Source organism: Ranitomeya variabilis, chromosome 5 (assembly GCF_051348905.1).
Source record: "Ranitomeya variabilis isolate aRanVar5 chromosome 5, aRanVar5.hap1, whole genome shotgun sequence".
Lineage (NCBI taxonomy): Eukaryota > Metazoa > Chordata > Amphibia > Anura > Dendrobatidae > Ranitomeya > Ranitomeya variabilis.
The window spans coordinates 647,331,594-647,475,772 of record NC_135236.1 but is presented as its reverse complement, the minus strand read 5'-3'; the positions used below and the strand labels follow the sequence as shown (position 1 = coordinate 647,475,772).

The 144,179-nt window shown below is 43.9% G+C and overlaps 1 protein-coding gene across 2 annotated transcripts; it reads left to right on the top strand.

Annotated features, from left to right (window-relative positions):
• The first annotated feature begins 54,991 nt into the window (after nt 1–54,991).
• On the top strand, nt 54,992–129,873 carry NDST1 (N-deacetylase and N-sulfotransferase 1). 2 transcript variants are annotated; one of them, XM_077266337.1, is made up of 15 exons: nt 54,992–55,129; nt 98,024–98,825; nt 109,933–110,415; nt 110,514–110,601; nt 112,460–112,614; nt 112,876–113,061; nt 113,919–114,047; nt 117,742–117,924; nt 119,855–119,951; nt 121,194–121,317; nt 122,391–122,565; nt 123,900–124,070; nt 125,549–125,658; nt 127,236–127,338; nt 129,098–129,873. In XM_077266337.1, exons 2-15 carry the CDS (start codon nt 98,313–98,315, stop codon nt 129,215–129,217), a joined length of 2,637 nt encoding a protein of 878 aa, XP_077122452.1. In that variant the 5' UTR covers nt 54,992–55,129; nt 98,024–98,312; the 3' UTR covers nt 129,218–129,873. The 2 variants fall into 2 exon arrangements, with proteins under 2 accessions (XP_077122452.1, XP_077122453.1); XM_077266338.1 differs by lacking the exon at nt 98,024–98,825 and having other exon boundaries at nt 55,001–55,129.
• The last annotated feature ends 14,306 nt before the right edge of the window (nt 129,874–144,179 follow it).

Below are 144,179 nucleotides of genomic sequence, written 5' to 3'. Positions count from 1 at the left end.
TTCTTTCTAGATCCCTATACTGGATTTCTCTGACAAAGAAGCAGCAGTGATGCCAAATTCGGCACCCCATGAAGAGCTGGAGGTAATGTGAGAGCTATGGCTAATAAACTAACAATGGTGTCCATCCTAAATGACTAAGTATCTATTGCAATAATCGAATAGCTTTTCTAATATGCTTTAATTAACAGGTCACTATCATTCATAGTTACATAGTTACATAGTTAGTAAAGCCGAAAAAAGACATTTGTCCATCCAGTTCAGCCTATATTCCATCATAATAAATCCCCAGATCTACGTCCTTCTACAGAACCTAATAATTGTATGATACAATATTGTTCTGCTCCAGGAAGACATCCAGGCCTCTCTTGAACCCCTCAACTGAGTTCGCCATCACCACCTCCTCAGGCAAGCAATTCCAGATTCTCACTGCCCTAACAGTAAAGAATCCTCTTCTATTTTGGTGGAAAAACCTTCTCTCCTCCAGACGCAAAGAATGCCCCCTTGTGCCCGTCACCTTCCTTGGTATAAACAGATCCTCAGCGAGATATTTGTATTGTCCCCTTATATACTTATACATGGTTATTAGATCGCCCCTCAGTCGTCTTTTTTCTAGACTAAATAATCCTAATTTCGCTAATCTATCTGGGTATTGTAGTTCTCCCATCCCCTTTATTAATTTTGTTGCCCTCCTTTGTACTCTCTCTGGTTCCATTATATCCTTCTTGAGCTATTCCCTAGAATCATAGACTGTTAAGAGTTTGAAGGGACCTCCAGGGTCGTCGTGTCCAACCCCCTGCTCAATGCAGGAGTCACTAAACCATCTCAGACAGATGTCTGTCCAGAATCAGTTTGAAGACTTCCATTGAAGGAGAACTCACCACCTTTCGTGGCAGCCTGTTCCCTTCATTGATCACCTTCACTGTCAAAAAGTTTTTTCTAATATCTAATCTGTATCTTCTCCTTTCAGTTTCATTCCATTGCTTCTCGTGTTTCCATGTGCAAATGAGAATAAGGATGATCCCTCTACACTGTGACAGCCCTTCAGATATTTGTAGACTGCTGTTATGTCTCCCCCTAATTTAACTGCTTTAGTTTGTTTTGCCCTTTTTTTTTACCTATTTCCATTTTGATGACATTATGTTTGAGAACCACTAGAGCATGTTGGGATACTCAAAAGTGACATTATCAGCGGGCAGAGGCTGCGATCACTGCCACAGACCACCTGCCTGAAACGAAGCGTCATGGGTGACGTCCATTTCAGGGGCTGGGCTAGTCCCTGCTCTACTGTGCATGCGTCAGTTGTCAATTCTCACGGATGCTCAATCTGTATTCTCAGTATTCTGAGTGCACAGTGACAGTGCACTCCCTCATCGGCTCTAATTAGAAATGTCAAGCCGGCAAGAGAGCGCACTGTCAGTGCACGATGTAAGGAGAGAGCGGGGAGATAAAAGAGCAGCTCTGTCCCCGATACTGAGGTCATTTTCACTGGGCGGAGGTGATCAATGCTCCTCATGTTTGGCCACCATGATGCACCGAGCACTAGTACTTGGTTTGAACAGTCTTTCTGTGCTGACCGAGTCCCTTTAACCTGCAGATCAACCCCAATAAATGCAGGAAAACAGTGTTTTCTCACCTGACAGGTTTGCCTTTAAATAGACCAACATATACGTATATCATATTCACTTCATAATAAGTGGCCTTGTGTGCTCTCGAATGCCAGGGCTGAATTTGAGTCCTATTCTAGCCCAGGTAGACATAGAGATGTAGCAGAGCTGGTTCAGTGATAAGGAACCAGAATAGCACAGCTGTGTTAGCAATAAGTGCAGTGTATCAGTGTATAAGTGCTGACACCGTGATATAGCAGATGAGGAACCAGAGAAGCAGAACTTAGTTGCAGAGAAGATTCAAGGTAGCAGAGCTGTAACAGTGATGTAGCAGACTAATTCAGCAATTTATAAAAAAACATACTGCCTCATATGTAAGCTGTTGGAAGACAGTGCAATTAACCAGATATCCATAAAATGAGGTCAGAACCAAGAGGGAAAAAAAGTATGATGTAATAGGAACCAATTAAAATACTCCAAGAATCCCAAAAACCCAATTCATTTCTAGTTTCAAAGTATAAAACTGCCCGGAGCACGTCTGTTACCGTCAGACAGTAAAGTGCAATGTGCTAAATACCCACAGACCTTTAAAAGGCTATTAAATATATATTATGTAGGAAACAATAAAATAATCCTGGCAGAGAAGCAGAATCTGGGTGGCCTTGACCAGGCTGGAGCTCCAAAACATTGCTAGTAATTGTAGAGTTTTAAAATGCCTACAGGAAATGCAAATTAAACAGGAAAAACCACAAAAAGTTCTAAATGTTACATTCTATTAATAAAAACAACGCCGCTATGAGAAAAAGTTTTTCAGCTTTTGAAAATAGGCCAACAAATTCAGCAGCTTAATCTGTTCCTTCCACCGAGTCTTTACAAAAAGCAACCAAGAGAGCAGCCAAAAAAAGGTTCATATTGAGATTTTCCTTCAGTCCCGCGGGAAAGATTCACTTTTTCTAAATACACAAAATAAGGCAGATCCCCTTCCCATTGCACTCAACACACACCCCGTCAGCCCACCCTAGCTTCCGCACCCTAGCTTCCACCCTGGAGAATAAGACCTTGCATGATAAATAGGGTCAAGTCGTGTCCAACAAAAGGGATGTATGATGGGCATTTACTTAAAGGAAATCTGTCATCAGGTTTTTGCTATGTAATCTGAGAGCAGGATAATGTATGGGCAGAGACCGGATCACAGCTATGTATCACTTACCAGACTGCTTGCTGTAGCTTTAATAAAATCGTTGCTTTATTAGAAGGAGATTATCACTAGAGGACTAGTAAACCTACTGTCAGGTAGTCCTCCATATTTCTGAGCAGGGCCCCATCTCTTCTGCTCATGTGGCACCAGCGGCAGGCTTCTACTGGTGCAGTAACTGAGCCTGTGTCCGAGACGCAGGTTCAGTTAAACTTTATTGCCGTATTAAAGGTTAAAAGCCGCCAGCCAATCGGAGGCTGGCAGCTGACGTCAGTGCACACGTAGCCGGTGTATAACATCATTGTCATTTGCAGGCGAGTACTGTACTGTACTACCCCATGACTCTACCCTGCTACTGTACCTCCCCATTACTCTACTGTACTGTACTTCCCCATGACTCTACCCTGCTACTGTACCACCCCCATGACTCTACTGCTACTGTACCACCCCCATGACTCTACTCTGCTACCGTACCACCCCCATGACTCCATGACTCTACTGTACCAGCTCCATGACTCTACTCTGCTACTGTACCTTCCCATTACTCTACTGTACCACCCCCATGACTCCATGACTCTACTGTACCACCTCCATGACTCTACCCTGCTACTGTACCTTCCCATTACTCTACTGTACCGCCCCCATGACTCCATGACTCTACCGTACCACCCCCATGACTTTACCCTGCTACTGTACCTTCCCATTACTCTACTGTACCACCCCCATGACTCCATGACTCTACTGTACCACCTCCATGACTCTACCCTGCTATTGTACCTTCCCATTACTCTACTGTACCGCCCCCATGACTCCATGACTCTACCGTACCACCCCCATGACTTTACCCTGCTACTGTACCTTCCCATTACTCTACTGTACCGCCCCCATGACTCTACTCTGCTACTGTACCGCCCCCATGACTCCAAGCATGCTAGTTACATACCAGATGTGCCTTTGTAATTTTCCTTTATTTTCCAGACTGGCAATTGTCCAATTGTAATAAGGGAATGTTTGGAAAGCTGTTTACAAGTGTTACAGCACCATGCCATTGGTTTACGCATTAAAAATCTGATAACAGGTTCCATTTAACAAAATATTAGAAATAAGTCTCATGATGCATCCCTATGATACTTTTGAGTAAGGACCAAAGATGTAATGTTCTGCATTAGGTTTATTAAAGTAGTAATAGGATTTTATATTTTTTGGCATTATTTTAAATATAATTAATATTTCATTATTTTGGATTTGTTTGCTTTATTCTGGCAAGGTCCAAGTGTCCCCTCACTGTATATAATACTTTACTTATGGAGCACAAGGTATAGACTAGTCTATAAGGAGTAGATTTCGAGCAAAATAAAGAAAAAAATTATAGAAACAAAATGTATTAATATTCTCTTAAAAATATAAAGAAAAAGAATAAAGAATGCAAACACTTTTCCTACGCGTTTCACGCTCTTAGTCATACTTTATGGACTGGATGCCTCCGAAGAATTGAAGTGTGATACTCCCAAATTGGCACTGCTGTCCTGAAATAAAATGCCCCAGTTTCGGTAAAAACCAGTAATAACTAATATCTTTCAGGACAATTTAATCTTCTTGGTCTGATCACTCACCACTCATATACACTCTGGGGGGGAATTTATCAAGGACTAAGTGCCAGTTTCATCATGTCAAAAAGTTTAAAATTTTGGGAAAGAAAAATTTGTACAAAAATTTGTATTTTTTTTTTTAGATCTTATGACATTCTTGCCTTTTGTAAAATGGGTGGGAATGTGACCATGGTTCCCTAGGCAAATAATTCCAGGCCTGCTATATTAATTGCAAAAGAGAAAAGTCTCCATAAAAAAGTGTAATATTTAAAGATGCACCAAATTTAAAAAAAAAAAACATACAAATAAAGGCAAAGAGCCTCATGCTCCTAAACGGGTTCTTCCATGGAATATTATGTATATCAAAAGCAAATTCAAGCGTTAGGACATCACTTTTAATTGTAGAAAAACCCCTCATACAACTTACCGCAAGAGGCCTACCTGACAGTAATTTAGGTGTATACTAAGAAGTGGAAATTGAAGGATCCCATGGTCTTCACCCTTTGTAAAGAGTTTTCTACTGTGGTATTGGGTTTTCTTTGAAGTAGTCTCCATTAGCAACAGCTGGAGATAATGGAAGCCTAAATGTGATCAGTTTAGCCAGAGAAGAGAGTTTGTCATAGTTAGATTTCACTCAATATGGTCAGTAGTCAAGCAAAAGTCAGGAAAGTCAGAGTTCCTTCAGTATGAGAAACTGTCAGGTGGTCAGGGCAGGCAGCAGACAAAAGTAAAGGTCAGGAAACAAGCCTGGGTGATAATGGATGACAATTCGGAAAATAGATAAGACCCTAAAATAGTAAACAGCAGTGAGGGAGGATCCTGGGTAACCGGGGAATTAGTTGGGGAAGATGGTCTCTAGGAGAAGATAGCATCAGTGGCTAAATGGCTGTAGCATGGGAGCCGGAAGAGGGGTAGGGAAAGGAGCCCACTGATGGACAGAGGTCCAGTAATAGTGACCGTGGAGTGGTAAAAAGCTATGACAAGCTAATTTATGGCTCTGTGAAAGCCACAAACCTAGTCCCTTACATGCAATCTAGTAGATGGTAGGAAGCTATCCATAACTATTACGCCTCTATGCAGCTGCACATGTGGTATTATTATTATTTATTATTATTATAGCATCATTTATTCCATGGCGCTTTACATGTGAGGAGGGGTGTACATAATAAAAACAAGTACAGTAATCTTAAACAATACAAGTCATGACTGGTACAGCAGGAGAGAGGACCCTGCCCGCGAGGGCTCACAATCTACAAGGGATGGGTGAGGATACAGTAGGTGAGGATAGAGCTGGTCATGCAGTGGCTTAGTCGATCAGTGGTTACTGCAGGTTGTAGGCTTGTCGGAAGAGGTGGGTCTTCAGGTTCTTTTTGAAGGTTTCGATGGTAGGCAAGAGTCTGATATGTTGGGGTAGAGAGTTCCAGAGTATGGGAGATGCGCGGGAGAAATCTTGTATGCGATTGTGGGAAGAGGAGGTAAGAGGGGAATATAGAAGTAGATCTCGTGAGGATCGGAGGTTGCGTGTAGGTAAGTACCGGGAGACGAGGTCACAGATGTATGGAGGAGACTCCTGAACCATAAAAGATGAGATCCTGGTTGGGTTTTAGAGACAATTTACATTGACGATCTTTCCACCTACAACTATAATCTCCTCATACTTTCCACTGCACAGTTATCGCCCTTTCCGAGGTGATATATGAGACATATTGGTGAGCAAAAGTATAGAAAACGTTCATGGCTATTGTATTTTATATATATATTTTCCCTGGATTACGTTACATTACATAACAGCTGCCTGTGCGTGTCAATGTCACGGGGAAAATAAAATGGCACAAAGCTTTCCTCGGTTCTGCTTTAAAAGAACAGTGGTAGGCCTTTTTTGGAAGGAGAAGGCTCAGCCTAACTGTTAAATGAGAGGGTTGGGGACTTTTGCCAAGTCGTTTAGGCTGCTAATTAAGCTCTTTTTAGGTCATTATACACTTAATGCAGCAGCAGGTACAAGAGCGGAAACACTTAGGCTTCTCTTCTGTGCTTATATTTAAACCATGCTCCTTCCTGCTTGGGTTTTGTCCCCCCAGTCCATCTCCACCCATTTTCAATCCATCTTGGCTTTTTGAAGATTCCCATTCCATAGCTTCGCTCCGGCCCGGGGCTAGCTCATTATTAGCGTGGTGAGATAGCCGTCTTCCACGTGTAAAGAAGCCTCATTCTTGTCCTGGGGAGAAATGCCATTATCGTTACTGAGAACCAAAAATACTCCTTCTCTTATTTCGTGTTTGGAAGGGTTTTTTTTTTTTTTAAAGTCCCAGGAAACCTTCGATGCGGGATGAATCACTGTTTGTATGAATATTTCCACTATTTATAAGAGAATCGGATCTCCATGGAAGTGCCCCTTGGAGACGGATAGGAATACATGCCTGTCTGAACTCCTTTACCGAGAGTTAACTCTTTCAGAGATAAACTTCAGGACATTTGTTTTCACGACACACAGGGCTGATGTTCCGACTCGTAATTGTTATTATAGGCAGCGGTCGGATAGGAAAGAATACGTCAAGTTTTGGCAAATTATGCTGTATACATTCCGAGTTGCTAATACAAATATATAGATAAAGAATTCCAATAAACAAAAAACTCTCCGGTCTTGGTCAAGAAAATTCCGCAACAAATTGTAGAAGAACGCAGTTTACGGGTGGACGGATCTGAAGGCAGCCGAATGTGATCACAATGGAATCATTCTGTCTCTTCCATGCACATAATGTATAAGGCAGGAAATAATAAAATGACATCCCAGAACTACCTCCTGCAGTATTTTAGCATTTGACAGATGGGCCAAAATCCAGAAAATATGTTCAACAGCTTGCAAAAAATGTAAGTAGAAAATGTTGAACAGAGGCCCCATGATGAACGGTCTGATTCATCATGACTGTGCCGCAAGCCAAGCTCTTCGTCTGTTGGTCGCTTAACCTCGCAGTGACCTTAGATGTCTTTCTGCTGATAAAAAAGGGCAAAACTGAATTTCTGCTTCACCAGAATTCTGACCAATGTAGCAAAACACAAAAAATATATATGGATTTTGATGCTTTTTTATGATTTTTAAAGGGGAGTGTCTTACAAATGCAAACCCTTTTTTTAATAAAAGAGGGCCATTTTACATAGGCAGATAATCTAGCTAATACTAATCACTGCCGATCAATAAGATGCCATGAATATTGGCAGTTAAAGGGACTGTCCAGGACTTTAACGTTTACGATCATCAATGTCTGATCGGTGGATGTGAGACACCCGGCACTCCCACCGATCAGCTATTCCTGGTGGCGGCTGGAACTCCTCAGTAGATTAAACAGTGGCCGCGACCACGTACAGCACATCCACCCCCTATTTATTTGAATAGGATGTGCAGTACCCGTCCGTGGCCACTATATAGTCGATGGAGCTGTGCAGCTCTGTAACTGACATTGGGACAGCTGATCGGCGGGGGTGTCGGGTGTCACACCCCATCATCAGACATTGATGACGGATCCTAAGTATAGGGCATCAATGTTAAAGTTCCAGACAATCCATTTAATAAAGGATTATTCCAGTTGGATCAAGTTATCACCTACCCATTGGATAGGTGATAACTTTCAGATCAGTGGAGGCTCAACCTCTGAGACCCCCAGTGATCGCCATAACGGGGCACTTTAATCACTGGCAGAATGGATGGTCAGTACTGTAGGTTGGCTTTTTCCAACAGTTTTATAGAGAGTTAAAGGGAACCTGTCACCTCAAATTGGCGGGATATGTAAATGCCTTTTTTCCGGTCCGATGGGCTGCGTTTTGTCTTTATTTCTCCACCCCGTCTGTCCATGTTGTCTGCAATATGTTTGAGAATTAGAGTACTTGTCCTCCATAGTTCGCGCGTGCGCAATGCATTCTTCGCTCGCGCACGCGCAGTATGCTTTGCCCAACTGCAGGCAAAGCTGAAAAGCATTACTGCGCATGCGCCCGTGCACTATGTCCCGGAAATATTTCGCTGTGTTCTGGGACATAGTGTGCGGTGGCATGCGCAGTAATGCTTTTCGGCTTTGCCTGCAGTTGGGCAAAGCATACTGCGCGAGCGAAAATTGCATTGCGCACGCGCGAACTATGGAGGACAAGTACTCTAATTCTCGAACATATTGCAGACAACAGGGACAAATGGGGTGGAGAAAAGAAGAGGAAACGCCGCCCCTCGGACCGGAAAAAAGGCATTTACAGATCCCGCCAATTTGAGGTGACAGGTTCCCTCCAATGAAGCATGCTCAATATTGCTAGGTTCTATCATGACCCCCACTGATGTGAAAGTTATGACCTATCCTGTGGATGGGTGATAACTTATTCCAACCAGAGTACCCCATTAAACTTTCATTCACATGCGCCAGTCATTGTAAATGTCCAATCTGTGTGGGGGCGAACGATCATTAGACCATTAGTTTATTCCCAAACAGTATGGATTATTTTTGGAAATCGGCACCAGGTGAGAGATGATAATTTTTAGGCCCACATCAAAGATGCAGTCAATGGCAATCAAGTGTTTGCTTGATTTATTGGTTGATCACTGGGCATGCTAGCAGAGGGCAATCAAGAATATGTTCTCTTATGATCATCGGTTTGTGTAAAAGGGTCTTGAAGGGCTGTTCCAGAGAATAAAAATTACCTAATCCTTTGCAGAACTCATTCTGGTACTTACCTAATATCTGCTAGTCTTCCAACTATTTCCCAGGACTCCTGGACTGAAAGAGGGTGGTGTTAATAAACACCTCACCCAAAAGTAGTCATTCCAACACAGGCCAGGGGTCTCACCAGAAGGTTAAGAGGCCAGATTATGGCTGGTTCTGTCCTTCACACATTCCCAGAGATGCACCCTCAGCCAATCAAAGTGATCTTCCACAGCCAGTGATTTGATGGGAGGTAATTTCTTTTGTGTTGAAGACTTGATCGGGAAGCACCGTGATTTGAGGCTGGTGGGCACTCCAAGTAATCACTTTTATTTTCTTGAAACGCCTCTTTAAACTAGCTTGGTGATCATCAGCCGTCCCTATACCCAAACATTTAATTGTATGACCACTTTATGTTGTCTTCTGGTATCCCCAACAATACGTAAAACTGAGAGACTGAAGCCCATGCTGATTTTCCACTGCAAAGCAGATGTCTCGTGGCCAGGAAGGACTACATCCACGTGCGATGAGTGACCATGGGCACATTATTTTTCGGGTGGAACTGAGATGTTACTGTCAACATGAGTGTGGTTTCAACCACACATTGGAAACCTATCCTTATAGTTTATGTTGTTTATGTCCAGGAGAAGAATATCAGCCAGGATGATATGATGCGGAGACAAGATCGTTCCAAAACTCAGCTCTCAGTTGTTTGTTCATGACACAATCAGGACAGACTTTTCAGGGTCTTCGTATCTGTAATAAAGAGTCAAAGGTACTTCCATAATCATCCCTCTACTCTCAATAACCATGGCATTTCCACCATTGGCATGAGCCTCCAATGGTAATTAAACCATGGCCATGTTGCCATTTCTTTGCCATATACAAGTATTTTCAACTCTATTAAGACACTCATTAATAACATTTTGCTGACTTTCTTGCAAAATTCATTGACGACTGCCATATTTCTTCTCGTCTTCTATGAAGACCATCCATTTCAGCCTCCAGGGGCAATAGAAGGATAGATGTGCATGGAAAATATCAGTTGCGAGGAATGCAGAGAATTCTGTAGCAAGTTGGGGCAGGAAGCTGATAATGTAAGTGTGTGTGAATGAGTTACCATTAACCCTTTTATGCAAAGAGTAGTTAATAACTGCCTCTGCACAAAACAAAGCCCAAGATCTCTAAGTAATGGGGGATCATAATTTCCATGAGTTTTCCATTTAGTGGCCAAAAAGAAATAAAAAATGACAATATTTTGTATAAGATTTTGGACAATTCCGAGGGTGCTCAGTACTTTCATTGAATTAATGTGTGTCCTCACGAAAGTCACATTGGATAAGTCAAACAAGCCCTGACCATAAATCAAGGCAATGGTCTCCAACTTGAAGCTTTTGGCAGCATGTCCATCATCATACTCATATCAGTTTGAGTAAATTTAACACATTTTTTCCTTATTTTTTTTTTCTAATACAGAAAAATCTACAATATGAATCAGATCCAGATGGAGCTTGGGTTGTACTGGACTGCCAAAATGCCAGAGATTCCTTTGATGGTCTCGGGCTCCGACACAATAATGGGCCTTCAGAAATAATTCTTCTGGTGGAACCAAATAAGAACAGTCCACTTCTGAATATGTTAGCGCCAGTGATGGCTTAAAGGAAGGACACCTGTTTGGATGTCCTGTTGATATATGACCAGGGTAAGACTACGGTCTCAAAACTATTTCTGTTACATTTGATGCATGCACAGAAAAGCTCCCAGCAGACACCGAATGTATCCACAGACCGCCATTCACCCAGTGGAGACCATTTTTGGCCTTTGTCCAATGGTGGTATACTTTTTCTCTACAGCAAAGGAAAGTGCAAAGACTGTGGCCACAGTCGAAAAATATACACTGCAGTATTTTATACATTGGTGCCTATGGTCAGCATTTGCCAGTGTATGCGGGGGCGGCCATATCATTGATGCAACCTGTGCAGCTATAGGGGCTCAAAAAATAAGGGGGCCCATTCCACCTACCTACTTCCACCTTCTGTCTGTGTCTACCCCTGACTGTAAAGTGTAGCCTGGGGAATTCTCTTAACAAAAGGTTTAGATGTGATGTGAACAAAGCCTAAGCCACATACTGTATATGACCCTGCTACTGTGCAGGGGTCACTGTTGTGATTTTGCTTTTTGCTCCCTCTAGTGGTCATTAGTGATTTGACTCTGGAGCGTCTGTCTTTTTCTATATCCTCACCTGGGCCGTTAGTTCAGGGGCGTTGCTATATAAGCTCCCTGGACCTTCAGTTCAATGCCTGGCATCGTTGAAATCAGAGCTAATCTGTTGTGCTCTTGTCCTCTGATCCTGGTTCCTGTTTTTCAAGCTAAGTCTGCTTCTTTGCTTTTTGCTTTTGTTTTGTTTGGTATTTTTGTCCAGCTTGTTCCTATCTGTATCCTGACCTTTGCTGGAAGCTCTAGGGGGCTGGTGTTCTCCCCCCGGACCGTTAGACGGTTCGGGGGTTCTTGAATCTCCAGCGTGGATTTTTATAGGGTTTTTGTTGACCAGATAAGTTATCTTGCTATATTCTGCTATTAGTAAGCTGGCCTCTCTTTGCTGAACCTGGTTCATTTCTGTGTTTGTCATTTCCTCTTACCTCACCGTTATTATTTGTGGGGGGCTTGTATCTTGCTTTGGGGTCCCTTTCTCTGGAGGCAAGAGAGGTCTTTGTTTTCTTCTCCTAGGGGTAGTTAGATTCTCCGGCTGGCGCGAGTCATCTAGCGATCACCGTAGGCATGATCCCCGGCTACTTCTAGTGTTGGCGTTAGGAGTAGCTATTTGGTCAACCCAGTTACCACAGCCCTATGAGCTGGATTTTTGTATCTTGCAGACTTACACGTTCCTCTGAGACCCTGTCCACTGGGGTCATAACTGTATGCCAGGCCAGTATTAAATGATTAATGCATTGCAGAAGTGGGATTATAAGAAAGAAAATTTTGAGGTTTTTTTTCCCTCTCTCATTTTTTTTTTTTTTTTTTTTTTCTTTTCCCCTTTACCTCAGAGTGGCTTAAGCTTGCTGCAGACATGAATGTCCAGACCTTGATTACAAGTGTGGACCAGCTTGCCGCTCGTGTGCAGGGTATACAAGATTATGTTACCAGAAATCCTAGGTCTGAACCCAAGATTCCGATTCCTGAACTGTTTTCAGGAGACCGATTTAAGTTTAGGAATTTCAGGAATAATTGTAAATTATTTTTGTCCCTGAAACCTTGTTCGTCTGGAGACTCTGCTCAACAAGTAAAAATTGTTATTTCATTCTTACGGGGTGACCCTCAGGATTGGGCTTTTTCGTTGGCGCCAGGAGATCCGGCATTGGCTGATATTGATGCGTTTTTTCTGGCGCTCGGTTTACTTTATGAGGAACCCAATCTTGAGATTCAGGCAGAGAAAGCCTTGCTGGCTATGTCTCAGGGCCAGGACGAGGCTGAGGTGTATTGCCAAAAATTTCGGAAATGGTCCGTGCTGACACATTGGAACGAGTGTGCACTGGCCGCTAATTTTAGAAATGGCCTTTCTGAGGCCATTAAGAATGTTATGGTGGGTTTTCCCATTCCCACAGGTCTGAATGATACCATGTCCCTGGCTATTCAAATCGACCGGCGGTTGCGGGAGCGCAAAACCGCAAATTCCCTCATGTTGTTGTCTGAACAGACACCTGATGTGATGCAATGTGATAGAAAAACCGCAAATTCCCTCATGGTGTTGTCTGAACGGACACCTGATTTGATGCAATGTGATAGAATCCTGACTAGAAATGAGAGGAAAATTCATAGACGCCGGAATGGCTTGTGCTACTACTGTGGTGATTCTACACATGTTATCTCAGCATGCTCTAAACGTATATCTAAGGTTGTTAGTCCTGTCACCGTTGGTAATTTGCATCCTAAGTTTATTCTGTCTGTAACTTTGATTTGCTCACTGTCATCTTATCCTGTCATGGCGTTTGTAGATTCAGGTGCTGCCCTGAGTCTTATGGATCTCTCATTTGCTAAGCGCTGTGGTTTTATTCTTGAACCATTAGAAAATCCTATCCCTCTTAGGGGTATTGATGCTACGCCATTGGCAGAAAATAAGCCGCAGTATTGGACACAGGTTACCATGTGCATGACTCCTGAACACCGCGAGGTGATACGTTTTCTCGTTCTACATAAAATGCATGATTTGGTTGTTTTGGGGCTGCCATGGTTACAGACCCATAATCCAGTCCTTGACTGGAAGGCTATGTCAGTGTCTAGTTGGGGCTGTCGTGGTATTCATGAGGATTCCCTGCCTGTGTCTATTGCTTCTTCTACGCCTTCGGAAGTTCCGGAGTACTTGTCTGATTATCAGGATGTCTTTAGCGAGTCCAGGTCCAGTGCATTGCCTCCTCATAGGGAATGTGACTGTGCAATAGATTTGATTCCAGGCAGTAAATTTCCTAAGGGAAGACTGTTTAATCTGTCGATACCTGAACATACCGCTATGCGTTCATATATCAAGGAGTCTCTGGAGAAAGGACACATCCGTCCGTCTTCTTCCCCTCTTGGTGCGGGATTCTTTTTTGTGGCTAAAAAGGACGGATCTTTGAGGCCTTGTATTGACTATCGGCTTTTAAATAAGATCACTGTCAAATTTCAGTATCCTTTGCCGCTGTTGTCTGACTTGTTTGCCCGGATTAAAGGTGCCAAGTGGTTTACCAAGATAGACCTTCGTGGTGCGTACAACCTTGTGCGCATTAAGCAAGGGGATGAATGGAAAACCGCATTCAATACGCCCGAAGGTCATTTTGAGTACTTGGTGATGCCTTTTGGGCTCTCTAATGCCCCTTCAGTTTTTCAGTCCTTTATGCATGACATTTTCCGGAACTATCTGGATAAATTTCTGATCGTTTATCTGGATGATATTCTGTTTTTTTCTGATAATTGGGACTCGCATGTGGAGCAGGTCAGGATGGTCTTTAAAATTTTGCGTGAAAATTCTTTGTTTGTCAAGGGCTCAAAGTGTCTTTTTGGTGTACAGAAGGTTCCCTTTTTGGGGTTCATTTTTTCCCCTTCTGCTGTGGAGATGGACCCAGTCAAGGTCCGAGCTATTCTTGATTGGACTCAGCCCTCGTCAGTTAAGAGTCTTCAGAAGTTCTTGGGTTTCGCTAACTTCTACCGTCGTTTTATCGCTAACTTTTCTAGCATTGTGAAACCTTTGACGGATATGACCAAGAAGGGCTCCGATGTGGTTAATTGGGCTCCTGCTGCCGTGGAGGCTTTCCAGGAGTTGAAACGTCGGTTTACTTCGGCGCCTGTTTTGTGCCAGCCTGATGTCTTGCTTCCCTTTCAAGTTGAGGTGGATGCTTCAGAGATTGGAGCAGGGGCCGTTTTGTCGCAGAGAGGCCCTGGTTGCTCTGTTATGAGACCTTGCGCCTTTTTCTCTAGGAAGTTTTCGCCTGCGGAGCGAAATTATGATGTGGGCAATCGGGAGTTGTTGGCCATGAAATGGGCATTTGAGGAGTGGCGTCATTGGCTCGAGGGTGCTAAGCATCGTGTGGTGGTCTTGACTGATCACAAAAATCTGATGTATCTCGAGTCTGCTAAACGCCTGAATCCTAGACAGGCCCGCTGGTCATTGTTTTTCTCCCGTTTTGACTTTGTTGTCTCGTATTTACCAGGTTCAAAGAATGTGAAGGCCGATGCTCTTTCCAGGAGCTTTGTGCCTGATGCTCCTGGAGTCGCTGAACCTGTTGGTATTCTTAAGGATGGTATTATCTTGTCAGCTATTTCTCCAGATCTGCGACGTGTGTTGCAGAGATTTCAGGCTGATAGGCCTGATTCTTGTCCACCTGACAGACTGTTTGTGCCTGATAAGTGGACCAGCAGAGTCATTTCCGAGGTTCATTCCTCAGTGTTGGCAGGTCACCCAGGAATTTTTGGCACCAGAGATCTGGTGGCCAGATCCTTTTGGTGGCCTTCCTTGTCTAGGGATGTGCGGTCATTTGTACAGTCCTGTGGGACTTGTGCTCGAGCTAAGCCTTGCTGTTCTCGTGCCAGCGGGTTGCTCTTGCCCTTGCCTGTCCCTAAGAGACCTTGGACACATATCTCCATGGATTTCATTTCTGATCTTCCGGTGTCTCAGGGCATGTCTGTTATCTGGGTGATATGTGATCGCTTCTCCAAGATGGTCCATTTGGTTCCTTTGCCTAAGCTGCCTTCCTCTTCCGATCTGGTTCCTGTGTTTTTCCAGAACGTGGTTCGTTTGCACGGCATCCCTGAGAATATTGTGTCAGACAGAGGATCCCAGTTCGTTTCCAGATTCTGGCGATCCTTTTGTAGTAGGATGGGCATTGACTTGTCGTTTTCGTCTGCTTTCCATCCTCAGACTAATGGACAGACGGAGCGAACTAATCAGACTTTGGAGGCTTATTTGAGGTGTTTTGTCTCTGCTGATCAGGACGATTGGGTGACCTTCTTGCCGTTAGCTGAGTTTGCCCTTAATAATCGGGCTAGTTCCGCCACCTTGGTTTCGCCGTTTTTCTGCAACTCTGGTTTCCACCCTCGTTTTTCTTCGGGTCATGTGGAACCTTCTTACTGCCCTGGGGTGGATTCTGTGGTGGATAGGTTGCAGCGGATCTGGAATCTTGTGGTGGACAACTTGAAGTTGTCACAGGAGAGGGCTCAGCGCTTTGCCAACCGCCGCCGCGGTGTGGGTCCCCGACTACGTGTTGGGGATTTGGTGTGGCTTTCTTCCCGCTTTGTTCCTATGAAGGTTTCCTCTCCCAAATTTAAACCTCGTTTTATTGGTCCTTACAAGATATTGGAAATTCTTAATCCTGTATCCTTTCGCCTGGATCTTCCTGTGTCGTTTGCTATCCACAACGTGTTTCATAGGTCCTTGTTGCGGCGGTACGTTGTGCCTGTGGTTCCTTCTGCTGAGCCTCCTGCTCCGGTGTTGGTTGAGGGCGAGTTGGAGTACGTGGTGGAGAAGATATTGGATTCTCGTCTCTCCAGGCGGAGGCTTCAGTACCTGGTCAAGTGGAAGGGCTATGGTCAGGAAGATAATTCCTGGGTGGTCGCCTCTGATGTTCATGCGGCCGATTTAGTTCGTGCCTTTCACGCCGCTCATCCTGATCGCCCTGGTGGTCGTGGTGAGGGTTCGGTGACCCCTCACTAAGGGGGGGGGTACTGTTGTGATTTTGCTTTTTGCTCCCTCTAGTGGTCATTAGTGATTTGACTCTGGAGCGTCTGTCTTTTTCTATATCCTCACCTGGGCCGTTAGTTCAGGGGCGTTGCTATATAAGCTCCCTGGACCTTCAGTTCAATGCCTGGCATCGTTGAAATCAGAGCTAATCTGTTGTGCTCTTGTCCTCTGATCCTGGTTCCTGTTTTTCAAGCTAAGTCTGCTTCTTTGCTTTTTGCTTTTGTTTTGTTTGGTATTTTTGTCCAGCTTGTTCCTATCTGTATCCTGACCTTTGCTGGAAGCTCTAGGGGGCTGGTGTTCTCCCCCCGGACCGTTAGACGGTTCGGGGGTTCTTGAATCTCCAGCGTGGATTTTTATAGGGTTTTTGTTGACCAGATAAGTTATCTTGCTATATTCTGCTATTAGTAAGCTGGCCTCTCTTTGCTGAACCTGGTTCATTTCTGTGTTTGTCATTTCCTCTTACCTCACCGTTATTATTTGTGGGGGGCTTGTATCTTGCTTTGGGGTCCCTTTCTCTGGAGGCAAGAGAGGTCTTTGTTTTCTTCTCCTAGGGGTAGTTAGATTCTCCGGCTGGCGCGAGTCATCTAGCGATCACCGTAGGCATGATCCCCGGCTACTTCTAGTGTTGGCGTTAGGAGAGCTATTTGGTCAACCCAGTTACCACAGCCCTATGAGCTGGATTTTTGTATCTTGCAGACTTACACGTTCCTCTGAGACCCTGTCCACTGGGGTCATAACAGGTCACCATCAAATGTTTTGCCTAGAAGCCTTCAATACCTTAATTCAGCCCTCTTGGGTGCTAAATAAGTAATGATAAATAAATAATAAATCCCACACCCTTATGCGAAGTAAGTCCAATAGTTATGGAATGATGTGCCACCTTGTCAACAGAAGGAACGGAACGGCGTCTTTACCTGACTCGGAAATAATAAAATTAAGATTTTGTGGGTTATGGTCAAGACAACAGAGAAATTTACCAATTAGATTAGTAAAACATGGCTGCTTCCTTCCAAGAAAAACAGCACCAATTCAGCCCACAGATTCTAGATGAGATTGTAGATCAGCAGCATATCCATCATTTGTGTTAAATCTTTTCCAAATTGTTTGGAAAAGGCCTTGTTACCCTTCCCAGACTGATGGGCAGCAGCAATTGCTCCTCTAAGATCATTGTTGTTGTCTTTCCTGCTTAGCATTTTGTTAACACCCTCTCTACCAGCAAACTGCCCAAACTTCTGCTTTTATAAAGGTGGTCACACTTGCTGATGAACAAGCAATCAAGGGCATTTGAAAGGCAGCACGTGCTTCCTTTGAAAGCCGTAAACATGTAGGGGGCAATGTATATTTTCTATATATATTTATGGGACCCAGTGTAAAAATGTTGATATATTCAAAGGTCCACTACATGTATTTTGGTCCTTTAAAAAAATAATATATATAGTACACTGCTCAAAAAAATAAAGGGAACACTAAAATACCACATCCTAGATATCTCTTAATGAAATATTCCAGTTGCAAATTTTTATTCATTGCATAGTGGAATGTGTTCAGAACAATAAAACTTAACAATTATCAATGTAAATTAAAATGAATATGCTATGGAGGTCTGGATTTGGAATGATACTCAAAATCAAAGTGGAAAATCAAATTACAGGCTGATCCAACTTCAGTGGAAATGCCTCATGACAAAAAAAGATGCTCAGTATTTTGTGTGGCCTCCATGTGACTGTATGACCTCCCTACTGTACAACGCCTGGGCATGCTCCTGATGAGGTGGCGGATGGTCTCCTGAGGGATCTCCTCCCAGACCTGGACTAAAGCATTCGCCAACTCCTGGACAGTCTATGGTGCAACGTGACGTTGGTGGATGGAGCGAGACATAATGCCCCAGATGTGCTCAATCGGATTCAGGTCTGGGGAACGGGCGGGCCAGTCCATAGCTTCAATGCCTTCATCTTGCTGGAACTGCTGACACACTCCAGCCACATGAGGTAGGTCTGGCATTGTCCTGCATTAGGAGGAACCCAGAGATATCTAGGATGTGGTATTTTAGTGTTCCGTTTATTTTTTTGAGCAGTGTATATATTTGGTAGGAGTGTCACAGGGTAAATTATTTTTCACCAAAAGTGCCCCAAGGCCAAAAAGATTGGAAAACAGTAATATAGACAGTCATCGCATCCCAGTAAGTGTTAGCTATAATATCTACCTAACAGTGCTAGACATAGTACTACCATGAAGATCCTCATAAGCCGGTCATAATAAGCCTCTCCAGGTGACTCCACCGATATACTTCACTGTGTTGAACAAGTGTTGGCTAAAGGAAGGATGTCTAAGATGGTGAATGAACCAGCACAGAGTGTCGTTGTGTGTTGGTTTAGTCAATACAACAGCACCCTTTTATCTTTTTTTCAATAGATTATGAGATATTGTATTTTTCACGTTTGAAAACTAATTAGACTGGTCCGGACACGTCAAACAGTTCATTTACGGAAAAAAAAAATCTGTAGTGTAATCACTGTACATGAAAGGTCAGATCCGAGATCTTCCCTAAAAAAACATCGAGTGCACGTCCTCTTCTTCTCCACTTGATGCCACAGGTGCAGCTCTCAAATTCCCAAAAGAGCATTGTGCCCCATTGATTGGACTTAAAAGCTCAAACTTCAAAAGTCTAACAAAGTCAAAAGAAGCGGCCATCAAAAGACACAGAGGACACCTGCCACATTCTTCAGGCTATGTATGTGCATAAGATGGATCCAGTTCATCCCCTTCATTCGAGGACGTAAGAGACAGTATGCTCTAACTATAGAAATATCTAAGGAAAGATGAAAATAATTTGGACAAATGAGTTATTGACAAATGTTTATAGTCAAAAATCCAGGATTTTAAAGGTAAGCCAGGTGAGTGCAGACTATGGCTGGCCTTTTACGTAAGAGCTGACTGATGAGCGTAGGTTCACCTCCGGTGGTGCTTCACTTATATATCCGGACAACAGTTAGCACTATTTCTGCATGTCACATATATATAACAGGAACGTCTCCACTATAGAGTCACATGGAATTTACATTTTTATGGGCTTCCATGCTGGCTTATAAGTAGTCATGAGTGTGCCAAATACGTACATAGCAGCCTCCACTCTGATACCTACAAGTAGCGCAACGTATGGAAATGTCTCTATAGCCCTTCAAGCTGTTTGGATGGCAAGTATCGCACCTCTTTCACCTCAATTGGATAAGCACAGGGTAATGTGGCATCTATGGGAATCTTTGTGTTCACTTTAATCCCACTACCTGAGGCTTTGTTTTTGTTTTACGGTTCTCCTCAGGTTTAGGGTACTCCCAGAGTTGTCCAGCCTTGGGGTACAAGTCTTCAGTCACTCTATGTACACTGAGCACTGTCAGGATCCTCCTGTACCAGTATCAGGAGCAGCAGGAGAGAATGCGAGAATTTGCATCCATGCGGTCATGTGCCAACTAGACTTGCATGGCCCCACTCAATTCAAGTGAATTGAATGAGTCCAGACATGTCTAGTCGGAATGTGGCCAGATGCATACAAATCATCACAATGTACATGGACTGACTGGAGACTTGTACCCCAAGGCCACACAACCTTTTAAAGAACAGTATTTATTCTAATGGGGAAGAACTCTTTACTGTCTAAACCGGCAATAGGTATAATTTTTCCATAATCCCAAAGGTTTTTTTACATATTGTTTGTAGTCAAAAAATATACTGTATATCAAGAAATACTTTTGACAAATATCTCCCAGATATATACAGTACCGAAAGCACCCTGCAGCTTGTACTGAGCAATGTAAAATTTCAGCATCAGCAGGGAGGAGGGACACTGAGGAGATGTCAATCAGCGCTAGGTGGGTGGAGATTGAGTTTAACTAGCTAATGACATGGAATTTCAATGTAAGTACACCAGCCTTGTAATGTGTAAGAGATCTAGTTAATAATGTATGCAGTGTGTCTTGTGAAATCTGGTACATTGGTAGATAGGTAAGGCTAATGGCCAGCCAAGAGAGCTTTTGAGCAGCAATTAGCCTAACAATTATGATGGTCGCTTGCAATCATAGATATAAAGACTTGCACACAACCACTTTAGATCAGAATTGTGACCATAGATCTTGAGGAATACTATCCCTTACAACATAGGATCTACAGATCACTGTGTATAAATGCCATCGCTCAGTGATTTGCCAATTTTAATCCAAAGAGCAAGGGGTCGATTCATGAAAGCTTTTACCACAGAAAATTATCCCAATGGCTTTGAAATGTCGCAACAATTTTTGGCATCGCTGAGTTGTGCAAAACTTTTGCAATTTTTGCCATTTTCACACGTTTAAATCAGCTCCGCCCATATGGGCAAAGTGGCCACGTCCGCCCATCCTCTTCATCAAAAGTGCCAGCAGGTACACTACTCTAGTCCTGGACTGGATAGCATTTCTGTTGTGGTGCATGGAGATACACACTAGTGTAGCCGAGAATTCATTAAATGGCATGTGCCTCTTAATGATTTTGGAGCCTTACACTCTAGCCAGACTGGTTTGGAGCAAGCGTGCGCAACATCACTCTTAATGGGGTGTTTCGAAACTAAATTTTATTTTAATCCTAAATCTCTATCTGTTTAATATCATAATCTAATCTTTTTTTTATATATATATATATTAAATAAAAATTCCCAATCCTTCCCTCACTACGCTATCTAACTTCTTTATTTTTTCTACTATTTCCTCTTTGATGACACTTCGTGTAAGAATCCCAATGCACCCTGGGACAGTCAAACAAGTCATCATCAAGGGGCAGAGGAATCGGTCACTGTTGCGGCCTCTGCTCTCTACCTAAAACAAAGCATCATCATCAGTGACCTCTGTTTCAGGGGTTGGGCTAGTCCTGCTTCTACTGAGCATGCATCAGTTATCAATTCCGACGAATGCTCAGTAAGATCTTGTTACTATGCATTGTTCTTCTCAGTGTACAGTGACAGTGCGCTCTCTTGCCAGCTCTGATCAGAAGTGATGAGGTAACAACAGAGCGCACTGCCATTGCAGTAGTAGAAAAAAAAGCAGTTAGATAGAATAGTGAGGGAAGACATTTTGTATTAAAGTATACTAGATAAATATTACATTAAAGCATTAAATAGATAGAGATTTAGGTAATTACATAAAAAAGTAGTATTTGCACAAGCAAAAAAAAAATCAGCAAATCTTGCCCATTATTAAAACACGTAAAGACGTCCTTCGCTCATGTACTGCTTATGGCTAGATGAAAGCTCTTTAGGCCAACGATTCTGGCAGGTTTTCTTGGGAGATTTTTTTTTTATTTATCTCAACAGATTTTCATTGTTGAAAAATTCCTATTTGTTCTCATTTGTTATATTACAGAACTTAATCCTTATTCTGACTCATGGGTATGTAGAACGCAGTGGTGCCTGGATAGACCTATTCTTTTGGGCGCTTCCGTATTGACCTGTACTCACGTTCATACCGATTTATCAGATAGCTTAACTCAGCCACCTTCTCATGTAAGAAGACTCCAGGAAAAGAGGATTGCTTTAACCGAAATTCTTGTATTATGATGAAAGTAGCAGGTAAAAAGGAATATTCAACAGAGGACATGTAGTAGGATGCATACAGATGGAGGAATGATGACAAAATGGAGAATAAGGGTGTGAACAAACATACATCACAGGACTACAGTGAGAGAGTTGGGACAAAATACAGGGAAAAGCAAACTTCTGCCTAGAAAGAAGGATAGAACACAAGCAATGCAAACATTGAATGATTTCCCAAGTCGTGGGACATGACACTCCCCGTCTGAAATCCTTGGATTTCACGATGTCCGTAATTCTTCGAAGTCGTTCGAACCTGAAAAAACAAGAGGAAGAAAACATGCATGCAATAATAAACATAAAAGATTTTTAAGTCCAACTCGTTGTTGTTGACCCGTAGATCACACCGAAAGATAAGTTCAAGTATATAAAACCTATCTTCAGATTGGGGAAGCCGCAAACATGCAAACTCTTCCACCAACCCAGAATCCAATAGGAAATGTCAACATTCAATAAACTGGGGAATGAGGAGGAATGCTCCCCGCCGTGAACAACGTCCAGGAGCATGTTCAGTTCATGTGATGTCCTCCTTTCGTAGAAGCAGCACGAGTTCAGTGACCGGGCGGAAGAAGGTTCGGGTAGAGCCCCCTTTTGTCACCTTAACTTCTACCTTACGAGTCTTTCCGTCCTCACTGGGTAGGACCTTGGTGATAAGTCCCATTGGCCAGTCATTACGATGAGCCTCTGTATCCTTTAAGAGAACAAGGTCTCCTTCTTGGAGATTGGGACTGGGCGTCTGCCATTTGTGACGGTTTTGAAGCAAGTGTAAATATTTGGTCTTCCATCGATGCCAAAACACGTTAGCCAGGTGTTGTACTTGCCTCCACTGACGTCTGTAAATGTCCTTATTATCGAAGTTCCCAGGCGGAACTGTAGCAGCTCCAATCTTCTGTGTGAGAAGTGTGGCTGGAGAAACATCAGAACCCAAGTTGAGGTCCTTTAGGTTTGTGGCGTGGTCCTCAGATGGAAACGCGTTCATTACGTCTTGTACAACTTCAGCAATTTCTACTGCCAATACCGCAGCGCAAAGCTCGAGTCTGGGTACAGAGTGTGCAGGCTTTGGAGTTAACTTGGCTTTACCCAGGATGAAACCACAGTGTACCTTGTTAGCTCCTAAGGTCATCAGATAAGCTACTGCGGCTATGGCTTCTGTAGATGCGTCAGAGAAAATATGGACTTCTCTTCTGATTGCAGTCGAAGGTGATCTTGGAGAATAACAGCGTGGGACTTGGAGTTGCTCTAAGAACTTCAGAGACTTCTTCCACGCCTCCCACCTTTGCTGTTTCTGAGTTGGGAGCGGGGTGTCCCAATCCGTGTTCTCGGCCGTAAGCTGTCTTAACAGTATCTTGCCTTGAATAGTGATGGGTGCTACAAACCCGAGAGGATCATAGATGCTATTTATGACAGATAGGACTCCTCGTTTGGTAAAGGGTTTGTCATAGGGTGACACTTGGAAAGTGAAGGTGTCCCGTTTGATATCCCACAGTAGACCAAGGCTGCGCTGTGTTGGAGGAACATCGGAACCCAAGTTGAGGTCCTTTAGGTTTGTGGCATGGTCCTCAGATGGAAACGCGTTCATTACCTCTTGACTGTTAGAGATAATCTTGTGGAGTCTGAGGTTTGATGTGGATAGCATTTCCTGTGTTCTGGAGAGTAGGTCAATTGCATCTTCGCTTGTGGGCAAGGACTTGAGCCCATCGTCCACGTAGAAGTTCTTCTCTACAAATTGCCGAGCATCGGAACCGTACTCTCTCTCACCTTCCTGGGCTGTCCGTCTCAGTCCATAGATCGCCACAGCAGGTGAGGGACTGTTGCCGAAGACATGGACCTTCATCCGGTAGTCTATGACCTGATTGTTGACGTTGTTGTCCTTGTGCCATAGGAACCTAAGATAGTTTCTGTTGTCTTCTTTCACAATGAAGCAATGAAACATCTGCTGAATGTCGGCCATTATGGCAACAGGTTCTTGTCTGAAGCGGATCAATACTCCAAGGAGGCTGTTGTTCAGGTTGGGCCCAGTTAGGAGCAGGTTATTGAGAGAGAGGCCTTCAAACTGAGCACTGGAGTCAAACACCACTCTGATCTGATTAGGCTTGCGAGGGTGATAGACACCAAAGGATGGAAGATACCAACATTCTTCTCCCTCCCTCAGTGGTGGCGCAGGTTCAGCATGATTTCTGTCAAAGATGTTCTGCATAAAGTCAATGAAATGCTTCTCCATCTCTGGTTTCCTCTTTAGGGTACGCTTTAAGGATGAGAACCTTGCAGTTGCTTGCTGCAGGTTGTTCGGCAACCTCACTCTTGGGAAATGAAAGGGTAAAGGAGCTACCCAACTGTTGGAGTCGTCTTGAACAAATTCTTTATCCATAACCTTTATAAATTCTTTATCTTCCCTTGTGGGTGCCAACTTGTTGTCATTACTTGTGGAATCGAACACTGATGACCCGAGGTTTTCTTCCCAGGACTGGAGTGTGTTCATGTTGTTGAAGGATTCCTGTTGCCACTTGGTGTTGCTCACTTTCTCTTTCACCCAGTAGTGATGTGGGCATGGTTGAAAATGGGTGCTGCGACCATTTGACAAAATGTGTGTCTTGTAAGAGGAGATGTTGTTAGGTCTCTTCATCTTGTGTATGCAAACATTGCCTACAATTACCCAGCCTAGATCTAAGCGTTGGGCAAATGGTGCATCGTGTGGTCCGTTAATTTGCTGACGCACCTTGTGCAGCCGGAGAATGTCTCTGCCAAGCAGAATCAGGATATCTGCATTGTTGTTGAGGGCTGGTATCTTGTTTGCTATCCCCTTGAGATGTTGGTGATGAAGAGCAGCCTCTGGCGTTGGGATCTCTTCTCGATTGGATGGAATCTGGTTGCACTCGACCAGTGTAGGTAACGGTATCTCGACGGTGTTCTCGAGAGATGTCGCTGTAAGACCACTGGCCCTTCTCCCATAAACCTCTGTAACACCACTGCAGGTACCTAAGGTGTAAGGGTAAGCATTTCCCTTTAAGTTAAACATATCAAAGAGTTCTGACCTTGCAAGTGATCGGTTGCTCTGATCATCCAGAAGGACGTACACCTTCACGGCTTTCTCTGGGTGACCGTTGGGATATACGTTCACCAGGCAAATCTTCGCACAGGACTTGTCCCAGAGGTCTTCTCCGCAGACTTCTGTGCATGAAGAAGATATTGTGGTATGGCTTGCAGTTTGAGCTGCGTCCTCCCCGCCATGACTCGTGGTGGGAGAAGGAGTAAGTGTAGAGTCAGGATGGAATGGGTGGAGCGCTTGTACGTGGTCCTCACTGTCACACTCCATGCACTTAATTGTAGCTTTACAGTCTTTAGCAAGGTGTTCGGTAGAAGCACAACATCTGTAGCATACCCCGAACTTCTTTAGAAGCTCCTTGCGTTCTTGGAGCGGTTTCTTCCTGAAGCCGATGCACTTTTTTAAGGGATGTGGCTTCTTGTGGATGGGACATTCACGATTTGGGTTCTCTATCTTTTCACCCTTGTTACTCTTGCCTGGGGCTGATGTTGGTAAGGGAAGAATATCCGTCTTCTTCACTGACACTGGACCCCTGCGGTTTCTATCGTTCGAGCGTGCGCTGACGTATTTAGAAGGAGGTGAAGCTGGGCCACTGGATTCTTGGTAAGAAAAGCTTGGGTCGTTCTTGCGCTCTGCCACATCTTTTATAAACTCACAGAAGTAGGAGAATGGAGGAAATGACACTTGATGGTCTTTCTTGTATTTTGACCCTAGTGTAGTCCACCTTTCTTGCACGTTGTACGGTAGCTTGGAGATAATGGGATTTACTCCACGAGCAGTGTCCAGGTAGCTGAGGCCAGGTAGGTGGGTGTCTGCCTTGGCCAGCTGGAGCTCTAACAGCAAGTCACTGAGCTCTAGGAACTTTGAACTGTCCTTGCTTGATATCTTTGGAAAACTCTGTAGACGCTTGAACAGTGCGTCCTCTATGGCTTCTGGACTGCCAAAGTTTTTCTCTAGTCTTTCCCATGCAGCCATGAGACCAGCCATTGGATTACTGGTATGTACAGACCTGAGTCTCTTGACACGCTCTGTAGATTGTGGTCCTAGCCATCTGATTAGCAGGTCCAGCTCTTCGGCAGCAGTGATGCCGAGGTCACTAGTTACGGTTCTAAAGGCATTTTTCCAACCTCTGTAATTTTCAGGTTGGTCGTCAAACCTTGTGAGACCGGTTTTATTAAGTTCGCGGCGAATCATGTACCTTGCGAAGTCGGACATGTCTGTTCTTTCTGACTTAGGATGCACGAATGTGGGCTGAGCGGTGTTGTACATAGGAGTGGAGACGTCTTGGCCTTGAAACGTGGGTAAGTATGGAGTGGCATATGCATTTAGTCCAGCAACCGGTTTGGTGGGTATAGTCTCTGCTACATGCGGAGCTGGCACTATGCGGTTGTCGAGAGTATAATGACCTGCCGGTATATTAGATTGCGTGTAGATAATAGCCTCTGGAGTTTGATGAGATGCAGGGTCTTGGCACATACCGGAATACGAAGGAAATTCAAGTTTGGGAGCATTGTACTGACCTTGAGTGTAGGGTTCTGTAAGTGGATCGGCATCCTGGTGCCCTGGAGAAGCATGAACGCCATCAGGAGTGTTAGTGATGATCTGCGGTTCACCATTTTGGCTTAGCACGTAGTCTCTTGTGCGTTCAATAGGGTCCTCCGCCTCCACTTCACACAAACTGATGCTGTCTCTTTGACTCCCACTGATAGCTCGCTCCAGGATCCTTAACTCCGCCATGGCTGTTGCGTGCTCACATTCCTTCTCCAGAGCTTCCTTGCGTGCTGCATCCGCATCCATTTCTGCTCTGGCTGCTTCTATTTCTGCTCTCTTTTGTGCTGTGGCTGCATCCATTTCTGCTCTCCTTTGCGCAAAGGTTGCTTGTATCTTAGACGTTTCTGCCTTAGCACGTGCCCTTATAAGCTGCTGGCTGAGAGTGGAATATTTTGATGAACTTGACCTAGATGAGCGTTTTGAGTGCTTAGACGATTTGGATGAGCGAGATGATGCATCTGGTGTCCGTGCAATTTTAGCCTCTATCTTTGTCTTAATGTCACGTACGGTGTAGTCTCTTTCAGAATTAAGCTGCTGGAAACTTTGCAATTCTTTTAAAGTCTCTGGCAGATTCAGTTTTTTCAGGAGAGTAATGTATTGGTCAGTCTTCTCCATATACATTTGGTATGCTGTGCATAATTGTTCTAGGACTCCCTCTAGTGGTAACTCATGAGAAGCAGGCCTTGATACAGTGTCTATGTGACTCAGCACTTTCTCCCACAGTGAAGACACATCACGATATACGACACCTTTTGCAGTCTCTAAATTCTCCATGACTTTCCATGTAGGTTTAACTGTACGTTTTCCTCTTTCACTAGCTGGTGGATGGGGATCTGGGTCTCTGTCCTGTGTTTGTAAGTCTGGTAGGGACATTGTATTCCTTGCTTCAGACATGATTTGCTTGCAGGCAGGAAGAGTGGATGATGAGGGTTATACTTCTCACTGTTTATCTGCAGTGTGTGCTTCTATGCACGCTGGGGTCTGGCTGGGAACTGGGTTACTGTGTATCTGGGAAATGTCCTTTTCCACTGAGGTTCAGCACAGACCTTGAGTTACTGTCTCTGAAGGCAGGATATTCCTTTTTACTATTCTGACTCATGGGTATGTAGAACGCAGTGGTGCCTGGATAGACCTATTCTTTTGGGCGCTTCCGTATTGACCTGTACTCACGTTCATACCGATTTATCAGATAGCTTAACTCAGCCACCTTCTCATGTAAGAAGACTCCAGGAAAAGAGGATTGCTTTAACCGAAATTCTTGTATTATGATGAAAGTAGCAGGTAAAAAGGAATATTCAACAGAGGACATGTAGTAGGATGCATACAGATGGAGGAATGATGACAAAATGGAGAATAAGGGCGTGAACAAACATACATCACAGGACTACAGTGAGAGAGTTGGGACAAAATACAGGGAAAAGCAAACTTCTGCCTAGAAAGAAGGATAGAACACAAGCAATGCAAACATTGAATGATTTCCCAAGTCGTGGGACATGACAATCCTGGAACGTTTGCTGTTGACATTTTCAGCAAAAAGTAACTTTATATATCTGTGCTTTATTTCAGCCTGTCAGCAAAATGAATTACTGTATTACTAAAAGGCGTTGTCTAGTAATCAAATAACAGAGCACTGGATTACAAATACGCTCCGCTCCGGGAGAATGCTGCCTCGAATTACGGTTATGTGGAGACAAGAGCTCGCCTAATTCAGACTTCAACTTTTCTCTCGTATGAGAAAAATGAACCGATTATTCTGATCAGACTTTGACCAGAGTGTGGTCTGAGTGTCATCCGTTTTTGTCGTGTGACTGTCCATGAAAATTGGACCACAGTTGGATGTCATCTGTGTGCGGCCCAAGTTTTTCAAGGACCCACAGACTTGCATTGCTGATTTTCATCCGACCATTTTGACATGTCTCCTCGATTTTCCACATACAGCTTGGGCCGTGAAAAACCCCATAATGTGAATGGCCCCATTGACTATCAAAAGTACGAGTGCTACTCTTGAAAACCACGGAGAGCACTCGTACGCAAAAATCGGATGTCTGAATGAGCCCTTATTGAAGGGTATATGTAACCAAAGATCCTCCCTGTAGACCAAGTCCTCGAAACCAAGGTATAAAATGGGATTCCTTCTAAATTCGTTTATCTCCTATTCTGAGGATAATGCCAACGATCGCTAAGGATCCTAAGGCTGGGATCCCATGGACTCCAAGAAGAGGTACCCTAAAGTCTCCCATGTGAATGGTCATACACGTGCACTAATAATCCAATGACACTGGTGATTTTAGCCCCTTAATCAATTTTTCAGAGGCAGGGAGTTGAAATTTTTGTACCCTATGTCCAAGAGCCATATTTTTTTGAATATTTTTCTATCCCATATAAGAACTTGTTTATTTTTTGTGGGATGAGTTTTAAAGACACCATTCATTTTACCATACAGTGTACTGAGAATGAGAACAAAATAATCCAAGCGGGGTAAAATGGCAAAAATGGAGAAAAAATGCAATTCTGCCATTGTTTTTTGTGTTAGATTTATACGATGTTTATTGTAAGATAAAAATGATCTGAAGATATGATCCTCCTGGGTAGGGTTATACCGATACTAAAATTTGTATTATTTTTTATTATTATTTTCGGCAAAAGAGTGGCGTATAGTGATGAGCGAGCGTGCTTGGATATGGTGTTATCTGACCATGATCGTGTGCTAATAGAGTGTCTCCGGCGTGCTTGAAAAATATGTTCCGAGTCCCTGCGGCTGCATGTCTCGCGGCTGCTCGACAGCAACAACACTTGCAGGGATAGCTTAACAAACAGTGAATCCCTGCATGTGTTGCGGCTATCAAATAGCCATGAGAGATGTAGCCATAGCAATTCGAACATAGTATTCCAGCATGCTGTAGACACTCGGTTGGCAAATGAGCATGCTCGGGTAACACCTCAACCGAGCACGCTCACTAATCACTAGTGCCGAACACTCCTTAATATCTCCCAAAGAGCCAAAAATGGGGCCTAAACCTCTGGGTTGTGGGATCCCAGCATGAATAGTGGTATCCCACCACCCTCCACCAACCCTCTTGCAGTTTGAGCGAGATCTCACGAATACATAGGCCAATCAGTTTTTCACGTACGGGAACGATCCATGTTCTTCATGGATTGCAAGCTGTATGACTGTTAACATGTCCATGATTTTTTAAGGACTAACTGGTCCGTGGAAAATCATTGAGACAGGTCCTATTTCGCTCCGAGTATTGGATCAAACTCGGCAATGAAATTCTATGGGTCTGTGAAAATATCGGACATCACTCAGATGCCATCCATGTGTTGTCTGTTTTCATGGACTAATAGATAGGAGAAGGTGGAATTTTTTTTTATCATCAGGGAAAAACTATTGAAAATCTGATGACAGTCTGAATGAGGCCTGAACCAGTGCTGCCGCATCGTTTACTAAAAGGTATGTGAACGGTAATCGCTCTAAGGGCTCATTCACATTCCAGTTTTTTCCCGTATGAGAAAAAAATGATCGAGTTTTATCATTGATTTCAGTCAAACTTTCATGACAGTTTCATTACAGTTTGGTCTGAGTTTCATCAGTTTTTCTCGTACGTGAAAAAAAATAAAAAACGTTTCTCCACCTTCTCCTATCTGTTAGTCTCTGAATGGCATACAAGTGCGGTCAGATTTTTTTAACGGACCCATGGACTTGCATTGCCAATTTTGATTCAACACTCCATGATTTTGCACCGACTCCATTCACTATTATAGGTTAAAAACACAGATAGCACTCGTATGCAAAAAAAATACATTTGAATGAGCCCTCAAGATGTCAATTTTGTTACTACTACTACTAACCAATGTAGTCACTTTAGGTTAGTACAAAGAATAAAATCTTGCGGCAACACAGGATCTGGCAATCCCAAGTTGAGAGCTCTTGGAAGCTTTCCTGCATTAAGGTTCTCAGCTGTTCACTGTTAGCCACTCCCATCTCCTATATAATCCAGGCCCTGACTAGCACTCATTGCCAGCGCAAGCTTATGCTGCATGGTTAGGAGATGGTGGTTTGTTTTTGTTGTTTGAGAAGGCTTTTGGTGGATTTATCTGAGACTGTTGCTAGGTTTTGGGTGTGTGCTAATTTCCCTCCTTCTCCTTCTTTGGTTGTACCCCATCCTCCACTCCCCGGTGTTTACCTCTGTTGTTCGTGTGAGTATATTTGTATGATTGGAATTTTCTTTCATCCCTGTTTTTATTACCTTGTTAGTCTGGTTGGTGTATTACAGTACACTACTACTCCCCTCTTCCCTGGGTGAAGGAAGGGTACAGACTGATGGTGGATTCAGGAGCTAAGGCAAGGTATATGGCCCCAGCATATTCACCATCAGAAGTAATCCGAGGAACAGGGCGAGCTAGGGCGCCCCTAGTGTTAGGGACAGGGAAGGAGCCCCTATTCCCAGGACACCGGACAACAGAGTCGTGACAACACCTCTATACACAGTAGATAACACAGGATCCACCAGTCACAATAGGAAATGTCACAGCTCACCACCTCCTCTTGTACAATGACTGAGAACACCTGTATACAAAGTAGATAACACAGGATCCACCATTCAGGATAGGTGATGTCACAGCTCACCCCCTCCTCCTGTACAGTAGCTGATAACAATTCTATACACAGTAGGTAACTCAGTATCCACCATTCACAATAGGTGATGTCACAGCTCACCTCCTCTTCTTGTTATTCAATGACTAATAACCCCTCTATATAAAGCAGAGAACACAGGACCATGCACAGTAGGCAATGTCACAACTGACCCTGCTTCCTTTTCCTACACAATGACCAGTGCACACGTTGATTAGATGCTTCAATACAATTCAGTCTTCATTGTGGCTAATGTACATGTGCATTTCCAAAATCTACAGGAAGTTAAAAAAGTCTAAAAAAAAAAAAAAAAAAGCCCTAGTGGCCAGTGTGAAAACTGTAAAATCTCTATTTATGATTCCTAATACAGAAAATAATACTGCCAAAAATAAAATAAAAAAATACATTGAAATCACAACCTAATTTATACAATAAGTCATTTTCTGATGACAGCGTCCCTTTAAGTAAATAAAGTCTAATGAGCGCTTCAACCAAAATAAGTGTTTTTAATTGATATCTGCTAGATAACGGTAGGTATACAGATTTGCATTTGATTCAAATCCAATTTCGCCAGTTTCTCAGGAGCCTAAATAATATCATTTGGTCTGATAGTGTATTCAAAGCATGGTGGTCAGAATAAAAGAGAAGTACAAGAAGAACAGGACTTTGAGATCAGTTTACCCCTCACTGTGACCACCGTCATTATGAATATTATGAATATTATTACCGCTACATCTTAGTTCTGCTTTACTGTTATCGTAAAACCTCCCGTTATCTTGTGCCAGCTCATTCGGAATGTTAGAATAAACTTTGCATATACTAGACTTTCCTTAAAATTTAGTTACAATGCAGCTATTTATTTCACACACTATTAAAGAGGTTGGCTACTTTAAATAAAATTATGTTTGAGTCCATTTTTTTTCTTGAAATTAAAGGTTTTTTTTTCTTTCTCAGAGTGGACAATCCCTTTAAGGGGAATAAATGTAATCTTGCCTTCCTATCTTGGATTCTGTAAAAATAAGAAATTGTGCCATACTCACCTGCTGCCACCGCCATGTGTCCATCTCATGCCTTTCCGTGGTCTGTGCAGGCAGCGGCAGTGATGACGTCTATGGTCTATGCCAAGACCACTGCACAGAGGCTGCAGAGGTGGAAGTAGCACCTGGGAAGCCAACTTGTGATTGGCTGCGGGCTACTTGAACCGCTGTCATTGGATGTTTCTCTGATGGCGCAATGTTCAAGTCACCTGACCGCTGCAATCAATCACAGATCACAGCGGTCCTGCCTGCTGTGACAGCTGAACCGCCAGTGCTGGCGCAGATCATGGAGTGGTCAGCACCAGTTCTACAGAGGTGACACCTGGTGATTATAGCGCATGTTTTCATTTTTCGCAAAATCCAAACCCTTTAACTAATTTTGGACAAAGAAAATCGGTGAATACTAGGAGGAAACTTAGTGCATGAAATTAAAGAGTTTATCCAGGACTATTATTTTTTTTAGTATGGGTCTAAGAACTAAAAGGTAGGGACTGGAGTTGCTACCTACCTGCCTGTTCTGCTTGGCACTGATCTCTGCCGGCACAGAACCGTCACAGTCCGCCCATGCCGGCGATAGCGACTTCTGCTGACGTCACATCGACAGAGCAGCAGCTTCTCTTTCACTCTGCTCTGTTAACAGGGCGTCATGCTGATTGACAGTCAGCTCCCTGCTGCCTAAATGCAGAGAGCCAGCAGTCAATCAGCATGACATTGCCCCATCAACAGAGCAGCCCGGAAGAAGAAGTGCTGCTCTATGGCTCCTGGCGCTAGGAGCGGGCGGTCATTTCTCATAAGTATACAAAATTGCATACTCCAAGCCACATTGCGACTAGACTGTGTCCTGGGGTCCTGGGTTGAAATCCCACCGAGGAAACATTTGCCAGGAGTTTGTATGTTCTCCCCGCTTTTGCATGGGCCTTCTCAAGTTTCTCAGGATTCCTCCCACATTCCAAAGACATACCGATAGGGAATCTAGATTGTGAGCCCCATTGGGGACAGCAATGATAATGTCTGTGAAGAGCTGCGGAATATGATGGTGCTATATAAGCAAGGAAAATAGGTTAAAGTAATGGAATGTAAATAATGTCAGCTTGCTCGGTAGTTATGGTGAAGTAGGTCACGTCAATAATTTGGGAGCTTTGCTGATGTGTTACTGTACATTCCAGAATCTGGGCGCAACTCAGGAGAAAGCGGAAAAAGAATTTGTTTGTTATTTTTATGGTGGAGGAAATGGATACAAGCTTACAGTGAAATTTGAGAAATTCTGTTTTTCGTGTGATATGATGAGAAATGGGAATTAAAATAAAATCAGAAAAAGGTGTGTAAGTAAATATGGGAGGAAACACAAGAGCAGCTGTAATGCTAAGATCACCAACAGAACGATTAAATATTTTGGACAATTTAAAGGTATAAAGTTCTAATTATTCTTTTGTTCTGTGACTATGAACTGACATAGACCGTACGGAAAAAAATAATTGGGACACAGGTCTTAGTTACTGAATTCATGTTTCTCATTCAGCCTCATTGCACCACTGTATACCATCCGGCCCCTAGCATATAAAATCCGTCTCCTCACCAAGCCGTCTGCCTTTAGCAACATAAGACTGAATGGCTGGTGGTCAAGATTAGTACAAGGGGTAGGCACATGCCTAGAGCGCTACCTTCTGCTTACCCGAGGAAGGCACATTTCGGAGAAAAAAAACCTCTGACATTGTTGAATGCCTGCCGAAGTTCTGGCAGTCAGACATTTAAGCCCAGACCATGTGACTCCTTCATCAGGTGATTGATCACATGATCTCAACATCGGACAGGTCCTGTCAGAACTCTGCAGGTGGAGATAAAGTGGAGATACGGTGGACCACTCCCACCCACTCTAAGGAGGTCCACTAAAACCAGCCCACATAACTTTCAATAAACCGACATCACACATAGTGTGCTGGAGGTAACTATTCTGGTTTTATATCACCGACGCTATCATGTGCAGTGACATGTATCTCCCCTCCATCACTTCACCAGTGACCCTGTCACTCATTCCCCCCCTTTTCCCAAAGCCGGGGGTTTTGGCACCTTCACTGGCTAAGCAGGGGACTCTGGACAGGGCATCTACATTCCCATGCAACCTCCCTGGCCTGTGCTCTACATGGAAAGTAAAGTCCTAGAGCGCCAGAAACCACCTTCTCCTTTTCCCTCATCCATCTCTGGGGTACATGATCAGATATTACCCTGAACCTTCTGCCTAACAGGTAATATCTTAGGGTGTCGATTGCCCACTTGATGGCCAAGCATTCTTTCTTCACGATGGCATAGTTCTTCTCACAGGAGGAGAGTTTCCTACTCAGGTATAGGACTGGGTGTTCGTCACCATCTATTACCTGGGACAGCACAGCTCCTAAACCGACTTCGGAGGCGTCTGTCTGGAGCACAAACTCCTTTGTGAAGTCTGGTGTGACCAAGACTGGATGTTTGCACAGAACAAGCTTTAACTCCTGGAATGCCATCTCCGCTTCAGAGGACCATTTGACCATCGTCGACTTTGTGCTCTTGAGAAGATCAGTCAGGGGGGCAGCTATCATGGTGAAGTTCGGGATAAATCAACGATAATTTCCCATAATTCTGAGAAATGCCCTAACCTTCTTTTTCAAGACCAACTGTGGCCACTTTTGGATTGTCTCCACTTCGTCTACTTGCGGCTTTATCTCTCCCCTTCCAATGATGTAACCCAAGTACTTCACCTCCTCTTTCACAAGGGCGCATTTCTTTGGGTTTATGGTAAGCCCCGCTTTCCTTAGTGTATTGTGTACCGCCTGGACCTTCTGCAGGTGACTTCCCGAATCCAGGCTGAATATCACAATGTCTTCCAATTAAGCAGTGGTGCACTTCTTGTGTGGGACTAGTATCTGGTCAATAGCCCTCTGGAAGGTAGCTGGGGCTCCTTGTAGTCCGAACGGCATCCAGGTATATTGAAATCACCTGTCAGGTGTAGAGAAGGCCGTCTCCTCCTTGGCACTTGGAGACCCCTTCGTAAGGTCCAGGGTGCTGATGTACCTGGCTGACCCTAGCCTCTCAATAAGTTCATCGACCCAGGGCATCAGGCTGACGCTAGCCTCTCAATAAGCTCATCGACCCGGGGCATCAGGCTGACCCTAGCCTCTCAATAAGCTCATCGACCCAGGGCATCAGGCTGACCCTAGCCTCTCAATAAGTTCATCGACCCAGGGCATCAGGCTGACCCTAGCCTCTCAATAAGCTCATCGACTCGGGGCGTCAGATACGAGTCGAATTGGACACCTCATTGAGCTTCTTGTAATCGTTACAGAAGTGCCACTCTCCATTTGGCTTCGGCACCAGGACAATAGGGCTGAACGATGACACCCTGGCTCAACATTCTCTTCATATCCTGGGAGATCAACTCGCAACAAGCTTCAGGAATCCGATACGGCCATCAGGTTTATAACAACACGTAATTAAAAACTGAGTAGCTGAAGAAAATTGAATTAAAATGCACATTAATATGTAATAAAGATTTGATTTTAGGTCTAGTTCCCCTTTAATTCCAACATATCGCTGAAATATGAGATTTACCATTCAAACAAAAAGGCAATTAAAAGGCCGAAACAACGAGCGTAATAGCCTATAAAAACGGGAGATGCTGGTGAGATGTTCTATACTAATACATATTTAAAGCTTCATTTGAGATGCAAATTGACAACATAAGTAATGATAGTCATTTTCACATGCACTCTTCTGGTCCCATAACTCTTCTATAAAACACCATGAATTCTAAAACACAAGCGACCTCCCGCAGCACACAGCACCGGAAGGCACATTATGTTGTGTCACATTGCGGCGGTTCATGGTCTTGATATGAGTGTAATTCTTCTAAATGATTATTAATGAAACCATTTTGTTCCACATTTCTCTAAAACAGGCACACATAGTTCCGATTGTTGCATTGGTGCCTTTTTTTTCTTTAGTTTTTGGTGTTTTTTATTTCTTCTTGTTTTGCACTTTTTTTAACGCTTATTTTATATGTGTTCACCGGGTTGTTTTTTTTTAGTTCACCATTATCGTAAGTCTTAGGTTTTTCCAGAAATTTTACTCTGATTCATCAATTGTGACTTTTTAAAAAGTCGCAAAATTTTTGCGCGAATGACCTCCAGTCCTCCCCTGTGAGTAATCTTATGTACGTCTGTAATTATTGTGCACATTTTGCGATATTTTAACAAAACATTTTATTTTATTTCGAGAAAAAAAACGGAATAACTATTAAGAACAAAAAATTTTAATTTTGGACAAAAGCCATGCACCTTATGCACCAGAATTTAGTGTAAAAAAGATGAATACCACGAGTCAAAAAATAAAAGTTACTTTAAAAAAAAGTCAGTGATAAATCAGGCCCAGAGTGTGACTGTAATGATTATTAACAGAAGTTTAATGCCGATCTGGTATTTGATTTAGCAGCACAAACTTAGTGAATTATTAAAGATCTCTTGGACTTGAAGAGGGTGGTGTACTTTACTTTGAACATCCGGTTCAGCTAACAAGTGAGAGCTCATGATCATGAATCTAAGTATATTCAATATCTTCTTTAAAACTTATTGAAAAGGTGTCATTTTACTTAAAAAAAGCACAAAAAATCACCAAAAAAAATGTTTGCATTTGCCAGTTTGCGCCATTTTGATGGATTTGGTGCAAAATCTGCTAGCACAAAAAGAAAGACGAGATAATCAAAAATTGTTTAAAAAGAGGCAAATGTTGAATTGGGATATAAGATTCTTTTTAGACACTTTTTAAAACTTTAGTGATGTGCAAAATGTAGCTACTACACATCAGACACCTGGTGCATGGCACGCAGGGCAAATGTTTTGCAGCACCTCCAGAATTCTGATGTATTCAGCTTTAGTAAAACTCCCCCATTGCAGTGAATCACTGGCATCAGTTGTGACAGCAGTTGATCACAAAGACTGAAAGAGTGCAGTGAAGAGGGGGTGTATTAAAGTAAAAAACTCTTTTTGAGAACCCTGTGATATCGGATAACATTATTAACCTGCAGTTATAGAGTTAATGCAGGTTTAGAAGGTGTCCGGCCACCATACTTAAAGTGCAGAACCCAGGAGAAAATTAACTTTATTCCTCATGAGAGCCGCCGGCTTTCAGTCATGCAGGAGAGAGAGTGGCAGTTGTAAGCACAACCCGGCACTGACTGACAGCAGACTCTGCACTGATACACTGCAGCACAAGCTGTCAGTCAAGTGCCGTGGCGAACTCACAGCCACCAATCACAATGCTGTGACCAGTGACTATAGCCATGCCGGCTCGCCTGCATCACTGAAAGCCGGCGGCTCCCGGTAAGAATAAAGTTCATTTTCTCCCGGTAGCAGCACTTTCAGTACGGCGGCCAGGCATCATTCTAACACTATTAACTTGCAGGTTTCATAGCATTAAGTGACCTGACAGGTTCTACTTTTTGCATAAGATAGAGGAAAAGGATTTCAGGACTATAAATATCATAAATTACAGAGAAGACTCCAAAATATGAATATCCTACCAAAGACAAAGAAGTCAATAAATCCTCAAAAATTTCAATAAAGGATATTATATTTTATTAATCAGCAATTACGAACAATAATGAAAGAAGCCATGCTATTTAGCGATTCCAAATAATGAAACTTTTCTCCATGCTTATGGTTAAATGACATTCACAGATGGAGCTCACAAAGAGGAAGACAACAAAGGGTCCATAGAGTTTAGTAATCAAATAATAGATTAGTCATATGGTCATGCAGCATAGGCGTGTACATAAGAGAGTAGAATATATCATCACCAAAAAGTGTAAGTCATTGTGTGCAGCCAACACACTAAGAAAGTATCACATAAATGATTAGTGTAGTAATACTAGTGTGGCTGTCACTCAAACACATACAAAGAAATTAAAAAGAAGATTGTCGTGTACAAGCAAAAAAAATCCAAATTTGCAAAGCCTAATTATTGTATAACACACATTTGTATGTGATCATATAAAACTAGCGAATTGTAACTACAAACATGGCCAAAACTGACCAAACGCATAGTGAAAATCATTACATCTTACCCATGTCCTGAGTGTACACCCTCCTACCCCAACACACGTTTTGCAATGGCTTCTTCAGGGGTGAAGCTATTCCAAAGTGAACTTGTCACGATTCCTCTGCTCAGTGAGTGATTGCTATGCTGTCCGATAGAAGCTGTGTCTTGCTGAAGTGTCAGTGTTTTGATTGACAGCTCAGCTGTTTAATCTGTGACTGGGAGGTGCGGGACTTTCTCCAGGTGTTCTGTGTTCTGGAGATTGCCCAAGCTATTTAACTGAGCCGTCTGCCCCTGATCCCTGCCAGACGTAGTTTGTGCTTCCTCATGAGTGTTTGCCTGATTCTGTTGTTCTGAGTTCTGATCTTCTGCTGCCAGACTCTTTGGACCGTGTTCTGACTATTCCTTTGTCTTTCCTTGACTTTGATTCGCTATCTCTTGCTATTGACCTTGGACTGTGACCTGACTTACACCTTTGTCTTTTCCTCTTTTCCTTTGGTTATCTACGTACTGTCTTGGTATTGACCCCGGAACATCTGACTTTTCTGCCTCATGGTCAGTCTGTGAGTAGTGACTAGCGTCACAGAATGTTGGATGTGTATGTATTACTCACGCCAGGTGAATCTAACGAAATCACTTGATGCGGCACATACATGCCGATATCTGCACCATCACTGTGATGCGCCCGGCCCATCTGATGATGCGCCCAGGTCAGAGGGTTCACTTCCTGTAACATTTCAGCATGCGCATCACATGGTGATCCGCGGTAGAGCGCGGCATACAGACTCGGAGCGCATGCGCACAGCCAACTTCATTTTGTTGGAGCTCAAGGGGGCTGCCGTATCTATGCAGAGTATATAGGAGGAAAAGTGCATAAGTGCAAAGAAAAAGGTGCCTTACTACAGAGAAAAAGATAATCATTTCATAGGTGACATGAAACTAGAAAAGCAAAAAATGTGAAAGAGAAGAAAATGTGGACCATAAAATAGAAGCATTAGGATTTGGATAATACCATATAAAACAATATGGCAATCCCACAAATACCTGTAAAAAGTGCTAAAAGAAATTGTCATAATAATAAAGACGTGATGCACGCGGTGAGTCGTCGCAGGTAGTGCACCCTCTGATCGGCACATGTTATCAAACTGTATGTACCCATGGCTTCTTTTATTATTATTTGTAATTGCTGATTAATAAAATGTAATATCGTTTAATTTTTTTTAGATTTATTGATTTCAGTAGGATGGTAGGATATTTCTTTCCATAATATTTATTTTATCTGGTGTTATTTGCCAATCCACAAAACTAGATTGTGGTAGAATGGGCATAGTCATGGCTAAGCTGCTGCGCTTTGGCGTCAGGATGATTCTTCACACAAGGGTGCAATATAGAGTAAAAGACGCGTTTCGGGGCTGTATCAACCACTTTTTCGAGAAAACGGTGTAATCGGTATTACTGTAATAGTTATGACTATGCCGATTCTACCAGAATCTACTCTGCTCAGGATCGCTTATCCTTTTGTGGCAACTGTGTGAACGAGACGGTCTACCACCAGAAGATCAAACCTCTTCCCAATGACAAGCAGTCAGACTGCACGTGTTGTCCTATTGAATAAAACTAACAGCATTTGTGATAGCCAGAATTATTTTATTAACCTGCACTGTTCTGACTAACTAGGCCAATGGTTTCCCAGCTCGGTGTCACCTCTAGGCCTAGAAGCTTCACGTTACACCTCAGCTTGTTCTCATTATTACCAGTGCAGCCTCATTTTTTCCTATGGAATGAAGCGTCAGAAGACTTGTCTGAGCAGGATCCTACATATATAATTCTGCGCTAGTCGGTTAGTTACGGTATATGCCTTAACTAAAGGACCAGTTTGATTTGTAATTATAGCATTTCAGTCAGTGCTCTACAAGGTCACCGTTACTGCACACGTTACATGCCACAGACACCAGTTACTAGGTATAACTAGAGACTGTGTCACCAGAACATGTGTATACTGTACTTATTACAGTACTTACGACAATGCAAAATGCCCTAGGACTTGGAACAATTCCTGGTAGACAACATAGGAGAGGGGTGACGGAGCATGAAGTAGGTAAGACAATGTCAGTGTGCTATTGTAAAGTTTGTAAGAGACCATCTGCTGAAAAAGACAACCTTGGATAGATTTGGCTGTAGCAACCTTGTGTAGCAGATCCCAGAGAAACCCTTATACAAGAACCTGGACTTACAACATGGCCCCCTGAATTGCGCCCACTAAGTAGCTTCTGGCTGTAGGAATGAGCCTGAGGCAAGAGTAGTAAAACTACCTGTGTCAGTAACTGGAAGTACAGAACCACGGACAAAATCAAAAGTCAGTAGCTAATGACAAGAAGGACAGAAGAGACAATATCAGGATCAAGCCAGGGTAGAATCAAGATATCAGCACACATAGATGTATGAGGAAGCAAAACAACTCTCAACAAGATTGTGTGGAGGTTAAATAGGGTGTGGTCCTGCCCCATAGGCCACAGCAGGGAGCTGATTACACCTGATGAATAGCCAGACAGAACACATGCACATCCTCCTTGTCTGGGCAGCACACATCAAAATTATTAGCTGGACAACACCTATGAAGTCCAGTAATATTGGCAAAACTGCCACCTCCATTACCACCCAAGGAGTGATTACATTGGTCTCTGGTGCCAAAGGCGGACGTTACTGGAGCAGGTACAGTTAGGAATATAAGAGTTATACTTTTTACTACCAGTACAACTGGTATACAAGATATAGGTAGGATGTATCCTATCAATATGCTGTGGAAGCTGGATGTTGGGACTGCTGTCAAGAAAAGCGACAGCTGGGCCCCTTAAAACAAAAAATGCCCTCGGAGTGGCTCCTTTACACAGTAATAATACTACCTTGTGGCCCCTTCAAAAGTAATAATGGCATCTTTGTGCCAACCTCCTACAAAAAAAAAAGTTTACGCTCACTTTGAGAACATTAGTCCTCTTTTCTCCTGCACACCATGTGGACGGACACAGACTATTGTGACAGCTGCGCTGGGGCACTGACGTCTCTTTAGGCTGTAGGCCTACAGCAGTGTGCAGCCTACAGGACAGGGAGGAGTGGGACCGTATTGTTTTTTGTTGATGCTGATCCAATTTAAAGTGGTGCTGGACCAGAGATCTGGATACCTGGTCAGAAATCCGTGGCATGTACACGGCCCCTGACCTTCGTCTCTTCCTGTGGTCCTCCCACTGCTCCCACAATCTGATATTGACGGCCTTATCCTAACAATTCATCAGTATTGTAAAACTAGACAGCTCTCTTACATTAAGGGAAATAAACTGCAAAATCAGACAATTCCCATGAACAAAAGTTCAGTTTTTGTTTGTTTGGGTTTTTTTGAGGGGGAAGAGCTTAACAGAGTTTTTTGTTATCCTGGACAACCCCTTTAAGAATATCTTAAGTTAGACTCATGCTTTTCGGATTACTGAGCCTTGCTTGTACTTTTACCTGTGACTTTCATTTTAATTAATAAATGGTACCAACATCACAATGAATTACAGCCTTGTAAGGCAATCCCTGGAGTCTGAGCGCACAAGACAGCCTCCCGTCCATGCTGATGAGAACCATAAAGTGTCGCTCCAGCTCACAGCCACAAAACACTAATGCAGAACGTGTAAAACTGTCAAAGCTCCAAGGTATATTTATATCTTCAACCTCCTGAGCTCTAAATACAGACAAGGAGGGACAGAGATGGATAGATGGATGGATGGATGGATGGATGGATGGATGGATGGATAGACAGACAGATAGATAGATGATGGTTGGATTGATTGATGGATGGATTAATTGATGGATGGATAATAGATGGATTAATTGATGGATGTATGATGGTTGCGTAGATGGATGATGGATGGATTAATTGGTGGATGATGGATGGGTAAATTGATGGATGAATAATGGTTGGATAGATGGATGGATGATCTATGGATTAATTGATGGATGGATGATGGATGGATAATGGTTGGATAGATGGATGGTTGATGGTTAGATAGATGAATAGATGATGGATGGATAGGTGGATGGATAGACAAAAGATACATAGACAGATTTATACATAGGTATAAGAATAGATAGACAATTAAAAGACAACTAGACTAATAGATAGATATTTAGAAGATTATGTATGCTAAGCTAAAATAATGTAGTTGCATAAATATGCATACCCTTAAACTAATACTTTATTGAAGTACTCTTTGCATTTTTTACAGCATTCAGTCTTTTGGGGGTAGGCGACTATCAGCATGACACATCTAGAATTGGCAATCTTTGCCCACACTTCATTACAGTAGCTCTAAATCTGTCAGGGCATCTCCTGCTTACAGAGCCCTACTCAGGTCACCCACAGATTTTCAGTCGGATTTAGTTCTGGGCACTGGCTCAGCCATTCCAAAACTTTGATCTTCTTTTGTTGATTTGGTGGTATGCTTAGTCTTTGCCATACTGAAAGGTGAGATTCCTCTTCATCTTAAGCTTTTTATTTAGAGATATGAAGGGTTTGTTTTTTTTGCAAAATGTATAGATATGAAGAACTGTTCATAAACTCCTCCTCTTTGACTAATGTCCCAGTTCCAGCTGCTGAAAAAAAGCACAAAAGCATAATGCTTTCACCACCATGCTTTACTGTGAGTATGGTGTTCTTTTGGTGATGCATAGTTTTGGCTTTGCGCCACACATACCTTTTGGAAATATTCAACCGACAATGAAAAAAAATGTAATTTTTAATGCACATTTTAAAAAAAATAAATAAATAACCATCATAAATCAACAAGTAACACTCACATATTTGGTGTCTCTGTAATCGTAACAACCTGCACAACATAGTGATAAGATTATTTATTATAAAATGACTTAAAAAAAATGGTGTGATTGATATTTTCCTATTAAAGCCCATTAAAAAAGTAATAAAACTATAATGCTGAGGCCGTGTTCACACGTAGCGCAAATGCTGCGTTCTTTCTGCTGCTTTTCTTCTGCAGTTGTCCACACCACACGACGCAATAACAATCTTCTCCGATTATTGCGTATTTGCTGTGTTTCTTTTATGTGTTTTCCCGCCTATTTTATGTGATTTTGGTGCAGATATGAAGCAGAGTTTTTAACATTTTTTTAATATTACAGAAAAGCTTTGATTCTGCTTTTATACAGTCATATGAAAAAGTTTGGGCACCCCTGTTAATCTTAAGCTTAATGTTTTATAAAAATTGTTTTTTTTGCAACAGCTATTTCAGTTTCATATATCTAATAACTGTTGGACACAGTAATGTTTCTGCCTTGAAATGAGGTTTATTGTACTAACAGAAAATGTGCAATCTGCATTCAAACAAAATTTGACAGGTGCATAAGTATGGGCACCCTTATCATTTTCTTGTTTTAAATATTCCTCCTTACTTTTTACTGACTTACTAAAGCACTTTTTTTGGTTTTGTAACCTCATTGAGCTTTGAACTTCATAGCTAGGTGTATGGAATCATGAGAAAAGCTACTTAAAGTGGCCAATTGCAAGTTGTTCTCCTGTTTGAATCTCCTCCGAAGAGTGGCATCATGGGCTCCTCAAAACAACTGTCAAATGATCTGAAAACAAAGATTATTCAACATAGTTGTTCAGGGGAAGGATACAAAAAGCTGTCTCAGAGGTTTAACCTGTCAATTTCCACTGTGAGGAGCATAGTAAGGAAATGGAAGAACACAGGTACAGTTCTTGTTAAAGCCAGAAGTGGCAGGCCAAGAAAAACATCAGAAAGGCAGAGAAGAAGAATGGTGAGATCAGTCAAGGACAATCCTCAGACCATCTCCAGAGAGCTGCAGCATCAACTTGCTGCAGATGGTGTCACTGTGCATCGGTCAACTATACAACGCACTGTGTTTTTTTGCCGCCATGCATAACGCCTTTTTGTATTACCAAACAACTCAATCTTGGTTTCATGAGTCCACAGGACCTTCTTCCAAAAAGAAATTGGCTTCTCCAAATGTGCTTTTGCATACCTCAGCCGACTCTGTTTGTGGTGTGCTTGCAGAAACGGCTTCTTTCGCATCACTCTCCCATACAGCTTCTCCTTGTGCAAAGTGCGCTGTATAGTTGACCGATGCACAGTGACACCATCTGCAGCAAGTTGATGCTGCAGCTCTCTGCAGGTGGTCTGAGGATTGTCCTTGACTGATCTCACCATTCTTCTTCTCTGCCTTTCTGATGTTTTTCTTGGCCTGCCACTTCTGGCCTTAACAAGAACTGTACCTGTGTTCTTCCATTTCCTTACTATGTTCCTCACAGTGGAAATTGACAGGTTAAACCTCTGAGACAGCTTGTTGTATCCTTCCCCTGAACAACTATGTTGAATAATCTTTGTTTTCAGATCTTTTGACAGTTGTTTTGAGGAGCCCATGATGCCACTCTTCGGAGGAGACTCAAACAGGAGAACAACTTGCAATTGGCCACTTTAAGTAGCTTTTCTCATGATTGTATACACCTAGCTATGAAGTTCAAAGCTCAATGAGGTTACAAAACCAAAAAAAGTGCTTTAGTAAGTCAGTAAAAAGTAGGTAGGAGTATTTAAAACAAGAAAATGATAAGGGTGCCCATACTTCTGCACCTGTCAAATTTTGTTTGAATGCAGATTGCACATTTTCTGTTTGTACAATAAATCTCATTTCAAGGCAGAAACATTACTGTGTCCAACAGTTATTAGATATATGAAACTGAAATAGCTGTTGCAAAAAAAACAATTTTTATAAAACATTAAGCTTAAGATTAATAGGGGTGCCCAAACTTTTTCATATGACTGTAAATGCGTTTTTCATGGTTTTTTTTCAGAAGAATGCTGAAAAAGAGAATGGACAGCTCCACCAAAAATCATACATTGATCTAATGCCTCTAGGCAAAAATATATATAACTGCACATGAGGCTCTTAGTTTAACATTCTGATCAGACTGTATGAAATCGACTGCTATGTCACGGCGAACCTCTTAGTGGGTCCCTATCGCCGTAAAGGAGCGGTGCCATGCACTGACCACCGCCACAGCGGAGTCCCCTGGATACAGCGGACAGTCCTGGATTTGGGTTTATACGCCCTGCTGTCTCAGGAATCTGCTGAATGTCTCTCACTGCCACCAATCCTCTGACATCTCCTCCTGCCAGAGGAAAAAGAAAGGGTAAATGGGTATTGGAGTGTGGCCAAAATATGCCACGTCACACTACGTGCACCTCATGATTTGTCCCTCTTTTTGTTCTTCAAACGTTGTGAGGTATGCTTCCTGTCAGGCACTTTCTCCCAATTGTCTGCGCTGCCCCCCTGGTCTGGAGTTCCCCTGGTTCTTTCCAAATTGCAGTTCAAATCAGCAGAACAGAGGCCATTTAACATAACACAGGTCTCTGCCATGGGTAACTCTGACTAAAAATCCTGCTCAAACCAGTTGAATCCAGAGTTATCGATCAGTTACAGGGGAAACAGTGGCCGGTGATTAGTACTGCAGGCAACAGTACTCTCAATGTATTCTCCATGTACATTACTAACAAAATAGAACAGCAGCTGCAAATTACATGCAAAGGGTTAATGGTAGGTGACGATCAGCAGCATATCCCCCATCACCTCATACGGACTTCATGACTGTTGAGCGATGACAACGTGTGGTGCGGTCACTGTCACGATTCTCTGATATTCCTGGTGCAAATCGGCAGTCGTGAAACCGTATGTGTGCGATTAGCATACTTGATGCCTTCTCTCAATAGTAGACAAGGACCACGAATAGCCGGAAATTGTGACAAGGCACAAAGAGTAAGTGCAGCCTTTTCTTCCAAGCCCTGACAACCCCTTTAGCAAGCTACACACATACACTGTATTGACAAAATTATAGAGACACCTGCACATTACACCTACAGGAGACAAGTAGACAAGCAGAGCAGGAATATCAGATGACACAGAGCAAGGAGTGACAAACACAGGAAGTGTAGATGTATATTCAAAACTTGCAGCAATCAAATGGTTAACGGCAGAGTTGTAAGCTATCAGCAAAAGAATGGTTAACCACAGGCAATAGTGATGGAGAGGTAGTCTGGATACTTGCAGAAAATATTACACTCTGTTGCATCAGTGTAATAGTATGAACAGTTAACATAGAAGAACTCCTGCACACTCAAAAGGATTTTTCAAACGGAATAAAGTTTATTTGAATAACTTCTTTTTTGTGTAATCTTCTTATTCATATTCCAAAAAAATATTGTAATCCGCATACAGGAAATACAGGAAAAGATGTACCAGGTATTATTTAAGTTTTGAAGTTTCGGCTCGATATGAGCCTTTATCAAGATATACCTGTTTCTGTAAAATATAACAATAATCAAATTAATATAATAATATCTAAGTAGATAGAAAATAAGAAAAATGTAACAATATTCAAAACCTGATTGTTCTCAGGATATCAAATAGAATAAAATAAAATAAACAACACCATGTTACATACATATCAATAGGCACAAGTACGTATAGCGGAGAGACTCCTAAAGATGAACAACGAATCTATTGAATCAAGTCAAGTATAGTAAGCACTAGACCAAAAAATATGGGACATATCCACACGTATAGAATGTGGACAAAAAGGGTATTGAATATCCTATGCGAAACAAATTGTAAAACTAGACGCCAAACAGTCCTCCTAACATAACCAAACAGCTGCAGGTACCAACGGAAAATTATAACGTAAAACTATGCAAACAGGAGAGCGAACAGGACATTCACCAAAGAGAACATCCACCAAAAGAATAATGAAAGTAAACCGGTATGTATATTACCTCCAGTAAAGTGAAAGTCCGGGATTGAATGTCCGTGCTGCGGTGTGCAGACGATCGTGAGTGCGCGCTTTTTATACATGCCAAAATACGGCAGTGAGAAAACATGAACAGTACCAGAATTGGAGAGAAGAGTTTCTTACTCTTCAGGCTGAGTCACACATAAAGATATCGTTAACGATATCGTTGCAACGTCACGCTTTTGGTGACGTAGCAACGATCCCGCTAACGATCTCGTTATGTGTGACAGCGACCAACGATCAGGCCCCTGCTGGGAGATCGTTGGTTGTTGGGGAATGATCAGGACCATTTTTTGGTCGCTGATCACCCGCTGTCATCGCTGGATCGGCGTGTGTGACGCCGATCCAGCGATGTGTTCACTTGTAACCAGGGTAAATATCGGGTTACTAAGCTCAGGGCCGCGCTTAGTAACCCGATATTTACCCTGGTTACCATTGTAAAAGTTAAAAAAAAAACACTACATACTCACATTCTGATGTCTGTCACGTCCCCCGGCGTCCACAGGGTGAAAACTGCTTTCGGCAAGAGCGCTGCTAATATGCATGCGCTGCTGCCGAGAGCTTCCCTGCACTGACTGTGTCAGCGCCGGCAGTAAAGCAGAGCACAGCGGTGACGTCACCGCTGTTACTGCTGGCGCTGACACATTCAGTGCACGCCGGTGGACGCCGGCGGGGGACGTGACAGACATCAGAATGTGAGTATGTAGTGGTTTTTTTTTTTTACTTTTACAGTGGTAACCAGGGTAAATATCGGGTTACTAAGAGCGGCCCTGCACTTAGTAACCCGATGTTTACCCTGGTTACCCGGGTGCTGCAGGGGGACTTCGGCATCGTTGAAGACAGTTTCAACGATGCCGAAGTCGTTCCCCTGATCGTTGGTCGCTGGAGAGAGCTGTCTGTGTGACAGCTCCCCAGCGACCACACAACGACTTACCAACGATCACGGCCAGGTCGTATCGCTGGTCGTGATCGTTGGTAAGTCGTTTAGTGTAACGGTACCTTTACAGTAGACAAATAATTAACTGCCAGACAGATAGATGATAAACAAGCAGGAGTTCACTGAAGAGCTGAATAACCAGCTGAAAAGAATGGATTGTGATGGTTTTGAAGTGGTTCTCTCGAAAACTTGAAAAATCCGTCACTGACTAGAGCAAACGAAGGTGACCATAGGAGAAGGAAGCAGCCCGGCACTGGTGCTAGGACAGGTAAGTATCAAAAGTCCAGTGAGGACGTGCTTTACACCACTCCGTCCAATGCTTCGTGATGTAAGGATTGCATGCAACTCAACTATGGAAACTTGTGCCATGAAACTCCAATTGGGGGAACAGGTTTTGCTCTCATATTAATTCCAGATGAGGTTTGGACTCTGCAGTTACAGAGTCAACAGAGCATTGGTGACTTTAATGCACTTTGATCCTCAGCTCATTTACGCTGCTCTTTACATGGTCTTCAATTTGTGGCTACGTTTCTGCAGTTCCTTCCACTTCTCAATAATATCACTCACAGGTGGTGGTGGTGGAATATTTAGGAAAAAGTAAATATCATGAACTAACATATTACACTAGAGACTTTTATTACAGAATAGGTATCACGGAGGTCTTTACCACCAGCCATTCTGTCACACGTGCTATAAACAGTCTCCACAGCCTCTACAAACAATATGTTGGTGCTGCGGCTCCTCACACAGTATGCTGAAATGTACAGCCCCCATATACAGTATGATACCCATACAATCCCCCAACACAGTATGAACCCATAATGTCCCCTCAAAATTATGATACCAGACACAGTAAGATGGCCAACACAGTCCCTCACAGTATGATCCATGATAGCAAACCAACACAGTATGATGGCTACAACAGCTCCAAACACAGTATGATCCCATACACAGAATGATGACTTCCACACAGTATGATACCCTTCCGCTCTCATTGACGCACCCAGAGGGCCGTGGGGTACTCGGTACCGGGTCCTGCGGTTCACAGGAGGATGTCATGGTGGCGACCCGGTCCGTGGCCTTTGGGGATCAACTTTAAAGGAAAAGGTCTTTGAAGGGAATAAAGTTTGTGTTGGTGACGCCACCTGTGGTATTTGGTCAGTGTGGAACGACGCTGCTTTAAGGGGTCCTCTGGGGTGATGTTATGGCAGCTAGATGGTATAACTTCCCAGAGGCGAAGTATGTCCCCAGGGCTCCCGGTGTGTAGATGGAAGATGGTGGGTAGTGCAGTAAAGAATGAGGACACAGGTTTGCAGTCTCTTTACCTTGGTTTACTGAAGACTTCAGCATCCACAGTCCAGAGCACCAGATCACAGGGCAGGCAGGGTCAGGCCGGCTTGAAGGCAAGTTAGGAGTCCCCTTACCCATGTGGAAATCAAAAGCCTTCCTCTGGCACCATGGTGTTGTAGTCCCTTACGGCTTAAAGCTCCACATAAGGTCCTCACAGATGTTATCTCTCTCTCTGTCCCCTGGGTAGGATAGGACATAACCCGTATGACTGGTGGCTTGAGGCTGTTTATAGGGACTCTAGCACGCCCCGGCTTCTTGCCTTCAAGCGTAACATCACTCTCCCCGTGAGGAAGGCAATGCTACTGTGACGACCAGGACCCTGGGACGCCACACCTACACTATAAACAGAATGATGACCTTCGCAGAATGATCATGCATAGCCTCCAACACAATATGATGGCCACCTCAGCCTCCAAAAAGAATGATGGCCCTCACCTTCTCTTATACACAGCATGATGGTCTCTACATTGCCCCATGCAGTTTTATCCTTATAGTATAATCCCACAAAACCCCCTAACACAATATGATGGCCCACACACAGCATCCCTAACACAGTATGAGTCCCACAGTCTGCAAAGACATTGTACTGACCCCCACAACCCCAAAATCAGAATGATGACCCCTACAGTATGACCTCCCAAAGCACCCAAATACCGAATGATGACAACCCTCACAGTCCCAAACACAGAATGATGACCCCTATAGTTCCCCAAACATACAATGAGGACAGCCACAGTTCACCAACACATGATGACCCCAACAGTATGATCTCCACAGACCCCAAAAACATAAATTATAATGATAGTCCCATATCCCCCCCACAAGTGAATGACAAAAAAACAAACAATCACTACTCACCTCGCCCCCGTTCCTCCTGCACGCTACACCAATCTTTGCTCTGCAGACTGAGGCTCCACAATAGGAGTGATCTAGTGATGTCATCACGCTTGCTGCGCTGAGACACTACGTCGTACAGGCTGAATGGTTCGAGCAGGATCCAATGGCTCCCACCTCCACCGTTATCTGCAGCCTAAGGATGCTGATACCGGTGAAATTGAGACGTAAGACAGAGGTGGGGAGGACTCCGCTTACAAACCTCTTGCTGTCCTGGTCTATGGGCCAGATAGGAATCACCAAAGGTCTTAATCCATTTTTTATGGATCCAGCCATATGGCTCCAAATGTAGGACATCCGTTTTTATTTTGTTAATTGATGGACGTAAAAAACAGACATATGGATGGAATACTGAGCACCATACAGATGAAAGCTCATGTGTGTTTTTCTCGATAAAAGGTAGATGATTTTACATACACTCGTCTGGCCAAACTCTGAACAAACTCCTGGCAGATGATGTCCTTTGGATTTGCCCAAATGTCAGTATTTCACATATTTGTAAGCCCGACCCAGGAGCGGAACAAGCAGAGAAATCATCTAAAGGAAACATTTGCACTTACTGCACTTTTGACAGATTCCTGGTTTAGGTTTACAGTCAGATACTAATGTAAAAATACTCATCTAATTACTGCTGTGTGAACATGACCTTAGGCTCCTTTCACACTTTATTTTTCAGTGTATCCATCAGTGTTTTTTATCAGATTTTCATCTGGTTTTTTTTTGTCCGTGAGTCCATTTTTAGCATCAGTGTGGCATCTATTTTTCTTCTGTTCAAAAAAAAAAAAAAAAAAGATGAAGGTTTCTAAGCTTTTCCCAGCAATAGACAGTAAAAACCAGACGGCACTGGTATGCAACATGGATGCCATCCTCGTGCTGTTTGTTTTTTTTTCACGGACAAATTGTTTTAATCAAGCAATTTTTATCTGCAAATTAGATAAAAATCAGAAATGAATAGGATTATATTAGTCGACTTTTAATTCACAAAAAAAAGACACGTGAACAACAGATCTGGGCAAACTACAACCCACAGGGCCACATTTTTCATTGTTCCTATCCAGCCCACAAAAAGAGATAGCACAAGGTCTGGAAACAGTGGCCTGTAAAACGCACACCGTGACCAGCCTCCTCACCCCCGAACGATGTCCCGATTTACTCGGTCAATGTAACGGTGGAGGAGGAGAGAGCCATAGACTCACTTCTCCACCAATGAGCCTGTGTGACCGAGCGTCTCAGCTCAGTCATTAGATCACGCTTGGTGTGGAGCCTCAGACCAGGGAGGTGCGCCAGGGGAACGGGGGGAGGAGAGTGATGTTTCTTTTTTTTGCCATTCACATTTGGGGCCAATATTCTAAGTTGGGAGGCTGCGGGAGACCATACTGAGGGAGTAATCATTCTGTGTTGGGGGTGGGGTGGTATCATACTGGGTTGAGGATCTGCAGGTGCCATCATACTATGAGGGGGCCTTTGAGGGGTGTTCAAACTGTGTTGTGGGGCTGTGGGGTGATCACACTGTATGGGGGTACTATGGGGGCCATCATACTGTGTGTGGGTATCATGAAGGCCATCACACTGTGTGAGGGTGATCATACCATGTTGGGGGCTTTGGTGGATAATACTGTATGAGGAACGTGGGGCCATTCATTCAGTGTATAAGGGGCTGTGTTGACCATCGTTCTGTGTTGGAGGGATCATACTGTGGGTGTTACTGCGGCGCCCCAGGGTCCTGGTCCTCGTAGTGGTATTGCTTTCCTCCAGGAGAGAGTGATGCTACGTTTGGAGGCAAGAAAGGATAACTGCATTCAGGTATCACAAACATGCAACACATTCACACTACAGGCCACCAGGGGGAGCTTCTGCTCCTATTTATTAGTTCAATCCCCACATATATATAACTGGTGGTCTGTAGGGAAAGTCAGTCAGTTCCAGATAGAAGTTAGTTGCTGGCTGAGCTCAGCTCAGTCAGTTCCAGACAGTAGTCTGAAGAGGACAGAGGGTCAACGGAGCTGTGCATGCCCTCAGAGTTGCAGCTCCCAGAAAGAGATGTTGAAAGGCAGAATTGTATTGCAGCGAGCGTGAAGGAAGTCGAAACAAAGGAGAGGATGCCAGAAGGGGACCAGCCCCGAACAGGCTGCCTCCTTCTGAGGCGCAGAATTCCGGTAGCCGGAACACCAAGGGAGTAAGGACCTCTACGCTTTATTTCAGAGACCGGCAGGACAGCTAATTGCAGGTTACCTGTCCGCACCTACACCCAGGAAGCACGGTGACACCCACAGAGCCGGGTTATCTAAGAGACCCTATAAACAGGCTCAAGTCACCAGTCATACAGGTTTTGTCCTATCCTATACGGGGGACAGAGAGAGCCTTTGAGGGGTGTTCAAACTGTGTTGTGGGGCTGTGGGGTGATCAAACTGTATGGGGGTACTATGGGGGCCATCATACTGTGTGTGGGTATCATGAAGGCCATCACACTGTGTGAGGATGATCATACCATGTTGGGGGCTTTGGTGGATAATACTGTATGAGGAACGTGGGGCCATTCATTCAGTGTATAAGGGGCTGTGTTGACCATCGTTCTGTGTTGGAGGGATCATACTGTGGGTGTTACTGCGGCGCCCCAGGGTCCTGGTCCTCGTAGTGGTATTGCTTTCCTCCAGGAGAGAGTGATGCTACGTTTGGAGGCAAGAAAGGATAACTGCATCCAGGTATCACAAACATGCAACACATTCACACTACAGGCCACCAGGGGGAGCTTCTGCTCCTATTTATTAGTTTATTCCCCACATATATATAACTGGTGGTCTGTAGGGAAAGTCAGTCAGTTCCAGATAGAAGTTAGTTGCTGGCTGAGCTCAGCTCAGTCAGTTCCAGACAGTAGTCTGAAGAGGACAGAGGGTCAACGGAGCTGTGCATGCCCTCAGAGTTGCAGCTCCCAGAAAGAGATATTGAAAGGCAGAATTGTATTGCAGCGAGCGTGAAGGAAGTCGAAACAAAGGAGAGGATACCAGAAGGGGACCAGCCCCGAACAGGCTGCCTCCTTCTGAGGCGCAGAATTCCGGTAGCCGGAACACCAAGGGAGTAAGGACCTCTACACCTTTTTTCAGAGACCGGCAGGACAGCTAATTGCAGGTTACCTGTCCGCACCTACACCCAGGAAACACGGTGACACCCACAGAGCCGGGTTATCTAAGAGACCCTATAAACAGGCTCAAGTCACCAGTCATACGGGTTTTGTCCTATCCTATACGGGGGACAGAGAGAGCGAAACATCACATCTGTGAGACCCTTATGTGAAGCCATAGGCAGTAAGGGACTACACCACTGCAGCGCAAGGGAAGGCTATTGATTTCCACCTGGACAAGGGAACTCTGGTCTCGCCTCCAAACCGGCCGGACTCTGCCTGCCCTGTGATCTGGTGCCCTGGACTGTGGATGCTGAAGTCTTCAGTAAAAGTAAAGAGACTGCAACCTTGTGTCCTCGTTCTTCACTGCACCTCTCACCATTCTACCATCTACATACTGGGAAGCCCTGGGGATATACTTCACCTGTGGGAAGGTATACCATCTAGCTGCCATAACATCACCCCAGCGGACCCCTTAAAGCAGCATCGGTCACCCAGACCGACCGAATACCACAGGTGGCGTTAAGAACATAAACTTTATCCCTTCAAAGACCTTTCCCCTTTTATACAGACGTCCCAGGGCCACGGACCGGGTCATCCACCGTGACATCCCCCTGTGAACCGAAGGACCCGGTACCGAGTACCCCACAGCCCTGACGGGGCGCTCCATTACCATGGGGGCCATCATGCTGTGTGGGAGTACCATGGAGGCCATCACACTGTGTGAGGGTGATCAAACCATGTTGGGGGCTTTGGTGGATAATACTGTATGAGGAACGTGGGGCCATTCATTCAGTGTATAAGGGGCTGTGGTGACCATTGTTCTGTGTTGGAGGGATCATACTGTGGGGGTTACCATGGGGGCCATCATGCTGTGTGGGGGTACCATGGAGGCCATCACACTGTGTGAGGGTGATCAAACCATGTTGGGGGCTTTGGTGGATAATACTGTATGAGGAACGTGGGGCCATTCATTCAGTGTATAAGGGGCTGTGGTCACCATCGTTCTGTGTTGGAGGGATCATACTGTGGGGGTCATCCTTCTGTGTGGGATCATACGCTTTTTTCTTAGACCTGGAAAATCTGTGTGAACATACTCACCTTATACAGCTTGTACCTGACCAGTTTGAGGGTCCGCTGGTTTACCCTTTTTAGTCGGGCATTTATTTAAAGTGTCACGTGACCCTAATTGACAGTGAACAGAACACACTAATTATCCTTTATCCTGATAAATATTTCATTATTCCGATTTTTATCTTTTTCACTTCGCCTCCGTAATCATCGGGTTAATGCAAAATTTTGATTTTTCGACGCTTTTTAGATACATCTGATAATCTGCCATTTTTAGCAATTTTTATTATTTCTGTGCAACCAAAAACTTGTTTTGAAATGATCCCATTCGGTCGCTATCTTCCTCCGAGGCATGTAGGGCAGTGCAAATAATGAAGGGCGAAATTCTACCTACAAGGTCAGAGGTCAGTGGATCCTGGTAGGGGCAGATGGGCGTTTGGTGTCAGGTAGAGGGTGTGCTGATGAGGGTGGACTCTCAGCTCGGCAGCACTGCATGGGTTAATGTGAATCAGCCTTTGTGAAGGGTTTGCTAACCTCCCCCTCCTCCCTGCCTCTCCTCCTCCCCCTTCCCTCCCTCTTTCTAGCTGTGTTGCAGGAGCTGGATTCCCCCTTTGCAGCCTGAGAAACCTTCTCCTAGCACTGGGAAGGGATCAGGGATCAGGCCCAGGAGATCCACAACCATGGATGGTGCAGGTAAGGTGGCACCAAGATGTGCCAATCAGGGCTGGGAGGACAAGAAGGACAAGGCTGGCAGTGCATGTCTGTGTATGTGTACTATGTGGAGGTGTATGGCAGTGCAGCAGATCTGATAGATTGTCCATGAATGTGACACCATGGAGGGGAAGGTATCTGTTTTCCATGCCACCAGTGGGGAGACGCCTCCACGTGTGGCACCAGTTGTTTCTGTGTCTTGATGGGACTGGGCAGGTGAGGGGCACATAGGCCACGTCCTGGGGATAAAGTTATGGCCGCAGGCTGGAGATAGGGGCTGTGCATGGGATAAGAGGACTGGAGGATAATTCACGGGGCCGTTAAGGGAAGGCAGCCCTGATTGGGAAGTTTAGGGCGAGGGGCTCCGCGCCGTAATCATTTCCATGACATCAACCATAGTGGTCAGTAACGTCCCCCTTGGAAGTTCACCCTTTTTAGGATGTGGGTATGCTCCCGGCAGGAGGCAGAAATGAATGAAGCGGTTGGATTGTTTCCCTAGGATACACAGCGGAGGTGTCCCCTCTTTTTTTTTTCTTTTTCATAGTATTTTTGGGATCAGCGGCGTTAAATCGTATTTATACAACCAGGCGTCATATCACATTGCAGCGGTCGGATCTGCCATCACATTTCCACCGATGTTGGTTCATTATCTGTTTCATCCGCCCAGAAATCAAAGTATTCCTGTATCAATGTAATTCCATCACTTCTATCATAACTGAACATATAAATTAAATTCCTAGAAATATGATATTCTACACACGTGACATTCTGGTGAAAACCACCTTTAACCACCACATTTAGGTGCCCATAGGGTTGTCACCTGTGAACCGCACCCTAATTTCCTCGGTTATTAAGAGTTCTATTCATTAACATTATATTTTGGGGGGATAATTTGTGAGACACCGTGTGACAACCCCTATTGTGTTGTCACCCAGCACTTGCCACTCACATTAGTTTGGAAATGTCTCAAAAGGTAGGACTTTTCTCAGCACTTTGTTTGAATTGTCTCTTCAAGGGGTTTTATAAACACTAACATTTATGGCATAACCACAAAACACCATCTCTACACATAGTTGAGGGGTAGCAGAGGTAGGGCCTCCAAATAAAAGACTTTATGGCTGCACCCCTTGTAAAGGGTTAATCCGGCACCGATCGCTTCCGGTATGTGAAAGGGGACGATGGGGTCACAATTCCCGATGCAGAAGAGAGCAGAGATGGAATAGCCCTTTAAGTTGGCATTGGATCTGGGATCATTTTTATTTTACAGAAATCTAATATATGTGGTGACAGCCCGGTTATCCTCGTATGTCAATAGACATGGGACATGTTGGTACTTTACCTATCCAAAGGACAGAGGACTGGCAGCCACTGTCGCAGTAGATGGTCGTTGATCTAAGGATTGTTTGATCAAGCTGGATATCATGATCTGTGCTGGACAGTGTGTGTCAAATGTGTGAAACTGCCTTAAGTCTAGAAGGATAGAGAAGATGTAGTATAGAATCGGCGTATGAGACTTCTCTGGGACCCCTAGAAAGAGAGAACCCAATCATGGAGGGTCCCATACCCATGGCTGTCCCCATGAATATCACAATCACCATGGCTATCCCCATCCACATGGTTGTTGTCATCCCTAAGGCTATCACTATCCTCATGGCTTGTCTAATCACCATGTCTAGTCCCATCCTAATGGCTGTTGCTATTTCCATGGCTATCCCAATGGATATCACAATCACCATGGCTATCCCCATTCACATGGCTGTTCTCATCCCTAAGGCTATCACTATCCTCATGGCTTGTCTAATCACCATGTCTAGTCCCATCCTAATGGCTGTCACTATTTTTATGGCCATCCCAATGGATATCACAATCTCCATGGCTATCCCCATCCCCATGGCTGTTCCCATCTCTAAGGTTATCACTATCCTCATGGCTTGTCTAATCCCCATGTCTAGTCCCTTTATAATAGGTCACTATTTCCATGGCTGTCCCCATGGCTATCCCAATGGATATCACTATCTCCATGGCTATTCCCATCCCTATGGCTATCACTATCCTCATGGCTTGTCTAATCCCCATTTCTAGTCCCATCCTAGTGGCTGTCGCTATTTCCATGGCTATCCCCATCCTCATGATTATCTCTATCTGATTGCTATCCACCTAGCCATCCTCCTCCCCATGGCTATCGCTATCCCCATCCCAATGGCTATCCCCATGGCTATCCCCATCCTCATGACTATCCCTATCTGATTGCTATCCACCTTGCTATCCTCCTCCCCATGGCTATCACTATCCTGATCCCACTGGCTATGCCCATGAATATGTCTATCCTCATGGTTTGTCCCATCCCCAAGGCTATCTCTATCCCCATGGCTATCCTTATCCCTATGGCTAGTCCCATCCCCATGGTTAGACCCATCAACATGCGTGTCCCTATCTGATAGCTATCTCTATCTCCATGACTATCTACCTGGCTATCCCCAGACCCACCAATGTAGCAATCCACATCCCCATGGCTTACCCCAACCCAATAATGGTGAGAACATGTGTAGGATTCCCCTTTACAGAAGAACGTCATTGCAAACATAGCAGTGAGTTTAGGGATTTACTTGGGTGGCAAAACCTCCGCACCATTATGGCCCAGTTTCATCCTCTTGGGTGACTGATTCGGCGCTAGCTTTCTAGATAGTTAATAGTAGAAAGTCGCAATTTCCAGGTCACTAAAAAAGTAAAATTGTCTCCAGGACTTTCTAAATGGCCCATAAACTCTCTAGGATTTGTCCACCCCCATGTAATCTATGCAATTCATTACCACATAAAGCAGGGATTAGAAGGCGATGGACTTGCAAATGTTCTTCTAACCTATGTGAAAAGACCGGTAATATAAGAAAACCTTGCCCCGAGGGCTAGTCTTTGAGAATGTATTTTGGTGACAGTAAGGTTGGCCTCTACGTGTACAGTGCTTACTCCTGTACTTCTGGTTTTCAAAATTCCTAGGCATTACCTATGTAAATTTGACTCATTTTTTTTCCTTTTTCTTCGAAATAACACAATGTACCAGCTATAGCACGAGACTTTTTCAGAAACATAATACAGTTATAGTCAATTTTCAGTGAAAAATTAATAGAATTATTGCTTGTCTTTTCCGTGTCTCTTGAAGATTGGTGGAGTTACCATACGCATGCGACCTACTTTTCATCTCTTATTAGAATAAGATTTTTATCGAAAATCAAAAACATATGTATGATAACCCTACAATTATCAGACTGCCGATAAGGGGTCTTGCTTCTATCCTGGGTGGACATTGAGAACCTATGAGGACCCTTGCGTATCGGGTTTAGGAGATCAGCTTCACATTAGTGGGGAAACATTCCTTAGGTCTCCTTCACTGACAGCTTTTTTTTTCAGCATTTTTAAAAGCCTGTTAAAAAAACAAACCATAGAATTTTACGCTATCTTATACCATCTTTACAAGTGTTTTTAACCGTCATTTTTTCTGGGGTTGAGTGGTAACATGTTTTTTTTTTCTTTTGACATATAGCAAAGGCTATAGGCAAAGCGTGATTAAAAAAAACATCAATGCCACATTTTTTAACCAAAAAAACACGCAATAATAACACAACACAAAATGTTTTTTTATGTATCGAAACATAGCGACTTTAGCCCCCTACAAAAAAAACAAACACAAACATGGGTTCACTTCGCCACAAAAACATAATGTGAAACCTTTATTTTCTACCTGTTCTCTTTATGCCCTCATCACTTTCATGCATTGGAACTTTTCTTCAGATTTTTTAAGACGGTTTCTAATGTTTTTTAACAGAGATGTTGTCATTTAGGAGCTAGTCTTACAAATCTAGGTCTCGCTGACCCATTAGATATGATGCTCCCATGTTGGCTTCAGGCATGGTCATGGATCCATGTTGGTTGTCCATAATTGAGATTACTGTTCATTAAACTGGTACTTGCCTACTTTTTGGTAAGATCTTCCAGAAGAGGCATTGTACATGGTGTGTGAAATGGACTACTGGGATTTTTTTCACTTACCTTTTCTGGGCCTTGCGCTCGCTTAAACCTCTTTCATTCTCCCTCCACAAAAGAAACCTTCTGGAGACTCTTCTGTTAGGGAGAATAATGTTGTGTGCCTTGCCTGTGTGTTTTACTATCTCTTCTGGGCATGCATGAGGTCTCCTTTATTATTCCAGGAGTCTCTCGGGCATTCCAGGAAAGTTGGCAAGTGTAATCAGACATGTCCTTTAGATCCAGTTGGGTCAAGTCTCAAGATGTTGAAGCTAAGTCATAGTGCTATGACTTCAGTACAAGGTTACCATGTCTTAACGAGAACCTGTCAGCAGTGTTGACCACGTAGAACTTTTGTCAGTGCTAAATATGTGAGCTGGAAACCAGTTTTAATGTGGGTATTGGTAGGAGCATGACTGAAAATTAAAAAGTTTTATTCTGTCGAATGTTGTGGTGCCAACAGTGAAGTGTCCAGGATTGTTCCACTCAGTAGTCTATTTCCCTCAGACCAGAGCCCTGTGAGCCTCCTCCTACCTGTCGGCATCTTCTGATTAGTAGAATGGTGCGATGTCAGAGCAATTCACTAATTTATGTCTAGAATCGAAGAACTTTACAGCTTGAAGTTCTTGCTTGGATGTGTTTTTGCAGGCTTCTTAGTACCTGTTCTCCATTTTGAGTGATAACATTTATGTTGACGTTGAGAGTCATCAAATCAAAAGTTATCAAACTGTTCAATAGATGTTGTCTATGTCTGGTTTCCATTTTCAAACTGTAAGTTAGGATAAAGTTCCCTTATTTTGGACTCCCTTTTATTAACTATAGTCGAAAATGGTTGCAAATTTGCTTTGGAGGATTCCACATGCTTATGAATGACATGGAATGACATGGATTGTCTATAGATTTCAGTGCATACTGTATAATTTATTTCCCCTGTGGTGGAACTGTAGGGAAACTCTCTCCTAGATTTGGTGCAAATCAATTCGCAGAAACTGGTCCACCGCCTGTCAGTAATCTGTGGTCACTATCAGTAAGTAAACAATAAATTTTTCACTGGTTGTCAACCTAAGCTACTGACAATGTCAGAATGGCATACAAACATAATCTTCCAATTCTAAACAGATCAGGTGAAGTGGATAGCAGTTGTTATTTTTTTGACAATGGCACCTGTCAAGAGATGGGATATATTTGCAAGTGAACAAGTAAGTTCTTGTAGATGTGTTGGAATATAGAAAAATGGGCAAGCGTAAGGATCTGAGCCACTTTAACAAAGTCCAAATTGTGATGGCTAGTCAACTAGTTCAAGACAGACCTTGTGGGTTGTAAACATCAAAAGTGGTCCAAAGAAGAAATACCACTGACTGGATCATGGGCACCAAATAGAGATCGATTCACTTGCAAGAGGTACCTGGCAGCTTGACAGGAGGCCCTGCAAAACCTCTTACCTTCCGGCGTGCCCAACGCAACATTTAATTAGCCAGGGCTGTCTCGACGTCATCTATGCAACCTGACAAGGACACCAGAAGGCAAAAGATTTGCGGGCTTCCTGTCCCGCGAATTGATCCCCTCACCTCTAGCTCCAAGACTCATTGAGTGTAGGGAGTGAAAGCTAGCCAATGTTTCCCTGCACCCATAAAAGGGCTACAGTGGCGTTTAGAAAATTAATACTGTACACCCTAAGAAGCATGGTGGAATCCTAGATTATACATTTGAATGGTGCTGCAGGGCTCGTGCTCAACCAAAGCTCCATTCAGCTATTCCTGGTTGTGGTCTTGTCGCTTGTAGGTAGGACACAGGACCACCATTCTAGCAATCAATTCTAATGGTCAGGCCCAAAGAATAGGTGATAATTTGTATAAGCCCATAACACAATATGTCAAAGTTTATTTCACACTTCTTCACTTTCCAGATTTCCTTTTGAATTTGGCAAATTTTGCCATAATAAAAAAAGAAATATATCCATGATTCAAACAACTGTCACTGTAAATTCCCTCTACCTCTTTCCAAAGGGGACCCGACCCCATTTCATTTTTCAGCCTGACATTACGTACTTGTCGATTGGAGCCAACACCTTTTTGTGTGAATTCCATCGAAACTTCTTTGTTCCGCGCCTCCGGTGTATTGTTCTTCAGTGTACGACGCCGACGAATGTATTTGCTCTGTTTAAATAAAGGATGATAATTTGTGTCTCGGAGAAAAGCTACAGTGCGCGGCGACGTCGACAGCCGCGTTCGCTACAGACCTTATGAGAATCGAGCAGTGTTTAGAAACGCACTCTATGAAATCTAATGCTTTTGCATCCCAGAGGCAATTACGGCATTTAAATCCTTTTACTGCAAAGCATTAGTGGTCCGGCGGTGACGTGACTAACAATTTTTCCAGCTTTGTAAGCCGTTTGCACAGGCTATTATGAAGAAGAATAGAGAAGAAGGCCGGGGTTTCTTCTGGGAGAGTGAGGTATCGGTGCATTGTCTGTGTTGGATATCTCCGGCACCAGATGGAAGCACAAGGTGAGTTATTTAGGGAGACGAGACTTTGCCGGTCTGAACGGCGCGGATTCTGCAGCAGTCATTAGCTGCCTGGGGCAGATGTGCATTATACATGGAATGTGCTGGAGACTGGTTAGCGCAGCTGTAGGTTACGTCTGGTATTTTTCTTTTTTTTTCCGCATGTGCTAATTTTGGGTTTACCCATACGGAATGTGACCCCATTCACAAGGTAATTAGAGGTAAAAAGAATTTCTCCTCTCTCGAATTTTAGTAAATACTTGTTTTCGGAACAAAGCAATTACAAGGAACTTTGTTTTTAGAATTTTGCATCATCGTTCCTTTTTGTTGTAGCCGGGAAATGTTTAAAAAAAAATCTATTTCCCTCCTTAATAGGGTGTGCGCAGATTGTATAACCATTGCTATGTCAGACTGCAGAGACACACCCTACCGACAAGTCCCCTTGACAATTTTTTCATAATTTTACTGTAAGATCAATAGATCAATGACCCAGTACAGAGTTCTTAAAAAAAAAAAATGCCACAGAATTGTTAATTTATGGAGAAAACAAGAATTTACTTGCATTCAAAGTTGTACAGAAAAATATGTTGCTTTCACAGTGGTGTAACTAGAGTCTGATGGGCCCCGGGGCTAGATTCGGACAAAGGCCCGCCCCAGTACTGAAAAAATATATATATATATATGTGCCCTTCATTCTGATATGTCCCTTGTCCTGGCCCCATTCTGGTATATGTCCCCCGTTCAGGGGTGCACATAGAGGTCATGGGCCTCATAGTAGAAGTAAAATGCACCCCCTATAGTCCTCCATATAGTATAATGCACAGCCCATACTCATCTATATAGCATACTGCACAGCCCATACTCATGCATATAGTAAAATGCACCCCATAGTCATCCATATAGTATAATAAACAACCCATAGTCATCCATGTAGTATAATACACAACCCATAGTCATCCATGTAGTCTAATGCACCCCGTAGTCCTCCATATAGTATAATGCACAGCCCATAGTCATCCATATAAAATGCTGCACAACCCATAGTCATCCATGTAGTATAATACACAGCCTATATCCTTCATATACTATTCTGCACAGTTCATTGTCCACTATAAAGTATAATAAACAGTTCATAGTCCTCCATATAGTGTAATGAACAGCCAGTAGTCATCCATATATTATTCTGCACAACCCATCGTCATCCATGTAGTATAATGCACAGCCCATAGTCCTCCATGTAGTATAATGCACAGACCATAGTTATCCATGTAGTATAATGCACAGCCCACAGTCATCCATGTAATATAATGCACCCGTAGTCCTCCATATAGTATACTGCACAACCCATAGTCATCCATGTAGCGTAATACACAGCCCATATCCTTCATATAATATTCTGCACAGTTCATTGTCCACTATAAAGTATAATAAACAGTCCATGGTCATCCATGTAGTATAATGTACAGCCCATAGTGATCCATGTAGTATAATGCACAACCCATAGTGATCTATGTAGTATAAAGCACAGCCTATAGTAATCCATTTAGTATAATGCACAGCCCACAGTCATCCATTTAGTATAATGCACAGCACATAGTCATCCATGTTGTATAACGCACAGCCCATAGTCATCCATGTTGTATAATGCACAGCCCATAGTCATCCATGTAGTATAATGCACAGCCCATAGTCATCCATGTTGTATAATGCACAGCCCATAGTCATCCATGTAGTATAATGCACAGCCCATAGTCATCCATGTATTATAATGCACATCCCATAGTCATCCATGTTGTATAATGTACAGCCCATAGTCATGCATGTAGTATAATGCAGTCCATGGTCAGACATAAAGTATAATGCACAGCGCAGTCACCCATCACGTATAATGCACAGCCCATAGTCATCCATAAAAAATAATGTACAGCCCACAGTCATCAATGTTGTATAATGCACAGCCCATAGTCATCCATGTAGTATAATGCACAGCCCATAGCTATCTATGTTGTATAATGCACAGCCCATAGTCATCCATGTTGTATAATGCACAGCCCATAGTCATTCATATTGTATATTGCACAGCCCATAGTTATCCATGTGGTATAATGCACAGCCCATAGTCATTCATGTTGTATAATGCACAGCCCATAGTCATTCATGTTGTATAATGCACAGCCCATAGTCATTCATGTTGTATAATGCACAGCCCATAGTCATCCATAAAGTATAATGTAGACCCATAGTCATCCATAAAGCATATTGCACAGCCCATAATCATCCATAAAGTACGCTATAATGCACCCCCAAGTTCTCATTAGATATGTTTGGCCTTTTGAGTTTGACTTTTTTTATGAGGTCCCTCTCTATTTGAAAAAATATGGTAATTTATGTCGCTAACACCCAATAAATGGTCTTGAACGGTCGACCTTTATACAGCGCAGAATTCGATGTTTGAAGTTTAACTACTCCAATATCATTTACACAATTTATTACCACTATTTGCAATAACCACTGTCACTTGTGTGTGTCGTACGACAAGGCCAGGATCTCTTATTGAGGAAGCTGCATTAATTGGCCAGCATTCCAGGTTTCTAAGGTTCGTTCACACAGGGCGTTTTTGTTAGTTTTTTTCCTCATGGTGTTGGCTGGAAAAACTCTATGTCGTCATGCTACTTTGTGTCTTTAGTTGGGGTTTCTAGGTCTTCATTGAATGGTTGAAAAACACTGAAGGAATTGACATACTGCAGGGTTAATAAAAAAGAAAAAACGCACCACAGCTCAAAAAACTTCAAGGAGAAAAACACATTGTGTGAATGAGATTTTAGAAATGTTTTTTGATGCTACTGTATTACGCTGCTTTTTTAATGCACAAAAAAATAGAACAAAAATGCGACATGTATACATAACCTGAGAGTATGGACCTGCAGTACCCAGACGCGACCACTGTAGATAAGATGGAGCTGCTGTGTTCTGGCAGCATCCTAGAACTTCCAACCGCCGCCGGTAACAGCTGATCGGCAGGGGTGCCTGGTGTCTTATGTCATATTATGCAGAGATATTGGTCTTCACAGTGAAATTACCAGTGTAACGGTGCTGCTCTCATCCAGAAACAGCGCCACTTTTTGCCTCAGTTGTGAGATTTTTGGTGATGTTTGGATGTGATTTCTGATGTGTTTTTAACTAAACAAGCTGTGCTTTGCTCATCCTACCCAGGTCCGGGACCAGCGCTGGGTTTCTGCCTGTACCCCCAGTGTCTATTATTGTCTGCAGCACTTATGTATAAGGCTGTAGAGTCAGAGTCGGTGTCCATTTTGGTGGAGTCGGGATAAAATGGACCAACTCCTAAAATATATAATAAATTGGGTACAGTAGTACAATGCAGTGTGTGCTTTAAATGTTTTCACAAGAATTTGAGAAAGTTCTGAAATGTCCTATAAATGTCTGATCTGTTTCAGATCTAAGGATCTCATCTTTTAGTTGAGATGAACCTGTGCTGCACTTTATGTACATGCTCAGTAGTGAGGCAGGTCTGTGGAGTCGGAGTCATGGAGATGAACCTGTGCTGCACTATATGTCCATGCTCAATAGTGAGGCAGGGCTGTGGAGTTGAAGTTGGAGTCAGAGATTTGGCTTACCGACTCCAGAGCCGTGCGCTATATTGACAGCACAGCAGCTAATAATGGATCGCCCCCACGTCAGGGCAATGAGGTACTCGGTACCGGGTCCTTCGGTTCGGGGGATGTCACGGTGGCCTGACCCGGTCCGTGGCACTTAGAGGGGCGTCCAATGAAAGGGAGAGTTTGTATAAAGTTCGTGACGCCACCTGTGGTATTCGGCCAGGGTGACCGACGCTGCTTAGGGGTCCGCTGGGGTGATGTGATGGCAGCTAGATGGTATACGTTCCCACAGGTGAAGTGTATCCCCAGGGCTTCCCAGAAGTGTAGATGGTGATGGTGGATGATGTAAGGCGCAGAGAATAACGAGGACACAAGGTTGTAGTCTCTTTACCTTTTACTGGAGGCTTCAGCATCCACAGTCCAGGGTACAGACCACAGGGTAGGCAGAGTCCGGCCGGTCCGAAGGCAAATCCAGAGTCCCCTTATCCTGGTGGAAATCAGTAGCCTTCCTACTAGCGCCTGTGTGTTGTAGTACCTCCCTGCTGAGCTTCCCGGTAAAGGTACCTTCACACTAAACGATATCGCTAGCGATCCGTGACGTTGCAGCGTCCTGGCTAGCGATATCGTTGAGTGTGACAGGCAGCAGCGATCAGGATCCTGCTGTGATATCGCTGGTCGTTTAGGAAAGTTCAGAACTTTATTTGGTCGTCAGATCGCCGTGTATCGTTGTGTTTGACAGCAAAAGCAACGATGCCAGCGATGTTTTACAATGGTAACCAGGGTAAATATCGGGTTACTAAGCGCAGGGCCGCGCTTAGTAACCCGATGTTTACCCTGGTTACCATCGTAAAAGTAAAAAAAACAAACACTACATACTCACCCTCTGATGTCCGTCACGTCCCTCGCCGTCCGCTTCCTGCACTGACTGAGCGCCGGCCGTAAAGTGAAAGCACAGCACAGCGGTGACGTCACCGCTCTGCTGTTAGGGCCGGCACTCAGTCAGTGCAGGAAGCGGACGCCGGGGGACGCGAAGGTGAGTATGTACTGTTTGTTATTTTACATTTTACACTGGTAACCAGGGTAAACATCGGGTTACTAAGCGCGGCCCTGCGCTTAGCAACCCAATGTTTACCCTGGTTACCCGGGGACCTCGGCATCGTTGGTCGCTGGAGAGCGGTCTGTGTGACAGCTCTCCAGCGACCAAACAGCGACGCTGCAGCGATCGGCATCGTTGTCTGTATCGCTGCAGCGTCGCTTAGTGTGAAGGTACCTTACGGTCCTCACAACTCTTGTGGATGTTCTAGATGTTATTTCTTCCTCTCTGTCCCCCAGATGGTGTGGATAGGACAAACCCGTATGACTGATGGCCTGACACAGAGATATATATTTTTTAACCGGTTTGGTTGTAGTTCGGGTTCAGTCATCTCTACTAGCTTGTTAACGATGGTAGGCCTCAAGTTTGATGCTCTGAAATTTCAACCTCTGTTGAGTGAATCTCGTAAAATTCCTGTTCAACCAGTAAAATATTGGTCCGAAATAAATTAAAATATAATGGATCAGTTGTGTATTTGGGGTGCAAAGATTTTATTATCTTTCTTACACGTATAATACCTTTACCACATTCACACGTTCCGTATTTGGTCAGTTTTTTACCTCAGTATTTGTAAACTAAAACCAGGAGTGGGTGAAAAATGGAGAAGTGTGGTGACGTGTTTCTATTATACTTTTCCTCTGATTGTTCCTCTCCTGGTTTTGGCTTACAAATACTGAGGTAAAATACTGACCAAATACTGAACGTGTGACCGTGGTGATTGTTTCTTTACCCCCTTAGATGCTTTTTATTAGTTGATCTTTTACTGTTACGATGGTTATATTTGTGTGTAAATGGTTCAGTGTTGGGGGGGATGGAGGTCATCACCAGTCTGCGGCTCACAGTGGGATACAACAAATTCGACTAGTGTTCAGTGATGACAGCCTTCCTTCCAGACACCGTCCCCGGAGAAAAGTCATATAATCTTTCCAGGTATCCTGAGAGACCAGTAGATGCTGGTAAACATCACGTCTACAAATGAGAGTATCCTGAGCGGCTTGCCGAACGGAGATCCTGTTGAGATGTATGAAGACATCATGGTCTTACAGCCTGGACAGTATAAAACCACACAGGATTTATTATTCTTTTTATCTTTTAAAACCTTTTTTTTCCTGGTGTTCACTTTTATTTATTTTTTTATATTTATTTTTTTTATTTCGAATAGCAGAAGCCATTTTATCGAGTGAACAAATAATATCTACATCATCTATTTTCTTACGTGAAAATCTGGTCACTGTTTGAAGAGACCCTTCAGGTCTTCAAAAAATTGTAGAGATGAATTGACACAATGCGTCCACCCTTTTCCCCCCTCTCAAAAATAAAACAAAAATTGCTAGTTTTTTTCCCAATTTGAGGCGCATATGGGTGGCGAAGACACTTCTAGTGAGAAAGAACAGAAAGCAGATGCAGTGAGAGGAGATGTCATTACCTCAGCGTCCCCCGGGTTTGAGCTCAGAAAGTGGTGGTGATTGTGGTAATTACGACAGGGGAATATCGCTTATTATTCGGCTTTGGGAAATGGCCGTCATACTGGTGCAGTGACCGGTGACCAGCAGGGGAGGTGTTAAATGCAGTATGGATGCCATTGATTAGTACTGAGGTACGAGCTGACTTTTTTTTTTAGACTTTGCCTTCTATGTGCTACAGATGAAGAAAGCTGTGTGGGCTGAGATCTACCTTAATCTTCGTGGTTTCTGTAAAAAAATTGAACGAGTATTAAATCTACCGAGATAAAACCAGGAGCTGCAGAGACTCCTATTCTACCTTTTTTAGTTTGGAGGGGGGGGAGTCAAGGGACGTTTTTTTCGGCCACATGTCTTGCACAATTTTATGATCTTGGGAATATCTGAAATAAAGATCTAAAGATTTTTTTTTTTTTTAAATGTGACGTAAATGGGTTGTTCACTTTTGAAATCAATTTTTATTAGAAGAGTATCCTAAAAATAAGATGATTACATGCTGTTCCCCAGTTCTGGGTTTTAGTACAGCACTGTCACAGGACAAATGAGGCATTACATGGTGGTGTCCTCCAGAAAGAAAAAGGACTTTATTTTTCCATTTGCTCTTGTGGCTAATAGATAAAGGACTGCCTTATATTATCCCCAAATGTCCTATTAGGGTATTTCAGTATTAATGTCCCTGACCATAATATGGTAAGTTTCAATATACTATTCATTAAAACATTTCAAAAGGGAAATTCAAAAACCTGGAACTTTAAGTAGGTTGGTTTCAACAAATTAAGGGAAGAGCTTAATCGTGTAGACCTACAGCTATCCAACAGTAGCTCATTCGACAGGTATCTTCTCCAGCTCACCCATACAGAGGACCTCTCCGCTTGGCCAAGCACTTCTGTGCTCTCTATGGGAGAGTCGCTGTCAGACTCCTTTGGCAGTGGTTTATCTTGTCGCCGAACAGAAAGATCAGCCATTGGAATTCCAGCCTGATGATCCTTCTCTCTCCCAATATCATCTGTCTAGAGAGAGTTGGGAAGCCCCCCTATGCATTAGAGTCCTATGCATTTAGTCTAATGATTAGACTAAAGTTGGGATTGGTCAACAGTATTTTGTGTATGGGGGTCTTAAGTTTTCTTTAAAGAGCTGCTCCTACATCGTGCTGCTCTCAGATTAGGTAGCAAAAACCTGTTGACAGATTCCCTTTAAACCTTGATGGTGAGATAGCATTAATAATGTCCAGCACATACAGCTGCATGATTTATTTTAAGGGCCCCCATACACATTGAATAGGTGTCGGATCGAACTATCAGCAGACAACTTTCATTCCCGACTACCCGATCCTGAGATGCTGGCAGACTCCTTTGGCAACTGCTTATCTTAAAGGGGTTGTCCACTACTGGGACAACCCCTTCTTGATCAAAATGTTTGGCCCCAATAACATAATAAAGCCTATACACCCCTCTTGTGCCGGCTCCATTACCCGTGTATGTAATCCATGGTGAGGCTACTGTTTGCATATATTGGAAAACTATTGGACAGCGTAGGGGATCGTGGTTATACAAGTGGACACCATTGATAATGTATCTTGCAATCTCTGCGAGGGAACAGAACATGATGTCTCCTAATGTGTGATGTGGCTGATGCCCAAATCGCATTGAGATACACAATGGAAAAGTACACACTATAACGTTAAAATAGATTATGAAGTACCTGATGCAAAAGTTCTAACCCTTCACTTAGCGGAGAATCCCGTTGATGGAGTTTCAGTAAACTGCTCATTTTCATTTCAGTCAATAATTGCTACAGGGAGATATAGTATACAGGACACGTTGGCTCTTCAGGGTTAGAGCCGCTGTTAATTGAGGGTGGGTTTAAAGTAGGCAAACTCCTTTATAATGTTGTTGCTGAGATGAGGCACCTACGTATTTGATTAACCCCTTCCCGACCTTTGACGCAGCGTATGCGTCATGAAAACCTGTGCCAATCCGACCTGTGACGCAGCATATGCGTCATGGTCGGATCGCGCTCCTGCAGGCCGGGTGAAAGGGTTAACTGTAATTTCACCCGACCTGCAGGGACAGGGGGAGTGGTACTTGAGCCCGGGGGGCGGCTTCGCCCCCCCCCCCCCCCCGTGGCTACGATCGCTCTGATTGGCTGTTGAAAGTGATGTTTCACTTTCAATCAGAGCGATAGTAATATTTCACCAATGAAAATTGGTGAAATATTACAATCCAGCCATGGCCGATGCTGCAATAGCATCAGCCATGGCTGGAGATCGCGATCTGCCTCACGCCACCACCACCGATCTCCTCCCCTCCATCCTCCGTCCTGTCATTGCTGTCCCCCGCTCCCCTCCGTCCTCCTGTCCGCTCCCCCCGCAGTCCGATCTCCCCCCGCTGTCCGATTCCCCCCCCCCCCCCCATACTTACCAACCTCCGGTGTCCCTCCTGGTGTCCGTCCGTCTACTCTATGGGCGCCGCCATCTTCCAAAATGGCGGGCGCATGCACAGTGCGCCCGCCGAATCTGCCGGCCGGCAGATTCGTTACAGGTACATTTTGATCGCTGTGATAGGTTCTATCACAGCGATCAAAATAAAAAAATAATAAATAAACCCCCCCCTTTAGCACCTCCATAGGTAGGGACAATAATAAAATAAATAAATATATATATTTTTTTTCCCCACTAGGGTTAGGGCTAGGGTTAGGGTTAGGGCTAGGGTTAGCATTAGGGCTAGAATTAGGGTTAGAACTAGGGTTAGGGTTAAAATTAGGCTATGTGCACACGGTGCGGATTTGGCTGCGGATCCGCAGCGGATTGGCCGCTGTGGATTCGTAGCAGTTTTCCATCAGGTTTACAGTACCATGTAAACCTATGGAAAACCAAATCCGCTGTGCCCATGGTGCGGAAAATACCGTGCGGAAACGCTGTGCTGTATTTTTCGCAGCATGTCAATTCTTTGTGCGAATTCCGCAGCGTTTTACACCTGTGCCTCAATAGTAATCCGCAGGTGAAATCTGCACAAAAAACACTGGAAATCCATGGTAAATCTGCAGGTAAAACGCAGTGACTTTTACCTGCGAATTTTTCAAAAATGGTGTGGAAAAATCTCACACGAATCCGCAACGTGGGCACTTAGCCTTAGGGTTAGGGTTGGAACTAGAGTTAGGGTTGGAATTAGGGCTAGGGTTGAAAATAGGGTTAAGATTAGGCTGTGGTTAGGGTTATGGTTAGGGGTGTGTTGGGGTTAGGGTTGGGATTAGGGTTAGGGTTGGGATTAGGGTTAGGGGTGTGTTGGGGTTAGGGTTGTGGTTAGGGGTGTGTTGGGGTTAGGGTTGTGATTAGGGTTATGGCTAGAGTTGGGATTAGGGTTAGGGGTGTGTTGAGGTTAGTGTTGGAGTTAGAATTGAGGGGTTTCCACTGTTTAGGCACATCAGGGGTCTCCAAACGCAACATGGCGCCACCATTGATTCCAGCCAATCTTGTATTCAAAAAGTCAAATGGTGCTCCCTCCCTTCCGAGCCCCGACGTGCGCCCAAACAGTGGTTTACCCCCACATATGGGGTACCAGCATACTCAGGACAAACTGGGCAACAATTATTGGGGTCCAATTTCTCCTGTTACCTTTGTGAAAATAAAAAATTGCTTGCTAAAACATAATTTTTGAGGAAAGAAAAATGATTTTTTATTTTTACGGCTCTACGTTATAAACTTCTGTGAAGCACTTGGGGGTTCAAAGTGCTCACCACATATCTAGATAAGTTCCTTGCGGGGTCTAGTTTCCAAAATGGAGTCACTTGTGTACTGTTTAGGCACATCAGGGGCTCTGCAAACGCAACGTGACGCCCTTCAGACCATTCCATCAAGTCTGCATTTCAAAAGTCACTACTTCCCTTCCGAACCCCGACGTGTGCCCAAACAGTGGTTTACCCCCACATATGGGGTATCAGTGTACTCAGGACAAACTGGGCAACAACTATTGGGGTCCAATTTCTTTTGTTACCCTTGTGAAAATAAAAAATTGCTTGCTAAAACATCATTTTTGAGGAAAGAAAAATGATTTTTTATTTTCACGGCTCTGCGTTGTAAACTTCTGTGAAGCACTTGGGGGTTCAAAGTGCTCACCACATCTAGATAAGTTCCTTGGGGGGTCTAGTTTAGAAAATGGGGTCACTTGTGGGGGTTTTTTACTGTTTAGGCAAATCAGGGGCTCTGCAAACGCAACGTGATGCCCGCAGACCATTCCATCAAAGTCTGCATTTCAAAAGTCGCTACTTCCCTTCCAAGCCCCGACGTGTGCCCAAACAGTGGTTCCCCCCCACATATGGGGTATCAGCGTACTCAGGACAAACTGGACAACAACTTTTGGCATCCAATTTCTCCTGTTACTCTTGTGAAAATAAAAAAATTGCGGGCTAAAAAATAATTTTTGCGGAAAGAAAAATGATTTTTTTTATTTTCACAGCTCTGCGTTATAAACTTCTGTGAAGCACTTGGGGGTTTATAGTGGTCACCGCACATCTAGATTAGTTCCATGGGAGGTCTAGTTTCCAAAATGGGGTCACATGTGGGGGAGCTCCAATGTTTAGGCACACAGGGGCTCTCGATATGGTGTCCGCTAATGATTGGAGCTAATTTTTCATTCAAAAAGTCAAATGGCGCTCCTTCCCTTCTGAGCCCTGCTACGTGCCCAAACAGTGGTGTACCCCCACATGTGAGGTATCGGCGTACTCAGGAGAAATTGCCCAATACATTTTAGGATCCATTTTATCCTGTTGCCCATGTGGAAATGAACAAATTGAGGCTAAAATAATTTTTTTGTGAAAAAAAAGTACTTTTTCATTTTACGGATCAATTTGTGAAGCACCTTGGGGTTCAAAGTGCTCACTATGCATCTAGATAAGCTCCTTGGGGGTCTAGTTTCCAAAATGGGGTCACTTGTGGGGGAGCTCCAATGTTTAGGCACACAGGGGCTCTCCAAACGCGACATGGTGTCCGCTAAAGATTGGAGCCAATTTTTCATTCCGAGTTCTGTCGTGCACCCAGACAGTGGTTCTCTCCAACATATGAGGTATCGGTGTACTCAGGACAAATTGTACAATAACTTTTGGCATCCAGTTTCTCTTTTTACCCTTGGGAAAATAAAAAAATTGTTGCTAAAACATCATTTTTGTGACTAAAAAGTTAAATGTTCATTTTTTCCTTCCATGTTGCTTCTGCTGCTGTGAAGCACCTGAAGGGTTAATAAACTTCTTGAATGTGGTTTTGAGTACCTTGAGGGGTGCAGTTTTTAGAATGGTGTCACTTTTGGGTATTTTCAGCCATACAGACCCCTCAAACTGACTTCAAATGTGAGGTGGTCCCTAAAAAAAATGGTTTTGTAAATTTCGTTGTAAAAATGAGAAATCGCTGGTCAAATTTTAACCCTTATAACTTCCTAGCAAAAAAAAATGTTGTTTCCAAAATTGTGCTGATGTAAAGTAGACATGTGGGTAATGTTATTTATTAACTATTTTGTGTCACATAACTCTCTCGTTTAACAGAATAAAAATTCAAAATTTGAAAATTACAAAATTTTCAAAATTTTAGCCAAATTTCCATTTTTTTCACAAATAAATGCAAAAATTATCGACCTAAATTTATCACTAACATGAAGCCCAATATGTTACGAAAAAAAAATCTCAGAACCGTTAGAATCCGTTGAAGCGTTCCTGAGTTATTACCTCATAAAGGGACACTGGTGTTGTGAATTCCGTTCTCGAACTCCCTCCTGGTGGCTGTGAGTGGAACTGCTGGTTCTTGAGATTTCTTCCTCAGCTGCCCTCGTTTATTCCCAGGCTGGCTTCTCTATTTAACTCCACTCAGATCGTTACTCCATGCCAGCTGTCAATGTCTCAGTACTGGTTCAGATCTCTCTTGGATCTTTCTGAGGACCTGTCTACTCCAGCAGAAGCTAAGTTCCTGCTATTCATTTGTTGCTCATTGTGTACTGAATATATTTCTTAGTACTTGCTAAGTTCTAGTCCAGCTTGCTATCATGTTATTGCTTTGCTAGCTGGAAGCTCTGGGGTGCAGAGTGGCACCTCCACACCGTGAGTCGGTGCTGGGGTCTTTTTGCACACTCTGCGTGGCTTTTTGTAGCTTTTTGTGCTGACCGCATAGATCCCTTATCTATCCTCTGTCTATTTAGTGAAGACTGGCCTCCTTTGCTGAAACCTGTTTCATTCTTGTGTTTGTGCCTTTCCTCTTAACTCACAGTCAATATTTGTGGGGGGCTGCCTTTTCCTTTGGGGAGTTTCTCTGAGGCAAGGTAAGGCTTTATTTCCTATCTTCAGGGGTAGTTAGCTCTTAGGCTGTGAAGAGGCGTCTAGGGAGAGTTAGGTACGCTCCACGGCTATTTCTAGTGTGTGTGATAGGATTAGGGTTTGCGGTCAGCAGAGATCCCACTTCCCAGAGCTTGTCCTGTCTTTAGGTTTAACCATCAGGTCATTCCAGGTGCTCCTAACCACCAGGTCCATAACACACTGGTGAGAATTGCAAAAAACGGCCAGGTCATTAAGGTCAAAATAGGCTCGGTCATGAAGGGGTTAAAGAGGATCCCACAGCTCTCCTGTCATGTCTGAATTAGGACAGTCTTACTTCTGTTCACCATAAATTAACAATGGAGCATTTTTTCTTATAATGCTTCATTGTACTGTACAACAGGGGATTACCCTTCCCTTTAAAAGAGTTGTGTCCTGACACAGTCCAACACTGTCATCACCTATTGGTTAGTGTTATCCAGTGGAGGGATCTAAGGGATAATTTTCTCCTTAGAGCCCAGTCAGAGGCCTCTCAACCAACCAAATCAGATCTCGTGCTATGCACTGAGGAGGGGCAACACCCCGAAACACGTATTTGCATATTAAGATTGCGGTTTGATGTTTAACCTAAGTCATGTGGCAAGGCTCTTTAAAAGGTCGATAAAGACTTATAGGATCCTACTTCTCATAGATGTCGCTAGAGATCAAGTCCTCTGCTTCTCTGAAGAGACAATTTGCCTGTGAAAGGACAAATCCCATAACTGGTAACAGCACTAACTGCTCAGTGTTACCTTGCGTAAGAACATACACTTAACTGGTAACACCCAGTTATCAATTTATTCTATGAGAAATAAGAGTTCTGAGAAATATTTCACCCAGAATTGATGAAGAATACGAAAATTCTCAAAATAAACATGTCAGGAGAACAAACCAGTCCATTGTAAGGCCACACTGACACATCAGTTCTTTTGGTCAGTGTTTCATCGGCATACATAAGCCAAGATTAGGAGTGGAACCTGGAGGAAGTAAAACAGTAAAAGAAACATTCATGAGGGTCCTGTATTTTGGATCCACTCCTGGTTTGGCTTCCAAATACTGATGAAATGCTAGGTAGGTGAACAAGGCTAGAGTTGTGATTGACCACACTGAGGCCTAATTCAGATGTCCATGAGACATGGTCCTCAATTTCCGGACTGACCATGGGTCTCAAAACCCAAACTTGACATCCCCATAGACAAATGAGGTTGTTGAGTTTGGGCACCCGAAATCATTCCTGAAGTGGTGGTCCACACTTGGCGAATATCTGAATTTGGTCTCAGTGTCCATGCTGCTATGAGCTCCTGTGTAATTACTAGCTCATCTGGAGTAGTAGTATTGGGGGCTATGCTAGCTTCTATAGCTTATATAGATTCTTATTTAGTACTGGTGTGGGCAGATAGCTCTTCTGCTGCGTAGATGGCCTTTAAAACCATAAATGCAAAGTGGTCTATTCCTGTCATAATCGTTTCCGATGGCTGATTGGCAACTGGTGCTCATCTTAGACACATATCTTCTTGACTTTCCAGAGTCTGAAATTTCCATCTGTCATTCCAAATATTACTGACGATATCTTCTCTATAGGTTTAGATCTGTTTTTTCCTCATTTCCGAGGCATACGGTAAGTTCACGCACAGTTCGCACATGTAATGGGGCTTGGTTAATTGACAGGGAACACAGATTTCACTGTATCCATCTTCCCAGTGTAGGAATCGTTCGGCAGCGGTAAAGCTGTCTAGAAATTGCAGGCACCCAACCGTGTGTCTTCTTTGTGATAAGACATGTGGAGAGAAAAAAAACCTCATCTTGTGGACGCCTGCTGTGTGATAACAAAAATAATCAGCTTTTGGCATTGTTACTCGAGCATCTTCCATTCGATGGCAGCCCGGAACTAATTGCTGAAGGATCACTGTGGCGTTTGATGGATTTGAATCAGTAAATGCCTTAAATTTTGCTTGAAAATGTAAGACGATGGGGGATGGGTACTGTAATAATGTACTTGGTAATGGCTGTGGAACTTAGAGAGTTAATCTTCAACCCCCTCCCTAGAGCCGAGACCAGACAGACAGAAATCGTGAGAAAATCTACAATGCTGGCTATTGTTAATAGACCCTGCAAATATTACTTTCCATGAATCTATGAAAGTGATGACTAGGGGATAGATTTCACAGCAAAGTGCGAAGATGGAATAGAGCAACGTCTGACCCATCCTTTAGAAGAATGATGACTTTTTCTTAAAGGAACCCAGGATCACTATGATGCATGTGGTGCCCATCTGAGCCACTTTGGGACCATTTATTGCTAGCGACATCCTCATCCTGGCTTTTGAAATCTGTTTTTGCTTCTTGGGGTCCAGCGTTATATTGTAAGAACTATTAATTTTTTGGATTATGGAAGGAAGTGATCAAAAAAGTAAAAGAGGATAGATGTTTGTGATTCTACTTACTGGATCCTTGAAATCCATTTTTGTATGTTATAAAAAAAAGTTGTTCCTCACTAGTAAGAATCAACCACTTTGGCATCGGGAGCTATTTTCTCAAACTGGCAGAAGTGGCCAAACATTTTCGGGACCTTATCAATATGGAATCCCTCTATTCTGTTCTGTATTTACATCGTACTTGCCATTTCACAAGTAGCATAGTCTTGCTTCTCTTATGCCCCAAAATATGTTAAAACTGCTCTTGGTCAAATTATTATTATTATTATTATTAGCCTTCGGCTCGATTTCGAGCCATGGCGACTTGATGGATGATCGCTCTGTAGGAAGATCGATCTTGTGCAAACCTAGATAGGTCCTCAGGGTCTTCTCATCTTGATTATTTCAAGCCATTGGGCTGCTGATCTTTCTCTTAGCCTTGTTCCTTCTATTCTTCTGACTATGATGTCTTTCTCCACTGATTGCACTCTTCTTATGATGTGTCCAAAGTACCAGTCTAATATGTCCAGGAACAGCCCTGATTCTCATGCCCTGTAATTTATTTAGTTTTTTGGGGGTTGATGATTCCTCTTTATAAACATTCTGCTTCATTTATCTTCTGTGTGTATTGCCCTTGTCATTATCTGATTGCTCGTACTGAAAGTCCACATCTCTGTTATGTCTGTGTGCAGTTTGACAAACCGGAGAACAGGACTAAACAGGTAAAACCCTCCCCCTCTACCTGTAATCCCCCTTGGCATCTCTGCTGCTAGATGGATGGCGCTTAACAACAGGCAGTGGACAGCAAGTTATTCAGTAGCAAAACACTTACTGGTTGTCACTTTGGAGTAAGTTTTCTCTGGAAGGACGGCATACATTTTAAATAGATTTGCAGATTGTCTATCCCATTATCAAATGAGACAAGTAGTGTGAAAGTACAGTGAAGCCTCAGTCATATATACAGTATCTTGGTCATTTTAACTAGAAAGATCTCAATCAGTGACCTTTTGGCAGACACTTTTTTTCTCTGTAAAAGGAATAGTGTGATGTTCCGATTGAATTATATCCTAGTTACTCCTGTAAAGCATTCTTGTATAGCCAGGGTTGACAAATGACCCTAAGCTTTATGAGCCAATTAGTCCAACCTTGCAGTCAAGCAATAAGAACTTCAATAGAGGTAGGAAGGAAAAATGTTCCAAATAGCCAGGCACCAGGAGCAAATCTGTAAGTTCAATGTTTCCTGGATATTGCGCAGCCCTGCTGAATAATTTGAGACAGGAATATGTTCCCAGCAGCAGGGCTGTGGAGTCGGTAAGCTAAACCTCCGACTCTTCAATTTCCATGACCCCAACTCCACCAAAATGGGCCTAACAGGGCTGTGGAGTCGGTAAGCCAAACTTCAATTCCGACTCCTCAATTTCCATGACACCGACTCTGACGCCACCAAAATGGACTCCGACTCCACGACTCCACAGCCCTGGCCAGCAGTGAGGAAATATAGAATAATTCTACCATAGAAATGTGTCTTACAAGTTGGAGGAACTGTCTTGTCGATGGTGACCATCCATGAGGTTTCTAGCAATCGTTGGTTCGGTTTGCAGCTTTGTTTCTGTTACTATAAATCGTCTATTTTGTTAAATGGCCCATAGGGGAACCCTGTCTCAATCCTATACTTTCTTCTACCCCATAATATACATTTTTGGGGGGTTAGATGTGGGTCTTTACCTTTTTAGACTAAGGGCCCCCATACACATTAGATAAGTCTGCTAAACCCGACTGGCACTCTACTAATGGGTGGTTCGCAAATGATCTAGTACAACTTACCATCTCACTGCCATGAATGATGGGAGCCAGAAACCCCAGTGAGCACCACTAAAAATCTCTTAATCGCTCTCACGGGGGGGTAGAGTGACTGTATTTGGTGGCTCAAACCCCACCTGCCTGTTTTAAACCCTAACCACACAGTGATTTAATTGGTTGACTGCAGGTAGCCAAGATTTCGGCTGTGGAAGGGCTGGGTTTAAGCTGCATTAATTTCATCTTAAATGTTAATTCACCTGGGTTGAACAAATATTTGATAGGGATCCATTTGGGATCCAAAGGAGCCGACTCTTTTTGGTGAGTAGAGCCAAGTGATGCAGATCACCAAAAGGAGCCAGACTACTCTCATCCGGGCAGATAGGGAGAGAAGCGCTGGATACTTAAGATGTCCACACCCGATCCTTTTATTTTCAGGGGAGATAAGCCACCACCAGATGTTTAACGCAAGTATATTCGTCATTGGCATAGAGATCGTGTTGATTGCCTGGGTGCTGCTAGTCAAGAGCATGGCCATGGCTTCCACTTTTGTGGCCCCATTCTAAAGGCTAGGATGAGAGGCACCATGGGTGTGCCCACAGTCCAGGGTCCATTCGAAGACCCAAGGGCTTTCTGAAAATATTCCTTTCAGTTGGGCATACTAAGATAAATATATACCAGTACATTATTTAAAAAAAAATCACCCTATGAGACTAAAGTGAAAAAAAATCTGTAAAACAAATAAACATTTTTTTAATACTTTATAAAATTTAAAAAAAAAACAAATTCACATTTGGTACTTTTACAAATTGAAAAATAAATGTATATAATATATTAAAATCTTTGCAAAAAAAATGTAAATGCTAAAGCTTCTGTAACAAAAAAATAATGTACGAAAAGGACAAGTCAACTTGCAAAAAAATAAATAAAAAAATCAATGCCTCATGCAGCCACTTTGAACGGCAGAGATTACACTTAGCCTGTGGGTCACTTGCATTTCTTGCAGAGGCAGTGCTCCTGCAAGTACATTCCTGCGCTGTCGAGGACGGCTGACACGTCTCTGGCCCTGGGCTACTGAACTAAATATCTCTGGAATAACTCATTCATATAAACATTTTTCCATTCATTAGTTTTCAGTGTGCTTCAAATTGTGCTGGAAGACATTGAACGCCGATAGGAGACCGTGTGATTTCGCAGATCACCGACAGCCATAGGTCTACATAAAAGCTGTAGGCTTTCAACGGTAGGATATTTTTAAGCAAGGCTAATTGCAAGTTGCTTAATCTCTTTATTTTGTATGTTTTCGAGATGCAAAAACATTTGGCTGCAAAAGTAACATGCCATTTAAGCTTGTCCAGGGATGTATGCTATCAAATCTATAAATCTAAAGGGTTAGTCCCAAAAATTGCATGTTATCTAGTTACCTAATATTTGGACAACTTACGGATTGCTGGTGGGTCTTACCCTAAGTCTGGGATGGGGAACCTCAAGCCGAGGGCCATTTAATGACCTTTTCTCTGGACCCTGGGCAGATTCGCAAGGACTGCAGTTCTTGGGCTGGCAGCTGTGTTTTGAAGGCCACCAATCTTTCAGTTTCTTCTTGCTCTGTGAGCATGAGCACGTAGTGTTCACTACAGGCGCGTGCAGTGAAAGATTACATCCTGACACCAAAGCCAGGGTCAAGACGTACTTTGTGGGTAGAATTAGCGCACAAATTGTAGTCCTCTAAGGATGGTATAAATATTCAAATGGCCCTTGGCAGAAAAAAAGGTTCCTCACGCCTTCCCCAAGTAGTTACGAGAGCGGGGATCTGACACCCGGGAACCGTGTTCCGCAGAGTCCCATCTTGAGTGGAATGGAGGTGCAGCGAAAGATTACGTCCTGACACCAAAGCCAGGGTCAAGACGTACTTTGTGGGTAGAGTTTGCGCATGATTTGTAGCCCTCAGTGGTATAAATATCCAAATGGCCCTTGGCAGAAAAAAGGTTCCTCACTTCTGCCCTAAGTAATTTCGGGAACAGGGATCTGGAACCCGGGAACTGTGCTCTGCAGAGCCCCGTCTTGAGTGGAGGTTCACATGCTCAACCTCCTCTCCATTCTTTGTCAATGATGCTAGCAGAAACGGCTAAGCGCTGTTGACCATGTGGTCTTTTTTCTCCATTCCAGATGTGGCTCTGTAGAACCCAGTTCTCAAGTTTATGGGGGTCCTATTGGTTGGACCCTTAGTGACCAATAAGATAAATTGAGATATTGGGACCAGAACTATTCATATTTTAAGAGGTTGGTTATCCACCTTGGGCAACCTTTTTATTAGATGCTAGGACCCTCAGTCACCAGTAATCTGTTAGGGAAACCGATTCCAGGGCAGATTATACTACTTCCGGTGACCTCATGTTGACAGAGGAACACCTTGTCTTCTGCTCTGTTCTGTCAAAGTAGTGTCACTGCCAATGTTATGCTGATTGACAACCGGCTCCCTGCTGCTCTGTTGACATAAGGTCAAAAGAAGAAGGTGAAATCACAGGCAAAGATCAGCCTTGGTCAGAAAAGTCAGGTAGTTAGCAACTGCCTGCCTGTAAATTGTTAGGCGTTCTAAAAGAAAAAATAAGTCCAGGATAACCCCTTTAACGCTAGCATATGTTAACATATCTATAGGATAGTCTGAGTTTTCTGAAGTAGACACCATCTTTAAAAGTAATATATAGAAAAAAGTAATCGACTATCAGCATACTTGTGTACCTAGGCTTGTCTTGGTCCATGGTATGTGATCTGCACCAGACACCTTCAAGTACATCTGAAGGAGACCTGGAATGTCCGTGTCTGTCACCTATGAAGTGATCGGCTCCAATACAGGAACTCTCGACTTATCTCTGGACTCCGTTCTTTATGTGTAGACATCCTGTTCTGATGTGGCTTCTGATAAGAAAGGCCTTGTATGTACCATGGCTTCTTCAAAAGAGACCATAAGAGTGGTGTAATGATGCCCCACTATTCATACGTGAATGTGCTGCTGATTTTGGGCCAGTACCAGTAAGGTGGATGAGATTTTACGAAATCTCACCTATACCTTGCTGCAAAAATTCCCTTTGCACTGGAAATTGACCTGCGCAGCAAGTTGGTTTATGTTATGGATTGTTGCTTTATGCTATGCACAAAACCTGGAGAATTCTTATATAATAATAATAATAATTTTTATTTATATAGCGCCAACATATTCCGCAGCGCTTTACAACTTATAGAGGGGACTTGTACAGACAATAGACATTACAGCATAACAGAAATCACAGTTCAAAATAGATACCAGGAGGAATGAGGGCCCTGCTCGCAAACTTACAAACTATGAGGAAAAGGGGAGACACGAGAGGTGGTTATTTTTTCCCACCTGCCGACTTTTCACAGCTTGTAGAACGCACTACATTTTGCCTCTAAATCTCCTCTAATGTTGTTATTGTTGAAAGGAAGCGTCGCTTTCCAATTTTTCACCAGTTTCTTGGTCACAAAATGAATAATTCACTACAACCAGGCAACCTGACATTGTTCATTATTATGTGCCATGTTGGGCAATACAGAGCTCACCAAACTATTTTAGTGAATTTGCTTAAAGGATTATTCACAAAGGTTAGGTGCACACCACCGTATGTTCCATCCAAGCGCGATCCAACAAGATTGGGTCGCACTTGGACTAACGTTAAACTATGGGGCCAATTTTTTTCCTCGGAAAGAGCCAGCCCGATGAAAAAGTCTCAACATGTCCGAATTTGATCCGATTATCAGATTGCACTGGACCATGCAAGTCAATGAGTGAGTGGAAACGATCGGACTGCACTATGATGTTGTCTAAATGAAGTCCAATTTCTGCGCACTGACACAATGGAGACGATGGAGACATTTTCTTCTCCATCTTCTCCTCAGTGTGCTCTGAACTTCTCATTTGTGAGGTTTGGATCACACTAACTTCGATCAGAGTGTAATTTGCATAATTGGCCCAATTCTCTTGGATGAGAGAGTCTACGGCCGTCTGACCCTAGCCCAATAGTAAGTTATTCCCTAACCATAAGATTGGGGAAAACGTATTGATTTCTGGCAGTTCCACTGCAAGTACCCCCCAGCAGTCCCCGAGAATGGGGCTTTGGAACCTTGAGAATGGGTTCTGTAGAGTCCCTGTCTTGAATGGCATGGAGGTATTCAACCTATGCACTATCCATTTGGACTGCTGTAGAAAGCCTATTTCCAGCACTCCCATAAACAGTGAATGGAGTGGAGTTCGAACACGCGCACTTTTGCCCCATTCAAGCCCAGATCGTGACGGGTCTCAGCAGTCGGACCCCCAGCAATTAATAAGCTGTCCCCTATTCTATGCATGAGCATTATCTTAGTATTTTGTGACTATCCATTTAACTCTGTTTGGGCCTCATGTTTGAAATCTGACTTGGAGGTCTCGTTGTTGCCTATTTCAGCCATTACGGGTACTCCAGCTTTCGTTTTCATAATTCCATTGGAAAATGAATCTCGGCCTTTGGTTGCTAGGGGCAAGAAGACCACTTTTTCTTTTATATGTTTTTTATATTTGCGGAAAAAGAAATTAAGGATATAAAACTGATTATGATTATTATTATTATTATGCCATTAATGTTGGGTACGGGGCAGCCTATTTAGAGCCTATATTTTGTAATTGTTTAGGGTGACACACCACATAGACCATGGCTGTAAATCCTTGAGTACCGTGCTCCTCCAGCTGCCCGCTCTGACAGGAGCCATCTCACATGAGTTTTCTTGTTCCCCGCAGTCATGGATTCCTTATTTGTGTGGATAGTTAGAACATGTAATTCCAAATTGCTGTAGGCGCTGTTTTTCCAGTCAGTAATGGAGCATAGAGAGGCCCGTATGTACATGTCCGTACTGGCTTTGATGGTCAGTGTCTTGCTACTGACTAAATTCTTAGTAGGATGACTGTAGGCCCGCTAAATCCAAACCTTTCTGGATGAACATGTTGGGAGTCCATATAATGCCTGGTGGTGACCGGCCAGATCACGCTCTTACCCCAAGAACTAATCATTTTCTCTATCGCTTCATTGGGGACACAGGAAACCATGGGTGTGTTATCCCACATGCTGAGCAGACATTTCTTTTAAAGGGTTATGGTGGCCTTGAGTACTACACCTCCACCAGGTTCATCCAACCCTTCATTGATCTACTTTTTATTCCTTTTCATTTTTAGTTTTTCTGTATTTGTGTTCTGATATTTTTGCATTAGGTTTATGCAGTGGACACATGGGGGTGTGTGGTTCTTTGTTCCACTCTCCTATTTTTATCCATTTTTTCATATTTTTTCTGATTGTTCTAATAAAGATTCTAATAGTGATTTGGGTGTTCTACTTCCATTGTTTATCTGATCTATATAATCACTGGGGGGTCCAACCGCTAATTCCCCCAGTTTAAAGGCATGACAGTCGAACATGCACACTGCTGCTCCATTGAAAGTCTATGGGACTGACCGAAATGGCCAAGTACGTCACTTAGCCATCTGTCAGTCCAATAGAAATTAAATGAAGTGCATGCCTCAAAACGAGATACCAGCTCCCTCCTCCCCCATTACAGGAATTGGTGGGGGTGTAACATGGTGCGGGACGGTAGCCGTGGGCGAGGCACCAGTCTCTTACACCCTGGCACGTTACATGAAGGTGGTGGTTCTGGTTGGGTGTGTGAACCTATATATAGAGGGCGCCAAGCCCATGAAGCCTGCATGTAACCGATGTTGCTGGTTGGCCAGGACCAGATGTTTGATAGTACAAGGAGGGAGACCACCAGTCAAAAAAACTTTTTATTGAACATTAACTTGGTGAGGGTTATATACAGTAGATAATGGGTACATATCTTCTCATACGTTTCCTTCATAATGGATAACATTTTCCTCACACAAATTCAGTTCCTTTCTCCTCTCTCTCTTTACTTGTCCTCTGTCTAATGTATTCCTATCCTCACTACTTCACCACAACCCAACTCAACACTACAGTACAGCTAGGAAGAGTCCTTTACTCAACCTGTGGTTCCATGTCTTCTTTCCCCTTAGGAGAGCTACTTTGCGAGTATGACCGGAACTTATCTCTTCTGTCTCTGATGCTCCTTATCTCCCTCCCAGGACGCTCTTTTCCCTTTGCATCCTATCTGAGCCCTTTACTTTTAGGAGTTACAAACTCTGGGCCTTAACCTAAGGCGTCCTCTCACAGGACCCATCTCCGATAAATCACTCTATTTCTCGGTCACTCTTCCTAGTTTCTGCACCCGATGACGCCATCTATCTCCCAGCCCAAACTTATCTTGGCCCTACCAATTTAAATATATATATTAGTTTACTTTTATTTATATATAATGGATCGTGCATATATATGGGGTCCATTATGTCAAAAAACTTTGCAGGTGAGGTATTCCAACATATCTACCAGACGGATGACAAAAAGGCACTTTTTTATAGGGCCTGTCAATCTATTCATCCTAAATATACATTTTGGGTCTGTTAAATTGAGTCTGTCTCTTTTGGCTCGTCGACATGACTGATTTATATTAGACAAGTGCAATTCATGGTGTTGAATAGCACTCGTACTCATGATATTGTATGGGGCCGTGCACATGTCCAATTTTTTTCTAGGACCAAGATAGTTGGAGACATGTCCAACTTTGATCTGAGTGTCAGATCAAAGTAGGCAATGCAAGTCTATGTGTTCGTGAATAACATCGGCCCACACTCATATGACAATCAAGTGTGGTCCCGATTTTCTCAGACTGACAGAATGGAGGGGGAGGACTCTTTTTCCTACCCACCTTCGACAAAAAACTGATGCTACTCTGATCAAACCCTGATCAGCATCAGATCAGAATAATCAGATCATTTTTCTCAGATGGAGAGAAAATGGTCATGTGCACCTACCCTTTTGCAGAATATTTTGAAGGACTTTCCTCCCCCCATACAAATGCCAATCTAAGATTTTAATAAGGATGATTTGTTAATTATTTCTTTTTATTGCTGAATGCAATCTCTTGCTAGAAGGGTAAATCGTTGTTCTGACCTGCTTCTGTCTCATGTGTAAATTGTGTAATGCTGGTATTTTGCAGCCTTCCATTCTGTGCTAGAAAAAGCCACCCCGAGAGGCTAATTACCGGTGTCACCCTCTCGTCTGCTGGAGACGGCTACAATTGGGCATTTTATTCTGTTGCGTTCTGTCAATCGGTAATGGATGGTTTAATAATTCCGCTCTCCTCTCTATCTAGTATGTGCGTCTGGGGTTTTTTTTTGTGTGCAAGGGTAAAAAATAGAAATAGGAGCTTGTGTTGCTATCCTCAGCCTCTCCCTGGATTTGCTTGTTGGCAGAGCCGTGTGTGGGATTTCGTTAGGGTAGATGAGCTCGGTAGGACAGGATTAGGGTGCACTCCGGTGCCGTGTTTGCAGAATGCTAATTTCATAAGTAGAGGAACTGAAAGCTGTGGGGCAGAATTAGGATGCCCTTGCTAATGCGAGTTAGTCATGTGGGTATCTGGGAAGCGTATACGGTGGCCTTCTAGAAATGCTTTGGGGACTCTTGGCCCGACCACTCGGCAGTGAGAGATTAGATCTCGGAGAAGCACCTGTCAAGGTGTTGAGACGTAGCAAGAAGTATCTGGTTGGCTTCTCCCCAGAGGGAACATGACCTAGATAGTCTTTCTCTCTCCTCGTCTGTCACCGGGCAGGTTTGATTCATGTGGAGGACCGGGAGGCGGAAAGGAGAAAAATTGTTTTGGGAGTTTAGAATGCAAATGAGCCTGGAGTAATGAGGGCTTAGGAATTCCAGCCGGGCGGCATTGTGTATGTGCTCCATGCCTAATCTAACACTGAAAGGGTGTTTGTAAATGAGGAGAGGTGATATGATGGAACCATTGAAATCTATCAGGGATAATATAGGGCTAAAAAGGAATTATGCTAATTTTTCTTTTTTTAAGAAAGCGCCAGTATAAGGCATTGCTGAGAATTTGGCGCTCATGTCGGGCTCCTCCGCCCCAGGGCTTAGTCTTATTTGGTGTATGGAAGTTTTGTTGCGGAATTGCAAAATATACTCAGAAGTGAAATTGTAAATGTGTATCCAGAAAGTACCTACGGTATTTATTTATTTATTAGTATTTTTCTTTTTTTAATTTTCAAGTGTTTTTTTTTTACTTCTTCATTTTCACTTACTGTATTAAGAAAATAATCAGATATTTTTCAATTTTTGCGCTGGTCTGTACAAATGACTTTTCATCAATCTTATATAACAATGAACGAACTTAAAAGGCTTTCGTACCGGACAGTTAGGCCTCTTTCACACTTCCGTTTTTTGCCATCCGTCGCAATCCGTCGTTTTGGTAAAAAAAGGATCCTGCAAATGTGTCCGCAGGATGCGTTTTTTTGCCATTGACTTTTATTGACGACGGATTACGACGGATGGCCACACGTCGCATCCGTCGTGCAATGGATGCGTCGTGTTTTTGAGGTCCATCGTGACGAATAAACGTTCAAGGGAACGTTTTTTCTTCCGTCGGATCCGCCATTTCCGACCGCACATGCGCGGCCGGAACTCCGCCTCCTCCTCCCCGGACTTCATAATGGGCAGTGAATGCGTCGTAAAACTGCATCCGCTGCCCACGTTGTGCACAATTGTGCACAACATCCGTCGGTACGTCGGGCTGACGGTTTGCGACGGCCCCGTACCGACGGAAATGTGAAAGAGGCCTTAGTGTCAGGTGCTAAACGCCGAACTACTCTCAGAAGTCCACTGCAATGTTCAGAGGTCCGGGGGAAGTCCGGGAGGAGAGAGATAAATCGTCCTGCTCCAAAGTTCAGGTCTGCATTGTTTTAAATGAGGTTCGGGCTCTGGTTCAAGTTCTGGTACACGAACAAAACGTAGGACTAAAGTTTGGGTTGGGTACCAGAACCCGAACTTTAACGGGTCCACTCATCCCTACAGGTAATGTTACAATAGGTGATATAATGGCTTACCACCTCTGCACTATGAAAGATAACACCTCTATATACAGTAGATTACACATAATCCACCATTCACAATAGGTGGTGTCATAGCTCACCTCCTCCTCCTCTAGTACAATGACTGATAACCCTCTATATACAGTAGATAACATGATCCACCATTCACAATAGGTGATGTCACAGCTCACCTCCTCCTGTACAATGACTGATCCCCTCTATGTAAAGCAGATAGCACAGGATCCACCATTCACAATAAGTGATGTCACAGCTCACCTCCTCCTCCTGTACAATGACTGATCCCCTCTATGTAAAGCAGATAGCACAGGATCCACCATTCACAATTAGTGATGTCACAGCTTACCTCCTCCCCCTGTACAATGACTGATAACACCTCTATATACAGCACATAACACAGGATCCATCAAGGTAGCATTTTTATACACAGTAGAAAGCATAGATCTACAGTTGTGGCCAAAAGTATTGACACACCTGCAATTCTGTCAGATAATACTCAGTTTCTTCCTGAAACTGATTGCAAACACAAATTCTTTGGTATTATTATCTTCATTTAATTTGTCTTAAATGAAAAAACACAAAAAGAATTGTCCTAAAGCCAAATTGGTTATAATTCCACACCAAACATAAAAAAGTTGGTGGACAAAAGTATTGGCACTGTTCGAAAAATCATGTGATGCTTCTCTAATTTGTGTAATTAACAGCACCTGTAACTTACCTGTGGCACCTAACAGGTGTTGGCAATAACTAAATCACACTTGCAGCCAGTTAACATGGATTAAAGTTGACGGAGAAACTAGGTGAGCGAGAGCTAATAACCCGGGCCCCTGCAGTTTCCCTCAGACTAGGGAAATCCTGACTGACCCTCTACCTGGAGTTTACACTGAAGGTGTGCATGTCCAGGCCTCGAACCTCACCCTGTCTCCTGAGCTCAGCCCTAGGCTGAAACCTCCGCCCACCACCCAGTGGAGATGTTATTCCCCAATTCCCACAGTTAGCACAGACAAGGATAAAGGAAAATATACACCACGCCGCAGTCACTCAGGAATACACTATAAATGTGCAGGGCAAAATAAATACAAATATAGGAAGGAGTAAATAAGACAAAGGAAAATACACCACCAGCAACGAATCTCCAACCACCAGCTCTCCTCACCAGACCGAGATAACAACGCACAAGACAGAAGCTATAATCGGCGACGCCCAATGATCAGGAGAACTATTTAACGGCAATGGGCATGGCCCAGCTTCCAATTCAAGGATTAGGTAAATTAACCCCGGAACAGCTAGATAAAATCTAGCAGACGCCAATGAGAAAATAGTGGTCAAAAGCGGAATTACCGCTGTCTGTCGGACGACCTGGTCTGAACAGCGTCCGACATGACAGTACCCCGCCTTCTACGAGGGACCCCAGGGCCCTCACGGCTAATAGAACCCGGCTTGTCCGGATGACGGCGGTGAAACAACCTGACCAGCCGGTCAGAATGAACGTCCGAGGCTGGTACCCAGGACCTCTCCTCAGGCCCATAACCACGCCAATGTACCAAGTACTGTAAAGTGCGACGCACTACACGAGAGTCAACCACCTTGGAGACTTCAAACTCCAAATTACCATCCACCAAGACTGGAGGTGGCATAGGCGCCGCGTCCACAGAACCCACCACCTTCTTTAGAAGAGACCTGTGGAACACGTTGTGTATCTTATACACCGTAGGGAGCTCCAATCGGTACGCTACTGGGTTAATGACGGCGGTGACCCTAAATGGACCTATAAACCGTGGACCCAATTTAAGGGATGGTATTTTGAGTCTTATGTTTTTTGTGGATAACCACACCCAGTCATCCACACTCAGGTCCGGACCTGGCACACGCCTACTGTCAGCCACAGGTTTGTACCTAGCACCCACACTCAACAGGCCCTGTTTAACTCTCCTCCAGACTGATGACAATTGTGTTCCTAACTGGTCCTCCTCCGGAACGCCGGAAGAGCCCCTCTGACTCAAGGTACAAAATTGAGGATGTAGCCAGTAAACACAAAAAAACGGAGACTCCCCAGACGACTCCTGGCGGTGATTATTGATGGCAAACTCAGCCAAAGGAAGAAAGGTAGACCACTCCTCCTGGTTATCAGAGACAAAGCAGCGTAAGTACTGTTCCAAATTTTGGTTCATACGCTCAGTCTGACCATTTGACTGAGGATGAAACGCCAAAGAATGAGATAACTTGACTCCCAGCCGTGAGCAAAACGCTCTCCAAAATTTTGCCACAAACTGAGACCCCCTATCAGACACGATGTCAGACGGAACCCCATGAAGTCTGACCACCTCCTGCACAAATACTTGGGCCAGAGTCTTAGCGTTAGGCAACGCAGGCAAAGACACAAAGTGCGACATTTTAGAAAACTGATCAACAATCACCAAGATGACCATGTTTCCAGCTGATGAGGGCAAATCAGTGATGAAATCCATGGAGATTTCCGTCCATGGCTTACTAGGTACCTCAAGAGGAAGTAGTGTGCCAACAGGACGGGAGCGGGGCGTCTTAGCCCTAGCGCACGTGGTACAAGCTGACACATATGAGACCACGTCCTGTCGGATCTTGGGCCACCAGAACCGACGTGACACCAACTCCAAGGTACCTCTAACCCCTGGGTGACCAGCCAGGACAACATCATGATGCTCCGCCAAAACCTTTAGGCGGAGATGAAGCGGTACAAAAGATTTGTTGACGGGAAGCTCAGATGGTACCTCCTCCTGAGCCTCGGCAATCTCAGCCTCAACCTCGGTAGTGAGAGCCGAAACCACAACACCCTTTTGGAGGATGGGTACTGGATCTTCCCGAGGTTCTCCCCCCGGAAAACACCTGGACAGAGCATCCGCCTTAGTGTTTTTAGACCCCGGTCTGTAAGTGACCACAAAATTGAACCGCGTGAATGCGCAGCGAGCCTGCCTGGGGGACAGACGCTTGGCACACTCCAAATACAGCAAATTCTTATGATCGGTAATAACAGTAACCTGATGTACCGACCCCTCCAAGAAGTGTCGCCATTCCTCAAAGGCCAACTTAATTGCCAACAACTCCCTGTTGCCGATATCGTAGTTACGTTCGGCGGACGACAGTTTCTTGGAGAAATAGGCGCACGGACGTAAACCACTCAAAGATGAGCCTTGAGATAGTACCGCCCCCACACCTACCTCAGACGCATCGACTTCCACAACAAAGGGTTTTGATACGTCTGGCTGCACAAGAATGGGGGCTGAAACAAAACTGTTCTTAAGAAATTCAAATGCGCGCACAGCAGCCTCAGGCCAAACGGAGAAATTGGTACCCTTTTTAGTCATGTCAGTTAGCGGTTTAGCAATGATGGAAAAATCCTTGATAAATTTCCTATAGTAGTTAGAAAACCCAAGGAACCGCTGAAGTGCTTTCAGATTATCAAGACGTTCCCAAAGCAGCACCGCTTGCACCTTAGTGGCGTCCACTTTAAAACCAGAAGCAGACACAATATAACCCAAGAACGGCAACTCTTGAACAGAAAATACACATTTTTCAAGTTTAGCATACAGCTTATTCTCTCTGAGAAGCTGTAACACCTGCCTGACATGATCTAAATGAGCATCACGGTCGCAAGAGTATATGAGAATGTCATCCAGGTACACGATAACGAATTTCCCCAAAACATGCGAGAACACATCATTGATGAAATGTTGGAACACTGCAGGTGCGTTAGTCAACCCAAACGGCATCACCAAATTTTCAAAATGACCCTCGGGTATTAAAAGCCGTCTTCCACTCATCACCTTGACGGACTTTTATGAGGTTGTACGCCCCCCTGAGGTCAACCTTGGTAAACTACTTAGCACCTGCCACCTGGTTGAACAAATCTGGTATCAGAGGCATAGGGTATGGATCACGAACCGCAATCTGGTTCAACTCCCTGAAATCCAAACACGGGCGTAATCCGCCATCTTTCTTCTTCACAAAGAAGAACCCTGCTGCCACCGGCGAGGATGACGGCCTGATGTGCCCTTTGCTCAAGCTTTCAGCAATGTAGTCTTTTAACGCTTGTCTCTCCGGACCGGAGATGTTAAACATCCTTGCTTTAGGCAATTTGGCCCCTGGTTTAAACCTGATAGAACAGTCATAAGGACGATGTGGCGGCAACTCTGAACAACCCTTCTCAGAGAACACATCCACAAAATCCTGAAGTGACTCCGGAACGCTTGAAGTCACTGCAGCCAGGCAATTCTCCTGGCAGAACTCGCTCCACCGAATTATGTCCTGAGTTTTCCAGTCAATTACCGGGTTGTGCATAGACAACCAAGGAAAACCCAAAACCACCTGAGCAGGAAGATTCCTGAGCACCTTACATGTAACCCGCTCGGAATGTAGAACCCCAATGTGGAGTTTCACCTCAGCCACAAATTCAGTAATCTCCCCCTGAGAGAGAGGAGCAGCATTGATGGTGACCACGCGGATAGGATGAGACAGTTTTTCAATCCTAAAACCTGCTGTGCGCGCAAATTCCTCATCAATGAGATTTGTGGCTGAACCACTATCCACAAAAACAGTAATTGGCAGCTCACTGCCAGCAACAAAAACCTTAGCAGGGAACATGCACTGAGAAACCACCATGGAGGATATACATAAGCTCAGACTGGTCTCCTCCACACCCTCTGAGCTTAGAAGTTTTCCGCCGTTGCGTTTTTCTTAGGCAGCAGAGGACAGATGTTAATAAAATTACCTGTTTTACCACAGTAAAAACAGGCTCCCTGCTTCCTGAGCTCAGGGACTGGACGCTTCACATGTGACACCCCTGCGATTTGCATAGGCTCCGTGGGCTCACCTGCAGCAACCTCGCGTGAACCTAAACCCTCTCCCATAGGCGGTGTCACATGCTCCCCCTGACGCAAACGGCGATCAATGCGGACAACCAGACTCATGGCGGAATCTAGAGAAGCAGGAGTCTCGTACATCAGAAGCGCTTTTTTAACCCTTCCAGAAATCCCATGTATAAACTGACTCCGCAATGCTGGATCATTCCATTGTGTATCGATCGCCCAGCGGCGAAATTCAGAACAGTAATCCTCTGCAACTCGCTCCCCCTGGCGAATAGAGCGTATCTTAGATTCTGCTAGAGCCATTTTGTCAGGTTCATCGTAGATTTTTCCAAGACAGGAAAAAAAACTCTCCACAGAGTCAAATGCAGCAGAATCAGATGGCAAAGAAAACGCCCATGCTTGGGGATCCCCACTCAACAATGACAACACCAGGCCCACACGCTGATCCTCATTACCTGAAGATATCGGGCGCATACAGAAATATAGTTTGCAAGCTTCACGAAAAGAAACAAATTTACTGCGTTCCCCAGCAAATTTTTCAGGCAAAGGAAATTTAGGCTCAGCAACTCTTCCTGTCGCTCCAGCTTGCACATTAGACACTGCTAGTCCCTGTTGCTGTAGTGCCCCCCTTAACTCCGTGACCTGTAGGGACAGCGCCTCCAACTGGCGGGTTATGGAAGTCATGGGATCCATGACAAAACACAAAAAAAGAAACCCCTTTTTTTTTTTTTTTGTGTTGTTGGGCCGATTATAATGTCAGGGAGAAACTAGGTGAGCGAGAGCTAATAACCCGGGCCCCTGCAGTTTCCCTCAGACTAGGGAAATCCTGACTGACCCTCTACCTGGAGTTTACACTGAAGGTGTGCATGTCCAGGCCTCGAACCTCACCCTGTCTCCTGAGCTCAGCCTTAGGCTGGAACCTCCGCCCACCACCCAGTGAAGATGTTATTCCCTAATACCCACAGTTAGCACAGACAAGGATAAAGGAAAATATACACCACGCCGCAGTCACTCAGGAATACGCTATAAATGTGCAGGGCAAAATAAATACAAATATAGGAAGGAGTAAATAAGACAAAGGAAAATACACCACCAGCAACGAATCTCCAACCACCAGCTCTCCTCACCAGACCGAGATAACAACGCACAAGACAGAAGCTATAATCGGCGACGCCCAAAGATCAGGAGAACTATTTAAAGGCAGTGGGCATGGCCCAGCTTCCAATCCAAGGATTAGGTAAATTAACCCCGGAACAGCTAGATAAAATCTAGCAGACGCCAATGAGCAAATAGTGGTCAAAAGCGGTATTACCGCTGTCTGTCGGACGACCTGGTCTGAACAGCGTCCGACATGACACTGTCCTGTGTCCTTGTGTTTACCACATTGAGCATGGAAAAAAGAAAGAAGACCAAAGAACTGTCTGAGGACTTGAGAAACCAAATTGTGAGGAAGCATGAGCAATCTCAAGGCTACAAGTCCTTCTACAAAGACCTGAATGTTCCTGTGTCTACCATGCGCAGTGTCATCAAGAAGTTTAAAGCCCATGGCACTGTGGCTAACCTCCCTAGATGTGGACGGAAAAGAAAAATTGACAAGAGATTTCAACGCAAGATTGTGCGGATGTTGGATAAAGAACCTCGACTAACATCCAAACAAGTTCAAGCTGCCCTGCAGTCCGAGGTTACAACAGTGTCAACCGTTACTATCCGTCGGCGTCTGAATGAAAAGGAACTGTATGGTAGGAGACCCAGGAAGACCCCACTTCTTACCCCGAGACATAAAAAAGCCAGGCTGGAGTTTGCCAAAACTTACTTGAAAAAGCCTAAAACGTTTTGGAAGAATGTTCTTTGGTCAGATGAGACAAAAGTAGAGCTTTTTGGGCAAAGGCATCAACATAGAGTTTACAGGAGAAAAAAAGAGGCATTCAAAGAAAAGAACACGGTCCCTACAGTCAAACATGGCGGAGGTTCCCAGATGTTTTGGGGTTGCTTTGCTGCCTCTGGCACTGGACTGCTTGACCGTGTGCATGGCATTATGAAGTCTGAAGACTACCAACAAATTTTGCAGCATAATGTAGGGCCCAGTGTGAGAAAGCTGGGTCTCCCTCAGAGGTCATGAGTCTTCCAGCAGGACAATGACCCAAAACACACTTCAAAAAGCACTAGAAAATGGTTTGAGAGAAAGCACTGGAGACTTCTAAGGTGGCCAGCAATGAGTCCAGAACTGAATCCCATAGAACACCTGTGGAGAGATCTAAAAATGGCAATTTGGAGAAGGCACCCTTCAAATATCAGGGACCTGGAGCAGTTTGCCAAAGAAGAATGGTCTAAAATTCCAGCAGAGCATTGTAGAGCATTGTAAGAAACTCATTGATGGTTACCGGAAGCGGTTGGTCGTAGTTATTTTGGCTAAAAGTTGTGCAACCAAGTATTAGGCTGAGGGTGCCAATACTTTTGTCTGGCCCATTTTTGGAGTTTTGTGTGAAATGATCAATGTTTTGCTTTTTGCTTCATTCTCTTTTGTGTTTTTTCATTTAAGACAAATGAAATGAAGATAATAATACCAAAGAATTTGTGATTGCAATCATTTTCAGGAAGAAACTGAGTATTATCTGACAGAATTGCAGGGGTGTCAATACTTTTGGCCACAACTGTACCATTTACAATAGGTGATGTCACAGCTCACCTACTTCTCTCCCTGCATGAGGACAAGTCGCACCTCTATATACAGCAGATAGCACAGGATCCACCATTTACAATAGGTGATGTCACAGCTCACTTCCTCCCCCTGTACAATGACTGATAACACCTCTATATATAGTAGATTACACATGATCCACCATTTAGAATAGGTGACAGCTCACCTCCCCCTCCCTGTAAAATCAAATTTAGCATTTTTGTACACAATAGAAAGCATAGATCTACCATTTACAATAGGTGATGTCACAGCTCACCTCCTCTCCCTGCACAATGACAAGTTGCACCTCTATATACAGAAGGTAAGACAGGATCCACCATTTACAAGAACGGATGTCACAGGTTATGTCCTCCCCTCCCTGGACAATGACAAGTAACACCTCTATATATAGTAGATTACACACAATCAACATTACAATTGATGTCACAGCTCACCTCCTCTTCCTTGTGCAATGGCAGGTAACACCTTTATATACAGTAGATAAGACAGGATTCACCATTTTACAATAAATGATGTCACAGCTCACCTTCTCCCCTCTCTGGACAATGACAGTTAACCTCTATATATAGCAAATAACACAGGATTCACCATTTAGAATAGGTGATGTCACAGCTCACCTCCCACCCCTTCCTTTAACCCTTGTCCTGATCGGAGCAAGTCTAGAAAGCTCTGCGGTCTAGTGGCCAGGATGAAAACTGCACTCATCTATTACATATATTGAACATAAAAAATGATTGTCAAACATTTAAAAAAATAAATATATTTAATATTAAAACCTGATTTTTACAGTATTTCATTTTCTGATGACACATTTCCATTAAGCCACCCCATGCTTCTCTCTACCTGAGGATATGATGGCAGCATGTATGCTGAGACTTGTAGTTGCACTATAGACGGTGAGCCGCAGGATGCCTTTTCTGTAAATGAAGCATTGGGTGGTGTGACATACAAGTTTTATACATGCGGCCTAATTGCGCTGACACTAATTTATAGTAATAAATGGCCGCTCGGCTCTTGCAGTAACAACCTTGTGGGCAGTGTATGAGCGTCGGTCCTGAAATTTCATTCATTAGTGTCAGTCCTGGAACATTTTAATGTCATGAATTGCCTGGTCTGATATTATCTTGAGGCTAAGTGCAAGACGAACTAAAGCCATTCTACTGAAATGTGTGTGGGCTCACGCTCATAGAGACATAATGAAGTCCTTCAGCAGATGTGGTGAGATGTCAATTAGATTGTCACGAGAAAGAGCGTAGAACCTGGCAAAACACAGGTCAACCTGGCTACAAGGTGGGATTAGGACTATGGGCCTGTGAGATGTCAATTAGATTGTCGCTAGAAAGAGCGTAGAACCTGGCAAAATGCAGGACAACCTGGCCACAAGGTGGGATTGGGACTATGGGCCTGTGAGATGTCAATTAGATTGTCGCGAGAAAGAGCGTAGAACCTGGCAAAATGCAGGACAACCTAGCCACAAGGTGGGATTAGGACAATGGGCCTGTGAGATGTCAATTAGATTGTCTCGAGAGAGCGTAGAACCTGGCAAAATGCAGGACAACCTGGCCACAAGGTGGGATTATGGGATTAAGACAATGGGCCTGTGAGATGTCAATTAGTTTGTCGCGAGAGAGAGCATAGAACCCGGAAAAACACAGGTCAACCTGGCCACAAGGTGGGATTAGGACTATGGGCCTAGGTGGACAGATCACTTATCGAGAGTAGACATTGTTTGGAGAACCCAGGGGTCATAAAGATTTTTGACACACATGTCAACCACATGGTGTATGATCCTAAAGCTGGCCATACACATGAGCTAGCGGTCTGCAAACGGCCATCTCTCTCGACTGCCCCTTAAACATGGGTGCATGTGGTTTCAGCGGGGAGAGAGGAGGACCTTTGCTGCTGGACACTCCTGGCCAGGATTCCAACTGCCCGATTCTTCTCTCCCCCAACTTCAATAGTCACTTGTATATATCAAATGGTTGGCCGGTCTCAACAAAATCAGCACATTCTCCATGAGTATGGAGGCCTCAAGTCTGGCCATACACATTACATAGCCGTCTTTTGGATATAAGCTATGTCACCTGACCCCATACACATCATTCATGTGTTCTCACTATAAAGATTCTAGCAGCCAGTCATCTCCCCAAAAAGAAGAGGATATGGAAGTTGAAGTCCAACTGCATGATCTTGATCCCAACCTTCAGTGGAGATTCAGAAGGTTCAAATACACATTAGAAAGTCAGCCAATCCTGATAAAATTGGCCAAAAAAAGGATATTTCCACATCAATCCTACACTGCTCTCACTTTGCCACTGCCATATCCCCTGCCGGTCTTTACTTCCTGCTACAGCAATGACTTGTTGTCAATCGCATGTAGAGGATGGTCAACACTTTGGCCAATGATTGGCTGAGCAGTCATCTCCTGTTTTGTTAGAAGGAACCGGGAAGTAAAGACCACAAGAGGACCCAGAATTTTTTTTTAATGGAAACCACAGGCTATCAATGAGTTGCTTCTTTGTCAAGTGGGCAGTCTACAGGTATACCATTAAAAGCATCTTACGATCTACGGCCATTTTACACCATCCGAACATGTGAGGTGGCCTGGCCACGCGTTATGAATGACACATACCACAACGTCTGTAAAAGTGACCATCCTAAGCAGAAAGCATGCTTCCTTCCAAAAATGTAATTGTCCAGCCCCCTAAGGACTGTCTTTTATGAGGTCCCTTTGTTCCCTAAGTCCAGAATTGGATTGTAGTAGAAGAAGGAAGGAATACCTGTTGGCACAATTTCTTGTAAGCAGCAGCTCCTTCTTTTATGGATTTTATCTTACCAGTGATGAGAACTGTCTATTTCATGTTGCATGTTTTCTCCCCAGTTCCTATATATTTTTTTTTTTATTATTTGACAGTCTACGGATTATCTGATGTTATGTGTTCCATGAGAAGAGATATGAGCAGAGGAGTGTCTTTCAAGATTTCGGTGTTGCTGACTATAGATGTTTGATCTACTGCTAAAGTTATTACTAGACTGAGCTCTTGAGAAGTTCTTGGACCTACCTTTTGAAGTTGATAACTTTGATGTTTTCTCTTACAGCCGATGAATTCCATCAATATCCCGCACCATTGCAATCCTGATTCCACAAATGATGAATGACAGCAAGTTACACCTAAGCCTCCCTCCGGCAGACCATCTCTCCAACATTGCCGGAGAATCCTACGATAAACCAGTCTTACGTACCCGATTCATCATAGGGTTGGACTTCCGATGGACATGCCATGGTGACATGAAAAGGATGAGTTAAGGGTACTTTCTACATAACCAAGGTGTGTGGGCTTGTTTTAGTGAGCGCCTGTGCCGCTCCTCCTGGGAAGGTGCAAGGACCATGAGCTTGTCCCTGAAGTCGCGAAGATTTGGGAGGCCAGTAAGCCCACAACTAGTTCTCCTGCTTCTGTTTGCCTTCTGTCTTTTGAGTGTCTTCATCTCAGCCTACTATCTCTATGGATGGAAAAGAGGACTGGAGCCTACGGGTGGTGAGCCGCAATCCCTGGACTGTGACGAGCCCAAAATTAGCCCTTCACGTCTACTCCCTGTGAAGAACTTGAGATCAATGGATACTTCTAGAACAGATCCACTGGTGCTAGTCTTTGTGGAAAGCCTTTATTCCCAACTTGGGCAGGAAATAGTAGCTATTTTGGAGTCAAGTCGCTTTAAGTATCGGACCGAGATAGCTCCAGGCAAGGGTGACATGCCTACTCTTACCGATAAAGATAGGGGGCGATTTGCACTAATTGTGTATGAAAATATCCTAAAATATGTTAACCTGGATGCGTGGAACCGAGAATTACTAGACAAGTACTGTGTGGAGTATGGTGTTGGCATCATAGGCTTCTTCAAGGTAAGGTGGTCCTGGACTTCTGTGTTTCTAAATCTCTTGTTTCTAAATACCATCTAGAGGAACTAGTTTTAAACTTCATCCAGTGATAGCTCGATAATGTCTGACAGTTGTAGAATTGATGCCCTGAAATTCCCCAGTCTTTGGAAATCTGGTTTCTCAAAGCTTGGATGCATTCTTTTGTGGTCAACCCATTCGTTCTTTCTTTTATTCCCGGGCCCAAGACACAACTTATTTAGTCCAGTTGAGTGGCCTTAATCCTCTGACAAAGCTGTAAAAGGGACATTGTTCTCCGACCGGGGTCTTGCTCTGGACAACCCCTTTCAACTTCTCCTATCCCATTCATTAAGCTTCCCTTCCTCTCCCTCCCAGTCTACTAGACAACACATGGCCTTTAAGTCCAATTTCTCCTCTATGGGTGTTGAATGGGTATAAATCACAGGGGTAGATGAGGAATTGATATAGTTTTCTGTTTTTATGTAATATTTTGCCTGCTGTAGTGACCTTGAGTAGTATCATATCTTGAGCGCTGTTCATACCCAGCGCTGGATTTGGAATGCATTAGCGTTGAGCTCATCACCACTCCCCAGCAGCTGAGATCCCACTGATGCATTGCAATGTGGGTTACTTTCCCTTTGTGTCATTTAATACATTTCTGACAATGCCCTGAGGCCATAAAATCCTCCAGAGCGTCCATTGTTAAAGGGATTGAACAGGTTTAGAAAAATAAGATCCCCTGTCCAGGATTGTCATCACTAATGGTGCATTTAGACTAGCTGACCTGCGGTGGTAAACCAACATGGAAGTCGATCGGTAATGTTATAGCTAACCGCAGTTCCCATAATCGTTCTGTATGTACATACTGTCATTGTTCTCGGCAGCACATGTCCTGTTAACGCATGCTGGTGTGCTGTTGAAAACGATAATTTTTAGGCTAGCCCAAAAATTATTTCACCCAGTGAACAAGCATTTCTCTACCTCTAGGAGACCTGTACTATTCTGCTGTACACAGACCTCTCATTGACATGAATAGACACTGTGTAATACTTCATTTATCCTGCGGTGGTAAACCAACAGGGGAGTAGATCAGAGGTAATTTTATAGCTAACCACACTTCCCATAATGGTTCTGTATGTACGAATTGTCATTGTTTTTGGCAGCACATGTCCTGTTAACGCTTGCTAGTGTGCTCTCGAAAATGATAATTTTTAGGCTAGTCCAAAAATTATTTCACCCAATAAAAGAACATCTCTCTACCTGTACTATTCTACTGTACACAGACCTCTCATTGACATGAATAGACACTGTGTAATACTTCATTTATCCTGCGGAGGTGCTGCAGGAAAACGAAATAATTGCTGATAAGTTTCCCCAATTACCCGATCATTGAGGATCTCAGCAATATAATTTTTTGTGATCTGCTCATTATTTAGGGACCCTTCTAAGTAGAATTTGCCCAATGGGGAAAACTCCATAAGCCAAACTAAATAACTTAATAGTTATGAAAAAAAAATGCAGTCATTTTCTGTGTGTATTCTAGATATAGGGGGCCAAGTGTTGTATTAACACATACTTATAGGTATATACTACATTTTTTTAAAAGATACTAATGGATCAGTAGACTGCATTCTCTGAACTATTAGTTAAAGGGGTTGACCACCTTCTGGAACATTCTTTTTTTCTTAAAAGAATTTTGTATTTTGGGGTTAAAAATCATTTTTGCTATTGAGCTTTATTAAAAATTTAGCACCGTTCGCTTTCTGTAACATCTGTGTGGCTCTGTCTATTGCTGACTGCAGAATGAGTTAACTGAGAATCCATCAGTGAGCTCCTTCGTCGGATAAGACGGTTTGTAACTCTTATATGTGTTTTTTTCTGAGCTCCTCTCCTCTTATCTATGACCACAGATCACATACAAAATAAAGAATGTGCAGGGAGGAAAAAAAGTCTATAAAAGCCAAATTGTTTAATGAAATCCAATTGCAAAAGTGATTTTTTATCCCAAATAGATACATTTAAATAAAAATAAATTCCCCAAAGGTGGATCATCTTTTTATGCTTCACCTTTCTGCTGACAGCTAGTCTTGGTTCTCAGTTGTCACTGTTAATAGGATCATACATATAACATACAGTAGCTGTAGGCTGAACGACCCTTTAGTTGATAGCTTCCTTGCTTGCCTCGTTGCCCCGTTTCTGCAGAACAGGCACATTTTTCAATAGGAGTTAATGAATTCAATGCATTGTCCCATCATAGACATTGGCTGCATATTTCTGGCATATGTCCAATGTCAGACCAATGGGGGTTTGGCCATGACACTTCTCTGTGGGATGTGTTTGTCCACTGGTATGGTCTGTAACTTTAACGGGGGGTTATGACTCCAGTCAGACATATACCATTCATGTGTATGATGAAACAATTCCTTTAAGCAACTTTAAACCTATACACCCCATTCATTTTATAAAGTATAGTGCACAGTTCATATTCCTCCATAGTATAATGCACCTCCATATAAAATGCACAGCCCATAGTCATCCATATAGTATAATGTACCCCATAGTCATAAATGTAGTATAATGCACAGACCATAGTCATCCATATAGTATAATGTACCCCATAGCCATGCATGTAGTATAATGCACAGCACATAGTCATCCATGTAGTATAATGCACAGCCCATAGTCATCCATGTAGTATAATGCACAGCCCATAGTCCTCCATGTAGTATAATGCACAGCCCACAGTCATTCATGTAGTATAATGCACAGCCCACAGTCATCCATGTAGTATAATGCACAGCCCACAGTCATCCATGTAGTATAATGCACAGCCCATAGTCATCCATGTAGTATAATGCACAGCCCATAGTCATCCATGTAGTATAATGCACAGCCCATAGTCATCCATGTAGTATAATGCACAGCCCATAATCATCCATGTAGTATAATGCACAGCACATAGTCATCCATGTAGTATAATGCACAGCCCATAGTCATCCATGTAGTATAATGCACAGCCCATAGTCCTCCATGTAGTATAATGCACAGCCCATAGTCATCCATGTAGTATAATGCACAGCCCATAGTCATTCATGTAGTATAATGCACAGCCCATAGTCATCCATGTAGTATAATGCACAGCCCATAGTCATCCATGTAGTATAATGCACAGCCCATAGTCCTCCATGTAGTATAATGCACAGCCCACAGTCATTCATGTAGTATAATGCACAGCCCACAGTCATCCATGTAGTATAATGCACAGCCCACAGTCATCCATGTAGTATAATGCACAGCCCATAGTCATCCATGTAGTATAATGCACAGCCCATAGTCATCCATGTAGTATAATGCACAGCCCATAGTCATCCATGTAGTATAATGCACAGCCCATAATCATCCATGTAGTATAATGCACAGCACATAGTCATCCATGTTGTATAATGCACAGCCCAATCATCCATGTTGTATAATGCACAGCCCATAGTCCTCCATGTAGTATAATGTACAGCCCACAGTCATCCATGTAGTATAATGCACAGCCCATAGTCATCCATGTAGTATAATGCACAGCCCATAGTCATCCATGTAGTATAATGCATAGCCCATAGTCATCCATGTAATATAATGCACAGCCCCTAGTCATCCATGTAGTATAATGCACAGCCTATATTCATCCATGTAGTATAATGCACAGCCCACAGTCATCCATGTAGTATAATGCACAGCCCACAGTCATCCATGTAGTATAATGCACAGCCCACAGTCATCCATGTAGTATAATGCACAGCCCATAGTCATCCATGTAGTATAATGTACTGCCCATAATCATCCATGTAGTATAATGCACAGCACATAGTCATCCATGTTGTATAATGCACAGCCCACAGTCATCCATGTAGTATAATGCACAGCCCACAGTCATCCATGTAGTATAATGCACAGCCCACAGTCATCCATGTAGTATAATGCACAGCCCATAGTCATCCATGTTGTATAATGTACTGCCCATAATCATCCATGTAGTATAATGCACAGCACATAGTCATCCATGTTGTATAATGCACAGCCCCTAGTCCTCCATGTTGTATAATGCACAGCCCATAATCATCCATGTAGTATAATGCACAGCCCATAGTCCTCCATGTAGTATAATGTACAACCCAGTCATCCATGTAGTATAATGCACAGCCCAGTCATCCATGTTGTATAATGCACAGCCCATAGTCCTCCATGTAGTATAATGTACAGCCCACAGTCATCCATGTAGTATAATGCACAGCCCATAGTCATCCATGTTGTATAATGCATAGCCATAGTCATCCATGTAGTATAATGCTCAGCCCCTAGTCATCCATGTAGTATAATGCACAGCCTATATTCATCCATGTAGTATAATGCACAGCCCACAGTCATCCATGTAGTATAATGCACAGACCCTAGTCATCCATGTAGTATAATGCACAGCCCCTAGTCATCCATGTAGTATAATGCATAGCCCATAGTCATCCATGTAGTATAATGCACAGCCCCTAGTCATCCATGTAGTATAATGCATAGCCCATAGTCATCCATGTAGTATAATGCACAGCCCCTAGTCATCCATGTAGTACTGTTACATACTTAGGCAGTTAACTGGTTCATGCAGCTTTACATGAACACCCGAGCCTTACACTATGGCTGGTCCAAATAACTAAAGCAATTGTTACCATCCACCTCTTGTGTCTCCCCTTTTCCTCATAGATTGTAAGCTTGCGAGCAGCAGGGCCCTCATTCCTCCTGGTATCTGTTTTGAACTGTGATTTCTGTTATGCTGTAATGTCTGTTGTCTGTATAAGTCCCCTCTATAAGTTGTAAAGCGCTGCGGAATATGTTGGCGCTATATAAATAAAATTATTATTATTATTATTATTATGTAGTATAATGCACAGCCCATAGTCATCCATGCAGTAGTATGGCCAGCGTCTTCTCATTGATTAAAAAAAATGAATAAATACTCACGTCCCATCACTCCAACTTACTGCCACACAGCATCCTCTTCTGAAGCCAACAGCTGTCTTCATTGTGCAAGCGACGGGAGCGCATGACGTCACTGCCATGCTCCCCAATCACGCACATGCCGATGTCAGCTGCTGGCCTCTGATCAGGTCTGTGCGCTGCAATACACTTCATCTGTATGTGTGTTATAAACTGGCATTGGCAGACCCTCCACCCACCTCGCCCGCCATTACAACCCTGACGACGGCGAGAGAGCCCCCCCCAAGTTTGTCAAGGGCCCGGCATTCGCCCAGGTGGTGGCTCTGGCTCTGGTTTTTTGGCAAAATGGCCTCTCTTTGCCGACAGCTCCTGTGTTCTCTATGAGAGAGACATCTCTAGTGGCGGAATATCTCTCGGAGAACCACCCGAAATCAGACATGCCAGATCCTTATCTCCCCCAACATGATCTGTTGGGGGCCCCTGTAGGCAATAGACGATCAGCTGAACATGTTGATATTGGTGGGTTCTGCAGACATTAGTCTAATAAATATCGGGGCCTTAAGTGTTTTCTGCTTGTCTAGTAGCAGAGACCTGAGAGAGATGACAGGAAGTGGGAATAGGCCTTCGTCTCTCCGCTTCTGCTTTCCTGTCTGTCTAACTGCTTGCAGGAATAACACAGAGATGGGCTTTACGTTCAGGGCAGGCGAGCTATTAGACAATAGCAGGAAAATGCATGTTGGGAAGTAAGGGAAAGGAACTTTCAGCTCCTATAGTGCTGGCAGAATGCTGATGAAGAGGCCATCTCAAAAGGAGTCTTTACTGAAGTCAGCAAGACCATGCTTTTCTACATGTTTGTCAGATGGACAGGTACACTTTAAGGTGGCTGTTGGCCAAACCCTTGTTTGGCTGACCACTATCTCTCTTGACCTTGTATACACATGGAACATGCACACTCGGTTCATCAGTGGTCCATGTGTTCTGTACGGGTAGAGCAGAATTAAGCTGGCCACACTTTAGGTGGCTTCGGCCAATTGTTTGGCCAACAGCCATCTCAGTCGACTCTCCGATATACAGCAAAGCTCGTTGGGTCAAGTGCTCCTGAGTTCTCTTTGAGAAGGCCACCTATGACACATCGGCCGGTGGCTTATCTCAGGGAAAACAACGCAATCAACAGCCGAAATCTGACATGTCTGACATCTTTCCCAACCATCAATTGGCCAAGGACCCCATACACGAGACTGTTGGCCAAACCTGTCGATATTGACTTTAGTCTGTGTATGGGGCCCATTACACGCTGGCAGACACCTCTGGAGGTGACTTTTCTCCAAAGAGAACGAAAAGTTGAGTATCCTAAGTCAGCATGGCCAATTCTTCCCTCACTCACCATCCCACTGGAGGCAGACCATCATAGTCCTTATACCAACTCTATGGAGAACCAGGAATGAGAAATTGGATCGGTGTCAGATAAACCTTGTGAGATGGAGTCACAATGGCTCCAGCATTGGAGAACTTTAGGAGCCCCAAAGACTTGTGGTGGTACCACATATCTAGGCTCGATGGCCACCTGTCTCTGTAGACTTGTATGACCTGGATAAAACAATATATGGTCACCATTAGGTGAAGTATCTGAGATATGGAGGACAGTTGTTGAAGTATCTGAGATATGGAGGACAGAATGTTTTCCTCGCGAGGCTTGTCATGGTTAGGACATCTGAAATACTCTGGAGGCCTCTAGAACCTGATCCTTGCTATACGTCAGGCTGAACACACATCTACTTCTTCTGTATAGACTAACGTAACGTCTCATTGTGGCTGCCAACCATCCTTTTAACAAAATGTGGTATCGCCATATTTGACCGATCTGGAGAATCTTGGTGCCACTTCATTTTTACCATACAATGAATGTTGTAAAAACGAAAGCCCAAAAAATGGTGGAATTTGGTTTTTTATTCTTCACTATTTTTCTACACTGTAAATTTTTTCCCCTTTTATTTAATATATTTTATAGTAATGTGAATGGTGTCCTTCAAATCTACAACTCGTCCCTCAGAACAAGCCCCGATACGGCACTGAAAATGGGAAAATATAAAAGTTTTGACTCTTGGGAGAGAGGTTGAAAAAAGAAATGCGCAACAGCAAAAAATGGCCACAAAAGGAAGGGGTTAAGTGCAGTTTGGAAGCAAGAACGAAATTAGATAAGGATATGTATCCAAGGAGGAAAAGAAAACCATAATGGACCGAAGACCGAGATGATCTTTTCTTGAATTTGCTAATGATGGTCATTAGTTTACTCAATTATAAAGCACAATTAAACGGAACTTATGTAATGTAATCTGACAGCAGCATGATGTAGGGGCTGAGACCCTGATTCCAACGATGTATTACTAAGTGCAGAAGTTGTGATAGATGTGTCACTTATTAAGCTGTGTGCTGCCGTTTCAATAAAATCAGTGTTTTATCAGCAGGAGATTATCACTTCAGGACTAGTGTCTCGTGCCTCCTAGAAAACTGTGCCTTGTAACCCCACCCTCAGGTTTTTGCTATGTAATATAACAGAAGCAATATGTAGGGGCTGAAAGCCTGATTCCAACGATGTATCACTTAGTTTACTGAGTGCAGCAATTGTGATAAAATCACCGTTTTCTCTGCTGCAGAGCTCGGAATGCTGAGCTGTGTATAATCCCGCCCACACCACTGATTGGCTGCTTTCTGTGTACATTGTACATTGACAGAAGGCTAGGGGTGTGGTTAGACTACCAGGCACGAGCCACCTAGTCCTGTTATGATAATCTCCTGAGGATAAAACACTCTTTGTATTGAAACATCCAAACTGAGTCTAGTAAGTGACACATCACTGGAATCAGGGTCTCTGTCCTTACGTCAGCTTACATAGCACAACCTGCTGATATATTCCCTTTAATTCCAAAGAGATCTTCATCGCTGTCCCCATCAGTATGTCTTTAGAGTGTGGGAGGAAACCTACATAAACACAGGGAGAGCATGCAAACTCCTTGCAGAACACAGGATCAGGGTATACGGTTAATCACTTGAGCCCCCATGTTGATGTTATGCAAGGGGGGTCTCGGGTGTTGCTCTCCTTTGTGCTGGGCCCAGTAGTTCTTCCCATTAGTCCGTTACCCTGTATTAGCCATGATGGAGCCTGCCTATGTCATCAGATTTCTGTGTAACCAGATCTGCAGTTTAGCAGCCGGACTCCATGCGGGGCCACCTGTTTACACAACTTTTCAGAAGTAATCCGGCGTAGTCCGCGCCGCTGAATGGAAAAATAAACAGATTTTATCCTTCCCTTTGAAATCCATGTATATGACCTAATATGCTGCCATGTTCTGCACGATTTGGCTTGTCCTCCTCCCTTTTTTTTGCGAAGGGAGTAAAATTACTGAAATCATATATTTATTTAATGATGTTTTTGCATTTTTCTATCAATCTTCTATACTTTCCAAAAGTATTTGCACGTTATTTTTTAAAAAACTTTTTAATACTATTTTGTACCAGCAGGGGGCGCAATGTTATATCAGGGTATCTGTTGTACTAAGCCTGTCTGCCCCAGAAAGCTCCTGATGAATGTTTGTAAAAATCCCTTTTTGCCCCTTTAAAGGTGTTGTCTGGTGAAAACATAGATATCACCTATCCATAAGTTAGGTGCGGGGGTCCGACCACTGGGACTATTATCCCCGGCAGTGCTCGTTCTCAAACGCCGCTCGTTTTGTTCCCTTTGGTGCTGTCGAACGTTTTTTTAAGCCCCATAGAAAATAAACGGAGCATTTTTTTAATGATTTTTGATGATTTTTTTTCATAATAGCTATATAAAAAAAAGTCTTGCAGTTTTCACACTGGCCACTAGGGCTTATACTAACCTTATACTTCCTATTCTGTACAACAACCACTTGGACTTGGGCAGCCATTGACTGTATAGGAAAGCTATCTAGGCATGCACTGATCCGAGTAAAGGTCATTATTAAAAGGAATCTAATCTGAGAGCAGCATAATGTAGAGACAGAGACCCTGATTCCAGCGATGTGTCACTTACTTGGCTACTTTTTGTAGTTTTAATACAATCCCTGTTTTATCAGCAGTAGATTATCACTGTAGGACTAGTAAACCTGCTGCCATGTAGTCCTCCTTATTCATGAGTTCTGTATAACCCCACCTCCCGATTTGCAGGTTTCTGCCTATGCACATTGTACACGGAAAGCTGCCAATGAATGTTGTGGGTGGGGTTATACAGAGCTCAGCATTCAGAGAACTGGTAGATCTACAGTAGAGAAAACGGTTTTTAATCAAAACTGCAGCAAGCAGCCCAGTAAGTGTTACAATGGCGGCAGGCCACACGGCTGCTATGGGGCTCGTGAGATAGGGGGCCCACTGCCATCTCCAGCACCGTGTCCCCTGGTGATCCCACATTCAACTGTATAGGCATCTCTGGATGCTGATACAGTTGAAAGTAATGATGAAAGAGGGAGTGTCAGCTGATGATCCCTCCCCCATCATTCTTCCTCAATGTCTGATGTCTCTGTGGAGTGCATTATACTATATGGAGGACTATGTGGAGTGCATTATACTATATGGAGGACTATGTGGAGTGCATTATACTATATGGAGGCCTATGGTTAGTGCATTGTACTATATGGAGGCCTATGGTTAGTGCATTGTACTATATGGAGGCTTCTGGGGTGCAGTATACTATATGGACGACTATGGGGCCCATTATGCTATATGAAGGGCTTTGTGGGGGATTTTATACTGTATGCAAGCAATTATACAGTGTGAAGGTTTGTGTGGGGCCATCATATTGTGTGGGGGCCATTATACTGTTTGGAAGGTTAGTGGGGGCTATTGTACGGTGAGGTGTGGGGCCATTGTACTGTTTGTAGGCCCTTCATACTGCATGGAGAGATTTGTGAGTGCAATGAAAGGGCAATCTAGGGCTTCTGTAGGAGGAAAATTACTTACAGGCTGGAAGGTTGTGAGATATGCTCTTCTGTGACCCCCGCCATGTTTGTTTTTTTTTTTTTTTTGGGGGGGGGGGCTATTAGAACTTCTCCTATGGGGCCCCAAGATATCCGTGTATTCACCTGGATACAGTATGTAAAAGTTTGGGCACCCCTGGTCAAAATTAACTTAAATTAAAATAACTTGCATTATAGTCACCTGCGGGGCGGTCCGGTCCGATGTGTGTCGCTCTCTTTGGTCCGGCGCCTCCCATCTTCTTACTATCGCCGTCCTCCTTCTTGGTTCATGTGGATGACGCGTCCCTACATCATCCACACAGTCTCCCCGGCATCGCGCTCCTGCGCAGGCGTACTTATCTGTCCTGTTGAGGGCAGAGCAAAGTACCGTACTGCAGCGCGTAGGTGCATTTTATATGGAGGTGCTTTATACTATATGGAGGAATATGGACTGTGCATACAGGCTTTACCTTTCAATGTAATCCTGTCTGTGATGACAACGAGACTGCTGAAAACTGATAGATAACAGGAGTGAAAAAATGAAAAAAATGAAAAATATATGTTTCTTTACGGTTTTTAAAAAATTGAAAATATCACATCCGTTCTTTTTCTGATCCCGCATTCCTTTTAAGTGTTAAGTATTGTTTTTACCGACACAGTAGCGGAGCTGGAATGCCTTCTTGGGTTGGTGCTGACAGCACGTTAGCATTTTCTCTCTTTATGTGTGATGTTTGGCAAGAAAAAGTGATTAAAAAAAAAAATCACTGGTAATTTTGCTTCTTGCATCTGAAAGCTGCAACATTTCGCAAGCTGCTGTGCTGTCGCCTGAGTCGCATACATGGCTTATACCGTGACGGCACAGGTGTGAATCTTTTTGGGTAAGCAGAGCCGAGTGTTTGCGCATCAGCCATGTCTCCGGTGTAAACAGAAACAGCGTGAAAATGGAAGACGGGCGGGCTCGGGAAGAGTTGGATGGGGTATGAAGGGTCCGGTGCATGTATAGAGCTACATTCTTGATGTATAGCGTAGGCCTCCACTACAAAGTCAGCCTTATTCCCGTTGCTTGCTTCTTGGCGCACTGACCAGGCATTATTTAATCATCTTCTGCCAGAAAATAGCTGTGGTCATAACGACGTTGGTCATGAATTTCTTTCTTTCCACCACAGGCCAATGAAAACAGTCTACTGAGCGCTCAACTTAAAGGATTCCCCCTATATCTCCACTCCAACCTAGGCCTCAAAGACTGCAGTATCAACCAAAAGTCCCCTCTACTGTATATAACCAAGCCCAACCAGGTGGAAAAGGGCGATCTACCGGGAGAAGACTGGACCGTCTTCCAGTCCAACCATTCCACCTATGAACCGGTTCTTCTGGCCAAGACGAAGTCAGCTGAGACCATACCTCACCTGAGCATTGACGCGGCCCTACACACAACTGTGGTGCAGGATCTGGGTCTCCATGATGGTATCCAAAGGGTCCTTTTTGGTAACAACTTGAACTTTTGGCTTCACAAGTTAGTCTTTGTGGACTCGGTGTCATTCCTGACTGGAAAGAGGTTGTCCCTTCCGCTAAACCGCTACGTGCTCGTCGACATAGATGATATATTCGTTGGCAAGGAGGGAACTCGCATGAAAGTAGAAGATGTGAAGGTAGGAGAGGGTCTGTCCAGTTTAGTGCTCTATTTGGTGGGGTTTTTTTTTGTTGAGTAGGTGTCCAAAAAAAGTGATTTCCCCTCATTTTATTCTAGGCGCTCTATGACACCCAGAATGAGCTGAGAACGCACATCCCCAATTTCACTTTCAATCTTGGCTTTTCTGGAAAGTTCTTCCACACGGGTGAGTTGGATGGATCTGTTAAAGACCAAACTATCAACATTTATGAAACCTGGCCCGAACCAGAGGCAGCATGTGACAGACGATGGCTGCATGATTTCACCCAGGTATGTTTGAATCTGAAGCGTTGGACAGGTCGGTCTCTGGTGGCTTCTCTCCGTCCGTTCTCCTGGATTGATGGGTATCTACCTGTTCAAACATACTGGGAGAAACCAGTCAAGGATAAGCTGCCAGAGACCAGCCAGTCCGACTAGTCTCCCTTGAGGCTCGGTCCCAAGCCCTGCCGCAACATCTCAAAGTCAAACACACTTGGCTGAAATCATACAGCCAGCATCTCATACATGCTGCCCATGGTTCGGACAGTATATCAGCTGTCAGGTTCCCCTTAAGCTTTTTCTTGTCTTGCTTTTCATTTTTTAGTTCTTCGCTTTCTATGACTTTCTATTGAATCTGTAATCTCAGCGCTCCGTCTCCTGAGTTGTGCTCTTCTCTGTGGTCTCTTGAGTGATCGGTGAGGAGCATCGATCTGCAGGGCATTAAAAATATAAAGACTTTTCTAAAGATTAATTACTCTTTTAAAGTCTATTCAGTAATTATTTGTATTGTTAAATGGGTTCTGAACCTATACTTTCCAGCCTGTTGACATTGAGTGTGGAGAGTAGATGCTGTATGATGGGGAGATGGGATTCCTCAGCAATTTTACCACGCTCCTCCAGTGGTGACTGATGTCAGATCGAGTGGGAGAGTTTGCCAGCTCAACCACATTAAAAGGATTCTGTCAGCAGGTTTTTGCTATGTAATCTGAAATCAGCTTAACCTAGGGGCTGAGACCCTGATTCCAGCGATGTGTCACATGCTGGCCTGCATGCTGTCATTTTGATCTAATCCGTTTTCTCTCCTGTAGATCTAGAACGCTGAGCTGTGTATAACCCCGCCCACATCACTGATTGGCCATTTTCTGTGTTCACTGTATATCAGCTGCCAATCAGTGATGGAGGCGGGGTTACACAGAGCAGTTGACTAGGAAGCACTAGACACCTAGTCCTGTATGATAATCACCTGTTGATAAGACACTGATTTTATTGAAACAGCAACACACAGCCTAGTAAGTGACACATCACTGGAATCAGACTTTGATTCTCTACATCTTGCTGTTCCAAAATTACATGGTAAAAATCTGCTGAAAGATTCCCTTTAAGAATGTCTTATCCTAGCAATTTAAAGGGTGGTTTGTATCTTCACAGATGTCTTTTTTTTTTTTTAGAAAGGCTTATTGCCCCTGTATCCCAATTTTGGCACCCTTTATAAACCGTTTCATGGTATAGTACAAGTAATAGAAGGATGTCTGTAGTCAGCCAGGATGGGGAGATGCTCATACTAAGTGAGTCTCTCTAATATGACTCTTAGAGAAGGTCTTCGTTCACGATGGACAATGATGGTCCTTAAAGGACAAGCCCTTTAACCCAAGTCCTCATCAATTTGTTGTAGAAAAATAAGTGTGGACGTCAGTGATCACAATCTGAAGGAGACATTTTTAGATTTGTTTTGCCTCCCATATCTACCTACTGGCAGAATGCAGAACATATTCTCGGGCTGTTGGCTGCCATAGATAATCTGAACCTCCTCTCTTCTCTGCAGTATTTTTCGATTACTCCTGCACCTTTTTTTAATAGGGCTTCTTCCTAGAAAGGTTAGGACACCGGTAAAAATAGCTTCCTTTAACCTTCAGTTGGAGAATTTGGACTGATCTGGTCTTTTAGAGGAACGATAGCAGAATATTTGGTGCAGAGTTGAAGGATTTACTGCAGCAGTGCGGAGTTTACTGGCATTTCACAATCTCATTCGTGGACTATCCTGCCAGGTACGGATGCAGAGGACGAAGGAGATGACCTCTTGCTTTCTTACGTGAAGCAGTTCTGGTGGTTCCCTCACATGTGGAGTCACATGCAGCCTCACCTCTTCCACAACCAGTCGGTGCTGGCGGAGCAGATGGCGTTGAACCGGAAGTTTGCTGTGGTGAGTGTGAGCGAGAATGGCTCGGTTGCTTTCTTCTACATCAGTCTTGGAAGTTTCTTCGGTGGTCACTGCTTCGTGGCCATGACTTTGAGATGTTCTTATGGGTCAGGAGGTTTACGTTACCAGTGTGAGACATGTAATGACTATCAGTCCGCTTCTGATCTACATGACTCACACTGGTATCTCTCCTTTTCATTTAAAATAATCTTTGGAAAAGCCAGATCTTCTATGAAGGTAATCAACCCTTTTGTTGCATTTTAGGAGCACGGGATCCCAACCGATATGGGGTACGCAGTGGCTCCTCATCACTCTGGTGTGTACCCCATACATGTACAACTATACGAAGCCTGGAAGCAAATTTGGGGAATCAAAGTTACGAGCACTGAGGAGTATCCACACCTGAAACCTGCGCGCTTCCGAAGAGGATTCATCCATGGTGGCATTATGGTTCGTCCCAAACTAAGGAATTTATAGTTTTTATTAATAAATAGTAACGTTCATAGAGATCTATAAATGGACCCCACTTGTATGAATGAAAAATAAGAAATTCATCTCTTGGAATGTTTCCCATTTATTACCATAGCTCTTTTCAAGGGATGCCTCATCGGATGGTGATAGGTGCTGATGTTGTTGCGTTGACAGGTGCTCACAAAGTCTCGTGTCTTGCTGGCAGGTTTTATGCACCTATCCTATTCATTAGACAAGGACGTTTGCACAATTTCTGCCGGTCGTGCATGCATCCGTCAACCCAGCGTCATTAGCACCTATCAACTCCCAATGTGGGGAAGAGAGAGACGCCGGAGATCCACTGGAGTGACTAACAACCCCAAACATATATAGGAAATGTACAGTATATAAGACCAGAAATAGGTTATATAATATCTGTTCATGATGACAAACTTGATCCCTTCTGGTGAGCGGCTGTTTGACAACGCAACACATGCAAGGATTGCTTAACAAATGTACCTACGAGGACGGGAGAGCCGCCAGCCAGTCCGTGCATTGTAGTCTGATCTTGGTCCAAGTTATGCGACCTAATAGATAGGTTTCCTATATGAACTATTATGGGAAAACCTGTTTAAAGGGAGCCTGATTTAGTGTTCCTGTCCACCGTTTTGGGCAGCGGGGCAGGACTCCGGCTGTAGCAAGGTGCTTTACAGAAAGGCTGGGACTTGCATAAAAGAATTGTTTATGGAGTGGGATCGATTAATATTTTTTAAAATAAAAAATATAGACTAATCTTTTGGTCTTTATGAGGAATGCATCTTCACCTCTAACAATTTTATTTTATTTTTTTGCCATAGGTGCTGCCCCGCCAAACCTGCGGCCTCTTCACACACACCATATTCTATAATGAATATCCCGGGGGCCCTGTGGAACTGGATAAGATTATTAATGGAGGAGAACTGTTCCTCACCGTACTGCTAAACCCTGTGAGTTCCATCGCAAGAAAAATGATGTCCGTGGGTGTGGGCTGCTGCTGCCGCCAGCTGCGTTATTTATCTTCCGTGTGCGTTGATGTCCCCTCGTGACATCATTTGTACTGCTCATACTGTCCCAGTGCTGCTATTTATGTCCAGTGTGTGATCTAGTGCTGCGTCCTGACCCCCTTTATTGAGGCTCAATGTAAAATCCCAGATATATGGCGCACTACACCAGGCTGCAGTACCCTGCCTCCAGATCCCAGGTGCTCCTCACTTTAGCTGTTCCAGTCAATCAGATCAATAAATGGCCGGGCCGTTGTAAGCTATAAAAAGCCATTAAATGCTCTATCAATATTTGATGAAGGAGTAATTGTTTCCCAGGCTTCTTCCTGCACCATATATATAACACATATATTGCAGCGCACTGATAACCTCCAACGTCCTCAGATTTATTCCTGTAAGATATAGGTAAAAAAGGGGGCAAGGACAAAGGGGGCAAGGACAACGGGGTGAAGTCACTGAGCGGAGACCTCAAATTCCACCGTAAAGGGATTATCTCATCTGTAGGGCCTCCGTGTAATATAATATTCCCTGTGCAGGGACTGCAGTAAGGAAACTGTCTCACAGAGGTTCCGGAAGTGGAACCTGGGGCGATCAGTTTTAGGAAAGGAGAGGGTTTTATTTAGGGGGATAAATCACAGTGAGCTCCAACTTTTCGAGTAACTTAACTGTAATGTAATGGACATCATGGTCCAGTTATCTCCTAAAGTTGGCATGAGATGAGAACTTGGGGTCGGAAGACTGTAGGGAAGGGGACATCGAATTAGAAGAAAATAGCATCCAGTCCCAGGTGATGAGTTTCAACAGGGAAGGGTGGTCTCCTTGACGTGACTATATGTGACTTTGGCATTATTACTTTGTTGTTGTTGCTCGTCATATTTTACAGGCTAGAGATTTTCTAGGTTGCCCTTACAAGACCCTCCCATTAAAAGGAACAGTAAAACTAGAAATTAATGGTTGAAGTAAGCAAGTAAGGGGTTAATCTCCTTTTGATCCCTTGGCCTAAGGGGTGGGTATAGTAATATTTTGTCCTGCTGCAGCTAGTTGTCTCACAGCCACACACAGGAAGGTTAGTGGGACATGGCTGGTCTCCCGAGACACGTAGAGAAGATGTCTTGATGTATTTCTCAGTTCTCAATGAAACGTGAGACAAAATAGGATCAAAGAAACGGAGGGAGGGATTGCTGGGATGGTTTTGAACTTTTTTTGTGCCTTTAGTGGAAGATTGTGAAGACAAATGCGGTGAGAACCTATTAGAAGATGCCCAGGTCCTACCACATATGCAGAGAAGGGTGTAGAGAAATTAACCTTAAGAACGTGACCGGGAATTCAATTGAAATTCCTATAGTCCGGTCTTGAAAAAGTCGGGAGACCCCCATACATATCAGGTAGTCGACCGATGTGGATATCTTGGATTCATGTGAACTACCTAGTCCCTCCTGGCTATGTCTGTGGGGCTATATATCCATACTTGTGGCTATGGAATACCCATATCTGCTCTATATCTTGTCTATACTCCCTATGAAGGTGTCTTCCGTGTTTCCCTGAAAATAAGACAGGGTCTTTTATTATTTTTTGCGACGGAAGATGGATTAGGGCTTATTTTAAAGGGATGTCTTATTTTTTTCCCCATGAACAACAAACGGCATTTATTCTTGAACAAAAAAAAATCAACATTTATTCAATTATAATCATGTTATCGCACACACACTGCACATACACATGTCTATGCACACACATACAGTGCCTTGCGAAAGTATTCGACCCCCTGGAACTTTTCACCCTTTTCCCACATATCATGCTTCAAACATAAAGATACCAAATGTAAATTTTTGGTGAAGAATCAACAACAAGCGGAACACAATTGTGAAGTTGAACGAAATTTATTGGTTATTTTACATTTTCGTGGAAATTCAAAAACTGGAAAGTGGGGCGTGCAATATTATTCGGCCCCTTTAACTTAATACTTTGTTGCGCCACCTTTTGCTGCGATTACAGCTGCAAGTCGTTTGGGGTATGTGTCTACCAGTTTTGTACATTGAGAGACTGAAATTCTTGCACATTCTTCCTTGGCAAACAGCTCGAGCTCAGTGAGGTTTGATGGAGATCGTTTGTGAACAGCAGTTTTCAGCTCTTTCCACAGATTCTTGATTAGATTGAGGTCTGGACTCTGACTTGGCCATTCTAACACCTGGATACATATATTTGTGAACCATTCCATTGTAAATTTAGCTTTATGTTTGGGATCATTGTCTTGTTGGAAGACAAATCTCCGTCCCAGTCTCAGGTCTTTTGCAGACTCCAACAGGTTTTCTTCAAGAATGGTCCTGTATTTGGCTCCATCCATCTTCCCATCAATTTTAACCATCTTCCCTGTCCCTGCTGAAGAAAAGCAGGCCCAAACAATGATGCTGCCACCACCATGTTTGACAGTGGGGGTGGTGTGTTCAGGGTGATGAGCTGTGTTGCCTTACGCCAAACATATCGTTTGGCATTGTTGCCAAAAAGTTCGATTTTGGTTTCATCTGACCAGAGCACCTTCTTCCACATGTTTGGTGTGTCTCCCAGGTGGCTTGTTGCAAACTTTAAACGACACTTTTTATGGATTTCTTTGAGAAATGTCTTTCTTCTTGCCACTCTTCCATAAAGGCCAGATTTGTGCAGTGTACGACTGATTGTTGTCCTATGGACAGACTGTCCCACCTCAGCTGTAGATCTCTGCAGTTCATCCAGAGTGATCATGGGCCTCTTGGCTGCATCTCTGATCAGTCTTCTCCTTGTTTGAGATGAAAGTTTAGAGGGACGGCCGGGTCTTGGGAGATTTGCAGTGGTACGATACTCCTTCCATTTCAATATGATTGCTTGCACAGTGCTGCTTGGGATGTTTAAAGTTTTGGAAATCATTTTGTATCCAAATCCGGCTTTAAACTTCTCCACAACAGTATCACGGAGCTGCCTGTTGTGTTCCTTTGTCTATATGATGCTCTCTGTGCTTCAAACAGAACCCTGAGACTATCACAGAGCTGGTGCATTTATACGGAGACTTGATTACACACAGGTGGATTATATTTATCATCATTAGGTATTTAGGACAACATTGGATCATTCAGAGATCCACAATGAACTTCTGGAGTGAGTTTGCTGCACTGAAAGTAAAAGGGCCGAATAATATTGCACGCCTCACTATTCAGTTTTTGAATTTCCCAAAAAATTTAAAATAACCAATAAATTTCGTTCAATTTCACATTTGTGTTCCACTTGTTGTTGATTCTTCACCAAAAATTGACATTTGGTATCTTTATGTTTGAAGCATATGTGGGAAAAGGTTGAAAAGTTCCAGGGGGCCGAATACTTTCGCAAGGCACTGTATGCTACACATACACAGCAGCGCTCACATAATATAACAATCAGCATACACTGATGCACTGCAGCATGCACACTTCCCTCATCCGAAAGAGAGAGCGCTGCAGCCCATCAGTGATTGGCTGCAGCCCTCACATGACATAATGTCACACAAGGTCCTGCGGTCTGGGAGGTGAGTATAAGCTGTTCTTATTTAGGTGCGTATATACTGTGAGTGTATATGTATGTATAATGTGTGTGTTAGTTCTTCCTGACCGGCAGCTGTAATGTTTTATTTCAGATCAGCATTTTTATGACCCACTTGTCTAATTACGGAAATGACCGCCTGGGACTCTACACATTCAAGCACTTGGTGCAGTTTCTGAACACCTGGACAAACCTCAAACTGCAGACCCTGCCTCCGGTCCAGCTGGCCCATAAGTATTTCCAGATATTTCCGGAGGAGAAGGACCCCTTGTGGCAGGTAAGGGAAACGCAACCCGTGGAATAAAGGTAGAAAAGGAAAAATGTTGCAGGGTCTCATTCACTATATGAGGACGTAGGGGCTAATATCATTGTTTCCATGCCTCCTTTGACCCGCTGATGCCCATGAGTGTATTAGGGGCTCCAGAGGGGCATTCACAGTAATGCTAGCAGTCATTGGAAACAGTCAACATGGTTGTATTCTGACTGACCACTAGTAAAGCTAGTTATACACCATCATCAGCTTTTGGCCAAACATTTACTTGTCTCGCAGATTTTCCTCCTACCCTCCCTCAAATACATATTCATACTGATTTTTCTTGGATATACATGTGTCCTCAATGTCCCAGACCACCTTGAGACTATAGGATCAGCTAACCCTCTTGAGACTAAAGGATCGGGTGAGTTCAGATTTAACTTGGAAGCCGTCAGAAGTGTCAGGACAGACCCATACACCCTATACGGTGCTTGTTGTAAGGGTTACACCTTAGGTGACGGCTATATAGGATGCGTGGCCACTGGTATACATCAACCTACAGGAGACACGTAATCCACACACGTTCCTGTGGAGTTTACCGGTCCATTCTGCTTCCTATCATCTCTTTATCCCACCGAATGCTGAAAACAGCCTGGGGCTCGAATGGCGTCCAGAGCTGCCGGCAGCCCCGCTCCTCCAGGAAGGTGAGAGGTGATTTACTACACAGGGCTATCATCTCTTCCCAGAACTCCGCGGAGCACACAGTGATGCAGAGCAGGAAGGCAATCCGTCTTTTTTACATACTTATGTCATCCTTATGTTCCGTTATTTTACATTAAAAAATTAAATAAAATGTACTCGAGTAATCTTTGCGAAGAGCTGTTAAAAACGGTTATTGTATGTAAGATTTTATTTTTTGGGCAGACGTCTTCTTCTTCCGGTGACATCACGTTGACAGAGCAATTCCTTTTCTTCCACTCTGCTCTGTTGACAGGTTATCACCACCGCTCATACTGATTAATAGCCGGCTCCCCGCAGTTTGTCAGCAGGGAGCCGGCTGTCAATCAACATGATGTTGGCAGTGACGACACCCAGTCAACAGAGCAGAACAGAAGAGCGGAAGATGCTCTGACGACGGGACATTACTAGAAGCAGGAGAATCGCCGGCAGGAGCGGTCCGTGACCACTCTAAGCCAGGAGAGATTGTCACAGGGCAGAACAATAGACAGTTTGTCAGCAGGGAGCCGGCTGTCAATCAACATGATGTTGGCAGTGACGACACCCAGTCAACAGAGCAGAGCAGAAGAGTTGAAGCTGTTCTGGCAACATGACATTACTGGAAGCAGGAGAATCGCCGGCAGGAGCGGTCCGTGATCACTCTAAGAAGTAGAGATTGTCAGAGGGCAGAACGATGGACAGTTTGTCAGCAGGGAGCCGGCTGTCAATCAACATGATGTTGGCAGTGACGACACCCAGTCAACAGAGCAGAACAGAAGAGTTGAAGCTGCTCTGGCGACGGGACATTACATTACTGGAAGCAGGAGAATCGCCGGCACGAGCGGTCCGTGACCACTCTAACCCGGAGAGATTGTCACAGGGCAGAACAGGCCAGTGGTGTCATTTTACTAAGGAGTCAACTACTGAAATATGGATGATGACACATGATCTGTACAGGTGAAGTATACCTTGTACATGTACAAGTCGTGTGCCCACCAAAAATGCAAAAATTGTCAGTGAAACAATGTGCGGCAATATTTGGGGGGGGGTGTATAGGACCTAATTCTATTAATGTTTATCGTCCTAGTTTTACATCAAAATGGGGTATCGGTATCGCAGAAATGGAAGAAAATTGTCGAAACTGTAAATTCCGCCCCTTTTCTGTGTCACCCAGGATGAGATATAACTGGTTTCGTGTTGGGTGGAAATCCTTTGTAATCTTTCCTTCCGATTGTAGGATCCTTGTGAGGACAAGAGGCACAAAGACATTTGGTCCAAGGAGAAAACCTGCGACCGCTTTCCCAAGCTGCTGATAATCGGACCTCAGAAAACAGGTATCTGTCTCTTTAAGAGCCGCCAGATGCCTGCCTGGAATAATGACCTGCGTATGTGTGCGCACCGGCGGCGGGGCGATCCGCGAGCATGTAACACCTCTGAGCATAGGATGTTATATTTGTCCCATGGGAGGTGGGATTATTAGCAAGTGCGGAGGGGCAGGAAGGATTACAACATGATGAAGAGTATGAAAAGAGGGGGAAAGTGCGATTAATACAGGATGTGGCGCGTTCACAGTGGGAGCCAGGATTAGTGCAGGATGTCAGGAGATGGGTGGAATTAGTGTGGGAAAAAAAAAAAGTTGTTGAGTCAAAGGACAGCAGAGCATTGAATATGGAGCTGGTGCCCCGGTATATGAGCTGGCACAGCTGCCGGGTAATAAGTATAATGGCAGCTGCAGCGGATGCTTGTTAACAGTGAGACTGAAGTGTGGACACTATGCCAGCCTGGCGGAGGGGTCGGGGTGTAATGTGTCTACATATGTGGTCGAGTTAAACATTTATTAAGGGTAGGTTTTCATGGTCTAAGGATGCTCGTTTCGTCACAACAGGCTAACGATCACCTGGCAAACGAGCAAAATGCTCATTTCTCATGTTTTCTTTAAAAAATGTTGTTTTCGGCAGCACATAGACCTGTGTAAACAGGAGATGTGCTGCAGAGAACAATGGCAGCCTACAGGCACTGAGTGATCTATTACTGATTTGGTTTGTGCTCATAGAAGTGCAGTTGGTCTGTCTAAACAGACTTAAAGAGAATCAGTCAGCAGGTTTTTGCTATTTAATCTGAGAGCAGCATGATGTACGGGCTGAGAGCCTGATTGCAGTGATGTATCACTTGCTCAGCAACTTACTACAGGTTCAATACATTCAGCTTTTTATCAACAGGAGATTATCACTGTAAGACTAATTGTCTTGTGCCAGGTAGTCCAGCTAGACTGTGTAACCCCGCCTCCATCACTGATTGGCAGTTTGCTGCCAGTGTACACAAGATACTGCCAATCAGATGTGTGGGCGGGGTTATGCAGAGTTCAACTGCTACATCTACAGCAGAGAAAACAGGGATTTTATCAAAACTGAACAAATATTAGGAAAACTACCCAGTCTTGAACCATTCCAGCAGAATTTTGAATACAGCTCTGGATGTAAATACAGCAGATGACGCAAGACAATGATCAGTACAAGGTGATGTTTTAAGAACGCAGCAAAGTTTAATATTAACTTGTTTCCCATCATGTTCCTCAGGAACCACTGCTTTGTACCTCTTCCTGGGAATGCACCCGGATCTGAGCAGTAATTACCCCAGCTCGGAGACCTTTGAGGAAATCCAGTTCTTCAATGGTCAGAATTACCACAAAGGGATTGACTGGTATGTTATATCTCATTGAGCTTGTATATTATGCTGCCATTGAGGAACACTGCTGGTTTCTTCTTTCAGGTTATAATGGTTGATAACAGGTAACAGAATAGATGATCCAACAATACAGCGTTGTTTTTCTTTTGTTCCTGCTCCTCGCCATTCCTGAGATATGGCCATTTCTTCCTGGTATGTAAATCAAGTATTTTCAGCCAACTGGGCATGAGTCATAAGAATACTTCCATAATGAAGAGTCAAGGAAACGCCCACTTGGCTAAATAGACTGGGATATGCATACGGGGAAGAGGAGGGCATATCTCAGGAACGGAGAGGAGCAGGAACAAAAGAAAAACATCCCTGGATTCAGGATAAAAGCAGGTTAAAAACAAAATAACATTTATGGCAAATGACAGGACCAATTTAAATTAAGCAACCTACTCAGTCCATTATTATTAGTGTACCTCCACCCACAAAACAATAATGGATTGTGAACATATAATTGTCTATACTGTATATCCCTCCATGTTCTAGACTGATATCACAAATGCTTGTCATCAGTGTTATCATCAGTGCCCAGATTGGTAATGTTGGGGGTTGTTTCCTTGATATATTTGCCCCCATTCAGAATAAATAAATCCTAAAAGAGTTTCCCAGTGTCAAAAAAGTCACCAAATGATGCCACCACAGCCTAGAATGACTTTCCATTTCTTATCTTGCCCAGCTCTGTGCAGCTTATTTAGTGCCAATGTCAGGACGTTCCTTGTGGGCGGAGTTAGCTCGCAATTTGTACCGCCCCCGAAGAATGGTGTAAATATCCAAATGGCTCTTGGCAGAAAAAAAGATGCCCCACCCCTGCTCTATTACATGGCGTAGGACACTGTTGTATTTATTCTTTTTACTCATGACCACTGTGAGATGCACGCAGTATATTAGTACCCATGCAGATTATGAATCAAATCCACAACATGTTCACAGATTGAAAATCCCCTTTAAGGATCCTCTTTAATACTGAGACACCAGGATAAGCATTTTCCCCTTACTCAGACATGGCTTGGATGTAAATGGCTTTTTGTCTCACTCTCTAGGTACATGGAGTATTTCCCTATCCCATCGAACACCACGTCAGACTTCTACTTTGAGAAGAGCGCCAACTATTTTGACTCAGAAGTTGTTCCCCGTCGGGTAGCGGCTCTTCTGCCTAAGGCAAAGCTCATTACAATCCTCATTAATCCTGTGGACCGCGCTTACTCCTGGTACCAGGTAACTGACTCATTTACATGCCAGATTCATTACTTAAAGGGCCATGAAGCCTCCGTGCAACTTAGATGGCTGTCGTTTCATCCGGCAACTATCATGTCCAACTCATAGTCGCCTCTGATGGTGACATATCTTAGAGAATGAAAGTATCAGCAGTCTGAAATCACACATGTTGGATCCTTATCTGTCACGCACAATGTAGGACAGAATAAGTGCAACACAAAGGGGTAGGAGAAAGGGAACCAAACACTAGGGAAGGGGGAAGTGGAGACCTCTAGACAGATCTAACGTCACCCTGTCTGCCCTATCGTCCCTATATAGGTTCCGCACCTATCGCCGTGCAGGATACCGAATCCCTGCATGACCCTGGCGATAAGACCCTTCACCGGGAAGGACCTGTTGAGCACTAGTCAATTACCATTACCTCTCAAGACAACTGGGATAGACAAATGAAACAAGTGGAACACTTAGCTTGAGTAGTTCAGAGAGAAACACCAACGTCCTCCAAACTCCAAAGAGGACGATAGCCGGCTGCTAAAGCTCCAAGCCTCAACAGGGAAATGCAAATGGAAAAATCACCCGCAACTCCCAACAAGTTGGGAGTTATAAACACCCAGATCCAGGTGTGACCATTAGAGCTGGGGGAGGTGGCCACTGGGTCCTAGCATCAGAAGGACCAGACAGAAGTCTGCAAAGCAAACTCCTGAGACCTTCTTCAGACAGATGAAGTGTAACGGTCTGCAGCCTTTGACACATCCGTGACATTATATCACCAATCACCTGTTATTGACCCCCATACACGTAATATGATGCTGAGTCACTTCTCACGGACAAGCTGTGAGTGTGGGAAGTCAAGGAGTCCGAGGTCAAGAGCCAGGAGGGTACATCCTAAACAGAGGCAAGAGACAAAGGTGTAGTCAGGTCATAGTCCGGGTTCAGAATTCCACGGTCAGAGTGCATCAAGGCAAAAGGGGTAATACAAACGGGTAATCAAAGGCAAGTCCAAGGTCCGGCAACAAAGATCAGAATATAAGAGTTCACAGTGCAGAACAACACACCACTGAGCTGAAGGCTACGGCTGGCAATAGCCCCAACATAGGCAGCCAACTAAATGGCCAATGAATCACCCAGAAAGTGCGGCACCTGGAGGATTTTCAGCAGGTTCAACCCAATGGGGCTGCAAAGAAATCTCATACAGAAGACCGACAGCCCAGCATTAGTCAGATGCGTATGGGGGCTCTAAAGTCTTACGGAATGTAACAGACTACCATAAAATGTTTGGTGTCTGCTGATAAATGGCCTGTTTTAATTTTTTTTTTTGGTTTTTTTGCCGTCAGCATCAAAGGGCCCATGATGATCCTGTAGCCCTGAAATACACTTTCCAAGAAGTCATAACTGCAGGCGCAGACGCCCCACCGAAGCTGCGAGCGCTGCAGAGCAGGAGCCTTGTCCCCGGATGGTATGCCACTCATATCGAGCGATGGCTAAACCACTTTCACGCTAACCAGGTGAGTGAGAGACCCCCGAGCGCACTGACCTCCTCTCTAGTGTGGGGTCTTGGCAAGAAAAATCTGCATAATTACTGCAAATTTGCCGCCCATTTCCCCCTTTGTATCTGTGACATTATATTTAGTCTTGTCCCTTTTAGAAAAGATTATGATGCAAATATCAAATGTTCCAATGGACTGTCATTCTTCATAAAGAAGCCATGGTTCTATTTTTTGCTTCTGCCGAGCTGTTATATGTCGGCATGCCTTTTTTTCCCTCTATAGGTAAGCGTAGTCTGCTGTGCATTCCCATACAGTGCAAAAATAACTATATTGTGCAGTAAACATGAAAGGCGACCTGAGAGCTGATTTTTGCCACACAGTCTCAGAACAGCATGGTGTAGGGGCAGAGACACTAATTCCAGTGATGTGTCACTTACTGGACTTGCTTGGGGCAGTTTTAATAGAATCCCTGTTTTCTCTGTTGCACATGTAGCAGTGCTCTGAATGCTGAGCTATGTATAACCCCGCCAACAACACTGATTGGCAACTTCCAGTCTACACTGTACACTGTCAGCAAGCTGCCAATCAGTGGTGGGGGGCGGGGTTACACAGTATTTGGACTAGTCTGCACATGAGACCTAGTCCTTCTGTGATAATCTCCTGCTGATAAAACACTGATTGTATTGAAACCACGGAGCTCTTAGCCTAATAATTGGAATTGGTCTCCCTTTCCCTATATAATGCTGTGTGGTCTGCCGTCCTCTGCGTGGTCTGCAGTCCTCTGCGTGGTCTACAATCTGCTCAGATCCCTGTATATGTCAATGGAAACCCCCATTCATATATATCATTGTGACAGTGGTGGTCCGGGTGCTGAGATCCCACTAATCGCTGAACTGAAGGGTCAGAAATACTGAACTGTGATCTGGGCACTGTTCTCTTTGAACCTATAAATGGCTGACATCGCCTTTCTGAGAGTCGGCCAAGTAAAACATTAGTAAAACTGAGCCCTGCTGCCCCTTTATGACAGCAATCAGTTGGGGGTCTCCCTTCCCACCAATGAAAACTTTAGACTCTAAAAAATGATTCTCATATTAAATAGGTAAAATTGCAACGTGGTTCTGAAAACCAGTAACTTTGCAATTTTCTTAAAAATCGTCACTGTTCTCAAAAACAGAGGCATTTATAATATTATTGTTTAGGTCACCGGCCACCTCTGAAGTCTTGTCAGCGGTGACCGGTCTCCTAGGCATAGAACACTGCGCTTACAAGCTCTTTCCAATAGAGTTTGTAAGTGACAGTCTGAAGCTGACCCGAATCGTGGACCCCTTTGCTTTACTTGACGTCCTGGGAAAATGTCTCTGCTTGCAGTATCCGAGACTGCAGATTTCGGGCTCCTGTAAATTCCTTTGAACATAATTTCAATGCTGTAATCGGGAAAGACAGATTTCATAGGAAAATGATCATTAATTTTCGGGGCTTTTTCTCCTTCCCCCTAGATACTGGTTTTAGATGGTAAACTGCTGCGCGCCGAGCCTGCCAACGTAATGGACTCTGTTCAGAAATTCCTTGGACTGGCGAATGCCGTAGACTACCACAAAACTCTGGGGTAAGTACACAACTTGTATACGGCACTCTCACTTTTATAATTTTTTACTTAATCATTTTATTTTCTATTTTTTTCTAACAATTCTTCATATTGATCAGAGCCCCGAATCCTCTGCTCCCCTCATACAGCCAGGAGTTTAGTGTTAACCTTGGATCATCGATACCAGATAAATGGAGGTCCAAGTTCTGAACTTATCCTTCTGTCCAAGCTTAAATCCATCTTGGTCAAAGCAAGACCGACTGCCGACACAGTGAGGTGTCAGGTTACACCTCTTATTATATGGAGGAGTGAGAAGCACTGACACAGATTTGTACTGTAGCTTCTGGCAAGCAATTTCTCTCTCCAGTGCTGGATTCACAGCTACACAGCACAGTTTGTGTGCATCATAGGGACAGAAGAGCAGTTATCCCTTTTTTTTTCTCTACGTACAGTGTATGGGAGACATCATAACAGCTAGTCTACATCCACCAGCTCAGAGACAACTGAAAATTGGAGCTAGAGCCTGCAGAGGGGAAAACTAGTGAAAAATGCAGTATACAACCTAGAAATAATGTTATTTCTCATGCACACACCAGACCGCTTATTCTAAAAAGTTGCCTGAAATTCCAGTTATTCTTTAAATCATTTTAATGCAGTAATTATCAGGAAGAGTTATATTAGAAAATTAACTTTTGTTTAAATCAGGTCTTTAAATGTATGTATTTTATAATTTTTGGGTTCTCATATCTCAATCTGTATTACATAAAAAAAAATAGAAAACTTGCAATTATTATACTGACCACTAGGGCTTTTTTTTAGACTCAAACTTCCTGTTGTAACAGGAAACAACACATGTACATTATCAGCAATGGTCAGACCCCAACTCTACCTTTTGTATTGAGGCGTCTAATGAGCGTGTGCAAAGGTCATTGTGAAGGGGGTGACCTAACGTTATTGGTGGATCCTGTATTATCAGCTGTAATCCTGACTCTGCTGATAAGTAGACTGCTGAAAATTCTTCCTGAAAAGACAGGAAGTATGAAGCTAAAAAAAAAAAAAAGCCCCAGTTTGCAAATCCTCAGTGTCCAACTACCAGGATCCTTCCCAATCCTGAGCATAAAAAGTCTGCGGCCCTTCGGCATCGGTGGGACGGCATCCTCCATCACAGTGTTATGGCATATACTAGTCACATACTGTAAAATTATATATACAAAATAGCCCTTTAATTGAAAAAATATTACAAATGGACTAAAAACTACTGAAAAGCACCCAGTCACTAATGGGTTAAGCCATTCGATTTATGAGATCCATTACTTTTTTTGCACTCGGCCTCATTAAATCAGATCTGTACTTAACATAGAGAGACATTTGGCACTTGAAGAGCTGAGAATTTTCCGATCTTGACATGTCTAAATGGCAACTCAAGGATTTTCTATTTTTCACTTAAAAGTCTTAATTGACTTAAAAAAAAAAAAGTTTCCCCCTCATTTTAACACTTTACAGTTGGCAGCACAGACATGTAATTACTGCAATTATCTCAAATGCCTAACACCAGGGAAGACCAGCTCCTTTATTTCTTTCTTATTTTTTTTTTCCAGGTTTGATGCCAAGAAGGGATTTTGGTGCCAACTTCTGGATGGCGGGAAAACCAAATGTTTGGGAAAGAGTAAGGGGAGAAAATACCCAGATATGGACTCGGATGTAAGTTTTGAGAAGTTGCTCCACATCAACAGAACAGCTCTTCCTCTTCCGGGCTGCTCTGTTGACTGGGCGTGACTGCCAACGTCATGCTGATTGACAGCCTGCTCCCCGCCGTGTTATGTAGTCATGCCCTCCAACAGAGCAGAGCGGAAGAGAAGCTGCTGCTTTGTTGAAGTGACTTCAGTGGAAGCAGCTGAATCGCCGGCAGGAGTGGTCTGTGACCACTGGAGGTATCTTCTATGAAAACAAGCATGGAAACAATACCATGCTTGGCCTTCTCCCACCACTGGCCCCATTGGTCTCTATGACACGTCAATGGGTCTACCAAAGATAGCTGAGCAGAGCTCTTGACAATTTCTGGAAGTTCCGTAGAGAATTAATAAAGTTAAATTCGCATGACCTACCTCCATTCCATTCAGACCGTAGAGCCTCATACTTGGAGTCGTTGGGGGTATCAACGGTCAGATTAGCAGCAATGAATAAGTTATTCCATATCCATGTTATTCTGCAGCTATTAGAGTTATAAGTTTTTGTAGTACATGCTCCTTTAGAAGATCCTTTCAACTGCTGCCCGACAAGATCTTTATACTATATTAAAACAGTCAGTGTAAAGGAATTCACCAGTCTAAGCCTCTCTGCTTCCAACCAAGTACCCAGACAGGGGGAATTCCTCCACACAGCCTGGTTGAATGTTGTGTATGGATCTTTACTGAGCAGCAGTTGGAAGCGGCTTCTAAAGGACCATGAACCAGACATTGAATCAGCTTGTGCTTGGAAGATGTTGTGAATTCTGCTCTTGGGCTCCCTCCGGTGGTTGTTAGTGGTAGTGCAGTTGTCTTGGGGTTGTAATCCAGGGCAGGTGTTTCTACTGATTGCAGCTCTACTAGGTATTTAGGTGTGCAGGATCCATTACTCCTGGCCAGTTGTCCATTGTTCTTGGAGGGATTGCATCTCTCTCTGGTTCCTCATGCCCTGCTGCCAATTCAACTAAGATAAGTGTCTGTTTTTTTGTCTCTGTGCACACATGCAGTGTGCTTTGCAATTCAGTGCAATTCATTGTGTTTTTGTCCAGCTTAGACTTTGTTTGGATTTTTCAGTCATGCTGGATTCTCAGGAGTTGCATATATACTTGCTATGTCTTTAGTTAGATGTAGAATATTTGTATTTTCTGCTGTGGATATTTTTAGGATTTTAATACTGACCACTTAGAATTCTGTCCTATCCTTTTCTATTTAGCTAGAAGTGCCTCTTTTGCTGAATTCTGTTTTTCTGCCTGCGTGTGTCTTTCCTCTTATACTCACAGTCAATATTTGTGGGGGGCTGCCTATCCTTTGGGGTTCTGCTCTGAGGCAAGGTAGAATTCCCATTTCCACCTATAGGGGTATTTAGTCCTCCGGCTGTGTCGAGGTGTCTAGGACATGTTAGGCACACCCCACGGCTACTTCTAGTTGCGGTGTCAGTTTAGGGTTTGCGGTCAGTACAGGTTTCCACCCACTCCTGAGAAAGTCTCTCATGCGACTCCAAGGTCACCGGATCATAACAGGAAGATAAGGAAGCAAAATTAGATTATGAAGTATGCTACAAAAATTATACCCTTTCAATGCCTGGAGAAAAAATAAATTAAAAAGATTTGATTTTAAAAAAATGTGTTAAAAAGTCTAGAAAATGTCTGGCCAAAGAAAAGACTGTGACGACCTTTGTCGACCTTGCGCTACGTATCGTTATTTCTTCTTGAGTAATCTTGATTTCCTTTTTGCAGTCACAATCCTTCCTGGCGGATTATTATAGGGACCATAACATCGAGCTCTCCAAGCTGCTGTACAAGATGGGCCAGACACTGCCCACCTGGCTGAGAGAGGAGCTGCAGAACACGAGGTAGCTGTTGGCTGCTGCTTTTAGGAAGAGGACAAAGTCTCAAGAATTTGACCAAGTAGTTACGGCATCAAGGAACTCAAGGCCTATCTGCTTGGCAAGTGACTTCCATGAAAAGACATTGACATTAACGTCCTTTATTCCTGAAGGCATCACACACAGCATCGGATATGCATCCTGAAGGGCCTGTTTTAGAGGCCTGGTTTATATTGTGTAGGATCCTCTGCTTTCTAGGGTCTTGTGTGACTGTTGTAAACTTGGACTCAACCACTTCTTAAAAGTATTAATAAATGAGCCCCAATGACATGGGCAAGATGTAAATCTTGGATAGGTCTGGAATCGAACTGTCCAACAACGTGATCTGGTGTCCAAAATCCCTCTGTACTGGAAGTGCCACTAAGCTATGAAATACCATGTATTTCAGGAATATTTCCCCGTCTTCCCACAAAGAGACTTATTTTCCAAGCTGCTTCTTGGAATCGCGTAGATAACTGAATGTGATATTTGGTTGAGTGAAATCCTTATTATTCATGTAATTAGTGTACAGTTTGGTGCAAGCAGTGTATTGAGCTATTTTCTGATTAACGCGCCTCATACGGCAGCACTAGCAGACACAGGTACGAAAGCTTTTAAAGGGGTTCTAAACACCTAAATTATGCTCCCAAAAGAAAAAAATATATGAAATCCTCAATATCTTACAGCATTTTAATGTACAGCCAGTCACTAAATGAGAAGCACTCTCTTCCCCTCTCACAGCAGGAAGGCCCAGCACTAAGTAAAATCAGGCTCTGTAACTAAATACCGTATTTTTCAGACCATAAGATGCCATCCAAATTTAGAGGAGGAAAATAAGAAAAAAATCTAATTAAAAATGGGGGTCCGTCCTATAGTCCGAATGTGGCTTACGGGGGGTGGGGTCATAGCAGGCAGGAAGTCAATGGCGGCATGAGTGGGGCGATGCTGCAGGCCCTGTGCTGAGAGGAGGAGGTGTCCCGGCGGTGCGAGGCAGGAGCCATTGATCTGGCGGTAGGCTTCAGTAAAATGTCGGTGCTGCGAGGCAGGAGCAGAGTCACCACTCTGCACATTGGGTGGGCTTCAGGAAAATGCACAGATTGAGATCTTGGCTCATTGAGTCGGCATTTTACTGAAGTCCGCTACCGGGAAATCAATGGATCCTACCTAACTTTGCCAAGACACCCCCTCAGCCCATGGCTTGCAGCATCGCCCCACTCCTGCCGATGCCAGCTTCCTGCAGAGGTGACCCTGCCTCCTGTGACCGCACCCCATCGCCGCCCCTACCCCACAGTAAGCTACATTCGGACTATAAGACTCACCCTCATTTTCCTCCCAAATTTGTGGCAAAAAAGGTGCTTCTTATAGTCCGAAAAATACAATACTTGTTTCTCCATTTCTTTAACAGCACAGGAACGGCACACGTCAGGTGTGGGTGCATGAAGCGCTGGCCCTGCTCCACAAGCGACAGGCTAGCTAGCTCTGATAGCTGCTGTTTAACACCTTAAGTACTGCTGTCTATCACTGACATTTAAAGGGATTATCTGTTGAAAACAAGTTATTACTAGTGATGAGCGAGTATACTCGTTGCTCTGGTGTTCCCGAGGATGCTCGGGTGGTGTCCCGGGTATTAGTGACTGCTCGGGGATTTAGTTTTCATCATGGCCGAAAATCATGCAGCTAAAACTAAATCTCCGAGCAGTCACTAATACTCGGGAGACCACCCGAGCATCCTCGGGAAAACCCAAGCAACGAGTACACTCGCTCATCACTAGTTATCACCTATCTGAAGGATTGTTGGGAGTCTGACAGATGAGACCAGCAGAAAAGGGCACTGTTATACCACAAAATTGGAGCAGCAGTGCACATTCTCATCCACTGCTTCATTCATTCCCTATGGGGCCGTTGAGCTCTGGGCTTGGATTTTTCTGGCAGCCCCATACAGTATAAATTGCACTCCATTTTGGAGCAGGGTTAAAAGTGCCCCATGAGGACTTAGGCTATGTGCACACGTTGCGGATTTGGTTGTTTTCCATGCATTGTATAGTACCATGTCAACGTATGAAAAACGAAATCCGCAGTACACATGCTGCGGAAAAAAACGCGCGGAAACGTAGCGTTGTTTATTCCACAGCATGTCAATTCTTTGTGCGGATTCCGCAGCGGTTTACACCTGCTCCGCAATAGGAATCCACAGGTGTAAAACCGCAGTTGGAATCCGTACAAAAACCGCTGTAAATCCGCGGGTAATCCGCAGTGCGGTTTACCTGTGGATTTTGCAAAAACAGTGCGGAAAAATCCGCACACCAATCCGCAACGTGTGCACATAGCCTAAACATTCCCCTTTCTGCTGATCGGTGTTTGTACCAGAAGCCGAACCCCCGACTAATCAGCAAGTTATCACCTATCCTCTGAACAACCCCTTTAATTAAAGTAATGCTATCAGGAAGGTGCTTCGATTTGAGCCCCCATTGTTTACTCACTAAGTAATTGCAGGGAGCCGATGTAAGAACCGAAATTGAACTACATACTACAGTTCTGCATTATATAGAACAAGCCATCGAAGGGTCAAAGAGGACTAAACAAAGTTACAAAAAATAGTTTTTCTTTTTTTTAAAAAAAAAAGCAAGCTTTCCCCCAGGCCAAATTTAAAAAATAAAACGCTATTTGGTATTGTCGCATCCTCAAAAGTTTGTTCTATCATAATAAATTATTTAGCCTGTACAGTAAATGCCATAAATAAAAAACAACAACACCAGAATTGCTATTTTTCATTTGCGGCACCTTCAGAAAAAATGCAATAAAAAGTGATCAAAATGTCACTAAAATAGTATCAATAAAAACTCCAGATCGCCATGCAAAAAAACAAGCTGTCACACCGCTCAATGAATGTAAAAGTTAGAAAGTTACGGGTCTCCGAAAATTGGCGTCACAATTTTACAAAGTTCAGAATTTTTTTAACCACTAACATTTTTTTTTTTTTTTTTTTTAAATCTATATTGATTTGGTATTGCCGTAGTCGTATTGAACTGGAGAATAATGTAACCAGTTCATTTTTACCGCACAATGAACACCAAAAATACAAACCCCTCCCAAAATGTTTGCGTTTACAACCCCTTTAAAAAAAAATGGTAGGGCCTCTCCAAAGATGGCCGATAGCATCCCGAAACATTTGCCCAATTTTGAAGAATGAGTCTCCAGACTTTGCCGTCATGGGAATCTGCCTAGAATACACTGTAGCAATAATAATCAGGGATTCTGTGATGTAAAGTCACGTATGATTGCAAGCTTTCAGGACAGAATGGCGACTGGTGACTCTAGATGGGAAGTGTCCCAGCATGCAATGCTCTCGTAGTATAGCTAAGAGTTCACATATTCGCCAAATTCTGCTCTTTATTCCCTGTGTACATTGTCATTGGATTTTCTTTATACATTTGCCGGTCCTTTAACCACTCTGACACTGAGGACTAATAATGTTTTTTTTTTTCTTTTAAAGGTGCAGTCCCACTTTTCTATACGTGCTGCGGTTATAACTGAGCTGCTCAGTAAAATATTCCATTTCAATGTTATTTTTTTAATCAAATTTTGGATTTAGGCTGGTGCTACGTGATAATTTTTGGACACGTCCAAAAATCGCTACATCATAGTTTAATGCAGGAGGATGGGCTTGAACCACGACCCACAGGGTACTGCAACCGTGACAAGCAAGTTGCAAAAAATCTGCCTATTTGGTTTTGGCTTTTGTGGTTACTCTAAGGGTCGCAATGGAACCCCGTTCACCTGCATTACGCTTAAGTGGTAGCTGCACAGAGTAAAGTTGCGCTGTAGCCCCACCGAATGCGGTCGATCAAGCTCTTTCCATGTAATCGATATTATTAACTTTTTTCTTCCTTTTATAGCATTGTTTTAAATCTTGCCCCCTTCTCTTATTAACCATGTGGTAATGTCATTAAATGGAATGAAATGAAAGTTAATCTGGTACCAATAATTTGGGGTGAGATGGAGCGCCAGCTATACAACCCTCACTAATGCTTGTGAAGTAGTCAAAATAAAGTGTCTTATGTATGGTAATAATTACTGGTGGTACCGCTCCATGTGCCATCTTGGATTTCTACAAGATTTCGGAGGTGTCTGTGGGAATTTTTGTCCATTCATCCAGAAGAGCATTTGTGAGGTCAGACATTGATAATAGATGAAAGGCCGGACTCACAACCTCAGTCCTAGTTCATCCCAAAGGTGTTGAATGGGGTTAAGTTCCGGGCTCTGTGAGACAGGTCACGGCTTTCGCACCAAATTTCCCCAACCATGTCTTTATAGACCTTTCCTTGTGCTCTGGGTACAGTTATGGATAACAGAAGAGGTCCTTCCTCAAACTGTTCCTACAAAGTTGAAAGTAAACAATTGTCGAAAATGTCTTGTATACTGAAGTATTAAAGAGGTTGTCCACTACTCGGACAACCCGTTCTTAGTCGCTATATTCCCACCTGTAAAATAAAAACCTCCTGTACTCAACATTCCGGGTGTTCCCAGGGATTGCATGACACTGTCACGTGATCCCTGCATCCAATCAGCGGCTGTTCACTCTCACTTCCTTGGGATATTACTGACATCTTGAAGAAATCAGAACAGCAGCAACTCTCGCTTCTTCCAAGTGTTAATTTTGTCAGAAGAAACTGAACAGTGGCTAATTGGTTGGAGAGCTCACATGACATAAAAATGTCACACAAGCCTCGGGAGACACGGCATCGGCGCCTGATATATGTAGGGGGAGGATTTCCTTTCCAGGAGAGAATATTTTGTAGTGGACAACCTTTTTTAAGATTCCCGTTCAACTGCAACTAAGGGGCCTACGTCAAACCCTGAAAAACAATATACGGTAATACCATTATCCCTCCTCCAACAAACTTTACAGCTGACACAATGTAGTCGGGCGGGTAATGTTCTGGAATTCACCAAAACCAGACTCCAGATAGAGAAGTGTGAACCGTCACTAAACGGCACATTTCCTAAATTGTCCAGTGGTGGCGGAAACTGTGAAACTTTATATTTTTGTTCAGTGTACATAGGGGTAAATAATATCAGTGTGTCTGTAACCATCATAGGAGAAAAAAACATTTTTCATGAGCTGAACTCAAAGTTCTGAGACTTTTATCTATGTACACAAAAGTCCTTTTTCTGTCAAATATGGTCACAAATTTGTGTAAATTTGTTGTCAGGACTCCGTGACTGATATACCGGTCAGTGCACGGGTCCTGATTCAGGTCGGGCACGACGAGACTGCGCAGAGCCCAGAGGGAGCTGACCGCCGGCCAGCAGGACCTGCGGCATGTGACTGCCGGAGGCGGACGCGGGGCCAGCCACAACCCTGCCGGAGGGAGTCGCTGAGCGCGGCGGGGACCTGCTGGAAGGCAAGGTGGAAAGGGGCGCCAATGAGCGCTAAACAGGAGGGACGTCAAAGTCAGGCCAAGAGTCAAAACCGTGCGGCAAAGTGCAAGGGGTATAGACTGGAGATTTGTCAGGGACGTAGCTGAAGTCGGAAACCAGGAACACACATACACAGTACCAAATCAGAAGACGAGAGCAACAGCACGGACCAAGTCAACAGCAGAGAATCAGACAACAAAGCAGGCACCGACACTCGGGGTCAACTAACTCAGCCGAGGGCAGAAGTATAACTGACAAGGAATGGAGCCAGACAGCAGTCATATAAACCCCTCCCAGAGCCAAGGAGAGGCTCCAAGTATTAACCCCTGGAGCACCGGCCCGCAGATTCGGAACAGAACATGACATCTGTGTTAGTGAGCAGTTCTTCTTTACCGAGATAATCCATCCACCTCACAGATGTGACATATCCAGATGATGATTAGACAGCATGGTTATTGAACAGGTGAGCCACTCTAAAATGTACAGTTTTACAGTATTTGGGGGCCCAGAAGGGGGGAAGAAACCTAATCAGTATCTGGTATGACCACCCTTTGCCTCATGCAGTGCAACACATCTGCTTCGCAAAGAGTTGATCACGTTGCTGATCGTAGCCTGTGGATGTTGGTCCACTCCTCTTCAATGGCTGTACGAAGATCTTGTATGACCAGCATACTCACCAGACATGTCTCCCATTGATCATGTTTGGGATGCTGTGGTTCGGTATATATACCAGCATGTTCAAGTTCCTGCAAAGTATCCGGCAACTTCGCACATCCATTGAAGAGGAGTGGACCAACATTTAACAGGCCACAATCACCAACCTGAGCTATGCGAAGGAGATGTTTTGCACTGCATGAGGCAAATGGCGGTCACACCAGATACTGACTGGTTTTCTGCCCCTAAAGGACCCACAATTTTGTAAAGCTGCACATTGTAGGGTGGCCTTTTATTGTAGCCAGCCTAAGGCACACCTGTGCAATAATCATGCTGTCTAATCATCTGGATGTGAAGAACTCACTAACACAGATTAGGAGAAGAGCTCACTAACACAGATTAGAAGAAGCGCTCACTAACAAAGATTAGAAGAAGAGCTCACTAACACATATTAGAAGAAGCGCTCACTAACACAGATTAGAACTCACTAAGACAGATTAGAAGAGCTCACTAACACAGGGATCTGCACATTCCTTCACCGCGACATCACAAAAACACTAGTGCATGCCCTTATCATCTCCAACCTTGACTACTGCAACCTCCTACTCTCTGGCCTCCCCTCTAGCACTCTGGCACCACTCCAATCCATCCTACACTGCTGCCCGACTAATCTACCTGTCTCCCCGCTATTCTCCAGCCTCTCCCCTATGCCAAGCCCTTCACTGGCTTCCTATCACCCAAAGACTCCAGTTCAAAACCCTTACAATGACATACAAAGCCATCCACAACCTGTCTCCTCCATACATCTGTGACATGGTCTTCCGGTACTTACCTACACGCAACCTCTGATCCTCTCAAGATCTCCTTCTCTAATCCCCTCTCTTCTTCCCACAAGCGCACTCCCGTGCTTCCCCCATACTCTGGGACTCTCTACCCCAACACATCAGACTCTCGACCAACCATAGAAACCTTTAAAAAGAACCTGAAGACTCACCTCTTCCGACAAGCCTGCAGTGATCCTCAACCTACTGAACCACCGCACAACCAGCTCTACCCTCTCCTAGTGTATCCTCACCCATCCCCTGCAGTAACCAGGGTAAACATCGGGTTACTAAGTGCAGGGCCGCGCTTAGTAACCCGATGTTTACCCTGGTAACCATTGTAAATGTAAAAAAAACAAAACACTACATACTTACATTCCGGTGTCTGTCACGTCCAGCACCGTCTGCTTCCCGCACTGACTGTGAGTGCCGGCCGTAAAGTAAAAGCAGAGCACAGCGGTGACGTCACCGCTGTGCTGTGCTTTACGGCCGGCACTGACACAGTCAGTGCGGGAAGCAGACGGCGCTGGACGTGACAGACACCGGAATGTGAGTATGTAGTGTTTTGGTTTTTTTACATTTACAATGGTAACCAGGGTAAACATCGGGTTACTAAGCACGGCCCTGCGCTTAGTAACCCGATGTTTACCCTGGTTACCCGGGGACTTCGGCATCGTTGGTCGCTGGAGAGCTGTCTGTGTGACAGCTCCCCAGCGACCACACAACGACTTACCAACGATCACGGCCAGGTCGTATCGCTGGTCGTGATCGTTGGTAAATCGTTTAGTGTAACGGTACCCTTACACAGATTAGAAGAAGAGCTCACTAACACAGATTAGAAGAGCTCACTAACACAGATTAGGAGAAGAGCTCACTAAGACAGATTAGAAGAAGAGCTCACTAACACAGATTAGAATAAGAGCTCACTAGCACAGATTAGAAGAGCTCACTAACAGATTAGAAGAAGAGCTAACTAAAACAGATTAGAAGAAGAGCTCACTACCACAGATTAGAAGAAGAGCTCACTAGCACAGATTAGAAGAAGAGCTCACTAACAGATTAGAAGAAGAGCTCACTAACAGATTAGAAGAAGAGCTCACTAAAACAGATTAGAAGAAGAGCTCACTAACACAGATTAGAAGAAGAGCTCACTAACACAGATTAGAAGAAGAGCTCACTAACACAGATTAGAAGAAGAGCTCACTAACACAGATTAGAAGAAGAGCTCACTAACACAGATTAGAAGAAGAGCTCACTAAGGGTACCGTCACACAGTGGCATTTTTATCGCTACGACGGCACGATTCGTGACGTTCTAGCGATATCGTTATGATCTCGCAGTGTCTGACACGCTACTGCGATCAGACACCCTGCTGAGAATCGTACGTCGTAGCACATCGTTTGAAACTTTCTTTCGTCGCTGGATCTCCCGCTGTCATCGCTGGATCGTTGTGTGTGACAGCGATCCAGCGATGCGTTCGCTGGTAACCAGGGTAAACATCGGGTTACTAAGCGCAGGGCCGCGCTTAGTAACCCGATGTTTACCCTGGTTACCAGCGTAAAAGTAAAAAAAAACAAACCGTACATACTCACCATCTGATGTCCGTCAGGTCCCTTGCCGTCTGCTTCCCGCTCTGACTGTCTGCCGGCCGGAAAGTGAGAGCAGATCACAGCGGTGACGTCACTGCTGCGCTGTGCTCTCACTGTACGGCTGCACTCAGTCAGAGCAGGAAGCAGACGGCAAGGGACCTGACGGACATCAGATGGTCAGTATGTACTGTTTTTTTTTTTTTACTTTTACGCTGGTAACATAGAAAAAAACCTCTGATTTCAGCTTATGAAAAATGGGAGCAAAAAACAAAAGTGTTGCTTTTATATTTTTGTTCAGTATATTTGCAGATAATGTTGAGTTCGGTATTGGAAAAACAAATCTCCGACCACCAGAGAGAGAGATTTTTATTAAAAAATTAATCATCAGAGAACCTTGGACCTGTTTAGATTAGAAAAAAATAAAAGGAGTGTGGCGGAGAGCATTGGTTATTCCTTTTAGGCTGATGCTACACATTCAGTATCTGCTGAGTTCTGTGTTCACCCCGTTCTCCTAAAACAAAAAACATTTATTCCGAGATCAGCTGAGTCCACACAACAAATCCGGAATTTCTCAGCAAATGTCTCCAGAGTAAATAAAGCTTCCCTTAAAAATGCAAGGTTCGCCTATTGTTGTTTTATGCAGTTTCAGGTGTCCTTAATTGGCCCAGAACATGAAATATGTAAGCAGATGCTCAATGCTCTTCGAATTGTAGGATCCTCTGCCCCCGCTTCCTTCCATTACACATAACTCTTTAAAGAATTATAGAAGGTTTTTTGTTTTCTTTCATTTTTGTTAAAAGTTGTCTGGCATAGATGTGTATTTCATCACACATTTCGAATAACAAACGCACCTTTCTCAAGTCCAGCTCTGCCCCAGTCTTTGTTTACAGGCTGCAGCTCTGAAGCACCACAGCTTGTGCCATCTACATTGGATATCACAGGATAGGTGACAAATATCTGACTGCTGGGGGCCCATTTCACACAAGACCTACGTTGTTGTAGTGGATCGGATTTGTCATTAGAGGCACCCCGATATTCATTCTCTAACCTATGTCCGAGAATCTGGATTTCAGGATCCCACTTGCGAACAACCTCAGAGTTGTCATCATTAACAGCTGGTGATGGTTTCCAATATATAAGCCGTGAAGTATAGTCCAACAAGCCAAGGTCAAGACAAGCAGATTTGGCTCAATACAGTTGTAGAAATGCTACTCACTTGGAAGCGATATGAGGTATCACAGGAACCTTTTCTATATAAAAGTCGGGCTGGTTTATCTCAGTCCTCATAAACCACATCAGTGGAAACTCAAATATAGCCCTAGTCCGGCATAATGTAAAACATAAAGCAAAAAACTCCATACAATAGTGTTGGTTAGCCCGCCTGGCTTAGAATCCAGCTTCTTGGTGCTTTAGCAAAGGCACTCAATCCAGAAGGTCTGCACACCTCCATACACACAGGCATGTAGGAGACAAACAGGCCTCATTTTACAAAGTGAACCATACCCAGGGACGGAGATATGGTGAGCAGCCGTCTCTCCCAACTCTTCAGCTGCTCACAATCAAACTGCCATGGCCGATTAACCCCTTTTAGTCCAATATGTACAAAAGCATTCCTCCAGGTTTGTCTCCCATCCACTATGTGTCTGACAGCCACCTTACACAGTATATTGGCAGGAGGTCAGGGTCAGAATACAACTATGAAGGACGGTTTTGGATAGATAGGAACCTCTGCACTGTTTTACTCAATAGATTAACAGGGAAGGATCTTTTAAGTAACCGGGAAAGTAATGGTTGGAGAAGGTGGACCGGTGGGAACTGCCCCTGTAAGAGAAGTCAAGCCCACCTTAGTGGCAGTGTCATTGCTTCCAGCAGAAATAAAATGTCAGCAGTCACATAATTATACTGGAGGTGTATAGTGTGGAATTTGTAGACTGTCAGGACACCAATGGCGGTGGTAAGGAGTCGTGACACCACTCGTCATTAAACAGTGTCCTGGGTCCTCTGGAGTTTGAACTAAGTGGATGTACCCTATTGCTCCATTAGGGAATGTCCACGCTGCGTTTTTTCAGGTGCGCTTGTGCAGCGCCCCCACTGCCGCAGGGCCGAGGGGTACCCGGTACCGGGCCTCTCTGTCGCAGTTCTGGGGTTGTCACGGTGGCTAGACCCGGTCCGTGACCCTGCTGAGGGGCGCACAATGAAAGGTGGTGGTATGGTGCTGATGTTATGGTGCGGTGTAGTGCCGGTCGCGGTCAATAACGAGGACACCAGGTTGCAGTCTCTTTACCTCTTTACTGAAGGCTTCTGAGTCCTCAATCCGGAATACGGTTAACCGGGCTGTGCAAGTCTGGCCAGTCCGATGGCACCTCCAGAGTTCCCTTTGCAAGTGGAAATCTGTGCCTACCTTCCTGCGCTTGTGTGTTGTGGTCCTCCCCTGCTGTGCTTACAGGATAGTACCCACAACTGTTGTGTCTGTTTCTCGTGTTCCCTCACAACTTGATTCTGATATTCTCCCTCTACGTCCCCCTGATCTTACGGTTAGGATGCACCCGTATGACGGGGAGGCTCGGAGCTCTTCCGGGACTCTAGTGTCGCCCCACTCCTGTTGTTACCCCCCTGTGTCTTCCTGGGTCTGGGTGAGACAGCCCGCCTGTAACTGACTGTCCTGCCGTAGGTTTGAAGTTTGGCCTGGAGCTCTATACTTCCTCGGCGTTCCGGCCACCGGTTATGCGCCTCAATAGGATGTTGCCTCGTCTTACAGCACGACTCCTACTGGTATTCTCCTTGTTGCGTTGATCTCGTTTCTCACTCAGCACAATAAACTTCGCTTCTTATCCTTTCTTGGGGTACCGCCGCTATATCGTGCAGGCACGGTCCCGTAACGTTCTCTCTGGTTGCTAGGCCTCTGTCAGGATCCCACCCCTGACAGGGACCCCTCTGAATCTTCCCCTACAACACCCTCTGCCACAAGGTGTTGCCTGGTTCCAACCCAGTCAGCTTTCTTTCTATCTTCCTGCCTAACCCCCAGTTTTACCAGATTGTGAGGAGTGGCCTAATAAATAGAACCCTTAGCTCCCCCTGGAGGCCAGACTGTGAAATGTATTGGTGTCTGTGATACCTGGTCAGATGAACTCCTTCAGTGCCATCAGACGTACCATAGCCCCCCTTAGCGGCGGAGCCACAGTACTGCAACGACCAGGACTCTGGGGCGCTGCACTCCCCCCCGGTTAAATCCAGTACTCCTGGACTGGGAAGAAAACAACAATACATGTTAGCAAAAAGACATACAATTTTGAAAATGCAAGTACAAGTAAACTTTTTAACAGAGCTTCCCTTTATGGGAGGTGAGGACACTTTAACGTTACAAACATGGTTAAATACTTTAAATAACAGACTATAAATAACTTCTCTTACCCAACCGGGTATTCTACCAAGTGCAAATTCTTTGAACATTAATTTAACTTTGCCTTTAAGGACGTACTCGCTAAATCCACTAAAGACCTTCTTATAACACATTATAAGGCTATTTAACGTTTATTCATTCTCCTACTTTACGTCTGCAGGACCGCCTGTCCTAACTGCTCCAGACCTACTGCCTCTCCTTTCTATACAGGACCGCCCCTTTTCGCCCGGGCCTACTGTCTTTCCACTACTATACACAGTATAGAACATATCATTTTTCTTTCAGTTCAAGATCACTGAGCCATTTCTGTATGGCTCCTAGGAGGACTCACTACTAACCCCTATGGGTTCACTTCCTGTCCTCGTTCTTCTATCAACATCATTAAACATTTCTTACAATCAACTAGTTAGCTACATTTAACTTTCACATATCAGCATTATTACTTTTTCTTTTAGAGCATCATCATTCTCTAAGTTTTGTTAGTATATTTCTCAGCATGGTTGAAGCCATACATTTGGCTCCCAACTTGTTTTACCCTGTTCAAAAGCATGTTCATATGTTTATTTATTTTTGTTCTGAGTGGTTTTTTGCCTCCCAATGTACTTTGTCTTTAGTGACTGTTAATACTAGGCATCTTATTGCCCTGTCTGTGCTCACTTATATCTTTATCTAAGGGCATATTGTGTGATTTTTGTGCCTTCTGCCCACTGAGTGCACAGTGTGGCCTCCCTCCTTCTTTCCCTTTCCTCCCCCCCCTTCCCCCCCTTTTCCATCTCTGTGCACTCCTGTGTACTTTTTCTCCTTTTATTTATCATCTATTGTGCCCATTGTAAGTACATCCATGGCTATTATCATTCTGTCAAGTAGTGGCAGGGTTTTCCGCTGCCAATTATTACGCTATTTTTCTAGGCAGGCCCCTTTTGTTGTTTTGTTTTTTTCAGTATTTGTTCTTTATCTCAGTCCCCTAGCGCAAGCGCTCTTTACTACTGTGTATGCGTTGCTACGGCAACCAGGAGCGTAGCTCACACTTCCGCTCTGGGACGCCGGCGCATGCGCAGTAACCACATGCCGGGCCCGGCAGGTAAACAAACGCCATCACTGCGGCTCCATGCGGCCCTTCTGGCCGCCCACACAGCTGTATATCGGTAAGTCATTTATGACTTGTATTTAAGCTGAAGGCAGGGCATGCAGACATCACCCCTGACGAAGCCACCGCAGTGTGGCGACACGCGTTGGGTGTCTGCTGCCCGCACTAAACCTCCTTTAGGGTACACATGCCCGTGTAAGCATTTTGTGGTATATATTGGCTGCTCTATTTACCCTCGTGCTCCAGGTCATGGTCCTTTCTTTTCTGGTGGGTATTTCATCCATGTCAGCTTATAGTATGCTGTCCAAATCTGGTTACATATAATGCTTAGGATTGTGTGCATTTTTGTCTTTTTTCCAGATTGCATGTCATCATTAGGCATACACCTTATTTCTGCATCTTAGTGATAGTAAGCATTGGGGGAGCTGGTTATTCTCAGCCATTATTTCCAGCCATCACACTAATCTATGGGATAGGTTATTTATCATCTTGGGCATGTGTAATTAATACCCCTTTGAGGGTGGTGCGGTGCTGTGGCCGTATTATGGGCCTTTTGTTTGCTTAGGGATATGTCACATCCCTTTGTTTTTAATGTTTTTAAATGTTCTGTCTTTTGCATATTTGTGAAATAAAGCTGTTATCCTGTTATTTATATGGTGGTGACTCCCGTTTTGTTAGGCCTATCTTTTTTCTCTCTCTATATGCTTTACAGTGGTCCTTGGGCCTAGGTTTGAGTCCCACTGACCGTGGTGCCCCCATTTGCTCTTTTGGTTCATCATTCTCTAAGTACTATCAATGAACATCCCCTTTAAGAGGGGACCAAGTCTCTATGAGGTAGTGCAACTTCTCAAGCTGCAAGTCCGTATGCAGCAAGGACTCCGGTAATGTCTTCAAAAACAGTATCTTCGCAAAGTGTCCTTTCTGCATGTAAAACCAGTAGAGAGCACCTTTAAGAAGGTGCAAACTATTTACAACATCAGTTTTTGAATCATTCACCGTCCATGATTCGGCAGTCCTTTGATAACTGTGCAAAAATAGAAAACAAACAAAAACCAATAGGGATCCCGGGTCAACAAAGGGATCCCTTTAAGAGTTAACCCTGGACGGGTTTTAGCAGCAAAACAGTAGAAACAGTTAACTATTTACAATCATTAAAGCATTTTTGTTTACTTAGTCTTCTTGTAGCTGTGCAGGAGGTGGTCTCTGATCCGCGGCCGATGCGGTGTCAGTACCGGTGGTTGATCTCTCAGGTGCCGTCAGATCACCCGGTGTCTGGATCTGAAGGCTAACCCTGTTTGCAAGTTCGGTAGCCGCCACAAGGCGGACGGTGGTGAGAGTAACAAGATCTGTCAAGCCCGGATCAGCCATGGTTGGGGCAACAGGTGACGCCCCTTCAGGCTCACAGCGTTGGACATTCCGAGCGCACCACCCTTGCGCACTCCGGTGGCGGGTGTAGGTCACCTGATCCCCCCTGTGCAATGGGTCACCATATTGGTTACAGCAGGGAGTCTTCACATTGTAACTAGTAACGAAGACGTCAGTCGGTAGTCCCGGTTCCTGTATGGAGCCCCAACCCCTCTTCGGGTGGAAAGCCAGCACAGTTCCCCACTTTACCACGTCTTTCCTGACGTGTGCAGACTTTCTGCGTTGCGTTTTCAGCGTGTCAGGTTGTTCCGTCTCGTCTCGGTGTCTCCAATGCAGGATTAAACACTGTTTATACTGTTCCCAAGTGAGCACAGCAAGGGTGAGGCCGTCCTCCCGGGCTCCATCCGGCCCGGTCCAGGGGGTGTCCCACCGGAGGACCACCCCGTCCGGACCCACGTCTATGGGTTCTCCCATCTTGGTCGGTAGTGGAGGCACCAGCTTCCCCATCGCGTCGGGGGTGAGGATCACCCGCTCCACCGAGAGGAAACAGTTATTGCTGGGGTGAGGAGCGGTCACGGGAGCGGGATCGGTCAGGAGAGCTGGATCGGTCGGGGGAG

Coding starts and splice junctions, on each gene's coding strand:
- NDST1 (XM_077266337.1), top strand. CDS start 98,313: ATGAGCTTGTCCCTGAAGTCGCGAAGATTTGGGAGGCCAGTAAGCCCA. Junction 113,062..113,918: donor TCATCCATGGTGGCATTATG/GTTCGTCCCAAA, acceptor TTTTTGCCATAG/GTGCTGCCCCGCCAAACCTG. Junction 114,048..117,741: donor TCACCGTACTGCTAAACCCT/GTGAGTTCCATC, acceptor GTTTTATTTCAG/ATCAGCATTTTTATGACCCA.